Below are 144,179 nucleotides of genomic sequence, written 5' to 3' on the forward strand. Positions count from 1 at the left end.
GAGAGAAGGGACTAAAAGATTGCTGACACTGATGTTCCAACTATTACCACAGAGTAGTTTATAAACATTCATACTAACAATGATACCTTCATATATGTCAATATTTTTCAAGTTTGGTACAGTAAGGTTTCCTCTATCAATGATTATTATATTTCTCTATATAATATACCAGTAAAATAGGCTGAATCAACTCATAACTCAAAAGGCTTTATTCCAATTAAATATGTAACACACACAACTTCACAGTACTACACAGGACATGACCAACAGACTACAATACAATTACAAATATTAGCTATATAACAAACATGAGTAACACAGAAGTTCAGTTCATAATTACTCCAACCAGTAGGCCTATTTGTAATAAATCCGTTTTACAGTAAATCTTCATTTATTTGCTATATACTGACTTTTGTAAATCATTATATTCATATTTGTTTTTAAGATGTTTTTTTTTTCTTCGTTATCTAAGACTTTTTCAACTTATTATTAACTGTTTGTATTCTCAGATTATAGACAAAGATATTAATCCTAAAGTTGATGAGTGGGAGGCCCAGAGAAAGTTTCCAGCCCATAAAGTATTTAAACTCCTTGGCAACAATGGTTTTCTGGGTGTCTCGAGGCCTAAAGGTGAGAATTTTAGAATACTTATATGATGAAATAGTGAAATGATACTTTTGACTTTGTATCAGTATATAATGTAGGGAGTCAAGGGCCACCTAAGACTAACCTACAGAGATGTCTGTAAGCAAGACATGATAACCATGGGCATCGACCAAATTATGTGGGAGGTGATAGCTCAAGACCTGACAGCATGGAGACAGATCGACGTGCTGGTACGAACTTTGCTGAGTGCAAAAGAAACAAAGCTGCATCAGTCAAGAAAGCTGCCTTGCCAGCTAGCTCTATGACAGATGCATATACATACATGAACTGTGGCTAACTTTGCCGCTCCAGAATTGGCTTGATCAGTCACACCAGCCAGTGATTCACCTGGGCGCATCCATTGTCTTCAGAGACAGAAGGAGCCATATTATGGAAAATTAATATGTAATGTTTTGTAAATGTAATGTTTACAAGACATGTTGCAGTAGAATTCAGTCATTAAGACAGTGCTTATTGCCACCAAAATCCCTCACAATCAGATTATCAAGTTAATGAAAATAAAATATCATGTTTATATCAGGTTTTTTTTACCCTTCTGTTAAAATCATATGTTGTTTGTTTGTGGCAATTAAATTTTTATTAATTGATATGATCATTTTTTTTTAAACCTTTTTCTTCTTTCTCATTTTTCATGTTGTATGGTTCATTTCAGTACTCCTATTGAAATGAACCATGCAGTGGTTTCCAGATCAGGCAGTTATATAGTTTTTCTTCTAAAGGAAGTAGTTTCTTTTAACCAATGTTGAGGCATCTTATCCAATACACTATATTGGATACTCAATCTAGGCCTAACAAACTGGACAGTATTAACTTTCTCCCCCACAAAGAACAATCTACAATTTTCCAACTAAGAACAGGACACACACCATCTGAACAAAATTAATTCCAATCAACTCCCCCTTTGAAGACACTGCGCCCACACTTATGAAACCGTAAACCATATCCTCTTTGAATGCCCCTTCCTAATCCACCTTAGGCAGACCCTACTTCCACTACAGCCCAACATAACCAACACCCTGTATGACAGTACTGAACAACTAAAGCTGCCATGGCTGCAGGAGATTTATTTCATCATAAGTTACAGGTTTATCAAGATGGGGTTCCTATAGGTACATTATGGAACCTAAACCATGCTGCTCCATATTATCACAGCCTTAACTCACTTACCAAAGAAAACACTCTCAATTCAGATCAATCTCTTCCTTTGGCAGCACCACTTAAATAGAGAACAAACTGTAATAATTAATGGCTCTAAATCAACACCGATAACAGTAAACTCAAGTGTACCTCAAGGAACAGTCTTGGGTCCACTACTATTTTTAATTTACATAAATGATTCACCAAATTGCATTACTTCAGGAACAAAAGTCAGATTATTTGCAGACGATTGCATAATATATAGAACAATAAAAACAACACAAGACACAGATATTTTACAAAGAGAATTAGATGAATTACAGAAATGGGAATCAAATTGGAGCATGTCTTTCCACCCAGAAAAATGTCAGTTGTTAAGAGTAACAAAAAAACTAAAATTAATTCCACTAATCTTATTCATGTCAAACCAGTAACACAGACTAAAAACGCAAAATACCTAGGTGTTATAATAAATGAAAAACTATCATGGAATCCACATATTGATGAAACTACAAAAAAATCAAACAAAGCATTAGGATTTATTAAAAGAAATTTCTATAAATCAAATAAGAACATAAAACTAAAATGTTATTTAACCTTGGTTAGGCCAATAATAGAATATGCATCCTCCGTTTGGGACCCCTCAACTCAAGAAAACATTAAGAAACTGGAACAGACACAAAATAGAGCAGTGAGATTCATAACAAACCAATATTCACATTTGACTAGAGTAACACCTTTAGTAAAATCACTAAATTTAGAAAGCCTTCAGGACAGAAGGCTCAAAAGTAAAGTAGCAATCATACATAAAACACTGAACCATAATCTTCAAATACAAAAACAAAATTTAATAAAATACTCTGAAAGACACAAAGATAAAGGCACATTCCTTGTCACATAGGCTAGGACAAATTTGTACAAATACTCCTTCTTCCCTAGTGCTATTAGAGCATGGAATGGGTTGCCTGAGCTAGCCAGGAAAACCAGTGACTTGGCAGAATTTAAGTCATTGGTTAATATGCATGACGCGTAGGACGTAATCATCTTCTTTTTTGAAGTAACATCTGTATTATATAAGATTATATAAGAAGATTAAGATTTTAGAGGAAATGGAAAGAAAAGGAGAAAAAGGTTTACAAATTAAAAAAAAACAACGAATGCTGTTTCTTAAGATATAAACAATGATCCAGATGTACACGACAAAGCTTTTAAAACATATGCTAAAAGCCCTTCGGAAGTTCATAAAAAGCTGTTGAAAAATGCAATACTAACAACCTGCAAATTGACAGAAAAGCTTCTGAGAAATATAGCATAAACAAACTATAAGAAAAAAAGCTGTTAAAACATAAAAACCACAGTTTGGAAAATCACCTTAGGAAACCCAGTGTGGGAAGCGTGGTCGAGAGGCCAAGTGCGCTTGAACTTGGCTTGGCTTGGCTACCTAGAAGAGGGCTCGAGGTTCGACACCCGACTCGGGCAGAGTTGTGTTTACTGAGCGCCTAAAGGCAGCACGGAAAACCAATTCCTAGATACCCCCTCCCCCCCACCGGTCCACAAATGAGATTGGACCGAAAGCGCTCTGAGCATGCTATAAGCATGAAAGTAGCGCTATATAAAAGCTATAATAATAATAATTAGGCAGCTACAGCTTAATATAATCAAAAGAGATTACAAAACGTATTTTCTTGGACTTGAACCCTTACCCTAAAATAGCCTCCTTTCCCATCTGTTGGCAGAGCATTCCCGGTTTATTGTCCAAAAATATAAAGGATGCTTTCAGTGGCGTTGTTGGAGCTAGAGTGGAGAAGACTTGTTACCAACCTTCAAGGTTCATTGGAAGCTCATGCCAAAATCTCAATAGTAGCCTTTATTTCTCCAGAATTATTTTACTCCTCATGAAGATTCAACAAAAAGGAAACTTCCCTGATATTGAACCTGATCTGGTAAGCCAACTCCAAAAAATATTGGAAAAAATTGGAGTATCACCAGAGAATGCCGACCATGTCCTCCAAAACTGCTCTCTTTACCAAGAGGCCCGTATAAGACATTGGCCCCAAATCACCCCAATAGAAAGAAAACTATATGGAGAGCTCCCTGATTTGGAAACCACTGCGCAGTTCATCTCATGTATTGGTCTAGTCATATGAACACTTCAACATATCAATGAGAATGATGAAGAAGAAGAAGAATTGGAAAATCACCTTAGGAAAGCACAGGTACACAGCTAGTGTACTAGTATGGTACAGCTGTTAGTTAATTCAAATAACATTTCTATTTCCTTTATGTTTTTATAATATTTTTTTTGGTCATAGAGTATGGTGGGCTGGAGCTTGACTACTCTTACAGTACAGCGTTGGCTGAAGAACTAGGCAATATCAACTGTGGAGGCATCCCCATGGCTATAGGAGTTCAAACAGACATGTCAACACCAGCACTGGCCAGGTGAGATTTTCAGATTTCAATTTATTACATTTTATCTTCTTCTTAGAATTAGAGATAGATGTAAATATCAATTCATTCCATTCATGATAATCTAATGATTATTTTATTTATTTGCTGATTGTAACAATTTTGACGTATATATTTTATTTTCCATATTACTAACTCAAACAGATTTGGAAGTGAGTTTTTAAAAAAGGAATTTTTAGCCCCTACAATTGCTGGTGATTTGGTAGCCTGTTTGGGAGTTAGTGAAGTCAGTTCTGGATCAGATGTTGCAAGTGAGTGACTTTTTGCAATCTAGATAGTACAACTATCTGCATTTATCTTAAAGTCATGCCAATGAGATGCATTAAATGTGAGATTTTCCCTCTAGAAATAGATTTTGCTGTCCATATCACCTGCAGGGTGGCACCTCAATGCTAGACAAATATTTTGACAATATGCGATGGAGTGCAATGGCTAAGTGGTCAAGTGCTTGGCTTCCGAACCTGGTGTCCTTGGTTCAAATTTTGATTAAGACTGGGATTTTGAATTTCAGGATTTTTAGTGCGCTCCGCCCAACTGTAATGGGTACCTCACTTAAGTTGGGAAAAGTAAAGATGGTTGGTCTTTGTGCTAGTCACATGACACCCTTCTCTTTGACCAAAGAAACAGATGACCTTAACATCATCTGCCCTATAGATCACAAGGCATAAGATGCAGAAAAATATGCTGGTTGCAACTGGGTTTGCTTAGTCATTTGAAACACTGCACTCATCCTTAACCTTTGGCATTGAATACATTATTGTTCTATTTATGCAGTTATATGTAAATGTAAAAAAAATATCACAAAATGTATGTAAAAGTTATCAATGATATCTATATTTTTAGGCATACAAACTAGGGCATCAAGAAAAGGAGATGACCTCATTATCAATGGGGGTAAAATGTGGACAACCAATGGTACGCAGGCAGATTGGATGTGTTGTCTAGCCAACACAAGTGAAGGGAAAGTTCATGCCAACAAGTCATTGATTGTTATTCCAATGAAAACACCAGGTCTGTTGTTTTATGATTCTGTTTTCACTTTAAGACATAAATTATCATTGAGCAATTGTAGAATAACCTTTTCTTTAATACTTTTTGTTCACATGGATATTCAATGTCAAAGTTAATTAATGATCCACTACATTACCATCAATTCATAACTTTATTCTGGTTTAACAAAAATTCAAATCAACCTGAATTCAAAATACTACTTACAGTTAACAGTCTACTGAAAAGCCAATACATCTAGCTTTATAAAAAAAAAAAATCAATAATTCTGATCTGATGTTAAAACTAGACAATAGTTTTCAAAACTTCACTTTTTTTTTTTTATTTACATTTTAAGACTCTATTCAGCATATAAATTGATGATGATATAAAAAGTATTTAATAAAAAAAATATTTGTCTAGAAAATGAAGCAAAAGTCTACTCATTACAATGAAAATCATCCTATGAAATTTCTTAGCCATTGATGTGTTGGATATTTTAGATGAATTAGTATTTACTTCCCTTTCTTTCTTAACCCTTAAAACGTGTGTGGTAGTTTATCCTCTTAACACCAGAATTGTAATTCAATTTTGTATGCACTCATACTAAAACAGCTCAGCACTTTAAAGGTTAAAAACATCTGTGATGTAGAAAAATTAAAGCTCTGTTTGTAACTTTGAACTCTTCTGCTATGCTGTTAGTATCCTGTGCTTGTAGCTCTATGTTTTGATAATGTTCCTTGTTGTCACCTGTGTCCCATGTGACCATGTCCTACTATGTTAAAACCTTTTTAAAATCAACTTAAAAATTTGATGTTTTTTTTTTGTATTAATTCTTGTGTGCTATCATATAATTTGTTTGCTACCCTATAATGTTTCATGTGTGCTGTACAACTGTAAAGACATTACCTCATTGATAATAAAGATTATCATTGTTATTATAAGATGTAAGATTTACTCATTCAGTTCCATTCCATGCGTATAACTTCTTTTACACTTGTACTGTTTACAAAGGTGTCACAGTTGCCAAAGAGATACAGAAGCTAGGCATGTGGTCCTCTGACACGGCTCAGATATTTTTTGAAGATGTCAGAGTGCCCAGGTCACACATCATTGGAGAGGAAGGTCAAGGTTTCATGTACCAGATGCTACAGTTTCAGGAAGAGAGATTGTTTGCTACAGCCTGTGGTATGGGCTTTTCATTTTTTAACTTCTGTTTAAATATTTGATTTCATGTGACTAAGATTTGTTTAAGACTTAATCACATTTCTATATTACTATACTTTAGCCTGTTGGTTGTAGGTTATCTTGAGTGTGTAATCTTGTGTGGCTTCTCTTCTTGTACTAGTTTGCTACTGCTGTCACGAATGACTTGGATAACTTACTTAGCAACACTGTTCTTTAAATACAATGAATAAGGCAGATATCAGCAAATGACAAATTTATTGATAAAATATATCCTGGCTAATCTAGCCACATAGACGCACATATTAATATTATCCAATACAAGTACATCTCCATGTTCAGAATGAAATGAACTTTACAAAATACATATTACAGTAGAAATATTACAAGCACCTCCTTCACCTACTAAAGCTCCAGGTTAACTGAGGTTTTCACCCCGTGGTCAGTTACAGACCAATAGTTTCCTTGTGAAAAAGGCACGAGATAGTCAAATGACTACTAAATCACTTCTTGTCACAGTGAGTCTCGAACGAGTATGTAACATATACCCTAACCCTTGCCTAGTGATTTTGAAAAACTTAGTGTTCGATACATTTCTGCATTTAAACTACAAATTGTTTTTTAGCGAAATGCTTGATTCATTTTAAGTAGGTCCAAAAACTGTACATTCTATATTATTTTTGTTCTAATTAAAAAATCTTCGCATTTATATCGTTCCGACCATGGCTAGTACCCTGTTATTCATCTCATTTTCATAAGATGATAAATAGTAGTTTTGCAACTGAAGAAAGCTATACTATACTACATTTTTATAATAAAATGCATTTCAAATTTAACTGAATAAGAGATCTAATTTTTCTTATTTAATAAAAACACATTTTTAGAAAAAAAATGTGCAAGAATAGTTGTTGTTTTTTTTTAAAGTTAAGAATTAATACAAAATTGACTTGGTTATTGTCAAAATTATTGAAAAAAAACTTTGAGCTTAAACTGCCACACAAATTTTAAGGGAAAAAAAAGTTTATTTACACATTGACCATACATCCAGCAATGTGCTTCAGCGAAATTGTTTTCTTAACTTGTTTTCTTTTAGTTAGAGATGTTTTGTGAGATCTAGGGCTTAATTTACTTTTTTTTTAAGAGTTCAAATAGTTGTTTGGCTTTTGGCACTTTTAGGAGCTAAATTCATTTCTCATTTCCTCCAATGATCAAAGCTGTTTCTGCCCCAACAAAAAGTCTTAAGATGATATCATCACAGTTATCCTAATTGGAAGCCACACCCCTTTTTTTTATGACATTTTATTTTTTAAAACTCATTTCTAATCTCAGAAATTTTAACTCTTCTGATCATTCTAAACCTGAACTATCTTCACATCTTCCTTCAGCCACTCATACTTTGCCCTCGAGTTACAATACCAATTGTCCACATAATCATAGCTTCCTTCTAATCGTCTTAAGCTTATAACGTAACCTATTCACACCACTTATTAATTGCTATTGCCTTTTGATGTAATAAAAGAAGTAATTAAATTCATTGTTACAACTTGTCTTATCTTATATAATACAGACGTTACTTCAAAAAAGAAGATGATTACGTCCTACGCGTCACACATTTAGTCATGCATATTAACCAATGAGTTGAATTCTGCCACTTAGTCCTAGTGTTCACTTTATCTGCAGCTCTTGTTCCTCTTCCTCTTGTTACTTCAAAAAAGAAGATGATTACGTCCTACGCGTCACGCATTTAGTCATGCATATTAACCAATGACTTGAATTCTGCCACTTAGTCCTAGTGTTCGCTTTATCTGCAGCTCTTGTTCCTCTGGAGAAAATGATTGCGGAGACCATCAAGTACACCACGGAGAGGAAGATATTTGGTCGGTCAGTATTGAATTACCAGGTTGTCCACTTCACATTGGCCGAACTGTCCACTGAGGTAGAAATGCTGCGCTCTGCTCTGTACAGAGCTGTGGGTAGGTTGGAGGAGTTAATAGCTAAACTTGCTTTACTTCATAACACATTTCTCTCATGATATATTCATATACCCTATTATTTAGACTCCATGATATATTTTAATATTTCATTTGTATTTTTAATTCTGATTGGATCAAAAATAAAAATAGCTTTATGATATACCCACTATCTATTATTATCTTAGAATTTTAATGCTTTGCTATTTGAATAAATACTAATGTGGCATTTCACGTCTAAAGAGATCCTATTTCCCTTTGCAACTCCTCATTCGACTAAAGAGACTAATCCTTGAAATACAATTGCAGTCATAGGTTGGGCATCTGTAATCACCTGATGATGCAGCATTTTACCTTTCTTTCTACTTCTGGTGTGTGCCTTCCACTATTCAGGACCCTTCCTCTATGCTTCCTCTTTTATCTTTCTCCCAACTGTTGGTGTTTATTCTGAAGAGCTTTATTACATCAATGTACTTTAAATTTTTTAGCTATCGACCAGTTATAAGTACAGAGAAAAACTATTAATATTGGACACAAATTTAATTCTTCTGTTTGACTTATTTCAAATGGATGAAAGTTAATTCCCCCCCCCCCCTCCCCCCATAAGTTTTAGACAAATTTGCCAAAAATGATCAGTTCTAAGCATGATTAAATTTATTCTAGTTATGTGTGTGTCACTTATTTAATTAAAAATTATGTATTATAACATGTGCTTATAAGGGAAAAGTTGTGATTAATCAGTCAACATCATATTAATAAAAACAACAGTTCTTTTAGTAAACATATTAGGTCTTTGTTCAAGGTATTAATAATAAAGGCTCAGACCTGCCTACCAAAAAAAGTCCAAATGCGTAACGCTGATGGTCAAAATGCATATTTTGGCACCAGAATGCGTAACACTTACGCAATCCACTATTTTGTCATATATATATATATTAGATCTAGATGTCATGATTAGATCTATAATCTAAATCTAGATCAATACGACAATAGAGATGATATCTAGACTAGATCTGGATCTATGTCTATATAATGAATATAATGTACTCTAGATCTGGGCTCCAGAGTGTTACAGATGCCGTGGATCCGCTACAAACGTAGGTCTACTCCAAACTTTCGTAGGCCTACCTTCATTCTTGATCTATCCTATACTAAGACTAAGAATCTAGTCTAGATCTAGACTAGATGGTAGTATAGTTATCGATCTAGATCTAGTAAATCTAAATCATACAACTAAATACTAAATTGGATCTAGATTGTAGAGTAATGTAGAGAATCATGACATGACGGTGTAAGCACATGACTAGCTAGACTCTAGCTAGATCTATTCCTGTATAACATGTTAATAATGTTATCTAGATTCTAGATCTAGACTAGATATCTACAATGTCACTCAATGTGTTTTGAATCGATAGCACTTCGATATTTTTTTTTCTATAGAAATGAATACGGGAATCAGGGATTAAACATAATTAATTTCTACTAATGAACTTACAAAAAAAAAAGTCACGTTGGTGTATCAGCTAACTGACGGTATCAACCCGCCACTCCCTCACTCTCGCGTTCTTCATTTCTAGACTAAACCTAATTGCTTTTAAGAACCAATCAACGTATAGATCTGGACACAATGTGTTCCCCCACCTTTTTCTGTTCCCATCCCCCAACAGGACGGCTTAGCGTGACCTCCGTGACCGCTCGTAAGCTAGTCAAGAGAGGAAAAAAAAGGATACGAAATGCGTAACGTGACGGGTTCAATGCGTATTTGCGTACTGACGGTCATTTTTGGGAGATTTTGCGTAACGAATACGCATTTTGCGTAACGGTAGGCAGGTCTGAAGGCTCAAAAAGTAGTGGTAATCAGCTTTTTTTGTCAGTCTGGTTTTAAGGCTCTGCCTGGTCATGTGGTATGAGCTCTGGACTGACATTTGGTGGTCATAAAAGTCCCGGTTTGGACACTAGCTGCTGTCCATTCCCCATTGTCCTGCTGGAGGTTTGAGCTAGGATGTAGATTATCTTCAGAATATGAAGGAACATATGAAACATGTAAAACGTACACACAACTCTGGAGGTTTCAAACTCTAGACCCCTTTGTAGATAGCGAACCATTTGATGCCTCTCAGTTACACACACTACTAATATCTTAATTCTGTTTTATTTTATTATATTTGAAATTAAATCAATACTTTCATGTCTCTCTCTCTTAGCACTATACATCAAAGGGCAGGATGTCACCAAGCTGGCCTCCATGTGTAAACTTAAGGCTGGGCGCCTTCTTCGTGAAGCTTCAGACAAGTGCTTGCAGTACTGGGGAGGGATGGGCTTTACAGAAGAAGTGCTCATCAGTCGAATGTATAGGTGGGTGCATTTTTTTTTATTCATGTCATTGTACAATAATCTTGGATTAGGACATAGATCTGTGTATATATACATATATAAATATAGAGAGAAAGAGACTGGACTAGGAGTTTTGTGCTGTCAATCTTCTTTTTTGTTGTTGTTTTTTGTTTTGGCAATTTTGAAGAAGTTTAAAATATTTTGTTAGACATAGCCTATATAGGAAAATAAAAAGTCTCTTCTATATCTAGATCTTGACAGTCATGTGGTATGCATGTATGACTGTTTTTGGGTGGTAATGATGTTATTTAGTTGTAATCCTGACCACTGCCATCACCTACTGTCCTTCTGGATGTTTGGGATACAATGTAATTATCTTTGTCACAATCATCAATAGTGCTAATGTCACAATCTAAGATTGTGCTAGGATAGATGTCACGTTGAAGATTATCTTGATCTATATCGCACTATCAACGACTGTGGTTGCCGAGGATTTAGAAATCGTCAGTTGATAAGATGATCGTTTAGAAGTCGCTAGTTGATAAGAGGATCATCTAGAAGTTGCCAGTTGATAAGAGGATCATCTAGAAGTTGCCAGTTGATAAGAGGATCATCTAGAAGTTACTAGTTGACAAGACGATCTAAGTATACTATTATATATTCAATGAAGAAACTTCTTTTTGTCTAAAACAAATACTTTAATTCAAAACTTGGAAAAGCTATTCACAAATAATTACAATGGTTAAATGTACTTGAATAGAATAAATGATCTACACAATAATATAATTATGTCTTCTTTCTTGAGTTCTAACATTAGACTCTAGCACAAGTTCTCTCTAACATGTTCTGCACGATACTGGCGGTAATATCTCTCAGCTTACAAAGCTTTGGGCGTTTTGTCATGTGACTAAATATCTCATTGCCACCTGGTCAAAATCTGACCAATAAATGCAGCTCAATGTACAATAATTAATATTTCAAACCAATCACATTTATTTCAAAACATAATTTAGTTGCGTGATAGAAAATCCCGAGGTTGCTGAAGTTCTGGCTGGTAACCTTGAGCTAAATATAGACACAGTGTACGTGACAATCTTTAAAAAAGTGATTTTCTAAAGGAAATAATAATCTAATTCATTTTTCTAATCCATAGACATTCCTCATTTAATTTGTAGACTTCACATTCTTTAAAAACTTTTGATCAAATCATTTTTTTGTTAATACAACATTGGGCTATGCACATAACTTTTTGATAAAGAACAATTCCTGGAATGAGCCCAAATTTGAATAATTATTGACCCAAAATTTTGGAATAGGAAGCTTATTTCCCTTACATATATAAATATCTCTAGGTCTTTTCTTTGTTTAAAGTTTTAGATTTTCTCTGCAGAATAGAGTATTTTGTTTTGTTGGGGTTTTGTTTTTGATGATATTACAAATGTCTGGTTTTAAACTGATCAGAATAAAGTACCACTTAAAAACAATGACTTTTTGTCAAGTGCAGTTGAGTATATTTTATGATGCTTAATTCCTTTTACTTTCAGAGACATGCGTTTGATTTCCATTGGCGCTGGGGCTGACGAGGTCATGCTGGCCATTATTTGTAAACTCATGAACACCCTGCCTAAGAAATAAAATGTTGGACCTGTCATTTATTCTCGTTGAGAAACCTTGTTGATTGGGTGTTATGTGTTAAACCAGTTTTTCACTGCTCCTGTGACTTAAATGTAAAATTTATTTTTGGTTCAAAATTGTTATTGTTTAAATTTGTTTATATTAATGCACGTCATAGTACACATTGAAATATGAAATATTTAGTTTTTGTGGAATTTAATTTCTTTTTTTGACTACTTTTAATAACTTGGACTTAAACACTCAAAAACTATTTGTAAATCTAGTCCTTTCCGTTAAATTTTTGTATGCTGTCCTCCAGTGGCGAAGCTAGGAATTTGCCATCAATTTGTTTGGGGCCCCCTGCATTTTTTGTGTAATATTTAATGTCAAAAACACTCATTTGAAGGTCCGCCGTAATTGGGGCTCAGGGGTATTTTCAAATTCTCCCCTCCCTTCCCCCAACCTAGCTACACCTCTGCTGTCCTCTTGTGTTGTTATATCAACTTTGTTTCATTGATGTCATCAAATTTATAAATAATATAGTTTACTGTTTTTGTTTGTTATTCAATGAATCTATGAGGAAATTGATATGCTTAATTCTAAAGGCAAGCCTCGCCTCAAGCTATTTATGGTCTACATTTATTGGCTTCCTTCAGTCAGAAAAAAATTCAATGGTAAAACTCCTTGATCTTTGGTGTGAGATGAAAGCTTGGGCATTAGTGAAAAGAATCTAAATTGACCACCGGTCGGAAAATGGTTAAGTCTGCACTGGATGTGGCAAAATATTTAGGTCGCAGCTGGCACTGCGTAGCCATGTGAAATACTGCACTCTTTATTAATATATATAATAAATGTATGGTCTGAATGTTGTTACCCACACCATATTCCCCTCTCTCTATGCAGATGTCGAATCCAAAGGAGCTATAAATAATTTATACAGGTTAGCAGTGCTGCAGGTTTTGCCTGAAATAGTTCTTCTGGAAGCTGCCAATGGTTCATAGGCTCCTGCTCAAATTTGCTCCAGGAGCATTTCCCATATACATACATAACTAAGATTGTTACACATCAGGACATGGTGTAGTAGAGTGAAAGTTAACTATTCTCAGAACGCAGATTTAGTGCTGTTGCTTTTTTAATTTGAAACAGATCATTGATAGAGACTTTAAATAAGTGACAGACAATCTGTTCTGCAATTATTTGTTAACTGTATTTAAAAAAGAATTATCAATACTAATAGATTTTAAGTTTGTATCACTAAATATGAACCAAAAAATGAGTCTATGATTTGTTGGTAATGCATTGTTCAGGATGTGAAAGTATTGCTTGTTACATGTTGATTGATTTAATGACATAATAATTGACAAAGTGCCATAATGATGTCATTTTTTTATATTTATTTATTTATATATGTCTAAATCCAAATGCAAAATAAAAAATCTTTCTAATATAAATGAAGTATACAAGTCTTGGTGTTACTTGTTTTGTAGATGGCTTAGAAATATGTCGGCTATACTATTAAATCTTGAAAAAAGTTTAGTAAAAGGTTAAGTTTTGTTATACAGTGATTCAGTGAGTTACCTGATAAAAATATAAAAAACAAAAGTAAAACTCGCCAAAGAATTCTTCTTTTTATTGTTAGTTTGTCTGCAGGCTACATTCATTTGTAATAAACTGTTTTTTTACTTATCTTGGATAACTGCTCAAGAAAGTGATTTGGAGTTATGTCCATTTTTTATGACTGTTACACTTAGACAAAGTCCCTACTAGTCTAGTTTACCTTTATTTCACAAGCACCTGCACAATCTATAAATTATTTTGTTTCACCTCTGGACTCGAGAATTCTAGGAAATTGTGACACTTCTTGGCTACCTTCAATTTGTACAAACTGGGAATTTGTAACAGGCTGATGTCTTGTATTTGTGGATTGAAACAATGTGGACCCACCAAATGGATAACAGATGCTGATGTCTTGTATTTGTGGATTGAAACAATGTGGTCCCACCAAATGGATAACAGATGCTGATGTCTTGTATTTGTGGATTGAAACAATGTGGTCCCACCAAATGGATAACAGATGCTGATGTCTTCTATTTGTGGATTGAAACAATGTGGTCCCACCAAATGGGTAACAGATGCTGATGTCTTGTATTTGTGGATTGAAACAATGTGGACCCACCTAATGGGTAACAGATGCTGATGTCTTCTATTTGTGGATTGAAACAATGTGGACCCACCTAATGGGTAACAGATGCTGATGTCTTGTATTTGTGGATTGAAACAATGTGGACCCACCAAATGGATAACAGATGCTAATGTCTTGTATTTGTGGATTGAAACAATGTGGTCCCACCAAATGGGTAACAGATGCTGATGTCTTGTATTTGTGGATTGAAACAATGTGGACCCACCAAATGTCTAACAGATGCTGATGTCTTGTATTTGTGGATTGAAACAATGTGGACCCACCAAATGGGTAACAGATGCTGATGTCTTGTATTTGTGGATTGAAACAATCTGGACCCACCTAATGGGTAACAGATGCTGATGTCTTCTATTTGTGGATTGAAACAATGTGGACCCACCTAATGGGTAACAGATGCTGATGTCTTGTATTTGTGGATTGAAACAATGTGGACCCACCAAATGGATAACAGATGCTAATGTCTTGTATTTGTGGATTGAAACAATGTGGTCCCACCAAATGGGTAACAGATGCTGATGTCTTGTATTTGTGGATTGAAACAATGTGGACCCACCAAATGTCTAACAGATGCTGATGTCTTGTATTTGTGGATTGAAACAATGTGGTCCCACCAAATGGATAACAGATGATGATGTCTTGTATTTGTGGATTGAAACAATCTGGACCCACCAAATGGATAACAGATGATGATGTCTTGTATTTGTGGATTGAAACAATGTGGACCCACCAAATGGGTAACAGATGCTGATGTCTTGTATTTGTGGATTGAAACAATGTGGTCCCACCAAATGGATAACAGATGATGATGTCTTGTATTTGTGGATTGAAACAATCTGGACCCACCAAATGGATAACAGATGATGATGTCTTGTATTTGTGGATTGAAACCATGTGGACCCACCAAATGGGTAACAGATGCTGATGTCTTGTATTTGTGGATTGAAACAATGTAAACCCACCAAATGGATAACAGATGCTAATGTCTTGTATTTGTGGATTGAAACCATGTGGACCCACCAAATGTCTAAATGATGCTGATGTATTTGTGGATTGAAACCATATGGACCCACCAAATGGGTAACAGATGCTGATGTCTAGTATTTGTGGATTGAAACAATATGGACCTACCAAATGTCTAAATGATGCTGATGTATTTGTGGATTGAAACCATATGGACCCACCAAATGGGTAACAGATGCTGATGTCTTGTATTTGTGGATTGAAACCATGTGGACCCACCAAATGGGTAACAGATGCTAATGTCTTGTATTTGTGGATTGAAACAATGTGGACCCACCAAATGGGTAACAGATGCTATAGTCTTGTATTTGTGGATTGAAACAATGTGGACCCACCAAATGGGTAACAGATGCTAATGTCTTGTATTTGTGGATTGAAACAATGTGGACCCACCAAATGGGTAACAGATGCTAATGTCTTGTATTTGTGGATTGAAACAATGTGGACCCACCAAATGTCTAACAGATGCTGATGTCTTGTATTTGTGGATTGAAACAATGTGGTCCCACCAAATGGGTAACAGATGCTGATGTCTTCTATTTGTGGATTGAAACAATGTGGTCCCACCAAATGGGTAACAGATGCTGATGTCTTCTATTTGTGGATTGAAACAATGTGGTCCCACCAAATGGGTAACAGATGCTGATGTCTTCTATTTGTGGATTGAAACAATGTGGTCCCACCAAATGGGTAACAGATGCTGATGTCTGGTATTTGTGGATTGAAACAATGTGGTCCCACCAAATGGGTAACAGATGCTGATGTCTGGTATTTGTGGATTGAAACAATGTGGTCCCACCAAATGGGTAACAGATGCTGATGTCTTGTATTTGTGGATTGAAACAATGTGGACCCACCAAATGGGTAACAGATGCTAATGTCTTGTATTTGTGGATTGAAACAATGTGGTCCCACCAAATGGATAACAGATGCTGATGTCTTGTATTTGTGGATTGAAACAATGTGGACCCACCAAATGGATAACAGATGCTAATGTCTTGTATTTGTGAATTGAAACAATGTGGACCCACCAAATGGATAACAGATGCTAATGTCTTGTATTTGTGAATTGAAACAATGTGGACCCACCAAATGGGTAACAGATGCTAATGTCTTGTATTTGTGAATTGAAACAATGTGGACCCACCAAATGGGTAACAGATGCTAATGTCTTGTATTTGTGGATTGAAACAATGTGGACCCACCAAATGGGTAACAGATTCTAATGTCTTGTATTTGTGAATTGAAACAATGTGGACCCACCAAATGGGTAACAGATGCTGATGTCTTGTATTTGTGGATTGAAACAATGTGGACCCACCAAATGGGTAACAGATGCTAATGTGTCTCGTATTTGTGGATTGAAACCATATGGACCCACCAAATGGGTAACAGATGCTAATGTCTTGTATTTGTGGATTGAAACAATGTGGTCCCACCAAATGGGTAACAGATGCTAATGTCTTGTATTTGTGGATTGAAACAATGTGGACCCACCAAATGAGTAACAGATGCTGATGTCTTGTATTTGTGGATTGAAACAATGTGGACCCACCAAATGGATAAATGGTATGGGGAAATAAAGACACAGGATGTGCTTAGAAATTGAGAAGATCAACAATATTTCCCTTTTATCTAAGTCTTAATTATATTTGTACTCTAGAAGATTGTTTTAAGGTTCATTGGATGGCGCTGGGCTGTTGTTTGGTTGTCTCAATGGCCCCGAATTCAAACACTGCCAGCTGCCATCCCCTGTTGTCCATCGGGAGATTTGGACTAAGAAGTAGATTATCTTCAACTCTGAAGGAACATACGAAACATGTAAGCAAAAAAAAAAAAGCTTCATGTTGAGCATGAATTCAAAACACTTTTAAGGATGACAGTGTAAGACTCTCACTATGTCCAATCACATTCCATTTAATAGTAAAGGTGTCCACTGACGGTTTTTTACGGATATAAAGTTTTAAAGTATGTTCTAAAAACTAACTTGAATCTTACCTTTGGTTTCTAAATGCAGTATTTGAGGCATATTATTCTCTTGTAGTTGTAGGAAGAATTGTTTGACACTATTCCATTGTCCCTGATCTTTGTATGCCTTTGTATAATTCCTTTGAAAAATTGTTGTATTTATTTAAATTTTGTTTTTAAACATTCTTCTTTGGCCGATTTTAGAAATATATATATATTGTGCATTTACTTCATTTTTTTAGCATCTTAAATAATATAGATAAGATAAGAATTTTTATTGATCCAATCAAATGGAAATTCAGTTGGACTACAATTGACCACCTCAGCGTAACTACTGTACAGTAACAATATAGATGCAAATACGAACAATATTCACACACGAAACACATACACACTCATAACCAGGGCTTTATGAATTAGACTTCTATGAACTGCTCGATGACGACAGCTGATCTTGTAACACTCTGACCGAAATGGAAAGGAGACGACCACAAGGTGCAGGTTGCCCTTAAGAATCATGTTTTGGAAAGGCATCTTTCATGTAAAAGCTCTTCAAGAGATGGTAGTTCTGTTTGAGTGATAAACGATGCTTTTTTAATTAGTCTATTTAGCCTAAGTCTTTGTGCCAGTATTACCATACCAGCAGGTGATGGCAAAGTTACTTAGACTGCTGATGGTTGCTGTATAAGTATATAGAAGTATTTTAACTGTTAGTCTGGAAATAATAATAAGGCTTGTCTTAAAGACCAAAAGATTATTGCAGAAAGAGGTTCCCCTTTCAAACCTTTTGATCTATAGGTCAGACGATGTAATGGTCAACTGTTTCTGCGGCCCACGGTTAACGAAGGTGTCATGTGACCAGCACAACGACCAACTAACTTTACTTTTCCCCAACTGGTGTTAGGTAACAATACATGAATCAATAAAAACGAATGTACCAATTAGTCATTTAATTACTGGTTATTAGTTGTTGTTTTTTTTATACCAAGAAGGGAAATAAATCATTCAGTAAACACATATATGGTTTAATATGTCGGGTTTTGTACCCTTAAATAATTACTCATTGGCGTGAAAATATATGTCAGTAAAAAGTAAAGTTTCCATTTCAGACTTTGTGGTCTCTGGGCAGATGATGCCTACATAAAGTACTATCAGCGGTACTATTAGTTTTCTTTGGGGCTTAGAAGCAGACGTTGATAAAGCTTCCCAATGTACATCTCACAAAAACACAGCTAGCTCCAGGAGGTATAAAGACCCACCGGTATGTCCTGAGTTTCCATTGTGTTTTGTTTCTGAGTAAACAAAAAATGTGTAAACCCCGCACCTTATATATTCCGCACAGCTGTTATTCGTCTGTAAAAACGTGTATAATCCGCGGGTTATATGGAGGACCATAGGGTACATTTTGATGATATATTTAGACACTTTCTTTCTATTATAGACTTATTGACTTACGTCACATTAAAGACAAAATAAAATTATATTTAAAAAAATACATTTGTTTATTGCCTTGTCATAAAAAAAACACACCCGCACAACGCCCGCACTGCATTCACACACCACACACAAAGTAACAAACTAAACACAACGTTCATACAGTAGATATCATAATGTTTCAGGATGTTAAGAAACATACAATGTGTATCTGAAACTAATAAACACAGTGGGACGAATCGGCGTCACGTCTAAACTAAAATAGCTTTCACACCATTCAATTCTAGCATAGTCAACATGGAATGTAACATGTAATACAAATCTATTTGAGCCTTCTGTCGCGATGAACCAGGGGCGTAGCTAGGAATTTTCCATCGTTTGGGGGCCCGGGGGGTTTGACCTCTTTGGGGCCCCTGCATTTTGCGATATATTTAATTTTTAATGTAAAAAACACTCATTTGGGTCCCCTCTCAAGTAGGGGCCCGGGGGGGGGGATTTTCAAATTCTCCCCCCTCCTCCCCCCACCCTAGCTACGCCACTGCGATGAGCTCAATCCAATACTTTATGGTGGCAATGAATTATGGGAACGTGTTTTAAAACGTCCTGATAAACATGACACTTAGTCTTTTAGATCATTGGGGGCTGCTATGGGGCACCACACATGATCTGTTTACAAGCTGCCTTCTTTCCATTCAGCTTTTTGCAAGAATTAGAATAGCTTTCAATGACATATTGATCTACTCTGGTACCAACTAAATTTTTAAAAAAATTAAGCCATAATTTTAACACTATCCCAATGCGTGGCAGTTAATCTTAGCATCAAATCTAGCTTATTAACACATTTTTTAATGGGATACACCAAATACTTTTACTGCCATGTATGAAAATCTTCGAAACGTTAATTAGTGTGCATTAAAAAAAAACAACTAATTTAGCACTATAGAACTATCTTCTAAGAGTTTCTGTGTATAGATACAAGATCTTCTGGGCTCGCTGAGACCTTCCTTCAGGGAACAGTACCAGGAAAAAAGAAGAAGAGGCAGACAGAGAAAGCGATGGGAGGACAGTGTACAAGAATAGACAGACCTGCCATGAAAAGAGGCTCTAAACAAGGCAAAAGACAGGGAGGAATGGAGAAAGTCGGTCGACAAGTCTTGCTTGGTGCCCCAACGGTCCAACAGACTAAGGGATAGGTAAAGGTAAAGGTAAAAAGATAACCTTGAAATTCAGTTTGGTGACCTTGACATTGTCTAGTTTACCTTGATTGCCCCGATGATTGGCCTTTACTATACCTACTTCTTTCAATTGTGTTAACTGAAAAGCCATCAACTAGTTTCATTGTTTATATGACAGTTCTATCCGTCCAACAATATAAAATATATGTCCAACAACATTGCAACATTAAACAAAATTTACAGTGCACTTTGATTCGAAGATGTCTCTTGTATGAGATATTTACACCGCCGACCGACATGATGACGAAAATTCAAGTGCCTCATGGCGATGCCAAGTTGTTGAAACATTTACAACATCCGGGTAACTTGATGGCTACCATGGTGTACGAGTCATCGCTGTCGTGCGGGTACTGAGGATTGACCACAATGGCTGAGAAAAGACTTGTTTCTTGAGCACAGCCGCAACCTTTGCAGTCTTTGGCATGTCTGAAATTTAGTAGTCACACAGAGAAAAAGGTTAAAATGGTTGTTAGATGAAGAGTTTTCATATTCCAGATACTTAACTCTTTCTCTCCGTAATTATTTACCACATTCTGGTGGAATCAACGTTGGTATCGTCAGTTAGGAGAGAAAGAGTTAAGTTTTAGAATTATTCATTAGCTAAATAATTTTATATGAGTCGCAATGCAATAATAATAACATTTGTGTCCCTATGACGATTAAGGAATATTCCTTGTTCTGTATTCTAGGACAAATTTGTACAAATGCTCCTTCTTCCATATTAGAGCATGGAATGGGTTGCCTGAGTCAGCCAGGAAAACCAATAACTTTGCAGAGTTTAAGTCATTGATTAAGATGCATGACTAGATTGACACAGGGGCACGTGTAGGACGTAATCATCATTTTTTTATGAAGTAACGTCTGTATTTTATAAGATAAAACGATAAGATATGACAGCCTATATATATTGCTGGATGGCTGCTTGGTCATATGATATGCGCTACACTAGGGTCGTCTCAATGGTCGCGGTTTCGAAACCTGCCAGCTACAATCTCCAGCCGTTTTTGGCTAGGATGTAATCATCTTCATTTCTGAAGGAACATTCGAAATGTAAAACACAAGATTGAAAGTTGGAAAAAGAGGTCAAAAAGAGGCCAAAAAGAGGTCAAAATGAGGTCAATATGGAAGAGTTATAGCTTCAAATGTGCGAAACTTATTTGTTTATTCATGAGCCCTGCAATACTCAGTCTTGTAAATATCTTCGTTCAGGTTAAAGAATGTTCTTTATTTTGATTACTTGCTGAAATTGAGCATATTTTAGTGCCCTGGTCACATTTTATTACCTCGCGGTTTATTCTTATGTTAAAGAAGTATCTAGGAATGTAAATTTTAAAAACCAATTTTGAGCATATTGAAACACCCATAACAAAAATTGTTTTAAGTGGTTTATTTGGTCAGAGCACTGTCGTTGTGAGTCTCTTTAGGTCTTCCTAATTTGAAGATCATTAAATAATAAATCAAAAAGTATTTGTAATCAAATCAAATGAACAATCTCACAACAATGATTAGTGTTTTAGTAAATTGAAATAAAAAATGATAAATTTTAAAAACTTTTTTATTTTTTACAAAGCTATATTAATTCAATCTGTCTCTCTGTCTGTCTGGGTGGAATCTATTTCACATTATTTTTCCCACTTCCCATTTTCTCACCAAATTGAAACTTCGCACAATTATTCATTCTCGATGACAACTCATGAATCAATTTAAAAAATTACCCAAGTAGTTCAATTTATCGTAATTAATTAATTAATTAATTTTTTTTTAATTTACTGAGCTAAGAGGAAATCAGCCTCGTGTAGAGAATTAGGTAGTTTGCTGACAATAATTAATGAATAATATTTTCATAAGTACTTGAGTAGTTCAGTGTTTAGCACTTGGGCCTTCCATTGTGGAGGCTCGAGACCTCAAGAAACTTTTTAAATTTTAAAATTGCTTTTGAAAAAGCAGCACGAAAACCCTCTCCCAGTTACAGGGCCGGTCTTAGGCCACTGTAACCTATGCGACCGCAGTGGGCCCCGCACTTTCATAGGCCCAGCGCGAAATCTAGGTGTAAATTATTAAATTAAACCATTGTAACGTATTATTAAAGGGTTCCTAGAATTCTCCTGAAATTATTAAAATTGTCTGAAAACATTTGTCATTTCGGGGTTACCGGGATGTCTTTCAATATGGAAAACGGCAATCTACTCGCGATTAAAAGAAAAAAAAGCGATCTTTCGCTAGTCTATAGTAAGCAGATCTGAATGTTTATCGGCTTTTTGTTGGAAAACTATCTACTGTAGACGGCTGGTAAAGTTAATTTGACAGTGAATAAAATGCAAAGACACATTTATTTTCTTATACAAAATCTTAATTTTCACTTATTATCCTTATCGCATAGGGCTCCGCAATCTGTAGGACCGGCCCTGCCGAGATATTACCCCCCCCCCCCAACTGGCCCAGATTGCACTGCGCATGCTGTAATGACATAATAGCAGGAATTGTAGAAGTTAGTGCTTAACTCTTTCTCTCCTAATTGATGATACCAACGTTGATTCCACCAGAACGTGGTAAATAATTACGGAGAGAAAGAGTTAATCTGGTATTTCCTGAGTGACACGACAGTACGATGAATAGATTAGAGACGATGAACACAGCGTTAGACAATGGAGACCGGTTTGAAGTATAGCAGGGGTTCTCAACCTGTGGGTCGCGACCCCCTTGGGGGTCGAATGACGATTTCTCAGGGGTCGCCTAAGACCATCGAAAATGAGGATTGTTTTGGTCTATTCTTCTATTGCTGTGTGTTGAGGGGGTCGCGGCAGAGTGGGGGATTGTAAAAAGGGGTCGCCGGGCTTAAAAGGTTGAGAATCGCTGTAGCATAGAGACGACGTGGACTGTGCCCTTATTTCGTAATAAACTGGCGTTCAAGTTCATAGCTGGACTTCTTCAGTATATACTGTTTTTTTTTTGTTGTTGTTGTTTTGGAGGTTGTCATTATTGAGCTCGCTTATAACATCTACATCTACACTCAACTAACACCCATCTCAACAACATCAACCATCATGATGAAAGTAACGATAAACAAAAACAATCAATAAAAATAGTTCCAATAGCACAAATGTATTAGTTTTGCATGGTTAGTCTAGAAACTCTATTCTATAGAAAATTAATAGCTTGATGGATTCGAAAATATTACTCTATACTCTATATTCTATATAAGCTTTTTTTTTTTTTAAAAAGTATGTTGTTGTTGTTTTTTTAATTTTACTTGTTTGTTTGTTGTTGTTTTTTTTTGTAATAATCTATCTGTATATATAGCTATAGAATCACTTTTTTATGGGTTTAACCAACAAGCTATCTATAGACTCACTTGTTTATGGGTTTAACCAACAAACTATAGACTCACTTGTTTATGGGTTTAACCAACAAGCATTAGGCTCACTTGTTTATGGGTTTAACCAACAAGCTATAGGCTCACTTGTTTAGGGGTTTAACCAACAAGCTATAGAATCACTTGTTTATGGGTTTAACCAACAAGCTATAGGCTCACTTGTTTATGGGTTTAACCAACAAGCTATAGAATCACTTGTTTATGGGTTTAACCAACAAGCTATAGACTCACTTGTTTATGGGTTTAACCAACAAGCTATAGACTCACTTGTTTATGGGTTTAATCAACAAGCTATAGACTCACTTGTTTATGGGTTTAACCAACTTACTCGTCTATGGGTTTAAAGGACGCACTATAAACGGCTTAGCTAACACTCAAAAGACTTACTTGCAAACTTGTGAAGGGAAATATTGCCTGCGATCGTCGTATTGAACCAATGTATAGTTGCTGCCAGCTACAGTGAGTCCAAAGTCAGGACTTATAAAATAATGGCGCCTAAACACACACAAAAAAAAAACAAGTAAAAAAAATGGTCAAGTTATTTCATGGGTACCTGTTGTCTATGTACATAAATCACATCCATGTATCCCTTCAAATGATTTGTTTTGAAGTGAAACAAATTAAATTGTAGCCTATAGTTTTTGGAGAGGATTAGTGGTGTATAGGTCAGTGATTTGGTGTAAAGAAGGAGAAGCCTCAAAATAGATAATTGAAGTTGTCGATGACATGAAAAAGAGAAACACTTTGATTGTGTGTTGTAATGTTTTAAACACAATGTTTTGTTTTCATAATATACATTTGTCTCCAATAACCCCAAACTACGTATAGATCCTACATAATCTGATCCTTGAAATCATTTGTTATAAAGAGTAGTCGTTCTTTTCTCTGCTACCAGAGTGTAGGAGATAACACATGAATCATGATCAGTAATATTATGAATAGGGAGAAACGTGGTCGAGAGGCTAATAAGCCTAAACAAGGCTTGGCTTGGCTACCTATGAAAGGGGCTCGAGCAAAGTTGTGTTTACACAGAGCGCCAAAGGCAGCACAGAAAACCTTCTCCCAGATCCCCCTCTACCCCCGCCCCCCACCGGTCCACAAATGAGATTGGACCATATCGTTCTGAGCATGCCATAAGCATTAAAGTAGCGCTATATAAAAGCTAATTTTTTAACCAATAGCTTCCCTTGAATATGTAGGACAGAGTTCAGTTCCCTTGTTTTCTCAACAAAAGATAACGATGGCGATATGTGGATAGTACAAAGATCCATAGTGACTGACTGTGATTCATTCCATGTAGGATAAAGACTCGTGGTAAGCTGAGCCTAGTGACACATTGCAATGTGGAGCTATAGACTCGTGATAAGCATAGTGTCTCATAGCAGGCTGTGATACTACTGACTCATTGCCAGCTGAGTCGATTGACTCACGTCGAGCTGTGATGCCAATGAGTCCAGTTTCTTATGGCAAGGTGTGATGCCAGTGACTCATTGCAAGCTGTGATGCCAGTGACTCATTGCAAGCTTTGATGCCAGTGACTCATTGCCAGGTGTGATGCCAGTGACTCATTGCAAGGTGTGATGCCAGTGACTTATTGGAAGCTGTGATGCCAGTGACTCATTGCTAGCTGTGATGCCTGTTGCAAGGTGTGATGCCAGTAACTCATTGCAAGCTGTGATGCCAGTGACACATTGCTAGCTGTGATGCCTGTTGCAAGGTGTGATTCCAGTGACTCATTGCAAGCTGTGATGCCAGTGACTCATTGCAAGCTGTGATGCCAGTTGCCAGGTGTGATGCCAGTAACTCATTGCAAGGTGTGATGCCAGTGACTCATTGCAAGCTGTGATGCCAGTTGCCAGGTGTGATGCCAGTAACTCATTGCAAGGTGTGATGCCAGTGACTTATTGCAAGCTGTGATGCCAGTTGCCAGGTGTGATGCCAGTGACTCATTGCAAGGTGTGATGCCAGTGACTTATTGGAAGCTGTGATGCCAGTGACTCATTGCTAGCTGTGATGCCTGTTGCAAGGTGTGATGCCAGTAACGCATTGCAAGCTGTGATGCCAGTGACACATTGCTAGCTGTGATGCCTGTTGCAAGGTGTGATTCCAGTGACTCATTGCAAGCTTTGATGCCAGTGACTCATTGCAAGCTGTGATGCCAGTTGCCAGGTGTGATGCCAGTAACTCATTGCAAGGTGTGATGCCAGTGACTTATTGGAAGCTGTGATGCCAGTGACACATTGCTAGCTGTGATGCCTGTTGCAAGGTGTGATTCCAGTGACTCATTGCAAGCTGTGATGCCAGTGACTCATTGCAAGGTGTGATGCCAGTGACACATTGCTAGCTGTGATGCCTGTTGCAAGGTGTGATTCCAGTGACACATTGCAAGCTGTGATGTCAGTGACTCATTGCAATCTGTGATGCCTGTTGCAAGGTGTGATGCCAGTGACTCATTGCAAGCTAAGATGCCAGTGACTCATTGCAAGGTGTGATGCCTGTGACTCTTGCAAACTGAAGCTGTGGCCATGGAATTATTACACGCTGGTTAACACAAAGACTTAGGGCCTTTCCTACAATACAGATGCCTCTATCAGGACTTCATCCCATGAAATCTTTATTTTTCTAAATTATAGTAGGCCTAATAATAAAATAATTAAGAATAATAATTTTATTTATAGAGCGCTGTCAACAAACAAAATGTAGGCTCAAGGCGCAGTGATAACATTACAAACATAAATACGAGAGCTAAAATGACAAAAAATAATCTAAAAAAGGTTTTAAACAGATAGGTCTTAATGTTCTTCTTGAATGTAGTGTGTAGCATCTTGTCGGTCTGAGATTATAATGGGGAGTGTGTTCCAGACCTTTGGTCGAGTAGGGTCTGGGTTTGATTTTTTAAACTTTTTATTTGTGGCCAATAGTTGCATGCTAGTCATTAGCTTAAAACTGAACGCTTTAAAGGTTTAACGACATTAATTAGTAGTGAAAGGGTGAACTGGTTTTCGCAAGCCACTCAATCATCGGTATAAAACACTCAGAATGATAGAAAGAGCATTAACTCACGAAATGCAGCATCCATGGTAAATGTTAGGCCCCAGGGGTGTGGTTACGTCCCTTTTCGTCATTGCATGAATAGACTTGTACAAAGTGATCCATTCCATCAATGGAAGGTGCGCACCTATAGATCTCTTGCGATTTGGGACATTCTGTCTATAACTCGAGCAACTAAGAACAGACAAAACAATGTATACAACAATAGATGACATACCAATAAATGAATTAATACATACACAAATAGATGATATATAGGCCTATATATATGATTAATTAGATAAGAAATGCATACAACAATAAATGTATATAGTTGTCCTTTTTCTATGAGGGATACTATCCTGGTAAATTTTTCATCTCGTTTTCTTATTGTATTTTTATGTCGTTTATATGGTTTTTGTTGTTTTGAATATGTTATTTACCTGAAGGAACAAAACTGCGTGTTTGGATCCGTCAAATTTTCTACCATTTTAAGATTTTCGAATGAATTTCCTTCAAAGAACTAAAAAAAAAAAAAAACATGTAAATTTCGTTAGTAGTCAATGAAAACATAGAAATAAACATCGGAAATAATTTCATTTTTTATTACGTTAATATTCAAACGGATTTACACCTAAAATGTAAATAAAATAGATATTTTTAGTGCATGGTGAACATGTAACCATATGTAGTGCATGATAGAGAACTACGTATCGAGAATGTGTTAAAATTAGGTGGCCTTTGTTGTTATCTAAACGTCATTGTCGTTCTTAATTGGCTCTAGTACAACAAAACAAACCATTGAGTTTTTTTCTGACTGGTTTTTTTATTTTTCTTGTAGTTCTTATTAAGGAATGGGAGGGCCTGACAAGGGAATAGACTCTAACCCTGGCAAAAGAGAAATGTCAGATCATTTGTGGTGTCCCAACGGTTCAAACTAAAGAAAAAGTGAATGCGCATCAAAAAGAATGTAAAAGTGGTGGTTATAGATGTCAAAGGCTATGGAGACATTGCTCTAGACTGCACTATGCTGAGAGAACTGGTAGCCAGTGTATTTTGCTGAAATGGTAGCCAGTGGACTGTGTTGAGAGAAGAGGTAGCCAGTGCACTGTGTTGAGAGAAGTGGTAGCCAGTGCACTGTGTTGAGAGAAGTGGTAGCCAGTGCACTGTATTGAGAGAAGTGGTAGCCAGTGCACTGTGTTGAGAGAAGTGGTAGCCAGTACACTATGTTGAGAGAAGTGGTAGCCAGTGCACTGTATTGAGAGAAGTGGTAGTCAGTGCACTATGTTGAGAGAAGTGGTAGCCAGTGGACTGTGTTGAGAGAAGTGGTAGTCAGTGCACTGTTTTGAGAGAAGTGGTAGTCAGTGCACTGTGTTGAGAGAAGTGGTAGCCAGTGCACTGTGTTGAGAGAAGTGGTAGCCAGTGCACTGTGTTGAGAGAAGTGGTAGCCAGTGCACTGTGTTGAGAGAAGTGGTAGCCAGTGGACTGTGTTGAGAGAAGTGGTAGCCAGTGCACTGTGTTGAGAGAAGTGGTAGCCAGTGCACTGTGTTGAGAGAAGTTGTAGCCAGTGCACTGTGTTGAGAGAAGTGGTGGCCAGTGGACTGTGTTGAGAGAAGTGGTAGCCAGTGCACTGTGTTGAGAGAAGTGGTAGCCAGTGTACTGTGTTGAGAGAAGTGGTAGCCAGTGCACTGTGTTGAGAGAAGTGGTAGTCAGTGCACTGTGTTGATAGAAGTGGTAGCCAGTGCACTGTGTTGAGAGAAGTGGTAGCCAGTGGACTGTGTTGAGAGAAGTGGTAGTCAGTGCACTGTGTTTAGAGAAGTGGTAGCCAGTGCACTGTGTTGAGAGAAGTGGTAGCCAGTGTACTGTGTTTAGAGAAGTGGTAGTCAGTGGACTGTGTTGAGAGAAGTGGTAGCCAATATTTAGTAGCCAGACAAGAAACTGGCATGGACGTAGCAATGATCTAATGTCTACAAAAAAAAACAACAGCCCAACAGACGATGTTGATTCCTTGTTGTTACACAAGTGTCCTTGGTTAGTAGCTCTAGTCAGCAAGTCCTCTGGGTTCTCAAAATTTTTTTTTGACCTGGGTACACCTTTAGGTATTCAAAAACTGAAAAAAGGGTAGATAAAACCATAGTACATAAAACTAGTACGTAATAGACATATATAACAGCGGTGAGGAGCGAGTTGATTCTTATTAAAATTGTCCGATCGGATAAACTGGCGACATGACAGCGAGCTATTGGTCTAAACTGCCCACAGTTCTTGACGTTGCAGTTCAGTGGTCAGGCCTTCTGTAACGATTGGCCTCGCTGAAAGTGGCCAACTACACACACACACACACACAGACAGATGGGTAGAGAGGAAGTACAGAGCAAAGGGAAAGCGGAGGAGTGTCGGTGCGTAGGTTATGGCATTCTAGCACCAAGGCTTATTAAGTGCACACTTTTTGAACGCACTTTCTTTGTTGCCTTGCTTGTAAGCTTATGGAGTGGTTTTGTTATTATGCTGGTGTAACGTCGTGTGTTTGAGATTCCTCTGTGTTCCCCTGTTTAGGGTGAGTATTTAAGGCATTACTGCATTTCGACTAGAACTTTCAATTTATATTTTCTTATGTCTCTACAGGGAGTAAGTTATGGGATTATCAAGATTACATTGGAGTTTGTTATCAGCAGTGGGCCAGTGTTGAACGTACTATTGTGTTGCGTTGTGTGGTAGCAAGGTGCAGAATTATTTTTTAATTACTATAACCACAATATTCAAATATTTTAGACTCAATGTCATTTCTCCATCAGTTGTCATTATTCCTTATATTCATGTCATTAAACAATTATATTGTTAACAGCGAGTCAATTATTTTATTGTAAGCACGAAGGTGCCTGTTGAATGTCAGGGGCCCGGGCAAACGAGCTAAAGCTTTAACACAACCCTGACAAGGAGTAAGATCAAGTTCTTAAATTTATCATAATTTTTTTTCCCTTCAGCAGAAAATGAGCAGTTTCTTTTATTGTTTCATTATTAGCAGAAGTATTAGGATCATATACGTGCATTGTGGATGAGCCAATGACAGTTACGTATATAAGGCTTTCAAACAAATAGACAGCTTGGGGAATGTTGTTTTAAAAATATTCTTTATAGAAAGAGCTTCTTAAAATAAAACGATATGAAAAACAACTAATAATAATAATAATAATTATAGTAATAAACCTTGTCTTCCAGTCTAAAGATTAGAAAACAAAAGAGCAGTATTTCACGTGGCTACGCAGTCCTAGCTGTGACCTACATAATTTGCCACATCCAGCGCAGACATACCCACTGTCTCGGTGCTCGGTTTAGAAAAACTGAACTAGCAACGCAATAAAAGGATCGACTAAAGGGAGATAATTTATTTTCGTTTACATGAACAAAAATGCAGGTAGCTTGTGTTTGATGCCGGAAAATATTTCCTGTACCCAACTAAGCCAGACTTAATTCTTTCTCTCCTAATTAACGACACCATCGTTGATTTGACCTCATTAAATTCAATTAATTTTTGGTTTTAGAAAGTATAACTTGTGTTATATAAAAAGAGCATGCATTCTCCTATAATTCTATACCAAAAGTAACGTTTTCAGATTACAAACAAAAAAAGTTATTGAAGATTGAATCATAACAGGGTAGAATATGCAAATGTGAAAAATGTACAATTCTGTCAGAACGTGGAACATAATTACGGAAATTAAGAGTTAAATGTTATAAGCTCTTCATTTCTAATTCTAGATCTCGGTACAGACTGTACACAAGAAAGTCTTACGTTTTTCTCAAATATTTCCTGCTCCCCGGGTGTTCGAAACATCAGCGGGTATCTTCGAATCATTTCTGTTTCCGTCATAGGTCTTGGAGTTGGTTTTTCACTGCATGAATAGAGATGTAGAATGTAGATAAATAATGTATATATTGGGAGATATTCAGATAATATATTTTAAATAAAAAATATATTGACTGATAGGCTAGATCTGAATAGTATATTGGAGAAATATTCAACAAATCTGAACTCTGAAAATAGAATGGCACAATCTTTTAGATAAGAAATGAACAAACTTTTCGTTTTTTTCCCTGCATGAGATACATAGAGATGTAGAATGTAGATAGATAATGTATATCTTGGGAGATATTCAGATAATATATTTTAAATAAAATATATATTGATTGGTAGGCTAGATCTGGATAGCATATTGGAGAAATATTCAATAAATCTTAACTCTGAAAATAGAAGGGCACAATCTTTTAGATAAGAAATGAACAAACTTTAGTTTTAGAAGTGCACACAATATCAGATAAGTGCAAAACTTTTGATGTAGATTTAATCAAACTTTGGGATTAGATGCACACAAACTTGGACATTAGTTTTGCTATACTTCAACATTAGATTTGCACAAACGTTGGAATAGGATGTGCACTAATTTTGAGATTTGATTCTCGTGGTTCAGGTATTACATGTGCACTTAATTTGACATTATCTGCGCACAAATTTGGAATGAAAAATGCTCAAACTATGTGTCGTACTTTAGCATAACAAAAATCTATGTTACATCCAAAGCTTTATTACAGTGAATGACAAACAACTACACACAAAGTACAGATCACGACACGAAATATGGTCAGTACACAGTCTAACAAATGTAAACAAATACTAGGGGGGACAATCAAATAAACAAATTCACGACACTGTGAGTGCTTACATTTCAGAACGAGAAGTGAGAACAATCTAAAATTAGATAACAATTATGGTTCAAACTCTGAACAGTCCAAAGTGCATTGTAATAGATATTGAGACATAGGCTCTAAGGTGAGAGATTGTATTTTTTTAAGAATTGCTGAATCTTTCGACTCAGGACCTGACACAACAGAATGCGACAACACATGTACCGGAAGCTCAAAATTGGAACCAGTGAAATCTGCCCATGTTGAGTATCACCATAGAATGCCGACCACGTCCTCCAAAACTGCTCTTTACCTAGAGGCTCGTATAAGACACTGGCCCCAAAACATCCCAATAGAAAGAAAACTATATGGAGAGCTCCCTGATTTGGAAACCACTGCGCAGTTCATCTCATGTATTGGTCTAGTCATCTGAACACTCCAACATAACAAATGAGAACGAAGAAGAAGAAGAAGAAAGAATTGCTGGAAATTGAGATTGACAGACAGACGGACACACACACAAAAAAGAAAACTTACACAACTTTAACATAGATAATATATCCAGCTAACGCTATAGACGCTGCGATGAAGAGAATTGCAACAACGATCTGTAAAATAGAAAAGAAAGTTTGTTAACAATAGCGACTTTCATGTAGACACGTTTCTGACTAAAATCATTTAGCCGATATAACTAATGTTATTCCAATTATTATCTCATACCCAAACCCTGCTTGTCCTAGAGTTAGCGCCCATCTTTCCAGAACTTCTGGAGCTCTCCTTAGGTGCGCCGTCAATTAATCCAACTAGTTTGTCTCCCTTATCTGTCATGGCTTTCTTAGTTCTAGAACAAGACAAGAAGTACAATATCAAAAAAGTAAAATAGTTTAAAAAAAAAACAAAAAAAAAAAACTTATACGAAGTGTAATTGTATCAATTAGCTTGGATCAGTCATGTAATTAACTTTGAAGTAGATCTACTTAAGACCAACAACAATAAATCTGTGCGGTTAGAAATATTTTTACCAATTGTTTTTGTTTGGCGCTATTTCATACTTTTAGCATTTTCTTCTTCTGGTACTGCATTTGTGGGTGAATGGCATTTTTCTTGGTTGATATTAGCCGCGAAGAAACTGGCTCCCAAACTAGCAAAACTTTTGAACCCTTTTTATGACAATGTGATCGTGGTCTACATCTTCGTGTCTACAGTACAGCATGGTCTAAGGTAGCGGTTCTCAACCTTTTTAGTTCCCTAATATAGTTTCCCACCAGGGCGATTAGGCGGCGACCCACAACCATAATTATTTTTCGTTTACAGATAAATAAATTCAATTTCCCACCAGGGCGATTAGGCGGCGACCCACAACCATAATTATTTTTCGTTTACAGATAAATAAATTCGTGCTTATAATTAAATAATTTTTTTTTAAAGTTATTATTCAGACTTGCATTTATTTACTTTTCTATTGCATCCTCCGTTTGGGACCCCTCAACTCAAGAAAACATTAAGAAACTGGAACAGGCCCAAAATAGAGCAGTGAGATTCATAACAAACGAATAATCACATTTGACTAGAGTAACACCTTTAGTAAAAATCACTAAATTTAGAAAGCCTTCAGGACACAAGACTCAAAAGTAAAGTAGCAATTATACATAAAAATAGAACCATAATCTTCAAATACAAAAACAAAATTTAATCAAATACTCTGAAAGACACAAAGATAAAGGCACATTCCTCGTCCCAAATGCTAGGACAAATGTGTACAAATACTCCTAAGCTGGCCAGGAAAACCAGTGACTTGGCAGAATTGAAGTCATTTGTTAATATGCATGACTAAATGCATGACGCGTAGGACGTAATCATCTTCTTTTTTTTTTTTCAAGTAACGTCTGTATTATATAAGATAAGATAAGTAACGTCTGTATTATATAAGATAAGACAAGTAACGTCTGTATCATATAGGGATAAAGCTATTCACACTTTACACGTTGCATACTTGATTTGACAAATATGACAAATATGGCAAAGTATGGAGAACAGTCTTTGAAATAGTAAACTACAATGTTACAGAAATAGTGTTTCGACATTATTTACAAATACGCCAATGATAGTACAAAGGTTGAGCTTGGTTCTGTTCCACCAGACCAGGAATTCTGTAGCACAACGAATGTCATCGTCTGCATCAAGTCTGCTTCTGAATTTGGACTTAATAACTAACAGCCGGGAAAATCTTGGTTCGGAAAGATTTGTTCTTAGAAATGGAAGAAGAACAAAATATCAAACAGAATGGGATAGGAAATAGTTTGTATATCAAGTTCGGTTCATATATGATTGTTAAGCATAGAATGGAAAAAAAAACTTGATGAATGATGAATAGACGAAAAATCCGAAGGGGGTCGCTATCTACAGGTTGAGAACCCCTGGTCTAAGATCTCAGATGTGAGTTTGCTTAGACCACTTTCATCCCATCGAGGCATGACAATGACATCGTTGTACTAACAGTCTGATGAAATGTAACACGTGAAACTGGGCATATGTGTGTATATATACATATTAGATTTAGAGCTAGATCTAGATCTCGACTACCTAGATCTACAATTATTTACACTTATATAATCTGGGTAATTCAATTATTTCAACACAGAACATTCCCTGGGAAAATACCTAGACTTGACTGTGTTGACAAAGGTCTTGTAAGTTGAAAGTTATAAAAGCGCTGAAGCGAATCTTTTAACACTCTTTCACTGACCTAAATAATAAATAGCCAACTTTGTACTAAGAACTTTTTGTTTTCTAAAGACAAGTAGGCTTAATATTGCACTAAAACAGGATCTGACAACAACCTAGCAAAAGAACTATTTAGGTCCTACCAATGTGATGAATTGGATGTAGATATCGTACTGACGTAGTTTCAATCTTTTAATTAAAAGAAAATGAAGTTTCGCTGTTGTTGACTTTTTTACAGTGACGTTACAAAGGTCAACGGTCTCTCTTTCTGCCTGTTTGTGCTTCTCTTTACCTCTCTCTGTCTCTGTCTGTCTGTCTCTCTGTTTCTCTGTTATCTAGCACTCTATAGCCGGTATTTTCCGTTCTGTTATAAAGCTTATATTTACAGCTGTATATAATAGGATTACTCAATAATCGCTAAGACTAAGTAGTCTTATGGCTTCGGGGACATATATATATATATATATATATATATATATATATATATATATATATATATATATATATATATATATATATATATATATATATATATATATATATATATATATATATATAAGGAAATTTGTCTTACAATTTGTGTATTACACCAAGCAAAAGATTATAACTATAGAAAACCAAAATATACATTCACACCAGACTCACTCATAATTTACATGCGAAAAGTTTATATCAGATTGTTCCTATTTAATGATTTCATTGCCAGGGGAACAAAAGAGAAAGAGAGAGAGAGAGATGTTAGTATATCTCCATACTTACACAAAGTTGTTAGTCCATAGACTTATATCTTTATTCATCTCTGTTTACTAGAAGGTAGGATGTTCAGTATAACTAACACAATAGCTCTATTAAACTCTATGCTTAATCAAAGTTAGGATAGTAAGTATTGTCATGTTGTTTTTTTTTTATATTTATAGAACATCAGTCAGTTAGCAAACAGTTGAAGCTTTGAATAGAAAACGGATTTAAAAGCTTTGTTCTTGGAAGACGAAAGTCCCATAATTGAGATGCAATATATTTAAATGTTTCCCTTCTTTGCCACCAAAGCGTTATCACGACCTCCCCCCCCCCCCCTTATTTACTTAAAATGCATTCTCTGGTCAAGAAGAGTTCTAGTCTTGTTACCAGAAGGCTTTTGTCACCATATATCTGACCTATCCAAGTTTTTACGAGTAAAAATTAGGAAAAGAATTTTCTAAAACTCGTTGTTATTGACAAATGCCGATAGTGTGAAAATGAGGGGTGACTCAATTATCTTATCTTATATAATACAGACGTTACTTCAAAAAAGAAGATGATTACGTCCTACGCGTCATGCATTTAGTCATGCATATTAACCAATGACTTAAATTCTGCCAAGTCACTGGTTTTCCTGGCTAGCTCAGGCAACCCATTCCATGCTCTAATAGCACTAGGGAAGAAGGAGTATTTGTACAAATTTGTCCTAGCATATGGGACGAGGACTGTGCCTTTTAATGTGCCAATTAACTCTTTCTCTCCATAATTATTTACCACATTCTGGACGAATCAACGCTGGTATCGTCAGTTAGGAGAGAAAGAGTTAAAAACATAAAGGCTCAACTTTATCAGAATCTGTTTATCTAGATCACTATAAAACGTCAAAAAACTAATATATATATATGCCCGGCTTTGACGCATTATCTGATTAAGAATGGTACGCCTTCTTATTAAAAAATACTCGCCACAGGAGGTCCTAGAGTCAACCGATTACAATTATAATGGGATAGATCTATTTTGACTGACAAGACGTTGGATTTTAATCGCCCAAATATACTGCTCACGACATAGAAAGAAAAAAAACCAACCATCATTGATATGGCAGTACCACTTTCTCATAAGAATAAATGAAAGAGTAAAACAAATGAAAACTGGGTTCGAATCTCGGTAAAGACTGGGATTTCGAATTTCGGGATTTTTAGGGCTCCCCTGAGTCCACCCGGCGCCTTCGACATTGGGGTCACGGAGGTCATGGTCCACCCAACTCTAATAGGTATCTGAATCTGACTTTAGTTGGGGAAAGTAAAGGTGATTGTTCGTTATGCTGGCCAAGTGACAACCTGATCGATAACCGTTGGACAAAGAAACAAATGAACGTAACATCATTTGCCCTATAGATCGCAAGATCTGAAAGGGAGACTTTACTATGAAATCCTTAGCTTGGAGATTCAGCGGCTTTGGAAGCTAACTAAAATAACAATATACTCTGTTGTTATATCATTCGAGGGGGATAATGACAAATGACCTCACAGACACACTTGTGTCCTTAAGTATCATTAGGAAGATTCTCTCTCGTTACTTGTTAGAGGGGGAGCACTGTTGTAAAGCAGCCCCCATTTCTCAGTGGGCATTGTTAAAGGGACTACCATGAATTTTGTTTCTTTTTAACGAAGCTTGGCCCTGGCAGCGCCAGAGAATGAATATTTGTTCATTTCCATAATAATAATAACAATATACCCCATTGTTATATCAACCGAGGGATATTAACAACTGACCTCACAGACACCTTCAAGGCCCTTAACATTCCTAGGAACATCCTCGTTGCCTGTCAGAGGGCGGTACTGCTTTAAACCTGCCGGTTCACCAGAAAATTCCTCAGTGGAAACTGTTAAAGGGACTACGATGAATTTTGTTTCTCTTTAACGAAACTCGACCCTGGCAGTGCCAGAGAATGACTACTCGTTCGTTTCCAACGTAATAATAATAAAAGCTTTCAAAGGGCAGTAACGTTGCAGACATGCCACATCACCAGTAAACTTCTCAGTGGACATTGTTAAATGGACTACCATGAATTTTGCTTCTCTCTAACAAAGCTTGACCTTGACAGTACCAAAGACTCTCTATATATACTTCTCTTCGTCGCCCTACCATGCGGGACACGCACGCAAGCCGACTCTCTAGCACTCGATGAAAAAAGTCATGGAAAGATAACTCTTTTGTTCGTGCAAGTCGGACTAGCGTAACTTTTGCGAGAGCGCGGCTCAGAAAAAAAAAGGGGGGGGGGTGAAAACAAGCAATCTTCTCTGTATTCATATAATCAGGGCCGGCCCTAACAATTGCGGGGCCCTATGCGAAACGGATTGCACTGGGCCCAGTCTCGGTAGGAATAAGCATAATGTCAAAATTAAGATTTTGTATTAGAAAATACATTCATTTTTGTAATATTTTTATTACATTATTTTATTTTATGGAAAGGTGATAGTGACTTTTTTTTTAATCACTCGTACGATTGGCACTCCATACTGACAATTGTGTCTATTTTCAGATTTTAATAATTTCAGGAGATTTACACAACTCTTTCGCATTTCCAGGAGACCCTGGAAAATCAGGAGGCCGGGGAAAACCCTGTCATTATATATAAGTTATAATGTTTTAATTTCATATTTTACACCTAGAGTTACCCCACGTAACTTTCACGAGAGCGCGGCTCAAAAAAAAAAAAGGGGGAGGGGGGGGAAGAACAAGTAATCTTCTCTTCATTCACCCATCACTAAATAGCAGCGTATGCTACGCCGTGGGTCGACTAGTGTCTCTATCACAATAATAACACTATAAGCAAACTTTGTCCTACATACCTGATAACAGAATCCAAAAAAAAAAAAAATTTGATAAAACTTGTTGAGTTGTTTCTACTATAAAAGGCAACAAGTTTTTACAAAAGAAACAGATTGACACTAAGAGTTACAATGTAAATGTAACAGTCCATGAATGATTGATGTAGTTGTATCGTATAAAACACACAATATTGAATCTTACTAGAAAGACAATACGAATATTCCTTTTGTCTATAAATTACAAGATGTCAACAAAACGGTGGCAATGTCAAGGCAACAAGAATGAGAGACAAAGGGAAAAATGACAGGAGAAACTTGAGGATAAGAAGAAAGAGAGAGAGAGAGAGAGAGAGAGAAAGAGTTTATGTCTCTGAAGACGCAGCCTATCCTTACGTTTACGGTATTCTAGCCAATGGTTGGAATGTATAAGGTTATATCGCCTTGAGCACAGAAGCCAGTAAGAAACGGGGAGGTGTAGACGATCCAGGACACGTTCGCTACGGGGGGGGGGGGGAGGACCTGGTTCATTATTTGTTTGAATTTTAAAGGGAAGGGACCTGCGTTAACTATTTGTACGAGGTCACGGGGGATCAAGGCTCTAGTTGACAACTGGCATGCCGTATCCTTAAAGTTCTTGTGTAGTTGGACAGATTAGAATTGTTTTTTTTTTTATTATGATAATCTTGAAAACTAAAGTTATATCATATTATCATTGTAATGCATTTGATTTGCTTACGTATTTCAAACGCCTTGTCAATAAACCCATTGCAATTAGGGCGATAATATCTTACCTATGGAATTTACTAGTCAGGTCAGTTAGGACCAGGGACCTAGACCTATATTTTGCCTCAAACCAAATGTAAAATTAAAACAGACGGGCATAAAACATTGGAAGTTTGTAGATATCTAGAATTTTCGTGACTTAGATATGATTAAGATTAAATTCTAAATTTTGTAAGAAAATGTTGTTAAGAATCTGTTTTAAATGATAGATAATGTGTCCAGCCTCCAGCACATATCCACAGCAAATCTACTTGTACATGTTTAGCAAAGACACAACGAAAAATGACAAGCCTCTTCATCTCGACTGCTCGTCAAACAGCGTATTTGCTTCAGAAGGGGCAAAATATCTAGGTCACATCTGGGTCTGCAGATTTACGATAAATTAAAATGCACTCTTAATTTATAATCAAACTCGATTATAGTTCGTGTAATTAAGAGTCCTTGTGATCACATTAAATTTCCACAATGATCAATATAGCAGTTTTAGTCTTAGCCTTACTATGTTTATCAATGAATTCATTACTTTTCTTGACAACTAAAGCTTGACTGATACTTAGAACGTATTATTACAGAACTTTGTCCCACGCAAAGGAACAAGAAATGTTTTTTTTTTCACCATAGTGTCTTGACAATATTTATATATTTGTTGGTTTTCATCATGCTCTGGCTGTAACGCAAGGGACAGAGATGGAAAAGTGGTTTGAGTGCTGGGACAAGTCCCAAAAAGCCCGTGGAGTCTGGGACAGCATGAGGCGGTGGAGGCTGTCCAGGCTTGAGCAAGCTATTATAGCACAGTGCAGAACAGGCCACTGTCCTGTTGGCTCATATTTCTCACTGCTATGGCCAAATTTTGATTCACAGTGCGCCAGCTGCGGGGAAGAAGAGGAAGCCGTGCCTCATATTCTGTTTGACTGCCCCAGACTTGCTGATCTCCGTCTCAACAGGTCTGGGAAACCAAAAATTCTCGACCTGTATGGTGACATGTATGCACTACGCAAGACAGCAGGGTTTCTGTCCAGGGCTTTTGCAAGAGAGGATTTGAGCCTCTCAAGCCCTCACTCAAATGGAGTTTGATGATGTTGATGATGATTTAATTTTGTGAGACAAAAATTTAAAAAAAAACAACAGAACTTTGATAAAAAGAAAATCATGAGACAACAGAAAAACAAAGTTATCTGAGTTTTGTGACCTGAGTTCAATGCTCCCGTTTTATTCATTAATAATAGTATCTAGCCTAGAAAACATTTTCTTTGATTAGAAAACGATTGAACATTATATTGGCAAAATAATAAAGTATCTATCATGTTCAGTTATAAATAAATATATATATATATTATGTGTATTTTTCTGTTGTGTTGTCTTTATATGAGAAAAGAGTCCTTGTAATCACAACAAATTTCCGTAAGGATCAATAAAGCAGTCTTAGTCTTAGTCTTAGACACACCCTGCGAAAACCAGCTACCAATGTTGCAAGGCAGGCACTTGACTGGAACTCACAAGGAAAGAGGAAAGTGGGCAGACCCAAGCAAACCTGGAAGAGGTCAGTCATCAGTGAAGCTGGGAGTACTGGAATAACATGGGAGCAGATGAAGAAAGCTGCTCAGAGCCGAGTTCGGTGGAGAGGTGTGGTTGTGGCCCTATGCTCCCCTGGGAGTGCACAGGATTAAGTAAGTAAGTAAATATACATATAAATATGTTTGTAAATATGTTTGTTTGTAAAATGTTTTACATGTTTTGGATGTTTCTTCAGAGTTGAAGATAATTACTTCCTAGTCCAAACCTCCCGCAGGACGACGGGGGATGGAAGCGGGCAGGGTTTAAACCCGGGAACATCGATAAATCTGAACGAAAGTCCAGTGCGCAAACCGCACGACCAGGCTTCCATCCTATTTATATATATAATGCTAAAACAAGAAAGAGATATTCTGTTTTCCTTACAACTTCGATATCTTATTACCCAGACATCCATACATTTTTGTTCTAGACATAAGATACTCTAGGATTGTGGGTAAAGTGATAAGGTCAAGGTAACCTAATTGTGCGCGTTGTGAAACGAGGTCACGTGTGTACACACTTAAGAGAAAGACAATAGCCCTATGCAAGCCATTGTCGTCTGCTAAGGATTGGCCCGAGGGAACAAGAAAAGAACTTCTTATGGATGTAGGGAAATAATCACGCAGCTCCAGATGCGACCTACATATTTTGCGACATTCGACGCTGACATAACCATTGTCCGCAGGTGGTCGAGTTAGATTCTCTTTTCGTCTTCTACGTCTATCCTCTGCAGAGGATTTTCTTTTGGTCTTGGTAAATGACACTAGTAGTTTCTGGAGCCGCCTGCAGCCAGGTACTGGACTAATACAGAACGGAATTCAGCCCGAGCATGGTAGCAGAGATGGTAAAGTAAGAAACAATTCTGTGTGTCTAAGGCAAACTATTTTGTGTGTTTTGGTGTTCATCATTCTGTTTTCATTTTTCATCGGGTCATTACATATCCTTATATTCCATATCATCTATATTATTAATCTATAACATCTTTTCATTGAGTTATTACAATATTTATCGGCTGGTGTAGTTTGAAATAAGACATTAACTAAAATTCAGTCTTATGTTTTGTTTTACATGTTTTTGGATGTTCCTTCAGAGCTGAAGATAGTTTAGTTCCTAGTCCAAACCTCCCGCAGGACGACGGGGGATGGGAGCGGGCAAGGTTTGAACCCTGGACCATCGATAAATCCATACGACAGCCCATCGCGCAAACCGCACGACCAGGCAGCCATCCAGTACACCGTAAACCTACTGTTTTGGGTTAGGGTTAGGCAACCATCCAGTACACCGTAAACCTACTGTTTTGTAAGCCTCCCTATTGAAATCACCTCGTTTGTAATCCTCTCTTTTGTAAGCCCACAATTTTAAATACTTTTTTTTTAATTCCTCATTTGGTTCCATAGTTTGATTTGTTAAAACAAGGATTTCTAAATATTTCTGTATAATTTTATCTTCGTACTTAGGATTATGCCAGCGCTACATGTAGCAAAATATGTAGGTGGCAGCTCGGACTGCGTAGCCACGGGAAATACTGCATTCCTCATTAATCTTGGACACGAAGACAAGTGTGATGAACTGGCCGAAGGATTGTATTAATAATTTGATGAATTCATATGAAATGACCATCACACTTGCCGGGGATTATATGATTAAACTTGACAATTCAATGAAATGAAGAAAGAAACATCTCTCTGTATTTTCTTCAAACTTCTTTAATAACTTCTTCAACTTTCACATCAAATTAACTTCTTAATTCAATAACAACTTGACACTTCATAAATAAAACTTAAAGATACATAAAACTTCACTTAGTATAACTTCAACTTCAACTACTAAAACTTTACTTAATGGACCCGCTAATATCACAAAACTTATTACTAATCAAGAACTGAGCGAGGACCCCGACTAACTGACTTTCCCCTTATTTATACTTTCTTTGATCGTACATTCCAGAATCATGGAACCTTCTCAGATAATTATTTTAGTAACTTTGACCTTCTAGAAGCTGACGTGTGCTATTTTTTCCCTTAACCTCTTTCTTTGATTGGATACCTAAAATTAACTTGTTTACGCTGGACACTTGCACTGGTTTGAACTCGAGCTTCTAGAAACTGGTCGAAATAGGTCACAGACTTGACTCGTGACAACAAGCCTTATGATTATTATTATGATGATATAATATTACAGAAACGACTTTTTAAATTTACGATTCTTGAGAAACAGTTTCTGTAACAGTAACACACATCCTGCTATTTGAGATGGTTCGTTTTTGTGTTTTTTTTAAAGCGGCAAATGTTTATTCGGTAAATAATAAAAAAAGAAAATAGGCCAGCTTACATGTCACCTGGTAGGTGGCAAGAAGACAGTTCTGCGCTAGTTTTTGTTTCCGGTTTCACCCCCCCCCCCCCACTTTCCATTTTACTGTTTCTTCTCCTCCCATCCAGAGCTGTTTTAAATAGACTCGAAAGAAAAAATGGTAACCTCCTCACCTTTATCTTATATAATACAGACGTTACTTCAAAAAAGAAGATGATTACGTCCTACGCGTCATGCATTTAGTCATGCATATTAACCAATGACTTAAATTCTGCCAAGTCACTAGTTTTCCTGGCTGGCTCAGGCAACCCATTCCATGCTCTAATAGCACTAGAGAAGAAGGAGCACTTGTACAAATATTGAACGAGGAATATGTTTTTATATTTGTGTCTTTCTGAGTATTTTATTCAATTTTGTTTTTGTATTTGAAGATTATGGTTCAGTGTTTTATATATGATTGCTACTTTACTTTTAAGTCTTCTCCCCTGAAGGCTTTCTAAATTTAATGATTCCACTAACGGTGTTACTCTAGTCAAATATTTGTTTGTTATGAATCTCACTGCTCTATTTTGTGTCTGTTCCAGTTTCTTAATGTTTTCTTGAGTTGAGGGGTCCCAAACAGAGGATGCATATTCTATTATTGGCCTAACCAAGGTTAAATACCATTTTAGTTGTATATTCTTTTTTGTTGTTGTTGTATAGAAATTTCTTTTAAGAATATATTAAGGAAATATATCAATATAGATTCATTTACAAGACACTAACCAAAAGCACCAATAATATCAGAATTTGATGCCCACTAAAAGCAGTGGAGATCAACCGGTATAAAAAAAGTGCCCTATAAATCATAAATAGCTTTAAAAAAAATATATTAAAATAGCCACAATTTCTTTTAGTTGAGTTGGTAAGAATAATTTTACATATTTAAATTCAGCTAACAAATACCATTTTGATCTCATCAAACAAGTGATCTTATTTTCAGTTTTATTTTCTAACAATAGTTTTCCAACTTTTTCTTAGAAATTGTCTAATTATGTTTAAAAAAAAAACTAACTATTTTTTCAAAAGTCCCAGGCTTAAAGAGCACTGTCTTAATTAGTTTACGTATTGTGAATAACGCCAGATACACACCCGACACCTAAAGAAAAGCTACTCACGAAATCAAGAGACAGTACATAAAAAAAAAGTTAAAATCGACCACTTAAGACAATTGTTTTGACTGCATTGCCAACGGCAACATAAGTAGGTCATAGATGAGTCAGCCAGTTGAAATAATGCACAATTATTTCATCTTTGGGCTAGAAAACAAAACATGATTATTTTCTTTAGTTGTATAATCTTCTGCCCTGTAATCCACAATTAAATTGGTCGTCACATTGGAAATGAGTTCTTATCTTATCTTATATAATACAGACGTTACTTCAAAAAAGAAGATGATTACATCCTACGCGTCATGCATTGAGACATGCATATTAACCAATGACATAAATTCTGCCAAGTCACTGGTTTTCCTGGCTAGCTCAGGCAACCCATTCCATGCTCTAATCGCACAAGGGAAGAAGGAGTATTTGTACAAATTAGTTCTAGCATCTTGTCAGACTCTGGGGCCTGAGTTTTGAGACTAAATAACAGAAGTCCTGGTAGGCAGTTTTATAGCTTGTGAAATATTTAATAGTCTAGTATTTGATGGCGTTATTTACAGTGACAGCTTATTCTGGCTGCTTTTATTAAATATATATTCTCTTTTCTTAATTAATCCCTGGTGTTGTTGTTGTTGTTTTTTTATTGTTGAAAGGCCTACTTTTATGTGTCCATATCCAATTCATGTCAGGAGTTCACAACAAAAAATGCCCTAAGTAGTTTTTAATATTTTTTTTACAAAGCTTATATCAGCTCACGCTGTCTGTCTGTCTGTCTGTCTGTCTGTTAAAAAATTGTGTACACGTTATTTCTCCGACACCCAATATCGGATAAGGCTGAAAGTTTGAACAATTATTTCTTTTACCTGACAAAACAAGGATCAATTTTTTAAAAATCGCCAGTTAGTTAATTAATTTTGGTAATTAGTTATTTTATTTGGTATCTGGAACAAGGGAAAGAAATAGTGGTGGTGTTATAAGCTGAATTGGTCCCCTTTATTTGTCGCCGTTTTAAAGTAAGTTTGAAATAAACAACAGATAACTATACAATCTTCTATTTTATAGATAACTATACAATCTTCTATTTTCATACGCACCTCACTAACAGAGTGGTTAGAGTATTGGCTTGAGGAGGCTTGAATAATGAGTTCAAATTCAGGTCGTTCCCCCCCCCCCCTTTTTTTTTAATGCTTTTATTAAATATTGTTGCACGTGCTAAAGAGTAAACTCACTAACATCAAGCGCCACCTCGCGAGAGGGAGAAGAAGCCCAGAGCACTCTCTGTTTAAACATCGGCCATTGACATTACAAGAATGATCGGCCTCTTTAGGGAATTCTTTGCATTCGTTTTATTTGAATTAGTTAGTGATTAGAAGGCCACTAAATAAATATTAGAAAACTGGGGACGAAATCTTATATAACAATAACAATACAGTAGGCAATGTAGTCGAACGGCCAATAGTACAGTACCTACGTAAGGAACACTTTGCACATTCTGAGTATTGAGCGGAACACTTTGCACATTCTGAGTATTGAGCGGAACACTTTGCACATTCTGAGTATTGAGCGGAACACTTTGCACATTCTGAGTATTGAGCGGAACACTTTGCACATTCTGAGTATTGAGCGGAACACTTTGCACATTCTGGGTATTGAGCGGAACACTTCGCACATTCTGGGTATTGAGCGGAACACTTTGCACATTCTGAGTATTGAGCGGAACACTTTGCACATTCTGAGTATTGAGCGGAACACTTTGCACATTCTGAGTATTGAGCGGAACACTTTGCACATTCTGAGTATTGAGCGGAACACTTTGCACATTCTGAGTATTGAGCGGAACACTTTGCACATTTTGAGTATTGAGCGGAACACTTTGCACATTCTGAGTATTGAGCGGAACACTTTGCACATTCTGAGTATTGAGCGGAACACTTTGCACATTCTGAGTATTGAGCGGAACAATTTGCTTATTTTTTTAAGAGAGATTAATTCTCGTGGTAGTTTCTATTTAATTATTCCAGCAGTTCGTGGAACACCAATACAGTCCTGGCGGAACACCTATGCAGTCCTGGCGGAACACCTATACAGTCCTGGCGGAACACCTTTGCAGTCCTGGCGGAACACCTATGCAGTCCTCCCGCAACACCTATGCAGTCCTGGCGGAACACCTATGCAGTCCTCCCGCAACACCAATACAGTCCTGGCGGAACACCTATGCAGTCCTCCCGCAACACCAATACAGTCCTGGCGGAACACCTATGCAGTCCTCCCGCAACACCAATACAGTCCTGGCGGAACACCTATGCAGTCCTCCCGCAACACCAATACAGTCCTGGCGGAACACCTATGCAGTCCTTCCGCAACACCAATACAGTCCTGGCGGAACACTAGGGTTCCGCGGAATACAGTTTGGGAAACATTGGGCTAAGAAGCAATAATCTTGATGTCTGACGGAACTATAAGTAAGTAAAACAATACACTGCGAAGGACCAGGGAAGATTAGGGGAAGACAAACAGAAGAAAAATGTATTTCCTGCTTGGAAAATCCTTTTCTATGTCATGGTTCAACGGTTTTGACCTTATTATTAACATGCGAGCGTGTAAAGGGGACATGCGCAGTAGACCGAAATGACGTAGGGCCCAATTTTGTTGTTGCTGTTATTGTTGCTGTTGCATCCTATTAGCTGATATGCGTGGCAATGCGTGGTGTAGTAGCGTTTTGGTCACTGACATGAAGGTCGACTCGCCCTCCTAAATTCAGTGCTTCCGTTGTTTTTTTTTTATGTTTTTTTAAATAGCCTAAATAATCTGGATATTTAAAAAACAATCCCTTATAAATTACAACTCATAATGTTTTTATAAAGTCAAGGAAATGCATGTTTTATTTCAAAGCTTATATCAGCTCTCTATGTCTGTCTGTCAGTCTGTCTGTCTGTCCGCTTATACACGTTATTTCTCCCACACCCAACATTAAAACTTTGCACAGTTATTCATTGGCACAGACAAGACACGAATCAATAAAAAGGTAACCAATTAGTAATTAATTATTTTGTTTGAAACCTACAAGGGAGACTAATTAGTTGTCCTCCTTCAGTCGTAGAACGCCTATGGCTCATCTCAAACACTTTTTCATGTGGCTGTGGAGCCCCTATTTTGGAGACTCTCCCTTCAACAAGGGAAACTAATCCTTCAGTATTCACATATATGGCTAAATACGTTGGGTTCAGTCCACTTCAATAATTGTTAACCCTATTTCACCCTCACCCATTCTCCGATCAAGTTGATACTTTTAAAAATTATTTATTAATTAATACAATTATTTATTGTACCTAACAAAACACGAATAATTTTTAAAAATAGCCGATTTGTCAATTAATTATTGATAATTAATTATTTTGTTTTCTACCAATATAAGGGAATTAACTTTTATATAGTTGATATAGTTTTAAGGGCGAAGTTCTTCCCCTTTAGTTAAGCTTTGTTTTTTTAAGGATTATTATATTTTGTATGTTAACAGTAAATATTTAGATATTAGTTAGCGGATAAAGAAGTAAATAGTTTACTCATCAAGTCTGTGCCAGTAAAACCCAGATCTTGGAAAATATAGTTAGGAGCATTGCTTTCTTTATCTTATCTTATAGATTACAGACGTTACTTCAAAAGAGAAGATAATTACGTCCTAAGCATTTCATATGTCAATCCAGGCATGCTTGTTAATCAATGACTTAAACTCTGTTAGGTCATTGGCTTTCCTGGCTCATTGGTGGTTAAGGTCGGTTTAGTTAATTAATTCTAGACTTTTTATTTTTCGGTTGACCATGGTTAACGAATAGGCCTATGTCATGTCGCCAGCACAACGAGCAACAGCCTTTACTAATGTTAGGTCGGGTGGACTCAAAAATCACTCAATTAAAATCCCAGTCTTCCCAACGACTCGAACCCGGGATCCCAATTCGGAAGCCAAGCGCATTACCACTCAGCCACCGCGCTTTCGCCAGAATGTAATAATGAGAATGTAATAATGAGAATGTAATAATCAGAATGTAATAATCATAATGTAATATTCAGAATGTAATAATCAGAATGTAATAATCAGAATGTATAAATGTGAATGTAATAATCAGAATGTAATAATCAGAATGTAATAATCAGAATGTATAAATGAAAATGTAATAATAAGAATGTAGTAATGATAATGTAATAATCAGAATGTAATAATCAGAATGTAATAATCAGAATGTAATAATCAGAATGTAATAATCAGAATGTATAAATGAGAATGTAATAATCAGAATGTAATAATAAAAATGTAGTAATCAGAATGTAATAATCAGAATGTAATAATCAGAATGTAATAATCAGAATGTATAAATGAGAATGTAATAATCAGAATGTAATAATCAGAATGTAATAATCAGAATGTATAAATGAGAATGTAATAATCAGAATGTAATAATCAGAATGTAATATTCAGAATGTAATAATCAGAATGTAAAAATCAGAATGTAATAATCAGAATGTAATAAAAAGAATGTAATAAACAGAATGTAATAATAAAAATGTAATAATGAGAATGTAATAATCTTCAATTCTAATGGAACGTCCAAAAGACGTCAACAAACAAATGTGATTTCAGGAAATTTATTGTGTATTAAAATGTGTAATGGATGTGAGCTGCTTTCTTTTGGAGAGAAGGGGAGAGGGAACGGGGAAAATTTTTTCCCTTGTTCTTTTAATCTAACATTCAAAAAATTTTTAAGAACAAAAAATATTGCTCTATAAGCTGTATAAATGAGGTCTTGTCTTTTTTTAATTTAAAAAAAAAAAGTCTTTTTAACATTTTTCTTGTTCGCCATTCTTTTTAACTCTTTCTTTCCTAACTAACGATACCAACGTTGATTCCATCAGAATGTGGTAAATAATTAAGGAGAGAAAGAGTTAAATAATACAGAGGCCGCGCCGTAATTGGCATATCAAAAAATAAAGTTCATTATTTTAAGAGTTTGTTTTATTTTTTAAAGATAAATTTAAAGAAACAAAGATTGAATAAATCAGTACTTACTTATTTTAAACATGTATTCTCTAGGTGTCTCTAACATCAAATACTCTCATAAAAACTGTCTTTTTATATTTAGTACAGAACAAGCGCATGACTCAGTATGAAATTGAAATAAAACATAGCAGTGAAACTGACCGGTACTTTCGTGATCTCCCATTATGATTGGTATTGATCATGGCCCTGTTTCTACTAATAGATTATTTTCTGGTTAAAGTGTTTTGTTTTTTGTTTCCTAGCCCCCTGGACACGTGATAGCTAGATCGAGGATATCCTGGATAGTGAATGAGAGTGAGAGAGATAAACAGACGGGGGATATTAATAACGTTGTTTTTTTATTTATTTGCATCACTCCGCCTATCAGAGTTGGCGGAAGTAGTTGAGAAATGTTTCCGATGTAAAAGGTAGTCCCATCCATTCGGAGTACAATGACAACAATGTCACAAGATCAGACATTTTTACTTTTGAGACAAATCAATGAGTTTGTTCCTATGACCTATGACTTTTGTTGTTTGTTTGTTTTTTTTGGTGACCAGGAAAAGGTGTGACTGTGACAATGACACTAAAAAAAAAGTTTATGGTCCATGTGATAGAAAGGATATCCTGAAGGACAGCAAGGGAGATAATTAGTTTCCTTGCAGCAAAAAAAAATTAAAAATCTAATTTATAAGAAAATACTTTAAAAACAAATGCAAAGCTTATTTAAGAGGGAAAAAATCACTACAATATCTTTCAATACGACAATGTTTAACTCCCTTTTCTATATAAACCAAAATTAATTAATTACCACTTTTTTATTAAATTTATTTTATTGATTCATGTGTTGTCATAGACTATGAAGAAAAGTGAAAACTTTCGACTTTCTACTTCTTAGTGAATCTTGATATGAACGTAGCTTTTTATGTCCATTTATAGCGTCGTGTGTTATGTAAGTGTTCGTCTATATTTCATTACATTCATTTGTTAATGTATATTTGTAGAAAAGAAAATCAGTTGTTAGAATGGTGATTAAGAAGACGTTAATTAACAAATCCTAACAAAAAAATATATTTTTTGCCAGGTCTGTTCTACTGTCTCCTCTTCTAGAAGCTCTTCTAGGAGCTGGAACTTGTTTGATAAGGTGACTTTGAACTCTTCCTGTTTTGTGCAGTCTTTCAGCGCAAATGGTATTGTAAATACCAGAAAGTAACCAAAAAAAATATAAAAAAATATTTTTAAAAAAAAACTAAAGTAAAGTCATATGGACCAGTCTGGAAAAGTCATGTAGCTGAATCAAATTTGTAATAGATCTAGATTCCAGACTAATAATAATAAATCTGTGCGGTTAGAAATATTTGTGCCTATTGTTTTTGTCTAGCGCTATTTCTCAATACGCTATGACCCTATCCCTTGCCTGGACAAGTTATATATTGTTAGCTACAAAATTTAAAGCCGCGACCACATCAGTCAAATTCATTTTTTTTTTCCCTTTGTTCGATATGCCAAACAAAATAATTAATTACCAATAGTCAATTAATTATTTTTTTAAAGTGATTCTTGTGTTGGCATGTAAAAGAAATAATTGTGGACAATTTAAGCTTGATCCGAGATCGGGTGTCGGAGAAAAAAACGTGTACAAACATTGAGCAGACAGACAGACAGACAAACGGACAGACAGAGTGAGTTGATAAAAGGATTGTAAAAAGAGAGAGAAAATAAGCTTATAATAAGGCATTGTCTTCAACTCCGGAGGTCCTTACTTCACGTGACCTCGCAAGTCAGTTACGACCTGCCTAGTCTGCCATGTAAACAATGATGTCCGTTGAAGGAGGAAAGGTCTACACACGTTTTCTTTTTAAACATCAATCTATTCAACAGGGTGAAGAGACATCTATAAAAAAAAAAAATAAAGTTCCCCTTTCAGACCTTGTGGTCTATAGGGCAGATGATATAAAGGTCATCTGATTCTTTGGCCTACGGTTAACGAGGGTGTCATGTGTCCAGCACAACGACCAACCGCCTTTACTTTTCCCCAACTAATGTCAGGTACCCATTAGAGCTGGGTGGACTCAGAGGCGCCTAGGGATTCCGAAATAAAATCCCAGTCTTCACCAGGATTCAAACCCGGGACCCCGGGTTCAGAAGCCAAGCGCTTTACCGCTCAGCCAGCACGCCTCCAAGAGACTTCTATGTTTAGCATGAAAAGAGAAAAGATATCTATGGGTTTTGTGTGAGTGTTCTGATCCAGCCGAGTTTTAATTAATCCTAATCATCTTTTAAAAGGTATAGATATGTTTGTTGTTAATGTGTGTCTAATTAAACACAGATACTTTTTAGCAAACCAGTAATATTAAAAAGAAAAAAGTTAAAATACTACATAATCTTGCTATAATCATGGTTTTAAGGTTTTATTAGGTACTGTCACACCCCCATCACATACACTTACACATAACATGCACGTGAGAAGCAGGATATTCAGTCTCGATATCGGATCGGCAATGTACTCCCTGACCCATATATACAGCACAGATGATCAAAACAGAAACTAAACAGTTTTTAATTTCGTTTAATAAACAAGTTTCAATCCACAGACCCGTACTTCTGTATTTGTATATCTCTGTTTGAAGCATTTGAAGCCTGTTTCTATCTTTAAGAAGCAATTTCACATTCGATCTTCTACTTTTGTTTTTAGTAACAATATTTAAAAAAAAAACAATTAAAAGGATCTAAAAATAGAAAATGTTTGTGTGAAACGATAGAATGAAAAAATGTAAACCAGCTTTCAACAAAACAAAACAATAAGTTTGAAACCTCAACAAAACGAAATAGTTTTTAAAGTCATGCGCTGAGTTGAATCGATTTTGTATAGGTTTATTTAGGATAATAAAGAAGCTAAACTGCATAAAGATAGAAAAGGTAAAAAATTAACATGAGAGATAAATAGTTTGTTGACTTCATTCAGTCGTAATTACTATGGCTCATCCATAGACATAAATAAATATAGACTGGCCGATAAAAGAGTTTTATGAAACGAAAATTTGTGGTACTTTATTATACAGCATTTATGAGCAGTGTAGTTTTGTTTAATCTCTAAGAATGAAGATCATGCAACTTTTCAGAATTCGGAAATCCGACAACAATAGATATACATGTTTTCAAGTTACATAAAGTTTTTTCCTTTTTCCAGTCTATATCTATGTATGTCCATGGGCTCATCTCGTCTCTCTTTTTCATGTGCCTGTGAAGCTTTATTTTTAGCAGGTTAATGTGGCTTTCGCCAGCCATTTTTCGTTTGACACGCTTTTCTTCCAGAGCTGAGGCCCATGTTTTTTTTCTCTGTCAATAACTATTTCTTGGTCACTGTCTCGCTCCACAGAGTGCGGTCTAAGACCAGTAGTCATTATCAATATTCACTTCTTTGAGGTCCCATGTGATTACATCCACATAACAGTTTAATATTACAATAAATTATCTTAATCATTGACGGCAATCGTTTTAAAACAGTGAATTTGAAACAATTAGAAACCTATTCGACACTTACATTGCATTTTTACAGAATTCCATTTTCCAGGTCTTTCAAAAAATTACTTTTGTCCGACAAATCCAGATGAGAAAAGAATAAATGTATCGTTCTTGCTAGAAATAATTATAAATTTATGAAAAGAAGTTCTCCAAAAGAAAACAAAAAAAAAAAGTAAATGAGCGAAATTAAACTTTTAAAACGAATGTTTACACTGTCCTTAGAGATATCATTCACAGTGTAATGAACTTTGAACCCCCTGGCGACGTAAAACACACCAAGCCCGCTAAGTGCTTTACATCCGCAGGAAATAACGATGCATAGTGTTGCATAGGGTGTAGGTTTAGATCCACATCGTCAGAGGGCGGCACTTGGCGGTGCTCGAGGATTCGCCGTACATCACGGAGATACAAGATCACATTGAACAAAAGTAAACAAAAAAAAAAAGTAAAGTAGTAAAGGTCATCTGTTTCTGTGGCCCACGGTTAACGGTGTTATGTGGCCAGCACAATGACCAACCGCCTAACTTTTTCCCCAACTGTTATCAGGTACCCATAAGAGCTGGGTCATCTGTTTCTGTGGCCCACGGCTAACGAGGTTGTTATGTGGCCAGCACAACGACCAACCGCCAAACTTTTTCCCCAACTGTTATCAGGTACCCATAAGAGCTGGGTCATCTGTTTCTGTGGCCCACGGCTAACGAGGTTGTTATGTGGCCAGCACAACGACCAGCCGCCTTTACTTTTTCCCCAACTGTTATCAGGTACCCATAAGAGCTGGGTCATCTGTTTCTGTGGCCCACGGCTAACGAGGGTGTTAAGGGGCCAGCACAACGACCAGCCGCCTTTACATTTTCCTCAACCGTTATCAGGTACCCATTAGAGCTGGGTGGGCTCAGAGGCGCCCAAAGATCCCGAAATTTAAAATTCTAGTCTTCCCTAGGATTCGAACCCCGGAGCCCTGGTTTAAAAGCCAAGCGCTTTACCGCTCAGCCATCACACCTCCTTTTGGTGCATATTTATTCAGGGATTTTTGGAAGATCTTTGACTTTGATATGTGTATGCTTTTTAATAATGTGATGGAGTGTGTGTGTGTGTTTCTGATGTAGCCATGAGTAAAACTGTGGGGGATTATTGGTTTGATGGGTGTTATGAAGTGTGTGTGTGTGTGTTTGTTTCTATGGTGACGGTGGGCTAGCGATTGGTTGCGAATGATGTGTCACTGTCATTAGGTAGGGGAGACGATTCCAGATTGCCAGAATGAAATGACGCGTTTTTCTAGTGAGTTAGATTTTGTTTAGAATACCCTCATATATTAATTGTCTACGACATTTATTTAATTTTATATCAAGTTGATTTTTTTTCTATATAGTAATAAAAGTTATATATAATATTGTTCACAAATGAAGTTATTCAAGTTGTTTCAAGCTTTATTAGTTAAGATAAAATACGTCTACAGCGGTTTAGTTGTCTACCATCGACTTTGTGCTGGAAGTCCAAGGCCGTCAACATCAACGGGTTGAATAGATTGAGATCTAACCACGAGTAAAACTATGGTGGATTATTTGTTTGTTTAGCTTGAATAGATTGTGTTGTAACCACAAGAAAAAAGATAAAAGTCATTTGAAACTGGAGTTTATAGGTGTAAAATAAAGTCAAGATGATTTTGTTTAAAATAAAATAAAAATAACAAGAGAAGTTTTGCTGAGCTTTATTCCATTTTTATGTAACAAATGTATCAACTTTAATTGGACTAGATGTCTGGAGTTGAAACCGAACACAGATCTCTATCAACGGCACCCAATTTAGAATCTCAAGGTCATTAAAAGTGTACAGTATACATACGTAGTTTGGAATGTAGGTCTAGGCTAATTAGGACCAAGCGCTGACACTTGGCCAGCTTATATTCAAGATATTAAAACAATGACTTCGAATGGGAAGATCAGGAATGGGTGCAGGAGGTCACGTGACAACGCTGACTCAGTTGTGACCTGAATATTTTGCTACACCCGGGGGGGGGGGGTCTATTTAAATTCTGTTTTCGCCGTCTTTGCCTTTCCTCGTCAAGAGACTTTTTTTATATTGGGGATTTGGGGAGGGGGGGGATCTCAAATTTATTACAATTAGTCAAGCTAAGGGGAATATATACACATAAAACAAAGATTATTTAATAAAAGTGTAATTCTTATAAATCAGTTCAATGTATTGCAATGACACGAGGAGTTAATATATTCAATATTAGACTATTTCAATGTCCTACGTGACTTGAAGAAACTCGCAAACTCAATCTATTTAATGTAAATAGCACCTTGGAATTCTACTGGCAATATTAACGAAATAAAAATATAAAATTAGGCATTAGATGTCAAATAATATAACAGATTCATTCATTAAAAGACAAATATATATATATATATATATATATATATATATATATATATATATATATATATAATTATATATATATAATAGACCTATAAAATTAATTAAAAATTATGAGACAGACAAATTATTGTCAAAACATCTTGTCATTCTCAGCAGTTTGTGTAAAATGTACAAAAGACATTGAACTATTTATTAAATATGAAAACAAATAATGCTTTTGATAAAAGTCTAGCCCTAGCACCCAGTTCATGTCAGAGATGTCAACTTGGATGTCAACTTGGATGTCAACTTGGATGTCAAATTGGATGTCAACTTGGATGTCAACTTGGATGTCAACTTGGATGTCAACTTGGATGTTAAATTGGATGTTAAATTGGATGTCAACTTGGATGTTAAATTGGATGTCAACTTGGATGTTAAATTGGATGTCAACTTGGATGTTAAATTGGATGTCAATTTGGATGTTAAATTGGATGTCAACTTGGATGTCAACTTGGATGTTAAATTGGATGTCAACTTGGATGTTAAATTGGATGTCAACTTAGATGTTAAATTGGATGTCAACTTGGATGTTAAATTGGATGTCAACTTGGATGTCAACTTGGATGTCAACTTGGATGTCAACTTGGATGTCAACTTGGATGTTAAATTGGATGTTAAATTGTATGTTAAATTGGATGTTAAATTGGATGTTAAATGGGATGTCAACTTGGATGTTAAATTGGATGTTAAATTGGATGTTAAATTGGATGTTAAATTGGATGTTAAATTGGATGTTAAATTGGATGTCAACTTGGATGTCAACATAGATGTCAACTTGGATGTCAACTTGGATGTTAAATTGGATGTTAAATTGGATGTTAAATTGGATGTCAACTTGGATGTCAACTTGGATGTCAACTTGGATGTTAAATTGGATGTTAAATTGGATTTTTAATTGGATGTCAACTTGGATGTCAACTTGGATGTTAAATTGGATGTTAAATTGGATGTCAACTTGGATGTCAACTTGGATGTCAACTTGGATGTCAACTCGGATGTCAACTTGGATGTAAAATTGGATGTTAAATTGGATGTCAACTTGGATGTTAAATTGGATGTCAACTTGGATGTTAAATTGGATGTCAACTTGGATGTTAAATTGGATGTCAACTTGGATGTCAACTTGGATGTTAAATTGGATGTCAACTTGGATGTCAACTTGAATGTTAAATTGGATGTTAAATTGGATGTTAAATTGGATGTCAACTTGGATGTCAACTTGGATGTTAAATTGGATGTTAAATTGGATTTTTAATTGGATGTCAACTTGGATGTCACATTGGATGTTAAATTGGATGTTAAATTGGATGTCAACTTGGATGTCAACTTGGATGTCAACTTGGATGTCAACTTGGATGTCAACTTGGATGTCAACTTGGATGTTAAATTGGATGTTAAATTGGATGTCAACTTGGATGTTAACTTGGATGTCAACTTGGATGTTAAATTGGATGTTAAATTGGATGTCAACTTGGATGAATTATTTACATGAAGTTATCAACGAAATGGACCAAGGTCATTCGGATGAAATATTCACATGATGGATGATGTACAAAGTCCAGTGCTTCAAGGGGCTGGTAAGTTGTTGAAACATTTACAACATCCGGGTAACTTGATGGCCACCATGGTGTACGGGTCATAGCTGTCGTTAGGGTAATTGGGGTTGACCACAATGGCCGTGAAGAAATTTATCTCCTGTGCGCACCCACATCCTCGACAGTTCTCGGCATGTCTGAAATGAGGTCACAGTGACATGTGTTAGACAAGATAAACAAGTTTTTAAAAAATGTTGGGTTTTTTTTTTTGTAAAATGTTTGACATGTTTCGGATGTTCCTTTAGAGTTGAAGATAATTTACTTCCTAGTCCATACCTCCATATACCTCCATATACCTCCATACCTCCATATACCTCCATATACCTCCATACCTCCATATACCTCCATACCTCCATATACCTCCATATACCTCCATATGTTGCAACTTGATCCAAGAATGGGAAGTTCGAGAAATAAGAGTACAAAAAAACTGAACCAGACGGACAAACAAACAGACAGAAAGCGTGAGTTGGTGACTGGTTTGCAATAAATTCGATGAAACGCGACTCATTTTCTTGTTTGTTAAATTTGAGCACAAATAAATCTTTCCAGAAAGAAACGTTTCAATTCATCAATGCAGAAAACATTTGGCTTTCCCGGAGCATTCAAATCCATTCGTCGGGGACCAATGCTTATATGTCACGGTTTATAATACCAAGAGAAACTTGAGATTTGTGTAACTATTTCCATCAAGGTTATGCGTCAATGTGAAAAATAGTTTAAATGTTTCACCTCCATTATAAAGTTTGAATGTTCTACTGCTTTTAATTTGTCAGAATGATTCACATTTTTAAATCTAAATGTTTTGCTGTTATTAATTGGTCAGAATGTTTCACTCCTAGAAAAAGTTTGAATTTTTCAACGCCATTATAAAGTTTGAATGTTTTACTGCTATTAATTAGTTTGAATGTCTCAATAGAATTACAAAGTTTACATGCTTCATTGCTATTGCAAAGTTGGAATGTTTCACCGCTATAACAAAGTTTAAATGTTTCACCGCTATAACAAAGTTTGAATGTTTCACCGCTATAACAAATTTTAAATGTTTCACCGCTATAACAAAGTTTGAATGTTTCACCGCTATAACAAAGTTTGAATGTTTCACCGCTATAACAAAGTTTGAATGTTTCACCGCTATAACAAAGTTTGAATGTTTCACCGCTATAACGAAGTTTGAATATTTTACCGCTATTACAAAGTCTGAATGTTTCACCGCTATTACAAAGTCTGTAAAATGTTTTGTTTTACATTGTTTCGGATGTTCCTTCAGAGTTGAAGATAGTTTACTTCCTAGTCCAAACCTCCCGCAGGACGACGGGGGATGGGAGCGGGCAGGGTTTGAACCCTCGACCGTCGATAAATCCGAACGACAGTCCAGCGCGCAAACCGCACGACCAGGCAGCCAGTCTGAATGGTTCACCGCTATTACAAAGTGACAACGGATGCCAAGCTTAAACAAGATCACTTGTATCAATCCTCTATCTCTTATGTTTCCCCTAGATAATTCAACTAGTCAACTTCTTCTAATGTTTGGCCAATCAACTGATTGCAACATCTCTACCACAAACTAGTATTTTTGCTACTTTCTGCACTGATTTCCATGCCAACTGCTCTAGTTACAGCTTCCAGTTTTGAAGTAAGATCTTGTACCTGGTCTGCGTTTTCTCCAATGAGTTCTATAGTACCTTTAAACATGAGTTTGAAAAGTGGCCGACTGTTTATGAGCAAGCCTAATACACAGATGGCACCAGGGGCGGACTGGCTATATGGGCATTTGGGCAAATGCCCGGTGGGCCATGCTCAAATGGCCCTAAAGGTGTCATGAATGCCACTAAGGCACGCATAAAATTGTTAAAGGTTTTATAATATTCTCTTAAATAAGGGGCTATATGAGCGTCAAGTTAAATAATCTTTTTACAGACAACAGTGTAATACTAATTTAATATCTTACATTTTCAAAAAGAATGTAATAGCCTACATCCGTAGACAGTGCTATTAGTAGGCTTCATCCTTTAGGGCCTACAAACATAGCGATTCAAAAGCAACATAAGTCTTATATTTTCTTTTATAGAAAGCATGCATACAGTTATCGATACGTCATAAAAAAAAACGTAATTGGAGACCCATCATATGATAGACAATTTACGAAATGTACTGTTTAGAAATGCCTGGGCCGATTTTGACATCCAGTCCGCCCCTGGATGGCACTGGTAGGTTGGGTCTAACATAAGGATGTCCACTTTTCATTTAAGTTTAGTGTTTCGACTAGTTTTCGCTGGTGTAAACTTGAACACAAACGACTCCGCGCCATAAGGAACGGTCATGGGTTAATTATTTTAGTCATGGGTTAATTTTTTTAGTTAGGTGTTAATTATTTAAGTAATTTGTGTCAATTTCAGCTCTCGAGGATATTCTTATCTCTCGGGAGTTGAACCCCAATTCTTTCAGAATCCTTTCCATTGTACAGTTCTTCATAGGATAGAAATAGGCTTTGGATATTTATGAAAACAAATCAATCGAAAAAAAACAAGATTACAAAGAGAGTTTGTGTTACACAAACTCAGAGGCGGCCCCCGTCGAAGTCGGATCCCTGTCGGATCTGCATATTCGCAAATAATATTCAAGAGGTGATTTAATTTTGATGTAAAATGTTTTACACGTTTCGGATGTTCCTTCAGAGTTGAAGATAATGGGAGCGGGCAGGGTTTGAACCCTGGGCCATCCATAAATCTGAACGACAGTCCAGCGCGCAAACCGCACGACCAGGCAGCCATCCGATGGTCAAAAGTAATAATGTTTCAAAGATTCATTTGCCGTAAATTTAAATTTAAATTTAATAAAAAAATAGTAGATTAGTTTTAGTATATTAAAACATTACAATATTGATCAAAACGTTTGGAAATGAAAATCTACACTTTTTTTTTACACTTTAAGTTTAGAAATTGAAATTCTACATCTTAATCTAGTCTATTTTAGTCTAAACTAGATCTAGAAATTCTAGATCTAGACTCTAAAATAATTTTAATTAGAATATAAATCCAGATCTAGATATACTGTAATAAAAATCTAGATCTAGTTTAAAAAATCTAGATTAGATCTAAATCAAGATATCATTCCTTTTTTAAACGCGAGTCACATAACGAGGCTTAATAAACATTACTATACCGAGTTCTTTTTTCATTTCATTTGAAGAATTAATTCCATATAACGTCAGAGGGAAAAAAAACACTACGTCACACGGCCTAGCTAGAATAAAAATCGCCTTCATCATTACGAGCCTTTTATCGAGTGTTCATAGACATTGGTGCACCGAGTGCGTTCTTTAAGCATTTCATTTAAAGAATTCATTCCATATGACGTCAAAGGAAAAAAAAAACACTACGTCACACGGCCTAGCTAGACTAAAAATCGCCTTCATCATTGCGAGCCTTTTATCGAGTGTTCATAGACATTGGTGCACCGAGTGCGTTCTTTTAGCATTTCATTTAAAGAATTCATTCCATATGACGTCAAAGGAAAAAAAAAACACTACGTCACAAGGCCTAGCTAGACTAAAATATGTTTTCATTAATACAAGCAATTTTTTCGAGGGTTAATAGACATTGGTGCACCGAGTGCGTTCTTTTAACATTATATTTAAAGAGTCCATTCATATGACGTCAAAGAAAAAAAATTCCATTACCTCACAATAGGCTAGTACCGGTACCATAAAAAAAAAATGTCTTTATTTACACGAGATATTTAACGAGGGTTCATAGACATTGGTGCACTGAGTTCTAATAGATATTATTTAAAAAGGATCAAAGCCACATTGTTTTTGCGTTTTGTCTGTCAGTCGGTCTGTCCTTTATCTTGATATAAAAAAAAACAACTAAAAGTTATTAAAAATTGATTAACCTTTATTTTACGTTTCAAAACATCGCAATAATTTTTAGGTATGAACACAATTGAAAAGTTTATATAATAGATTGTTCCGGATGTTTGTATAAATAGTAAAAGAAAAAGAGAATTTCAGATAAATGTAATACCGTTAATTAAATTTTTTGGATGGTCTCGTATAAAAATTAGATGTTCTACAGCCACGTGGAGAGATTTTCATACCTTACTTTGGTGTTTGGATTCTGTTTTCCTTAAAAATCGGAACATAATATTAACGATAATTAGATTTTTTAATGTTTTAGGTAGAAAGTTAAATGTACTGTAAGAGAGTAGTGAGTTAAAATATTTTTCATAAAAATCCGTAAAAACATTATTTCGTAAATGAGAAGATTATTTGTTTATTAATTAGAAGAGGGAGTTCAAACAATTATTTGGCGTTAGTAGATTTTTAAATAAATTCGGAAATTTCTGGCGACGATTTGTAAGAAACAAAATCCGGAACTTTCTTTATCGATTACAAAACTTCTATGTTATGTTTTACAAGAAAATTAAATGTCTAAAAAGTAATTTTCAGTAATCAATTCTAGTAAATTACTTTTTTTAAAAGCCTTATGCGATTTCAAACAATCATTACGCATAATTCATGTTTTATAAAACAATATCCGGAACATTTTTACAATTAATGAAATATAAGTCAGTATAGAGATTATGATTTAGCATTAATATGCTATTTACATAAAAAACGGAACAACATATTATTGATAATGTGTTTTTGCAACGTTTAAGCATGGAAATTGAATGTAATATAAGTTAGAAGAGCAAACAAACATTTGTTGGCGTTGATTAGTTTTGCACAAAAAAATCCGGAACAATCAATTTTAGATACTTAAAACTATTGAGATGTTATGGGAGGAACATTAAAGGGTAAATTAGATTTTCAATAGCTTTTAGAGTTCTAGTTTTTTAAATCTAATCGTGACGGACAGACCGACCAACAGACAAAACGCACAAAAATAAGCTTCTTTTATTCGGATGGGGGCACTAAACAAAAAATAAATAAAATCTGATTTTTAAAAAAAGTTTAAGAAATTGGTTTAGCACCTGATCATGTTGCGACGTTACGCTACTGCACGAAAATCGCTGCATAAAAAGTCCATTTAAAAAAATGTGCGTGATATTTACATACAAAGTGCATTATTAGCCTTTATAAACAAACAGAAATGTTTTCTTTTAATTTTAGCAGCTAGTTGACCAGAAAAAACGTCTTTAACTATTATTTGTATTTGTTGTAAACATTTCCTGTACATTTTAAAAATATATTTGACTTAGTGATACTGAAAATACACAAAAATTGTCTATCTTTGTTAGCATATTGTAACATTGCCTCCCTTACATTTACGTAATTGTTTTAGAATTGGTGTATTTTTATGAAAAAATCGCTTGCATAATTAATTTTATAAATTAAACGGTTTGCTTTTAGAAAACCAAAAGTAGCCGTTGCACCTAAACTTTTCAAGCCGGATTTAATGATGAAATAATATTTTTCATATCTCTTCTAGTTTTCGAGATCTGAGTGTGACAGACGGACAGACGGACAGACGGACAGACGGACAGACGGACAGACGGACAGACGGACATTTTGCACAAACCTAATAGCGGCTTTTTCCCCTTACGGGGGCCGCTAAAAACGTGACGAAAAGATCAATAATTTTAAAAGGCGCTTTGGTAATTGTTGAAAACAGTACATTTTAGGATGGGTGGAGGGGGGAAGGGGGGGGGGTATCTGGGAGAAGGTTTTCAGTGCTGCCTTTAGGCGCTCAGTAAACATAACTCTGCTCGAGTCGGGTGGCCTCTCGACCACTACTTAAAATCTCCCCTTTCTTCACGCCTTCTCTCTACGATTAGCGCCAAATTAGTCAGTTCATTGGACCGTAACTTACTTGCAAATCTGAGATGGGAAGTATTGTCGCCGACTATCAAACTGGACGAGCGAGTAGTTGGTGCCACTAATGGTACTACCAAAGTCTGGACTTACAAAATAGTGGCGCCTGCCGAGAGAGAGAAAACAAGAAATGGTCATCATTAAATTCACTTATAAATTTCTGTTCTAAAAAAAATAATATATATTTAATCTATCGGCTTGAGCTATGAATAATTCAAAAAGATGCATACTTGTTACAAAATTAGATCAATATTACAACGGTTAAGTGGTGAATACGTCATTATCCATAGTATGCCGGGGATTTTAGTATTGATGAAAAATGGATCAGACTTCTCTTTTCTAAAAGTAAGAGTTTAATTTTCAAAGTGGAAATAATAAAAGTAGATAACAGACTCTGTACTTCATGTTATAAAACACAATAAATGTATATACAAGAGAGAGAAAGAAAGAGAGAGATGACATGCCAAACAATGTATGTAGATTCAATTAGATTTATCAGAACAAGAGCGAAGAGAGGTAACTCACGAAATGCAACATCCATGATAAATGTTAGGTCCCGGCTGTGTGGTTACGTCCCTTTTCTTCATTTCGTGGAGACCTTTGTAATGATTGATCCACTCCACCAGAGGATGATATGTAGCTAGCGACCTCCTACGTCTGGAGGGACAACTGAAAACAGAGCAATAACGAGATGGTGCTGTATCAAACAACATACCTTCTTTAACTGGTTACGGACTTTGATGATCAGCAGTTAAATACGCCTTAAGTTAGTGATAGTTATTTCTATAAAGATTCCTCTTTTCAGCTTGCTAATGCAAATTTTACATAGGAAGAAACAGAAAACAACAAAAACTTGCCTGGACACGGTAATCGGAATGCTAGAAATTGGACAGTTTATATATATATATGGTAAAAATATTACTAGCTAATTGGCCACACAGACGAAAATAAAATCTGGTTTAACCGTTATAATTTTATCGAAATATTATCTTCTAACATTAAATTTGGTCTGGAGGTCTAGACAATCTATAGCAGCGGATGTCAACCTTTTAAGCTCGGCGACCCCTTTTTAGAATCCCTCTCGTGGCCGCGACCCCCCCCCCCCCTCTCCACACACACACAGCAAAAGAAGAATAGACAAAAACAATCCATTTTTCGATGGTCTTAGGCGACCACTGGCAAATCGTCAATCGACCCCCAAAGGGGTCACGATCCACAGGTTGAGAACCCCTGATCTATAGCTTGAGCACGCATACGTCAGCGGGTATTTCCGCATGTAGGCTAAATAGATAAAATAGACGTTTAGAAAACATTTCGCGCACCGTATATACTCTGTAGATTTATACATTCGCTTTACAAGAATTAATTTTTTGGAGGGACGGGAGGAGGTAAAGATAAGGAAATGAATAAAATGTTCCTTTTTTCTTTAAATGTATCATTTATTAACTATGTGGTGTACATTAATCGCTCTTACAGGGGGTAGTGAGCATCATAAACAAGAAGTTGTCGTTTTAAAAATGGTGTCAATGTTCTATGTTACTTATGTAAAACTAAAACTGACCTGAAAGAACAATTTTGTAATTGGGTGTCTGTCGCAATCTCTGCTGTCTCTAAATTAAACGCTGAGTTCTCAGCATAAAACTGTTGGACAAAAATATTAATTATGAGCCCACTAGAAGAGAAGAGAAATGAACACAAACTAGCCAACTAGAAGAGAAGAGAAATGAACACAAACTAGCCAACTAGAAGAGAAGAGAAATGAACATAACTAGAAAACTAGAAGAGAAGAGAAATGAACACAGCAAGAAAACTAGAAGAGAAGAGAAATGAACATAACTAGAAAACTAGAAGAGAAGAGAAATGAACACAGCAAGAAAACTAGAAGAGAAGAGAAATGAACCTAACTAGAAAACTAGAAGAGAAGAGAAATGAACACAACTAGAAAACTAGAAGAGAAGAGAAATGAACACAACAAGAAAACTAGAAGAGAAGAGAAATGAACACAACAAGAAAACTAGAAGAGAATAGAAATGAACACAACTAGCCAACTAGAAGAGAAGAGAAATGAACACAACTAGCCAACTAGAAGAGAAGAGAAATGAACACAACAAGAAAACTAGAAGAGAAGAGAAATGAACACAACTAGCCAACTAGAAGAGAAGAGAAATGAACACAACTAGCCAACTAGAAGAGAAGAGAAATGAACACAACAAGAAAACTAGAAGAGAAGAGAAATTAACACAACTAGCCAACTAGAAGAGAAGAGAAATGAACACAACAAGAAAACTAGAAGAGAAGAGAAATGAACACAACAAGAAAACTAGAAGAGAAGAGAAATGAACACAACAAGAAAACTAGAAGAGAAGAGAATTGAACATAACTAGAAAACAAGAAGAGAAGAGAAATGAACATAACAAGAAAACTAGAAGAGAAGAGAAATGAACACAACAAGAAAACTAGAAGAGAAGAGAAATGAACACAACTAGCCAACTAGAAGAGAAGAGAAATGAACACAACTAGCCAACTAGAAAAGAAGAGAAATGAACACAACTAGCCAACTAGAAGAGAAGAGAAATGAACACAACTAGCCAACTAGAAGAGAAGAGAAATGAACACAACTAGGCAACTAGAAGAGAAGAGAAATGAACACAACTAGCCAACTAGAAGAGAAGAGAAATGAACACAACTAGCCAACTAGAAGAGAAGAGAAGAGAAATGTACACACACAACTAGCCAACTAGAAGAGAAGAGAAGAGAAATGTACTCACACAACTAGCCAACTAGAAGACAAGAGAAATGAACACAACTAGCCAACTAGAAGAGAAGAGAAATGTACACACACAACTAGCCAACTAGAAGAGAAGAGAAATGTACACACACAACTATCCAACTAGAAGAGAAGAGAAACTGGATGACAATAAAGTAAAAGTTTCTGCTTTCAGAGATTGGTTTTAAAGTGTGTGACGGCTAAATGATAATCAAACAAATTATGTCACTAATTTGATAAACTATCAAAATGGTTTTGTAAATAATTTGATCGGCTAGGAAAAATGTTGTCTACGTGATCTAACCACAAGAAGATTAACTCTTTCTCTCCGTAATTATTTACCACATTCTGGAGGAATCAACAATGGTATCGTCAGTTAGGAGAGAAAGAGTTAAAATATTTCAACAAATTAGATTAGAACTCTAAGAAACTCACAGAAAACATGCAAAGAAAAGCCTGTTAATCTAAAAGAACAGAAATGGTCTGACCTGTTTTTCAAAGATCGCCTGCTCCTCTGGTGTGCGGAACATCAGCGGGTACCGGTTGAGTACTTCCGCTTCTCTAATACTTCTGCTGATTGGCTTCTCACTGTTACAAGAAGTGAACAGATAATTTTTGACCCAATAAATTCATTCGTTGACTAAACACATCTTTTCCGTCCTATTATACTCCAGTATCAATAGAAATACAGCTAGTGTACACTATGCTACCACTTCATGAGATTCTTAACAAACCAATATTCACATTTGACTAGAGTAACACCCTTAGTAAAATCACTATATTTAGAAAGCCTTCAGGACAGAAGACTTCAAAGTAAAGTAGCAATTTGTACATAAAACACTGAACCATAATCTTCAAATACAAAACAAAATTTAATAAAATACTCAGAAAGACACAAAGATAAAGGCACATTCCTCATCCCATACGCTAGGACAAATTTGTACAAATGCTTCTTCTTCTCTAGTGCTATTAGAGCATGGAATGGGTTGCCTGAGCTAGCCAGGAAAACCAGTGACTTGGCAGAATTTAAGTAATTGATTAACATGCATGACTGAATGCATGACGTAATCATCTTCTTCTTCTTTTTGAAGTAACGTCTGTATTATATAAGATAAGATAAGCTGAAGTAATTATGTCAATTTGATAATAAAAACGCGAAACTTCAGTAAGACTGGGGATTGACCTTATATTTAAAAAGATGCCACAACCTCCGTGACGCATAGGTTATCAATCGGGACATTAAAACTGTGGACATCAATGTAGACTACTTTGGAAAGCAAAACCCTAGGCTTCACTATGTGGAGAGAGATGTTGACTACCTGAGGATTTCCAGCTACCCCTCGCATCAGCGTGGAGCCTCCGGTGGAAACGTCTAGTAGTGGAACTAGATAGGCTAAGTACGAGTAGCGAACCAGACCTTCTAGCAGGTCTCCCTGTGTGAGCTTTTGTTCTTTTTTTTTGTAAATCTCACTCGGGGTGGGGATGGAACAAGTAACCTGCAACCCAGTCCAAAAAGTCCGCCACGCCGTTCCACAAAGGGGGTCGTCATCAGTTCCGGATTGCTGGATTGGCGACCCTTGCACGGAACAGTGGCGGTTACATTATAGGAATATGAGACAAGCTCCCCGCAGTTAGCACTGTCCCTGACACTTATAGCGGGTGAGGAAGCTCGGGGACGGTGCGCTGTGTACGCGGCACGGCCCGGTCTGGCCCAGTCAATCGATATGGCCGTCTACCGCTGGGTGCCCTCAGACAGGACATGGGATGAAGAATCCCAATGTTCAGGCCTGTTTGTTGGATAAAAGCCTTTCTAACAACCAACGGGATTTCATTGAAGGTTGACAACTGGTAAGACAAAGTCCTAGGTTGCACTATGTGGAGAGAGAGAGATAGAGAGTGTGACAAAAATATGGAACGCTGGAAAAGTTGACCTTTGGCCTAATGTCTGGAAGAAAAGTGAGCCGAAAGAAAACAAAATGTTTAGTTTCTCAACCACCAAACCCAATGACATCTTCCCTTGTGTTGTACGTGGACGGGAATGTCTCTCCAGACTAGGGCTCTACGGGCACATGAAAAAGTGCTCCAGGAGAGGAACCATAGTCGCTTCACGACTTAAGGAGGCCAATGATGATCACTTTAAGAGAATTATTAGAAGTCATTCTAGACTAAACTTGATTTTTGGAGTGTCAGCGCGTCTCAAGTTTAAAACATAGAGAAATTTGAGTAGATCTAGTCGAACTGCTTTTTAGCAGATGCATTCACGTCAATTGCAGATTACAATATCAGTTTGTCACAGTTGAACAGAAATGGCAGCAAATCGTTACTGCGGGACTATACACGCGAGAGAGCCAAAGAAAAGCCATTGTTGATGACAAGCTCAGACGGCGTACAGTTCAGACACCCGGTGAATGAAGCTTTGTCTGCTTATGATGTGACAAAAAAGGAGGTCGAAAATGGGCCTGTGTTGTCACATAAAATCTACCTTAATCTTCGGACCCGGAGACATTAACATAATTAATTAATATTAATGAACAAATTTACTACTATTTTTGATGTCTTATTTTAAACCACAAAGCTAGAGAGAGAGAGAGAGGTTATTTGCTATTAAATAATGAAAGCAGATTTAAAGAAAAATAACTTACAAAACTTTAACATAGATGATGAATCCAACTAATGCTAATGACGCAGAAATAAAGAAAAATGCAACAACCATCTGAAAAACAAAACAAAAAAAAGACTAAATAAGTCTTCAGTTTTAAAAAAATAAAGAGCAATATCTTACAAGCAGTAAGTCATTTTTAATAAGATGGTAGTGACCGACTATACATCCCGGAGTGCTAGACCTATAAGCTATTTCTTAGAATTTTTTTTTTTTTTTTTTTGTGATTTTTATCTCGCTCATAGCTAAAATGTTTTAATCTCAGTTTTGAAATGTGTACTTTTCAGATTTTAATTCATGAAGCCACAAATATCGTGAGATATTATATCAATACGTCATAAATTTGAAAATTGAATACAATCTAAGTTAGACAATTCACTTACCCAGAATCTGCTTGGGCTAGAGTTATCTCCCATTTCTTCAATACACTTTTGTGTCTAAACAATACTGTTCTGAACTGTTAATAACACGACACAGGTCTGCGTGACGTGGCAACGAGCTATTGGTGTCCACTGCCCACAGGTTGAAGCTATAGTTTTACTATCATCAGATGCACTTACTTTTGGTTTTCGGGCTATATTACCTGTGGGAGTAAAATATTTTTTTTTTAAGTTTGCAAGAACGTTTAAAAAAAAGTATTAAATATCAAGAATTGTCTGTTTTTTCTATACCTAATTACATCAGCATGAAGTATGTATATTTCCGGTGACAATCTATAGTCAATATAGATAATGGCCAGGATACACTTGATGGAATTGCATTTGTATGAAACATCATTCAACTCAAATCTCAAGGAACAAATTAGAATATAATCCAGCTTTGTACATTACAGACACACCCCAATACAAGGGGCTGAAACTCTTATTTCTCAATGTTTGTAATTGGGTTTCTGATGGAGACCTAGCCACACCCATTTCGAAAAAAAAATTTGGGGGGGGGGGGGTAAACTTAATCCCTTACTTCCTTACTGCCAAATTAAACAACTAAGTCGAACGCTTCGATAGGATTAGCTTTTGGGATTTCCCTTTGTATTTGTGTGAGATCCGGTTTCATCGATATACATCTTTGATGCGAGATCAAATAGGGTCACACTAAGCAAGCGCCATAAATAGAGACTTCAGTCTTCGGATGAACAAGACTTTGGTAGTTGTGAAATCACTCATGCGTAACCAAACAAACATGCGTGGTTGCTAGTTGGAGCAGTGAATCTCAAACGTCTGAGACCCAGAGCTGTTAGATAAACCTAATTACTCCAGTGGATCTCAAAAAAGACACAAGCTTATGGAACACAGCCATATTGACTCAACGTCTTTTTAATAGCAGATAAATACTGGGTTCTACGAGTCCTACGTAAGCCTTAAGTTGAGTGTTGGAAGCTTTTAGAAAGAATAATTACAAGTTATCTGAAATAAAAATTGTCTCTTTATTTATTCATTGTTCTGTGTATTATTTTGTTCTAGATTCCAATTGAATTAATCAGAACTACACATTGTCAAAGTTAAATTTTAGATGAATAGATTAATTTAATCTTGAAACACACATTCTTCTTCTTCTAGCCTGCTTTTTTTGCTGCTGAGCTGTAAGCTCTTTTGCAGACTGTGCCAAATTGTCTTTAGTTGTTCAGCATTGCCGTACAGAGTGTTGGTCATGTTGGGCTGTAGTTGAAGTGGGTAGGGCCGGATTTGAGGGAGGGCAGGCGAGGCTCTCCACAAAAAGTATCAAATATATCCGAAGGTCAACGGACCAGAAAACTTTGAATTAACATGCAACAATGTTTTCACTTTTTTACAACTAACACTTTAAATCTTACGTCGGCTGGCATCAATGTCGTGCTTAAGTAGTGTCCCTTTGTAGCATGAAAGAAATATATAAAGACAGCTCATGATTTACGTCAGTGCGCCTACCAAGGGTCTTACCCTTCGCAAACTCTAAAAAAAACAACTAAAATATACATATTGAATATTTTTTAACGGAAAATGAGATTAAATTTACAAGCAGTCTAGTTCTTTGTATTAGAATTGGTATGGTTTTAGATATTAGTATTATTATTTATTAGTGGATCCTAATTAAAGCTTTCAAAAAAAGTGTAGGGGCGTCCACATACTTAAATCCGGCCCTGGTAACAGGGTTTGACTTAGGTGGGTTCAGATGGGGCATTTTAAGAGAATATGGTTTAAGGGTGGGCGCAGTATCTAAAGACCCTGGCCATTTACAGAAATCATTTTGTAATGGTGATAATTTAAAGGTGTTGAAACACATTATGTTTTGAGTAAACGAGTGTTTGCATATAAAGCTATACAAGTAATCGGATGTAATTCGTCTATGATTGACAGTCAACTAGAGCGTTGTTGTCTAAGATGGTATGTAGGTTCTCTGGTTTCATGATTCAAACCACATCTGCCATCTCAAAGTCTGTATCGAGAACACCAAAGAACCAAGCCAAGATCAATAGAAAAAGAAATCAAAAGACGCAAATAGGGCTGGATCGGGCACACGATGCGAAATTAACAAAGACGTTTTAAATCAAGAATCAAGATGAACTCTTTATGTTTGTGGCTGTTCAATTAATGTGAATGTTTTGTGTTTTTTTTTTGTTGTTATTTTTATTTAATAAAAGTGTCCTTGTAAACACTACAAATTTCTAATAATGATTAATAAAGCAGCTAGTCTTAGTTTTACTCGAAGGCCAAATAATTTCTGCTCGCCCTCTTTCCGAAATAATTATTTCGCTTTTTTTATCTGACGTTAGTAGTTTAGAAAAACCAAGTTTTACTTTAGTTACTTTTGAATGTAAGTAAGTGTGAAACGTCACGTATTTATCTAAAGACTTAACATTAAAAAAGTCAAGTAAATTAAAATACCCCTGTTTCTGTGGACGTCTTTTAACAAGTGTGTCATGTGACCTTCTAGCAAAAAAAAACACCAACGGCCCGGAAGCGCTATAAAAATAAACTCAGTCTGATTTCCCTTGCAGTAAAGCGAGACCATTCAATGTAGAAGGCCTCGACACTGACCTGCGACGTCACAACCTGTGGGCAGCGGACACCAATAGCTCGTTGCCACGTCGTGGCCACGAGGTATTGGTCTTCACTGCCCACACGTTACGACGTTACAGGTCAGTGTTAAGGCTTTCCATGACGATTGGTCTCGACTGAAGACAGCGCGAGTACTCTTGCAAAGCTCGCGAAACACACACTTGAGACCCCAAAAAAAAATCTCTTGCAGAAAACAGACGGAGACAGCGATAAGAGAACTTGAAAAGTCCTTGCAAACAACGGCTTTGTCTAAATTAGTTGTGACAAAATATGCAGGTCGCAATTGAGTCTGCTTGACACATGAAAAACTACTCATCCTTCAATCTTCGTTATCCGAGATATATGAGCATAACAAAAAATAGAATCCTTGCCAAGATTAACGCATGTATAATATTAAAAACGAATGTAGGCCTTATTTTAAACTATTGTAGGCCCTATGATATTTAAAACCATTGTAGGCCCTATAATGATTAAAACGATTGTAGCCCCTATAATATATTTTTTAATGACCTTACCTTAGTAAATAAAATAATTTACTTTAAATAGTCTTTTAAGAACACTGAAGTAATCGAGCACTTTGTGGTATACAATAGAATCCTTGCTAAGATTAACGCATGTATAATATTAAAAACGAATGTAGGCCTTATTTTAAACTATTGTAGGCCCTATGATATTTAAATCTATTGTAGGCCCTATAATGATTAAAACGATTGTAGACCCTATAATTTATTTTGTAATTCCCTTACCTTAGTAAATAAAATAATTCTTTTAAGAACACTGAAGTGGCCGAGCACTTTGTGGTATACAATAGTTGTTCAAATAGGTAGAGTTAACTCACAATAACACATCAAGTAGCTTGGTATCACTATAGAAATCTAACGTACGTCGCAGTCAAGTGTCAACTGTATCAAAAGATCGTGCAGGCAAGATGAAGCAGATGACTGAATGAATATTTGGAAGACTTGACTTACAAAACGGTGTTCCCCACAGCGTGGCTGTCGCTTAATTTAGAAAGTGATGTCAAAAGTAGAACACAGAGGTCATAGTTCAACGTGGTGTATTTACGGTTCAGTGGAGATAATTGTTCCACAACATTGACAGCACGATCGGGAATGGTCTCAAGCGCAAACCTGCAGACATGAAAATAGTCTTGGAGCCCTGGAGCGACTAATGGAAGGATAAGGACAATATATAGGAAGTACACTCCCATAATGAGAGATATTCTCTCACAAAACACAGCATACTCGTGGGAACATATGCTGTAATCAAACACAGCATAATGTGTGGGCCACATAGACTGTAATACATTATAGCATACTCGTGGGACACATATACTGTAGACAAAAAAAACATAATGCGGGTCACATATTATACTGTAATACTACACAGCATACTGGTGGGGCACATAGATTGTAATACATTACAGCATACTCGTGGGGCACATAGGCCTATATATTAAACTGCTCTCAGCACTCTTTGTCACAGTCCAGTTTTAGAACCCCTGTGACATGAAGTGACACTCAGTCACCTATTTTAATATTCCGTGCTGGTAAGCACGAGCATAAGTTAAGGGACTCTAAAATAAGGGTCAATGTTAATGAGTTAGTGAAGAACTCCAGCAGAGAGTGGCTGTAATATAATTTTCTCTGTCTGTAATATGTACCATAATGAATTTGATCTAATGTTTACTTAAGAGATTTCTTAGGACTTATATTTTCATTGATGTGATTACTTTGTCTACATGGCATGAGCAACCAGTATTTATTGGTTTATATTTTGTGATGGCTGAAGTCGCCAATATCTTTTGTGATCTATATTTATATGTAATAAAATTCTTGTCTGCTACAAGAGCGTTTATTAATAATTCAGAACGTTTGTGCTTGGAGAGTTCAGTACGTTAGTGTTCTCACGCACCTGCAAATCTAGTGCGTATGAGAAAGTATTTAATTAAAGAACATTACAGCAATACCAAAAGAAGCATTCGCGTCATCACGCATACAACTAGAAATAGGCAGTGACACTCTTAAGCACGCTTCCATTACGCAAACACTCAGACTACTTGTCGCTCTGGTGGATCATTACTTTATACATACACTAGCCTGATATGACCCGCAGCCTGAGGTACTTAGTTAGGATATAGCTGATCTACTGGATTGAATTTAGATCTATGTTAAATATTAAAAAAGGCTCCTTCCCATTTTTTTTTTAATTTGGCCACGAAAAAAAAATTAGAGTGTTAAAATGGGTCTGGGTTTCGTTCTTTAATTAATGTACAAATAGGTACTTTATTGTCTATTTGTAGGGCCCTGTGGTTGTGGGATGGACATTGAACATAAACTACGGTGTCCGCCATGATCTAAGGAACATTTTTGCCAAGTTTTATCAAGATTGGTCAAACGGTTTTGATTTTTATTCGGGACACACATACATTCATACATACATACACACACATACATACACATACATACATACATACATACATACATACATACATACATACATACCATACACACCATACACATACATACATACATACATACATACATACATACATACATACATACATACATACATACATACATACATACATACCATACACACCATACACATACATACATACATACATACATACATACATATACACACACACACACACACATATACATACACATATACATACATACATACATACATACATACATACATACATACATACATACATACATACATACATACATACATATAGGAAGTACACTCTGCATTATATATATAACTCAATATATATATATATATATATATATATGTAGAAATTTATCAGAAATTCATATGGATCGTATGAAGCGGATATTCTGACACTATTCAGAGAAGCCCTGTGCTTACGAAATTAATTGGCAACTGTGAAAACCAAAAGCATGTTTTAAAGTGATTAATCGCCTGTAGATATATAATACAAGATGTGCTTCTTCAAGTCCGAAGATTAATTTTACATATTAAGCTGGTGAGTGATACTGGTCTGTAGTTTCGGAATTATCTCTTATTTACATGGGGGAGTGACGTTAGCTTCTTTCCAGCCCCTTGGCACCCTAACCCTGATTAAGTAATGCCTGACAAAGCATTTTAACTCTTTCTCTCCTTACTGATGATACCAGCATTGATTCCACCAGAATGTGGTAAATAATTACGGAGAGAAAGAGTTAAACACTGATGTTAGCTCGTTTGCTTGGTTATTAGAGTGTTAAAATGGATCTGGGTTTCGTTCTTTAATTGATGTACAAATATGTACTTTATTGTCTATTAGCTGGAATAACATCAGGTCCAGATGTTTTATTTAATTTTTGTTAGCTATTATTTGAAGACTGTTGATTTTTTTTTTTAAATCGACGATTCCATATTCTGTTTAAAATGTATATCTAACAAATAAACAGACAGATCTTATCTTTGTTTTATTTCTTTGTTAATTTTTTTTTTTTAATTGAACAATTTGATCAAAAACTCGAAATAAAATTAACCCAATTGTCAATGTAAACATCCGGTGCTATGCAGACGTCAAAATGTTTAAAAGATACAAGCATATCAAACCGGTGTGTGATTTATGTTAGTCTTCCGGTATTTATTTTCCGATCTGCACTAAGAAATGCGAAAGAAACTGATAGCATTATAGACAGTTTACTTTTGATTCCATTTTTATTTCTGGTCAAGGAGTAGCATTTAGATCTAGGTCTAACAATATAGCTTGTCTTCGAGTCCGAAGATTAAGGAGCAGTGTAGTATTTCATGTGGATACGCAGTCCCGGCTGCGACCTACATAATTTGCCGCAACAAGTGCAGATATGTCAAATAACCGTTCTCCACCGGTGGTCGATTTAGATTCTCTTGTCACCGTCAACGTCTGTCCTCGGTAGTGGATTGTCTTTTAGTGAATCCCGCGGCTTTTGTAAGAAATTTCATCTGTCTCGTTCGGAAGCCGCCTGCTGCCAGGTGTTCTCTTCTATGTTAGTTAAAGCGAGCTGGCGACTAAGACAGTTTTTAAAGCCCTTCTGTTACGCCGACCTCTTTTCAGCTAACAAAAGAGTGCCTTTGGCATACGCTCGTCCCCCATACGGAATACCTGCCCTGCTGAGCTTAACTGTCTGACTATAAGCAGTCTCTCTATGCTGTCCGAACCGGCCTCCGAAAGAATATCAGTATTTACAGTGCGTTCTTGTCATCGTATATCTATGATGGAGGGCAGACATCAATGGGGAAAAGGTTCTATAAGTTATACTGTTGCTAGTACCCATGTGTCAGATCTATATAGAAAGGTTGAGAGAATCACTGCTTAATAGAACGCTCGTGTTTGAGCAAGGTATTAACACTTCTTGCATTAGCATTTAATTAGACCATTTTTTTAAATATTTTAAATGCTGTATTCTATTATGCAGGATACTAGAAAGAAGACATGTAATCCAACTGCCAGCACCAAATTGGCAAAGAAGGTCTGTACAAGCCAATCAACACACAAACTCATGTTAGTATACATTAGGTTTATAGTAGACATAGTCATGCAGACTGTATATTAGGATTTATGAGTACCATTCTTATCACACATAATAATAATTTCATTTAGAACGGTTAAGCAATGCAATGTAGGCTCTCAGTCTATACGCTTCCAGAACACCAGACATAACAAATAACAAGAAAACATTACTTTAAAAAAAAAAGCTTATATTAAGTGAAGGGAACGCACCGATCACTGCCATATCTCTAAATATTGCAAAATGTATCTTTCCTTTTTGCTATACGAAACAAAATTAAATAATTAGCATTAATTGATTAACTAATTGTTACTTTTTTTTTAAGGATTCACGTGTTGTCATTGAATAATATTTCAAAATGCTGTCTTTTTTTTTTCTCTGAATATTTTAATCAAACATAAAAGTTTTTAAAAAATTATTTAAGGGGAAAAAAACTTAAAATCGCTGCCATATCTCTCAATACTCCAAGGTTTAACTCCCTTTTTCTATATAATAATAAATATAATCCCATGTCATTAATGGATGATCTAATCGGTTAATTTTAATTTAATTGATTCGTGTAGGCCTACTGTCATCGACTAGAAACAAAAACACAAAGTTTCAACTTGATCCGAGAATGGGAAGTGGGAGAAAAAAAATGTGCCTAAGTTTTGTACTAGACAGACACCTATTTAAAAACAAAAACAAACTCTCTAGGTCAGGAGTTTAACATTTTACCATCATAGGGGAGATATATACACCGATCACACAAACTAAAAGACGTCAGAACGCTTTTGTTCTCTTAACAAAAAAAAAATTCTTAAATGAAGGTTAACTTTCTGATGCATACTGTTGAAGTATATCTGTACTTTGAGGCGCGGTGGCTGAGCGGATAGCGCTTGGATTCTGAACCGGGGGGGTCCCGGATTCGAATCCTGGTGAAGACTGGGATTTTTAATTCGGGATCCTTGGGCGCCTCTGAGTCTGCCCAGCTCTAATGGGTACCTAACATTAGTTGGGGAAAAGTAAAGGCGGTTGGTGCTGGCCACATGACACCCTCGTTAAGCGTAGGCCACAGAATCAGATGACCTTTACATCATCTGCCCTATAGACCACAAGGTCTGAAAGGGGAACTTTACTTTACTAAATCTTTACTTATCATTTATTTGTTTCATTTATATCGTATAATTCGTTTGACCTTATCAGGGCCGGGCTTAAGTAAGTTGAGGACCCAGATCAGGAGTTTTGTGGAGGGCCATACAATTTTTCGAAAGTTTTAATAAAAATCTTCTTATGGATAAAAATACTTATATCGAAAAGCTTGCTATATTTTAGACCAGCGGTTCTCAACCTTTTAAGCTCGGCGACCCCTCTTTACTACCCCCCACTCTGCCGCGACCCCCCGCCATAACATACACAGCTATAGAAGAACACACTAAATATAATCCATATTTTCGATGGTCTTAGGCGACCCCTGACAAATCGTCAATCGACCCCTCAAGGGATCGCGACCCACAGGTTGGGACCCCCTGTTTTAGACGAAAGAAATAGAGTTCTAGTTAATTTAATCTCACTTTCCTTTTAAAAACTATTTAATATGCATATTTTAGTTTAAAAAGTATATATTTTTAGGTTAAGCCTTTGGTAGGCACGCGGTGGCCGAGCGGTAAAGCGCTTGGCTTCTGAACCGGGTGTCCCTGGCTCGAATCCTAATGAAGACTGGAATTTTTTATTTCAGGATCTTTGGGCGCCTCTGAGTCCACCCAGTTCAAATGGGTACCTGACATTGGTTGGGGAAATGTACAGGCGGTTGGCCGTTGTGCTGGCCATATGACACCCTCGTAAGCCGTAGCCCACAGAATCAGATGACCTTTACATCATCTGCCCTATAGACCACAAGGTCTGAAAGAGGGAACTAGACACACTGTCGTAATTGGGAGCTGTATTTAATTATTCAGAGCATGCTATAGTCATAAACTTCTAAATCGAGACATTTTTTGCCTGCCGTAAAATGCGAAAAAAAAATGTTTGAAATTCGGTTATATTTTTCTTCTCTTTTATGGAGGCCCCTTTCTTGTGGATGTACCAGGGCTGTTACCACGCCTGCCCTCCCTTAAATCCGCCCCTGGATCTTATAATGTATTATTATGTGTAAAGCACAATTAGAGGGACAGTAGATGCCCCCCCCCCCCACACCGGATAATTCCTGTACTTTTCACTACTTCAGATTTTTAAAAAAAAGTTCTGTTGCGCATGCGTCATGGTTGCTCTATTAACTTAGGCGGTCTAATCAAAAGGAAGGCTACTATCAATACCTACTCAGCGACTAAATTTAGAAATGTGCTCTAAAAATAGAACATGGTCTTTTCCCAATCGATTATCGATGTCTTTATAAGAATACATTTTCGATATGTCGTTGGACTGAGCCGTGGCAGTGTGGATATCTTCAGAGCCCAAAGCTGATGAGCTAATAGTCGCAATGGAATTTGTGACGGTCTGCATTGCTAACTCGATACTCAGTCTTTTTACCTTTTTTTTATTTTACTTTCTGTAAGTGAAACAAATTAGTACATTCAATGTACTTTTACTGCAAAATACTAATTTAAAGAAAAATATTTTTTTTAAGACAAAGCTTAGCTAAGGAGAAGAACTCATCAATTACACCTATATCTCTCAATAATATAGAATTTATTTCCCTTTATCAATATCAAACGAAGGAATTAATTAATAGTAATTATAACTAATTTGTTAATTTGTTTTTATTGATTCATATATTGTCTACGCCAGTGAATAATTGTGTAAAGTTTCAACTTGGTCCAAGAATGGGTGTGGGAGAAATAACGTGTGCACAACTATTTTATCAGACAGAAAGACAAGATGAGTTGATAAAAGTATTGTACAATTGTACCTAGACCTACATGTTTGTAATCTTCATAACAAAGAATTTTCACCAATTATTCCAATTTTATAGTTAGAGGCAAAGTATGTTTTTAATTTACATGCTCTCTCTCTCTCTCTCTCTCTCTCTCTCTCTCTCTCTCTCTCTCTCTCTCTCTCTTTCTTTGTCTCATTATCTTTCTATTTTTTCCCAGCGGTGGCTGAGTTTTAAAGCGCTTGGATTCCAAACTGGGGGTCCTGGGTGCGAATCCTGGGGAAATTTCGGGACCTGTCGGGCTCCTCAAGGCCACCTAACTCGAATGGGTACATGACATTAGTTGAGGAAAAGTAAAATTGGTTGGTCGTTGTGCTGGCTACATGACACCCTTGTAAAACAGATGACCTTTACATCATGTGCCCTATAGACCGCATGTTCCGAAATGGGAACTTTCTCTCTCTCCCCACTCTCCTCTATCTCTTTCTCTCTCTTTCTCTCTCTCTCTCTCTCTGCCTGTCTCTCTTAATAACTCGCTCTGTTTCACTTTATTCTTAGCATAAAACTTGCTAGCAAATAATTTATACATCTCTTTAAAAAACGGAATCGCTATCTTATTGTTAAAAAAATTGTTTTTTTTTTTTAATCAATAATCTCGACTGGAATCTCGTTCTTTGTTAAACTATGTATAGATAAAGGGCAAATACTTTTTTTTCGTTTTGTAGTTCTGTAATATGAAGTGTCTGTGTGATAGTTCCCCCTCTTCTAGCACACCACGTAGTGATAATGCAGAAATATATACCTCTGACACACACGTAGGCCTATGACGATATGTTTTAATAAACATTTTTCTGTAGAAGAAACTGTTGGTACTTACTTAGAAGACATTTAAATCACAAATTGAACAGGTTCCATACACGATATGTTACGTAAGTAATTATTGGTTATATTACACATTTTCATATTCCACGATTGTCTATCACACTGTCTTTATAAACATGTAAGTACAGCTGACTTTAAAAAGAAATAATAATATTTTTTAATGTAAACAAAAAAGTAAAAAATATGTATTGAAAAAATTATTTTTTTTTAAAGTACACCTGATTTAACAATTAGAATATTTGTTTCTTGAACATTGTTGGACAATAATAATATTGTAATTATACATAAACCACAGTCAGCAGACTCGGTGGCTGAGTGGCTAAGTGCTTGGCTTCTGAACCAAGGTGGATCGAATTCTGGTGAAGACTGGGATTTTTAATTTCGGAATCTTTAGGGCGCCTCTGAGTCCACCCAGCTCTAATGGGTATCTGACACTAGTTGGGGAAAAGTAAATGCGGTTTTTCGTTGTGCTGGCAGCATGACACCCGCAGATGACCTTTACATCATCTGCCCTATAGATCGCAAGGTATGAAAGGAAATAGGAATGTACAGAATTCGAGCTCGGACCAAGCAGTCCAAAGCGTAGGCCGTTTACTATAACCATCTGTAAATTTGCGTTGTGGACATTATTTTAAAAAATGTCAATATTTGAATATTGTTAAGATACTTCCCTCTTTTCTGTTTGTTTCAGTGTGAATCAAAAATTGTCTTACGATATTTTTCATTGTCACAAAATTGTGCTGAATTCTCTTCAGAACCCTTAACAGTTCATTTGTCAAAATGACACAAATATAGTAAAAATATAAGTATCATCGCAAGTTGGTAAAGTTAAATATTTTACATACATTTTACACCTCAAGGGAGCAGGAGCAGATGGAAAGCTAGAGACAGTTGCAGCCGACACTAAGAAACTGCCCACTAAGGTAAGCAGTTTAGTTTGCACATTTATTTCAGTATAAAACTATGAATGCTGATATATTTCTCTTTAGAAGTATTATAAGTCCATTTGCCAAAATTACACAAATATGAAAAAAAAATATAATTATCGCAAGTTGGTAAATCCAAACATTTTACACTCTAAGGGAGCAGGCTTAGAAGAAAAAACAGTTACATTTGCAGCAGACGTCGCGGAACTGCCAACCAAGGTGAGAAGTGTAACTGATTATTTTAATGCATTTTGGTTAAACTTGATTGTAAAAATCTAAATCTAATCTAAATCTTCTATGTGTCGGGATGTTCCTTCAGAGTTGAACGATAATTAACTTCCTAGTCCAAACCTCCCGCAGGACGACGGGAGCGGACAGGGTTTGAACCCGGGACCCAGAGACCTCTTGTAAGACAATATTTAATCCTACTAAAGGAAAGAACAAAGTTTATCGGTGGGTGTGCAATTTATTTAGCATGGTACAATGAATATATTACATAAATAGGCCCATTTTATATACTTTCACATTATATTATCCTACAGTAGCGCAAGTGTCAAACAAAGATGTAGTGTCAAACTCAACAAGAAGTCCGTCTTTCAAAACTTTACTTGTGTTAGGATTTCATATTATGAGAAGACGAATTCTAAGCGAGCTCTATCTCGCAATGTTAATGTTAGAAAAGAGAATGGATACAAAATAAAATCGGGATCGTTAAACTGTTGCTCCAGACAGCTAGTCCAACTAAGCAATTGTCAAACTGTTGCTCCAGACAGCTAGTCCAACTAAGCCATTGTCAAACTGTTGCTCCAGACAGCTAGTCCAACTAAGCCATTGTCAAACTGTTGCTCCAGACAGCTAGTCAAACTAAGCCATTGCCAAACTGTTGCTCCAGACAGCCAGTCAAACTAAACCATTGTCAAACTGTAGTTCCAGACAGCTAGTCCAACTAAGCCATTGTCAAACTGTTGCTCCAGAAAGCTAGTCCAACTAACCAAATGTCAAACTGTAGTTCCAAACAGCTAGTCTAACTAAACCAACGTCAAACTGTAGCTTCAGACATCCAGACAGCTAGTCCAACTAAACCATTGTCAAACTGTAGCTCTAGACAGCTAGTCCAACTAAATCACTGCAGACGTATTAATTTCTTACTGCATAACTTGATTGACAACTGAACCAACATCTGTTTCAATAAAATTATAGATATACGCAGAAATACAAGTGTAGCCTAATTCTAAGATGTCCACCATACTAGACAACGTACAACTCATAACAAAACAAAAATAAGCACACATCCTTTTCTCCAACTTTAACCCTAACCCTTTCATTAACCCTTTCTCCCCTTTTTATAAATTCGTCTCTTGTAACATGACTGTTTCATCAAAAATCCTCAACTAATACAAACGCACACACAAGCACACTCACACACACTCATTACAATACTAAATCTAAGTGGTAACTTGCACGTTTACAGGCCTTGTTTAATTTCTCTCTATAAAAAAATGAAGAAAAGAATAGAAAGTAGAATCAATAAAAATTGGACCAGCTCACATCCCAATTACAAGATAAAGGACGCCTATCATAAGCTATTGCGACATGACCAACGCACAATTTTTCGACTCAAAACTGGACATAACAGAACGAGACAGCGTATGCTCCGGAAACTAAAATTTAAATTTTTCATTGTGGCGCATCTCAAGAGAATGGTGACCATATCCTTCTTAGCCGCATACTTTATAAAGAGGCCCGAGCAAGACTGTAGCCCGAAACCCTCCTATAGAAGAAAAACTATACGGACAACTGCCTGATCTGGAAACTACTGCGTGGTTCATCTCAGATATAGGATTACTGATCTAAACTGCCTGATCTGGAAACCACTGCGCGGTTCATCTCAGATATAGGATTACTGATCTAAACTGCCTGATCTGGAAACCACTGCGCTGTTCATCTCAGATATAGGATTACTGATTTAAACTGCCTGATCAGGAAACCACAGCGCGGTTTATCTCAGATATAGGATTACTGATTTAAACTGCCTGATCAGGAAACCACTGCGCGGTTCATCTCAGATACAGGATTACTGATCTAAACTGCCTGATCAGGAAACCACTGCGCGGTTCATCTCAGATACAGGATTACTGATCTAAACTGCCTGATCAGGAAACCACTGCGCGATTCATCTCAGATATAGGATTACTGATCTAAACACTCCCAACATGAAAAAGGAAAACGAAGAAGTTTAATATAGATTCAACATACCCTTTACTTAAATACAAAACAAGACTGCTTCTGCTAAGAGATAAAGGCCATTAGAAAGCCCCATTGTTTCACAAATCTTTTAATTCCGTTTCTGTCCCATGTTAGCCATCTGGGAACTAATACATAAATAATGTCATACATTCTCTGTTAACAGGACTTGGACATACAGCCAAAAGTACTTAGCGCTGGGAAGAAAAAAGCTCATAAGGTCAGTATAAAAAAGTGAAATGCACATGTGTTTGTCGATGCTAATTTTTAACACACGGTCAAATAAGAAAGCAAAAGAAATATAGTTGGTGAATGTGGCAAGGTGTGAGATTATTTCTTATACAGATATAATTACCACTCTTTGATCATATTGTATGTTTTTGTAGCAGGTGAAAAAGGAGAAATCAAATAGTGCAAGTGTTGAAACAAAATCTAAACATAAGGTTAGTTTCAGAATAATTCAACAACATATTATTACTATTTTGCTAGAAACGAACAAGCAGTCATTCTCCGGCACTGCCAGGGTCGAGTTTCGTTAAAAAAAGAAACAAAAAAGAGTCCCTTTTAGCGGTGTCCACTGAGGAAATTTTGTGGTGATGTGGCAGGTCTGCAGCAGTACAGCGCCCTGACAGGCAACGAGAATCTTCTTAGAAAGGTTAAGGGTCTTGAAGGTGCCTGTGAGGTCAGTTGTCATTATCCCTTCATTTGGGCATATTGTTTGTTTTTTTTAGACAATTTCCATAACCGTTTAATCTTCATGCTCATTATTATTATTATTATTATCAGAGAAAGAGCCATATAAAGGCCTATATATGTTATTAGAAATGTTCATACATTAATACATATCTAGGGGGCGCGTTGCCTGCTTGTTAAAGCGCTTGGCTTCCGAACTGAGTGTTCCGGGGTTTGAATCCTGGTGAAGTCTGGGATTTCTAATTTTTCATGAGCTCGCCCAGCTCTAATGGGTACCTGGCATTAGATGGGGAAAAGTAAAGGCGGTTGGTCTTTGTGCTGACCAAATAACACCCTCGTTAACCGTTGACCACAGAAACAGATGACCTTTACATCATCTGCCCTATAGATCGCAAGGTCTGAAAGAGCGACTTTATAGCGACATATCTAAAACTAGAAGGTTTTTTTTTTATTTCGTATACAGAATACTGAAGTATTAATAAGCGAAGTAAAAAGTGAAGTATTGTAACAATTAAATCATATAACCCAAAATTTCTGTTCACTTTTTAGCCCAGGAATTTCAAATTTATAATCTCTCTAATCGAGACGACAGTTCAAAGTGCAAACCACACTACCACGCAGACATCCAGGCAGATCTTACATTGGCTACACATTTTTATTGTTGTTTCTTTAAAATATTTCATTTTGACATACTAATACCATGAATACACCCTGGTTCATGTTTCAGAAGAAACATAAAATCTCGAAACTTGAAAAAAGAACGCTCTTTTCATTAATTTTAGCAGGTAATCCACTTTTTTTGTTAGCTTGCTACCAATTACATATGTTTCTTTTTTTTTTAAGACAAAAGGCTGTTTCGTTCTTGTGTGTTTATGTAGATTAATCCGTAAGCTGTAAACAGCAATTGTAAAGCGCATACAGGCTTAATATCAGTTTAGCGTCATTCAAATTATAATCAAGATAAGCTCAGAGAGGATGATATTAGCCATGTAAACGAGATACTATAGAAGATAATATATATATATATATACATACATACATATATATATATATATATATATATATATATATATATATATATATATATATATATATATATATATATATATACATATATATATGTGTGTGTGTGTGTGTGTGTGTAACGAATGTCTTTGAGTCCGAAGATTAATGAGGAATGTAGTATTTCCCGTGGATACGCAGCCCCAGCTGCGACCTACATATTTTGCCCCAACTCACTCAGGCATAACCATTGTCCACCGGTGGTCAATTTAGATTTTCATTTCGCCGTCTACGTCTGAACTCGGCAGCTGATTTTCTATTGGTCTGAATATATATATATATATATGACTAATCATCATAGAAGGCCTGAACACTGACCTGCAACGTCGCAAACTGTGGGCAGTGGCGACCAAAATCTCGCTGCCCTGCCTCATATCTGAACGACGTTGCTACGAGCTTAAGGTTCTCCACTGCCCACATGCTGTGACGTCAGTTTTGAGGTCTACTGTAACGATTAGTCTCTGTTCACCCAACCCTAATACGTACTTCACATTTTTTAAAAATTGAGTCACATTATCTGGGGAAACAAATTGTTGGTCGTTGTGCTGGTCACATAACACCCACGTAGACAATATGCTGTAGAAACAATCATTCGCCTCAATGACCATTTATTACTTTTTAGTGACTAAAAAAATATGACATTTCTGATTCTAACCAGAATATTATGTTTTTATTTTTTAAATCTAATGCTTTTAAATCAAAAGTTTGTAAATCTAATAATTGTAAATCTAATGCTTTTAAATCTGATGTATTCGCAACGGTGTCAAAAAAAAATCTTTTAAACTATAAGGTGATACATCTAAACCTATATGCCTTGATTAAATGTAACAGCCATCTTCCTGTTTCTAGGAAATGCTTTCAGATTTAAGCAAATGAGGAGCCTATAAGACAGCCTAGTTGTATTAGAAATATGCCGAAAGCCATCGACTACAAAATCAATTAAAAATGCATCTGATATCACTTGAACACAAAAATGACCTAACGAGGGGGTGTTATATAAAAAAATGTCTTTCCCAAACATAAAATCTTACAAACAATTTACCCTTTAAATTACTATTACTTCACATCTGGAAGAAGTTGTTGACTCTCTATTCAATCTAGATCTAGAATAGAAAGATGGTAAAACTCCTTTATTCCACTTTCCGTTGGGTTGTTATAAAGTAATTTGTCGTCACCGACTAGTAGCCTACACAGAGGCCCAAGTTATAAAGCTCTGGCCTATACATGTTTTCATTTGTGAATGATGTTCCTATTTGCATCTATATTAATGCTGAGGTGCGCAATTGTAGTCAAACTCAATTTCCATGCACTGGAATAGCTGTTTATGACTGTGCGTGTATATTTGAAAAGTAGTATTAATATTAAAATAGATTTAAACTTAAATAGCTTTAAACTGCTTTGCATATTCTCAATTTAGATGTGAACTGGAGTTCTATACAGAAACAGATGAGAGAACAAGATTTCCCAGAAAGAGAAACGACTGAATATGAACATAAGCTAAAAAAATATTTACATATAAAATAAAATGAAAACACACAATACCAACTTCGTTTGTATTTGATAATTAATTTTGTTATTTTTTTTGATCCTCCATATATTTATAGTGTCGCTTGTAAGAATGGTAGATCTTTTGACTGAAGTTAAGACTTATAACAGTTAATATTTAATCAAACTTCCATGCTATTTTTTTTTTTTATTTAAGACACTGGCCTCCCCAAACAGCAGTCCCAATGAGGTCAACATAAGAGTTATGAAGATATTCTCAGTAGCCTCTTTAAGGAATCTATAGGCATAGTAGGAAAATACGAGCTGTAGACTGCTTTCATTGGCTTACAGCAGGGACGGCATTAGATAATTGGAGGCCCTAGTCAAGTGGATAGTGTGGCCGCAAATGAAATCTGTTGGACCGTTGAGGCACCACACAAGATCTGTTGACCGTTTCTCTCTGCTTATTTTTTTTTTATTTTTTTTTGCCTTGAAAAGAATTTTTTTTAATGGCAGGTACGTCAATTCTTTTATGTTGTCTTCCCATCGACTTTTCTGGCTGCCTCTTTTTCTTTTTCCTGGTACTGTTCCCTGAATGAAGTTTTTTGTGAGCCCAGTGGACCTGGCAAATGAAATAGAAAAAAAAATTAAGACTGAAAAATAATTAAAATAATAATTTAAAAAAAAACAACATTCTGTATCTATATCTAAATAAACAATAAGTGAAATTCATCTTTGAGTTCATGGGAAATGAGATTTTGATCATCTTTGAGTTTATGAACAAAAATGAGATTGTGTTTATCTCGAATTCATTGATTAATAAGAGTATGTTCATCTTCGATTACGAAAGAGGACCTAACGATTTAATCCAAATGTTGAAGTCCAAAATTCTCATGTACTCAGCGTGACGTTATAAATGAGCACAGAGTCGTGGTTGTATTTTTGGCTCGTCTACCCGGGCAAACCTGACAGTCTATCAACGTAGTATATTCATTAAGTGAAACAAGTGGTGCCAATGAGTTAACGTATAATGTATAGTATTTAGCAACAAGCGGTAAGCCTATGATATGAATGATATAGCTCCTTCGTGATTGAAGATAAACATATTTCTCTTATCTTACTTATACTTAAGTGGCGTGTAGAGTTTTTTTTTAATGGGATATAACTCAAACTTTATTTGAATGAGGACTTGATTTTGCAGTTGAGCATATGACCTTGCTACAGGGAACAGTACCAGGATAAAGATGATATGAAAAAGCCGAGAAAGCGATGGGAAGAAGGGATGGGCATGCCACTGAAAGAGGTTCTATCCAAGACAAGAGAGAGAGAGAAAAATGAAGAAATACTGTCAGTAGATCTTGTGTTGTGCCCCAACGGTCCAACAGACTAAAAGATAGGTGTAAAGGTGACGGTGCAGTTGAACATAATGTGTAAATGTTTCTATACAGATCAGGAGCAAGTGGATTCCGTGACCTGAATTCGACAAGTCAGAGACGGGCCTATAGAACATGAGACAGTTTACTTTTCCTCCTTGGAATGTCAAAAACTTGTAAATAATCCGTTAAAATTAAGATTTCTTTACAACGCAGTTCTGTTATCATGGTTTTACAGAAGCTTTATGAAACAAATTTTGCATTATAATTCAGCAAAGTTTTTACTTTATTATTAGTGATAGGTCAAAGTTCCCCTCTCAGACCTTGCAATCTGTAGTGGCAGAGGATTTGTTTCTATGCCATTTTAACAAGGGTGATATGTGGCTAGCACCACAACCAACCTCCTATACTTACCAAAGTTATGTCAGGTTCCCATTAGAGATAAGTGGACTTGAAGGATGTCTTAAAAATCTCAACACAAAATGCCAGTCTTCACCGGGATCCAAAACTTGAGACCGCTTATTATAGTATTCGTTTACAAAAAAAAAAAAAAAACACGATAGTACACCATTTGGCTCAAGTAAAAATATTTGTCCTGCACTTACTTACTTACTTTATCCTGTGCACTCCCAGGGGAGCATAGGGCCGCAACCACACCTCTCCACCGAACTCGGTTCTGAGCAGCTTTCTTCATCTGCTCCCAGGTCATTCCAGTACCCTCAGCTTCACTGATGACTGACCTCTTCCAGGTTTGCTTGGGTCTGCCCACTTTCCTCTTTCCTTGTGGGTTCCAGTCAAGTGCCTGCCTGGCAAGATTGGTAGCTGATTTTCGCAGGGTGTGTCCTATCCAGCTCCATTTTCGTTTTGTGATGTCTTGGGCTATGGGCTTTTGTCTAGTTCTCTCCCACAAATCGATAGTAGTTATCTTTTCTGGCCACCTAATTATAATATCCGGCGTAGGCATCTGTTAACAAAGGTCTGGAGCTTTTCCATATTTGTTTTAGTGACTCTACAAGTTTCTGAACCGTATAGAAGGACAGACTTAACGTTTGTATTATAGATTCGTATCTTGTTGTGTAGAGAGCGCCAGATAGTTTGAAGAGTTGAAAAGGCAAACCTAGCTTTATTGATCCGAATTAGTATATCATCATCAGCTCCGCCGTCTTTACCAACTCTACTTCCCAGATATGTGAAGCGGTCCGTATCAAGAATATTCTCTCCCTGTAGCATGATTGGGTTCTCTTGTCTTTTGTTGATCCTCATAACTTCTGTTTTCTTTTTGTTGATTAGAAGTCCAGTCTTTTTCGCTTCTTCTGAGAGTCTGGTCAGTTTGACCTGAGCATTTTGTTGTGTATGGGAGAGGAGGCAGGTGTCATCGGCGAAATCCAGGTCCTCTAAATGTTGTGTTAGCGTCCATTGTATGGCCGCTTTTATTATCTAAGACTGTCTCTGTCCTGCACTAAGCCAACCTTTTGAGATTTCATTGTTTTGTTTTTTAATTTACTGATATTTTTAAATGTTATGTAGTTTATTACATATATTGTTATTATACTATGACCAGGCCGAGAACGTAACATTATGTCTTGGTCGGTGCTCAGGTGAAACTTTTATATTTATACAATAAAAGTAATTTTGTTTGCATTTATTCGTCAATTTTATTGATGAACATTTATACATCCAAGCTTTTTGTTTGTAAGGTTTATTTAATTGTATCTAACGTGCTAAGATCTTTCAATATTGTAACTCCACTGGCACAAAGACTTAGGACTTAGACTAAATAGACTAATTTAAAAAAGCATCGTATATCACTGAAAAACAGCTACCATCTCTTGAAAAACGTTTTCATGAAAGATGCTTTTCCAAAACACACGCGATTCTTAAAGATAACCTGCACCCATTAAACCACTGTTACATAAGACGAAAGCTTAAAACCTTTGGCCACATTACAAGATCTACGGGGCTCGCAAAGACCTTCCTTCAGGGAACAGTGCCAGGGAAAGAAGAAGAGGCAGACAGAAAAAGCGATGGGAGGACAACATTAAAGAATGGACGGGCCTACCAATGAGAGAGGTTCTAAACAAGGCAAAAAAAAGGGAGGAATGGAGAAAGACAGTCGACAAATCTTGCCTGGCGCCCCAACGGTCCAACAGACTAAGGGATAGGTAAAGGTACATAAGATCTGAACGAAGTGGTCGTCTCCTTTCCATTGGAGCATGTCTTTCCACCCAGAAAAATGTCAGTTGTTAAGAGTAACAAAAAAACTAAAACAAATTAATTCCACTTATCTTATTCATGGCAAACCAGTATCACAGACTAAAAACGCAAAATACCTAGGTGTTATAATAAATGAAAAACTATCATGGAATCCACATATTGATGAAACTACAAAAAAATCAAACAAAGCATTAGGATTTATTAAAAGAAATTTCTATAAATCAAATAAGAACATAAAACTAAAATGTTACTTAACCTTGGTTAGGCCAATAATAGAATATGCATCCTCCGTTTGGGACCCCTCAACTCAAGAAAACATTAAGAAACTGGAACAGACACAAAATAGAGCAGTGAGATTCATAACAAACGAATATTCACATTTGACTAGAGTAACACCTTTAGTAAAATCACTAAATTTAGAAAGCCTTCAGGACAGAAGGCTCAAAAGTAAAGTAGCAATCATACATAAAACACTGAACCATAATCTTCAAATACAAAAACAAAATTTAATAAAATACTCTGAAAGACACAAAGATAAAGGCACATTCCTCGTCCCATATGCTAGGACAAATTTGTACAAATACTCCTTCTTCCCTAGTGCTATTAGAGCATGGAATGGGTTGCCTGAGCTAGCCAGGAAAACCAGTGACTTGGCAGAATTTAAGTCATTGGTTAATATGCATGACTAAATGCATGACGCGTAGGACGTAATCATCTTCTTTTTTGAAGTAACGTCTGTATTGTATAAGATAAGAAGATAAGGACTAAAACAGAAAGATTTAAAAACTCCTTTATCACACTTTCTGTCAGAGTGTCGTCATAGAGAAGTACATATAAGTCAAATTCATAAAGCGCTGGTTGTGAATGTGTTTGAATGTTCGAATTTTTCATCTATACTGTTATTGTACAGTAGTTACGCTGAGGTTATTAATTATAGTCAAACTGAATTTCCATTTGATTGGATTAATAAAAAGTATCTTATTTTATCTTATCTTATTTTGTTTTCATATGCCAGTGTTTGAGTCAGTTGATCAATGAGAAAGCTGAGTACAAAATTTTAAAATGTTTTTTTTTTCTTATTGTGATATTTTTTTCTAACAAGAAAAATGTTGATTTATTTATTGATTAGCTTAGGATAAATTATTATTGAAAAACTGTTAGGTTGTAACAGGTTTCTTTTTTAATTTGTTAGTATTTAATTATTTATCAATATATAGAGTCAGATTTGTTATTTATATCTGAGAAAGAAGAGCAACCTATTTGGTATGAATAAATAATTTTCATTTAGCTTCTAAATATTTTCTTTATGGTTGATGATTGTGTTATGTCTTAGAGAACATGGTTACAAGTTAAAAGTAATGCTTGGTCTGTGCTGTCATATGAAAGACTTCATGCAGTTTCTCTATTTTTCAATTTGAAGACAATGTCTAACATTTATTGTTAGATGTTTTGAGTATTTTTTAAAGTTACCAAATGCATCAAGACCTTGGAATTAGTTTTAATGTAATTTTATGATACTTGTCCACTTTGCAGGTGTACATTTTTGTATACATAGAATTTTATTAATTTACATCATAAATGTTACAAAAGAGCTTTGCAATAAAGTTTTAAATTTCTCCTTGTTTTGTGGTACTTTGCAGAAGATAGTGATTGCAAGTTACTTCTGTTACTACTAAATATTACTACTAAATATTGAAAAAGTTTAATTGGTTGCAGAGCACTAGTATTCACTGACCAATATCAAACACAGGTACTTGTTAGTTGAACTTCAGCATTGCTTCATCATTTCTATTATATTCACTAGATCAGTTCTTGGATGGAGCTCATCTTTCTAATCGACAGTTAAATGATTTAATTGCATGTAAATTTTGAGTACATTTGTATTTGGTAGTGACACTTATTAAAAAATGATGGATGGAAATAGCTGATCGAAGAGATAGGTCTATTACATCTTATCTTATCTTATATAATACAGATGTTACTTCAAAAAAGAAGATGATTACGCCCTACACGACATGCATTTAGTCATGCATATTAACCAATGACTTAAATTCTGCCAAGTCACTGGTTTTCCTGGCTAGCTCAGGCAACCCATTCCATGCTCTAATAGCACTAGGGAAGAAGGAGTATTTGTACAAATTTGTCCTAGCATATGGGCAAGGCATCATCATGGCCTTGGTGTTTGATTCATAGTACATCAACATCAATATACAGATTTCTTTGTTCTTAAATGGATTAAATGTTGAATGGCAAAACACTAATTGTTAACTCATTTGTGCTCATGATTGGGTTTTTTGATTTAGTTTCAATTTCGTATATAATATTCATCTCATCAGCCTTTACACCATCAAGATATGTTACACTGAACACCACATTAGATAGCAATAAGTATCTTGATCAATAAACTCTGTTAATCTGGGGTGGAATTCTGCATGCCTTTTTAAGCTGCCTTCAAAAACACAGTACCGATACATAGATTGAATGAAATGGCCAATTTCAAATTGCTGTTTTGTTTGGACTTTGTGTTGTTGTTTTTTAAGCTTCTATTTTTCAGAGTTAATTTTAAGGCTTTACTGTTTAAAAAGGTAGTCATATTTTTGTTGATAGGAGTTGTGATGGGTAACTTGGGTTGTAGCTACAGACAGCTAGTCCAACTCAGACTTTTTCTATGACTAACTTTCAAACATCTTGACCAAAGCTTAAAAACTTCTTTTACAAACAAACAAAAAAGATTAAAGATTTTTATTAATAAATATTTACAGCTTTCAATCTCAGAATAGAAATATATAAAACAAAAAATACATTGCACTTTATCAAATAATTTAAATAAATAAATATCAACAGCCAATACACACATACTCCATGACAATATTAAGTGGAATTTTCAGCTTTGAGATCAGATGAACCATGGGTAGCTTATAATAATAAGTTTACCTTTACAAAGGTTTGTGCCCATAAAGTAAATCTTCTGGGGAGATTCATTATAAATCTCTGAGACAAAAAGACCCATGAAGTTTTCATCTTTGGACAAGACACTTTAAAACAGAAAATTACACTAGTACAGCAAAAGTTTCATATTGAAGCAAGCTTAGTAGGCTCTGGTCCAGTGTCTTTGTGGACCATTGAGGGGAAGTAGGCTCTGGTCCAGTCTCTTTGTGGACCATTGAGGGGAAGTAGGCTCTGGTCCAGTCTCTTTGTGGACCATTGAGGGGAAGTAGGCTCTGGTCCAGTCTCTTTGTGGACCATTGAGGGGAAGTAGGCTCTAGTCCAGTCTCTTTGTGGACCATTGAGGGGAAGTAGGCTCTGGTCCAGTCTCTTTGTGGACCATTGAGGGGAAGTAGGCTCTGGTCCAGTCTCTTTGTGGACCAACAAAGGAAAGTGATAACTGGAAGAAGGTTCCCCTGATGCATTCAGAGGCTAAGCAAACAAAACTACACTTGAGTCAGGATTTGAACTCCAGCCCCCTTGATAGACAGCCAAGAGGTGAATGCCACTCAGCTACACATCCCACATTTTGGTGAACAAAGTCATTAGTACATTATTTAACTAGCAACTCATAATGTCTCCTCTCATACACAGTCATTTGACCGCTAGTACTGCATTTGTTCTTAAATATTGTACATTTCCTTAATCTAGCTCCCCCTCTCCTTAATACTATCTAATCACAATACATATTTGATTTGAATGTCATTTAAGAGTGTTATCATATTAAACAAAATAATAAAGTAAACTTTTAGTTTCCATAAAATAAAATAAAAATTAAGTACTTAGGAATATTGATACAATATTTTAATAGAACTTGAAAGTAACAAGGTCAACTAAAAAACAAACTAATACACTTGGTTCTTGATAGTCCCCAAGGTTATGGTATCAGGGGGAGAGTGGGATTACCAAAACATGTCGGATCACCAAATATTACCTGTATTTCAAAGTATTAGACAGTGTATGTCAAGAATTTTCTAGATTTATTTCTGGTGTAAAAGAATAGTCTTTTTAAGTATTAAATTAACAATATATGAAAAAGAAAAATGTTTAGATCTAAAAAAATGCAAAACATGATTTCAGCTTTCACATCCTGTACTAATCTACTGAACAATGTACATTCTGAAACTTAACTTATATTATACAGAAGTTATTTCAAAAATAATGCATAATGCATTTGGTCATGCATGTTAACCAATGACTTAAATTCTGCCAAGTCACTGGTTTTCCTAAATATTACAGTATGCATTAATTGCATGAATTTACCCATGGGCATAAAAAAAAATCTGTACTAGTTTTTAGTTTCTATGCAAACAATCTGTCAATACAACATTAAAACATGTGCAATGGTAGCTGATGTGTACATCATCACAGCATCTTATTATTGAGTGTGCCTGGCTTCAGAGGTCCCAGGTTTGAATCATGGTGAGGACTTGGATTTTGCATTTGGGGATTTTAAACATTAGTTTAATGGTTGTTAATAGTCGGCCATAGAAACATATGACCTTTACATCATCTGCCTTATAGATATCAAGGACTGAAAGGGAACTTTACTATTCTATTCTTAGATTAAAAAATGTTGGATTATCAACTGTATTTGAGATTCCCGTTCTTAATTTTGGTTGGTTTTTGTCTTCACACATATTTTGTAAAATGTTTTATATGTTTTGTATGTTCCTTTAGAATTGAAGATAATTTACTTCCTTGTCCAACCCTCGCTCAGGATGACGGAGGATGGGAGCAGCAGGGTTTGAGTTCGGGACCATCGAATAGTCCAAACGACTGTCCAGCGTGCAAACTGTACTGCCAATCAGCCATCCAAGTACTCTATGGTGGAATGTTTGATTCAAGCATTCTTAGGTCGGTAGTGTGGGCCAGAAATGATTGACTGCATTCTTGACAAGCTATTCTAGCTGGAGCTTATGTGAGTAGCCTTGATTATCTTCTTTGGCATTTTTCTTTAGCCATGCTATCTTTTTTTTGTCCTCAGCAATTTTATCATCTTTTTCTGTTGCCCAGGTGGCAGGGTATGTTGAAGGTTCTCATGGTAGCTTTGAAGGTGTCCCTAAATTATTTTCTTTGACCACCTTGGGATTGTTCTTCATCTGTTAGCTGACTGTAAAGGAACCTTTTAAAGATGCAGAAGTTGTCTTTCTTCAGATGTGGCCTGCTCATTGCAATTGTGACTGCATTGGGGCTGTGTGGATACTATGCTTGGTTTTCTAGACACATGAATTTTTGTAAGCAGCTGTCTTTTCAATGTTTGTGGCCAAGAAAACTGCTTCTTACAGATTTCACAATGGACTTGTTTGACACCACCATGAGCCAATTGATGTCTATTCAAAACTGCGAAGCGAGAAAATTCTTTATGGCATTCATTACATTTGAATGGAGTTTCTCCTGTGTGAACCACTTGGTGGGTTTTCAAATGTGCCGACTGAGAAAACACTTTTTTACATACTTCACATTTGTACGTTTTTATACCAGTATGAACCAACTGATGAGTTTTCAAATTTGAGGACGAAGTTAAGAATTTCAGGCATATTTGACATTGGTATGTTTTTCTTTCAACCATCATTTTTGGGGGACGGGTATGAATCAATTTGTGGGCATTCAAATTGGAAGATGTAGAAAACAATTTTTGGCATATTTCACATTGGTGTTTTTTTTTACTTAAGTAAACAGGCTGAGACGTTTCCAAATGATCTGGGTTTTCTTTAATAGCTGGAAAACATTGCACTGAGTTTTCAAAGAGAGTGTATTTTTGTTTTTCATCTTTGATTCCTATTGTTGAAGAATTCTTATCTGAATGCACTTCATCTTTGATAGTTCTTACTGGCACATCGCCATCTGAATGCACTTCATCTTTGATAGTTCTTACTGGCACATTGCCATCTGAATGCACTTCATCTTTGATAGTTCTTACTGGCACATCGCCATCTGAATGCACTTCATCTTTGATAGTTCTTACTGGCACATCGCCATCTGAATGCACTTCATCTTTGATATTTCTTAGAGGCTTAACATCATCAAAATAAACTTTTTCTTCGACAGAATGTTGATGAGGATCATTCCTTAACTGACGTTCTGTCTTTTGTTTCAAAACAGTTATCTGGACAAAAAAACAACATCAAAACATTTATGATACTATGAAAAAAATATTTTACAAAATATTTATCTATAGAAATAACCTTAAAATATATAAATTTTTGTCATATTACAGTATTAGGGTTTAGGAAGTAAATGTAAAAAAAAATCTGTTTCAAAATGCATATATTTGCACAACATTAGAATTCTCAAGCTTTTTTATCTTCAGTTCTAATACTTAAAGTTCCTTATAGGAATGTACACATTTCTAAGGCTAAATTATAAGCCTATTAATTAGAAAGCAAAATAATATTCAGTTAGTACGCTTGTAAAAATATGTTAGAAAGCCAATAAAGCATGGGTTATTCTGAAGTCTTCATTCTTTTCCAATCCATAAGCCATCTCAACTTTAGATATATGGTACTATGTGAACCTGGCTGGCTAAGTGTGTTGCATGCACTCTCTACTGTCATTATTATGGTCCTGGGTTCGAGCCTTGCCTGCTGCTATTCCCATACTTCTAGCTTGAGGTTTGGGCTATGACGTAATAATCTTTTGTTTGGTAGGTTTTTCTTTTGACAAAAAAAAAATTATGTATAAAACCTACCTGAGTCTCATTTTCTATTGTAGCTATTGACATTCGACCATTGTGATTGTTTTACAAAAGCTGTGTAGTAGAAATAGTTTCATTTGTTTCTTGTAGCACTTCCAACTTAATTGCATTTCTAAGGTCAAGAGTAAAGTCTTGCACTACATCAGCCATTTGTTAAGATTTTCACTACCAAAAGTACAAAATCTGTCCTGCAACAAAGAAAATATATACAGTAGCATATATATATCCCAGCATCCTATCCTAGCATGATGAATAAGTACAAATATATTATAAATGCAAAGAAAGCTTGAAAGCTATAGCACGTAATCATCTTCTTTTTTGAAGTAACGTCTGTATTATATAAGATAAGAAACACAATTTTAATGTCATAAATATAGTTTGTGAGCTGTTTATTATTATTATTAGCACAAGATAAGAACCAGAAAAGAAAATTTAGAGTGCATTTACACTCAAATCAGGTTAAAAACACAGAATCCTAAAGTAGCTAAAGTAATCCTATTATAGACCTGAATTGAATCAGGTTAATATAATTCAATAGTATCTAGGTGTCACTTATAAAGACAGCTTCACAAATGAAAAGATTAGAAACAGGATTAATACAGCAATCAGACCCCATGATGACCTGCTAAACACTGTCAAAAAACGTCAAACTCTATGGCCACATCACAAGGTCCTCAGGGCTCGAAAAGACCTTCTTTCAGAGAACAGTACCAGGAAAAAGATGAAGTGGAATACAGAGGAAACAACAGGAAGATAATATCTAAGAACAGACAGGCCTGTCATTGAATAAAATTCAATCCAATGCAAAGGACAGCGAAGAATGGAGAAAGATAGTTGACAGATCTTGTGTGGTGCCACAACAATTTAACAAACTAAGGGCTAGACGAAGGTGAAGTTATAGATGTTATAAAAATGTAAATCTAAATATTTAACTAGACAGATGTTTTGTTTCATAAAAGATACAACTTAAGGTATATTCATTTCTTGCTAAATTATAATATAGTTGCATAAGACAGATCTTTAATACATTAATTACAAATACAAGGATATTATTAATAGCACATTTTTTTTTAATTCTTAGGACATCTTTCAATTTAATGTTATGTTTTGTTATTTAAGATAAATATATTACAAGCTGCTGTTGAAATTTCTGTTAATCTTAACACCTTGTACCTACATCTTTTGGACTATGATGAAAGAAACATGGCTGCAAACAGTTTTTATTTCTTTTAACTTGGATGTCTTTTGTTTAAAAAGCTTATATCAACTCCCTCTGTCTGGTAAAAGGTTTGAATAAGTTATTTTTCCCATGCCCATTCTGATATCAACTGCTAATCTATTTAGTACTACTACATTAACTAGTGGAAGCACTACTTGTTCAGTTGCTACTTAGATCTAGAAGTTTTATAAAATTTATTTGAAGGTGCGAAAAAAATGACTAGAATTTAAATTGGCTACTCAGAATCCTGAGGGGGGGGGTGTGCAAGTGCATCCTCTTGCACCCCTCTGCCGGCGCCCATGGCTACAATATCACAATCAAACTAACTTTAAGAGCCTTGCATTTAGCGAAAGCATACAGTAGGCCTAGATTCTATATCATCGAAATTCTGTTTCCTCAATGTCCATAGATCAAGCTCAATTATAATAGCAATACTGACCAATAGCAAATCCAATATTTTCAGGATATTTTTATAATTCCAGATTTCCATGAGCCCGTGGAATATGAGAATGCCGCAGAAAACACTGTAAATATGGTTTAATTTAATAAAATATCTAGAATGAGCGCGGCTGCATATTTTGCAGTGGCATAAGACCAGCCCTGATCGAGCGAGAGTCGGTCACCTATGCCTATAGACATGTGAGACATCTATAGATCTATAAATAGCACATCTATAAATAGATCTATATAGACTCTATAATAAAAATAAAATATATATAGTCTATATTCTATATAGGTCTGTGACTGTGTTCCCACCATTTGTAATTTTTTTACATTGTGATTGAGTGTTAGATTTAGATTATCATTGATTATCATTATGTTATGTAGATCTAGATCTATCTTATAATTAATTTTAGATCTAGATTCTAGATCTAGTCTAGTAGAATCTAGTTCTAGAAGTAGAAATAGTAGTTCAACTAGTAGAACTGTTGAACTACTACTAGATCTAGAACTAGATCTAATTACTATGACAGACTACACTATGAGTGACTATGAGTGACTAACTTGAGTCTTGACTGTCTTGACTTAAAAACCAAGCCAAGCAAGGAGTGAAAGTCTGAAAGTGAAGGACTCAAGGAGGTGACGGTCTGATCAGACAATTCAGTAATTCAATAATTGTCACTAATCCTAAGCTAGATCTAGATTTAGTTACTTACTGTAGATGATAGTAGATCTAGCTAGTAGTGCTAGATTCTAAATCTAGATTAAGACTAAGATTTACAGTGAATTTACAATTATTACAGTGTACACTATAATATAGAAATTATAAAGACAATCTATATTTTATCGTAGACTAGATCTAGACTACAGTAACAGTACTTGATCTAGATCTAGAATAATCTAGATTATAATTATAATACTTGTAATCAGGGCTTTTTTTTGTATTTTAATGTATATAATATATATTATTAATTTTTAGTATTTAAAAGTTAGGCAATCAACTACTGAGTACCGGCACCTAATCACTGAGTACTGGCACCTATTTTTTTTTTTTACAAAAAAAGCATTGCTAATGTCTAGATATCTAGAGATATAGACGTCTAGAAACTAGACTAGACTACTCATCTAGATCTAGAACTAGTAGAGTTACTACTCTACTGACTTATAACTGACTCTAGTGGTCTAGAAGTGTAGAAGAGTCTACATCTAGTCTAGATTCTAATTTCTAATCTTTTTCTAGATCTAGAATCTAGAAGTCCTAAGAAGTAGAGTATAGAATAATATTTAATCTAGTAGATCTTCTGTAGATGTCTAGAATGATTAGAAGTTAATAGAACTAGATCTAGTCATAGTTAACTTTTATATGACTTACATATATATATAATATAGAAATATAGAATATATATATACCAGTATATAAAATGTTTATAACTTCTTATGCTACTGGTCTAAAAAATTATTTTCATATAATATACATAACATGTATTTTTTTTATTTTTTTTTAGTTTTATAGAGATGACAAAGATACACAAATCTGTATTTAAAGATGTCAGACACAACACAAACTTATTACTTGGGACACCTGAAGGCATACCACTGGACTTGGTACTAGCAATGCAGAACTAGAAGTAAATCCTATTTGTATCAGTTTTATAAACATTAATATAGACTCAGTGAGTAATTGCTGAACTAACAATTGTTGAAGGAAATCATAAATAATCATTTTCAAGTTCAAGCCTACAAATAGATTGCAATGGCAGCCAATAACTTTACTCACGAACTTGGAAATGTAAAAATAGAAGATAGTGAAACAGAAGAAATAAGTTTGGCTCTGCAGCCATTAAACACTGAAGATAGTGAAGAACAAATCACTTTGTATATGCTGCCTTCCAACACTGAAGATGGGGAAGAAATCATTTTCTCGACTCACCCTTTCAACAATGAAGTTAGTGAAGAAGAGATTCAAGAAATCAAGTCAATGCAGCTTTCAAGCAATGAAGTTAGTGATGAGATAACTTTGTCTACACAGCCTTTACAAAATGAAGGTATCGATACATCTAATCTCATTAGTGGAAACCAACACCAGGTATGCCTGAAATGTGTATTTAAAAAATCTAGTGTCTGAATAAATTAACTAAAAGATAGATACAAATATAACTCTTAATAACCACACATAATAAACCATTTTTAAAAAATTAAAAGTCAATTCAACCTTTAACTTTTTGGGATCTTAATTAGCTGCAACCCCAACAAGAAAGATAAAATAAATATCCTCAAGGAAATGCAGAGATGTGTTATGAATGTAAATGTTCTGGTACATGGTCATGATACCAAGTGTTATGAATGTAGATGTTCTAGTACATGGTCATGATACCAAGTGTTATGAATGTAGATGTTCTAGTACATGGTCATGATACCAAGTGTTATGAATGTAGATGTTCTGGTACATGGTCATGATACCAAGTGTTATGAATGTAGATATTCTAGTACATGGTCATGATTCCAAGTGTTATGAATGTAGATATTCTAGTACATGGTCATGATACCAAGTGTTATGAATGTAGATGTTCTAGTACATGGTCATGATACCAAGTGTTATGAATGTAGATGTTCTAGTACATGGTCATGATACCAAGTGTTATGAATGTAGATGTTCTGGTACATGGTCATGATACCAAGTGTTATGAATGTAGATATTCTGGTACATGGTCATGATACCAAGTGTTATGAATGTAGATATTCTAGTACATGGTCATGATACCAAGTGTTATGAATGTAGATATTCTAGTACATGGTCATGATACCAAGTGTTATGAATGTAGATGTTCTGGTACATGGTCATGATACCAAGTGTTATGAATGTAGATATTCTAGTACATGGTCATGATACCAAGTGTTATGAATGTAGATGTTCTAGTACATGGTCATGATACCAAGTGTTATGAATGTAGATGTTCTAGTACATGGTCATAATACCAAGTGTTATGAATGTAGATGTTCTGGTACATGGTCATGATACCAAGTGTTATGAATGTAGATGTTCTGGTACATGGTCATGATACCAAGTGTTATGAATGTAGATATTCTAGTACATGGTCATGATACCAAGTGTTATGAATGTAGATATTCTAGTACATGGTCATGATACCAAGTGTTATGAATGTAGATGTTCTAGTACATGGTCATGATACCAAGTGTTATGAATGTAGATGTTCTAGTACATGGTCATGATACCAAGTGTTATGAATGTAGATGTTCTGGTACATGGTCATGATACCAAGTGTTATGAATGTAGATGTTCTGGTACATGGTCATGATACCAAGTGTTATGAATGTAGATGTTCTAGTACATGGTCATGATACCAAGTGTTATGAATGTAGATGTTCTAGTACATGGTCATGATACCAAGTGTTATGAATGTAGATGTTCTAGTACATGGTCATGATACCAAGTGTTATGAATGTAGATGTTCTAGTACATGGTCATGATACCAAGTGTTATGAATGTAGATGTTCTAGTACATGGTCATGATACCAAGTGTTATGAATGTAGATGTTCTAGTACATGGTCATGATACCAAGTGTTATGAATGTAGATGTTCTAGTACATGGTCATGATACCAAGTGTTATGAATGTAGATGTTCTAGTACATGGTCATGATACCAAGTGTTATGAATGTAGATGTTCTAGTACATGGTCATGATACCAAGTGTTATGAATGTAGATGTTCTAGTACATGGTCATGATACCAATTGACATATCTAGCATGGATGGTTACATTCAATTCTTTTTTAACCAAAGCAATCTGTCATTAGCCCATAAGGCTGAAATTTCAGTACTATCCAGTTTATTGGGAATGTTTGTTTCTCTACTTAGTAGGGTCTGTATTTCCTATGGTTAGTGTCTTGTTAATGCTTTACTTTAGGCTTCTTGGTTTGAACAGTGGTTCTCTAAAGGTTAAATGTTTCTCCATTATTTTGTCAAAATGTAAGACTAAAAGGTCACTGATCAGTCTTTCTATGGTAATGCGTTTTTGGAGAGCTCGCTAAAAAGTATTTTGCAAAAAGCTATTTTTGAGTAACTATTTTAAAGAGTAATAGTTTAAATTGTATGCTGATATATATTGAGATTATAATTAATTCCTAAACAAATATCCTTCTTTGCTTTGCTTTCATCTATCTTCCTTGAGTCTCTCTTTAGTGACTTGTCATGATAAGTTTACCACTAGGCTTACGATTCCACACAAAAACATTATGTTATTGTGTCTTGTCTTAACTTAGACATGACATTTTTACATTGCACTAATGACCAGATTTAAGACAGTAAGGATGTAAGATTAAAGTTTCTCATTGTGTTTCATGCAGGTTGCAAATAACATTTATAATGGTCAAACCTATGTCTCAAACATTCAAAATCAGCCTCAGGTAACATTCTGTACCGCAATTGTTTATAAAATATATTGCATTCTTCTTTCAAAGTTATTTTTGTATAAACTTGTGAAAATTAGCAAAATAAAAAGTACCCCATCTAACAATAACAAAAACTTATTTTTTTAGGATTTTACTATTTCCTCATACATATTAAATAATATTTTTTTTAAATTTTTATCTTGAAATAGCAACAACTTGATGCTCAATACATTTCTATTCCTAAACGAATGTCTTAATTTGTTTTGCTTCCAATTTGTTCCCCCACCTGATGAATTCACTACTTTCCTTATTTAAATGATTTTGCTCAAATGTATTCATATTGTGTTTTGTTCTAAAAATATTTTCACATTACACTCAACCAGTTTTGAATCACTATGAATGTACAATAAAACTTTATCATTTTTACTGCACAGATCACAAACAATACTAATGGACAAAGCTATCTTTTAAATTTAGAGAATCAGGTAAGATAAAATTAACAGGTTTTTTTTTTTTGTTTGTTTTTTTTTTAAAGAGATAATTTAATAAAATCTTTCAAAAATTTGAAAAACAAAATTACCCTCTCAACAATTTAACTCTTTGACTCCGGAATTATTTTCCACACTTGGAGGGAATTAATGTTTTTGCTCCTTTCAAAGTGAAAAATAATGCTTCGATTAAACTTCTGTAACTTTTTTTTTTTTTATTATAAAATGATACACCGGGTATTTAGTATAGAATTAAAAAGGAATATCATGCCATTTTTTATATAGCACAAAGCAATTTTTATAAAACAAAAAAAAAATTTAATATTAATGTTTGAAATTTAAAAATAATATCTTACTGACTACGAAAAAGCCTGCAGAATCTAGACCTGATCTTAGAAAAATTGTATGATCCATATGGAAAATATTTTTTTCTGTCATATACATTCATATTGTCACAAAACTTTATGAGCAAAACATCTTAAAAACAGAAAATGGAATCTTTATCCATGTCACTACTATTGGAAAAATGAAAAATGACCAAGTCTACAGCTCTGGGTCTGTATTAGATCTAGGAAATATTATTATGATCCAAAGTAGAAACAAAAGTTTTTTTTTCACATTTCCATATAACTTTTTATGAAAACCATTTAAAAACACATAAAATGAATACTCTGAGCTCATTAGCCCCTATCACCATCATCCTGAACATAAATTTAAAGAAAATAGAACCTTTTAAAGAATCCACTCTTTCAAAGAGTAAATCAGTACCCAAAAAATCTTTCACTGTAAAAACACATTGAAAGAAATTCCGGATGTTTAGCAAAGGGAAACTATTCAAGATAATGTTTTAGCAATTAAAAGCATATACTGGAGGAAATAAACAACAAAAAAGATAAATTTTAAAACACAGGCGTTGCCAGCGTTGATCAGAGCTTTATAGCTGCGTAGAATCAACTATGGGAGCGACAGTACAGGGTCAAAGAGTTAACAGAGACAATTACTATTTTATGCTGTTACCGCTTTTGATTAATATTCAGCCTTATTTCACAGCCATTCCTAGTGATGACAACACCGTCTTCAGGGATCAATAGCATTCATCAAAATTGTAATCAAGCCCTTGTAAGTCAGTACCAGGTAAGATATAATTAGTCTGCAATCATTACCCAAATTTGAAAACAAATTTAAGAAACCATATACAGTGGTCCCCTGATTTTCTGACTGTTGAAGGGCTATCACCTTCACCTGTCCCGTAGTCTGTTGGATCGTATGGGCACCACACAAGATTTATCAACTGTCTTTTTACATTCCCATCTGTCTTTTGCCTTGAATAGAACCTATTGTGCAGACTTGCAAGAATCTGTCCTTTGCCTTGAATAGAACCTATTGTGCAGACTTGCAAGAATCTGTCCTTTGCCTTGAATAGAACCTATTGTGTAGACTTGCAAGAATCTGTCCTTTGCCTTGAATAGAACCTATTGTGCAGACTTGCATGAATCTGTCCTTTGCCTTGAATAGAACCTATTGTGCAGACTAGCAATTTAGCCTAGTATGTGCAGACTTTCTATCTCACTTTGTGCACACTTTCTGTCTATCTCACTATGTGCACACTTTCTGTCTATCTCACTTTGTGCACACTTTCTGTCTATCTCACTTTGTGCACACTTTCTGTCTATCTCACTTTGTGCACACTTTCTGTCTATCTCACTTTGTGCACACTTTCTGTCTATCTCACTTTGTGCACACTTTCTGTCTATCTCACTTTGTGCAGACTTTCTGTCTATCTCACTTTGTGCACACTTTCTGTCTATCTCACTTTGTGCACACTTTCTGTCTATCTCACTTTGTGCACACTTTCTGTCTATCTCACTTTGTGCACACTTTCTGTCTATCTCACTATGTGCACACTTTCTGTCTATCTCACTATGTGCACACTTTCTGTCTATCTCACTTTGTGCACACTTTCTGTCTATCTCACTCTGTGCACACTTTCTGTCTATCTCACTCTGTGCACACTTTCTGTCTATCTCACTATGTGCACACTTTCTGTCTATCTCACTCTGTGCACACTTTCTGTCTATCTCACTATGTGCACACTTTCTGTCTATCTCACTCTGTGCACACTTTCTGTCTATCTCACTATGTGCACACTTTCTGTCTATCTCACTCTGTGCACACTTTCTGTCTATCTCACTATGTGCACACTTTCTGTCTATCTCACTATGTGCACACTTTCTGTCTATCTCACTATGTGCACACTTTCTGTCTATCTCACTCTGTGCACACTTTCTGTCTATCTCACTTTGTGCACACTTTCTGTCTATCTCACTATGTGCACACTTTCTGTCTATCTCACTTTGTGCACACTTTCTGTCTATCTCACTTTGTGCACACTTTCTGTCTATCTCACTCTGTGCACACTTTCTGTCTATCTCACTATGTGCACACTTTCTGTCTATCTCACTTTGTGCACACTTTCTGTCTATCTCACTTTGTGCACACTTTCTGTCTATCTCACTTTGTGCACACTTTCTGTCTATCTCACTATGTGCACACTTTCTGTCTATCTCACTCTGTGCACACTTTCTGTCTATCTCACTTTGTGCACACTTTCTGTCTATCTCACTTTGTGCACACTTTCTGTCTATCTCACTTTGTGCACACTTTCTGTCTATCTCACTTTGTGCACACTTTCTGTCTATCTCACTTTGTGCACACTTTCTGTCTATCTCACTTTGTGCACACTTTCTGTCTATCTCACTTTGTGCACACTTTCTGTCTATCTCACTTTGTGCACACTTTCTGTCTATCTCACTATGTGCACACTTTCTGTCTATCTCACTATGTGCACACTTTCTGTCTATCTCACTCTGTGCACACTTTCTGTCTATCTCACTCTGCACACTTTCTGTCTATCTCACTATGTGCACACTTTCTGTCTATCTCACTCTGTGCACACTTTCTGTCTATCTCACTCTGTGCACACTTTCTGTCTATCTCACTATGTGCACACTTTCTGTCTATCTCACTCTGTGCACACTTTCTGTCTATCTCACTCTGTGCACACTTTCTGTCTATCTCACTCTGTGCACACTTTCTGTCTATCTCACTATGTGCACACTTTCTGTCTATCTCACTCTGTGCACACTTTCTGTCTATCTCACTATGTGCACACTTTCTGTCTATCTCACTCTGTGCACACTTTCTGTCTATCTCACTCTGTGCACACTTTCTGTCTATCTCACTTTGTGCACACTTTCTGTCTATCTCACTCTGTGCACACTTTCTATCTCACTCTGTGCACACTTTCTGTCTATCTGACTATGTGCACACTTTCTGTCTATCTCACTATGTGCACACTTTCTGTCTATCTCACTATGTGCACACTTTCTGTCTATCTCACTATGTGCACACTTTCTGTCTATCTCACTTTGTGCACACTTTCTGTCTATCTCACTTTGTGCACACTTTCTGTCTATCTCACTCTGTGCACACTTTCTGTCTATCTGACTATGTGCACACTTTCTATCTACCCCATGGTTTCTATCAATGTATTAGATGGAGAATGTAACATGAAATTTTGTTTAGTCGCCAAATTAACTGGAGTTTTTAGATATCACTTAGTCATTTTTCTTATATCACTTGGTCATTTTTCTTATATCACTTGGTCATTTTTCTTATATCACTTGGTCATTTTTCTTATATTACTTAGTCATTTTTCTTATATCACTTGGTCATTTTTCTTATATTACTTAGTCATATATCACTTAGCCATTTTTCTTATATCACCACTAGAAAGAAGAAACTGAGAAAGATGGAAATACTGAACCAGCTTTGGATTACCTCTTTCTCTCCTAATTGATGATACCATAGTTGATTTGACCTCATTAAATTTAATTAATGTTTCATTTTATAAACTTTACGTTGTTTTATATAAAGAAGAGCATGCATTTCCCTTGAATTTAATGCCAAATAAAACATTGTCTGATGACAGACGAAAATGTTAAAGCTGAACCATAACAGGGGAGTGAAATGCAAATGAGTAAAATGAATAATTCTTTCGAAACATGGACGATAACAGAGAAAAGAGTTAAGTAACTGCTATATTTTATTTTTATTCTTTTTTCACTCTGTCACTATAAAATGATTTTATCCGTTCTATCTATCTACTTAGCCTTCTGGAAACATTTACAATAATTCTACCTATTATCTTTTGGCTGGGAATCAGACTCAGGTAAGAAATGATTAGTCAGTACCGGTATTTTAAATTACCTTGTAAGTTGATTAATAGCATATAAGAATTACTTACTTTTTTTCAGTATAAACTTATACCAAACAGTTAATTCCTAATTTAATTGATTTTTTTTCTTTGAATGTCTTCTGATTATTTATCTTGAGCTTTCAATTCATAGTCTTACATAATGTGCACGAGGCCCATCTTTATGGACCTTCACTGCACTTCGAGACACACGACAATAACACAAAATGTCTAATCTTTCTTTGTTTCTATTTACACAGCTTTTAGGCAATAATAACATAAGCTCCTATCAAGATAATAATAAACTTCAGGTAAGCAATTACCGTTGAATGGTGGCCCAAAGAATGATGTTTAGGTAATAAGATGTGGGATTTTTCTTGCATAACATTTAAAAATTAGAAATGCAAATCAGGTGATCTCATACAGTCATATCCAGATAATTCAAATCCACATAAATTGAATTTTTTTTTTCCTTCTATATACTGAAACAAAAATTGGTGTTTGAAGTTGGTCTTACTTGGTTTCTGATAATTGCAATAAAACTGAAACTTTTCTAGTGCTTTATAGATCTAAATCCTTTTTTACCTACACTGAACTTAAAATGTCAATCACCTGTGGTATCATTCACCAATCCTTCAACAAAATGCTATGGATAGGTTTCTACTTGCATTGTGTGTCTGCGTAGTGTATGGTATGTTATATTGGCTTCCTGGGATTCATCTTGGCAGATGTACTGAGTTAGGGGTCAAAGACTGGATCCCTTTACCCTTTCCTTCTCCCATTCATGCACACACCAGAAATACCGTACACTCCAACCGATGGATTTATACATTTTTCTTTGTATTAATTGTATGCAGACTAGTGATTCAACAGAGCGGACTAAAACTGAACACTCATCTTTGTTCAATTCCAAGGGTTTTGGTCCCTGTTGATTGCTATGTTGCTATTTTCTTGGGTCAAAACAAAAGGGCATTGTCACAATCTTCAAGCTCAAATTCTTTAAATAGAAAATCTTGTTTGTTGAAAATTCTGGTTATATTCTGACACTTTCCTGTGCTAGACAAGTGCTAAAGAATAGGTTTAGTGGTCTAACAGATTAAAAGTAAATTAGAAATGAAATATTACATCACTGTAATTAACATTTGTTCAGACAAATGTCATGTGTCCAGAGCCCTCCCATTCTCACCTCCACAATGTTGTGTGCTCAGAACCATCCCAACCACACCTTTACAATATCATGTTTTCCAGTGCCTCCAAAAATGTCATGATTTCAGAGCCCTTCCTTATTTAAATGTCAGCGGGCAGGGTATGAACCCGAGACCATCAAGAAGACCCATCGACAGTCTAGTTTGCATACCCCATCCCCATCCTCTAGCAGCCATTCGTCTTTCTAATCAAATTGCAGTCTTGAATTGTTGTTTTTTTAATAACTTAACTGTATTTGTTCACTTACTGGTACTAAAATAAACCATTGCAGTTTTTATTGAAACACTTTTCCTGTATGCCTAATATGAATAAAGATGAATGGCTGCTAGAGGATGGGGTATTCAAACTAGACTGTCGATGGGTCTTCTTGATGGTCTCGGGTTCATACCCTGCCCGCTGACATTTAGCGAAGGTTTGGGTCAGGATGTAGATTATCTTCAACTTGAAGGAGCATCCAAAAACATTCTACACATATAAAAACGGCCCAAAGCAACTGAAATAATTATACAACAAAGTGAAATGGATACATATCTTGACAGTATACCAAACTGCATGGTTGTGTGATAGGAGCTTCAGACTCACCACACTGGTCTAGAATTAGAGCCCTGCACACTGTCACCCCCTGCTGTCTTGCAAGGGCTTAGGTTAGCACATAATAGTCTTATAATCCTCTGAAGTAACATCTTGAATTTATAAACCAAAATTGCTGGATGATTGTTTTGCTCCTTTAGTGTTTAGCTTTTATAGACTTTTAGGAAGATTTCTTTCTTTCTTTTCAGAAAATACTCCCCAAGCCTGAGTTAAAATTAATGCCCCATAGAATGATCAAGTCAATCCAAGACCAACAAGAAGAAAACCATGCGCAGCAGGAAAAAATAATCAACCATCTCGGACTCAGTAAATCATCTAAAATGCCAATATGCTCAACTAACCTGAAAAATTTCTCCTCCGTCTCAAATTTGAAAACCCGCAGCTTATCACATACTGGCTTAAGGCAATTCAAATGTCCATTGTGTCAAGAACATTTTACCACTTTATCACAATTAAACAAACACAAGCTACTTCATTCTGAAGAAAAAGTAACTAGAAAACAAACAGGTCAAAAGAAACGTAGGAAGTTAGTGATTCTCAAAAAATCCCAATGGAAACATAAAAAAACATACAAGTGCGACCTGTGCCAGAAACATTTCGTTACCTTATCCCGTTTAAAAAGGCACATGCTTATTCACTCTGGTGAAAGACCATACAAGTGTAAAGTCTGCTCAAAAAGTTTTAATCAGTCTTCAACGTTAAAAAGTCATCAGTTGATTCATGGTATTTATCAAAAAACTTATAAATCTAAAACTCGACGAATTTCTTCTTCTACCTCTTCAAAGTTAATCCAAGACCAACTAGTAGAAAACCCTACACAGCAGGAAAAAATATTCAGACATCTCGGACTCGGTAAATCATCTAAAAAGCCAATACGTTCAACTAGCCAGAAAAAATTCTCTTCTGTCTCAAATTTGAAAACCCTCAGCTTATTGCATACTGGCTTAAGGCAATTCAAATGTCCATTGTGTCAAGAACATTTTACCACTTTATCACAATTAAACAAACACAAGCTAGTTCATTCTGAAGAAAAAGTAACTAGAAAACAAACAGGTCGAAAGAAATGTAGGAAGTTAGCCATTCTCGAAAAATCTCAATGGAAACATGAAATAACACTCAAGTGTGCCTTGTGCCAGAAACATTTCATTTCCTTATCCCGTTTAAAAAGGCACTTGCTTATTCACTCTGGTGAAAGACCATACAAGTGTAAAGTCTGCTCAAAAAGTTTTAATCAGTCTTCAACATTAAAACGTCATCATTTGATTCATGGTATTCATCAAAAAACGTATAAATCTAAAACTTGCAGAATTTCTTTTTCAACCTCTTCAAAGTTAAAATCTCACAAGTTGGTAGGCAATACTCAAAAAACATCCAAAAGTCAAGAATGTCAGACTGGAAGAAATAAGTCTTTAGTTTCTAAAACTCTGATGTTGGCTCCTGCTGGTACTGGTAACAAAAAATGTAAATGTCCCATTTGTACAAAACATTTTAGAAGTATATCACATCTCTACACCCATCTGCTGAATATTCATGATGTTGCAAAACATGACAAATGTCAGATACCGGTAAACCAAGTTTTGGATGCCTCTCCAAATGTTAATAAACCCAAGATGATTTATACAGGTACAAAAAGATTCAGTTGTGAAATATGCCAAAAGAGTTTTACTCGTCGTTTTGATGTAACAAGACACCAGTCAGTTCATTTTGGTGAAAAAAGTCTTAAGAATTTCTATAAACCCAAGATGATTCATACGGGTACAAAAAGATTCAGTTGTGAAATATGCCAGAAGAGTTTTACTCGTCGTAGTGATGTAACAAGACACCAGTCAGTTCATTTTGGTGAAAAAAGTCTTAAGAATTTCTATAAACCCAAGATGATTCATACTGGTACAAAAAGATTCAGTTGTGAAATATGCCAGAAGAGTTTTACTCGTCGTAGTGATGTAACAAGACACCAGTCAGTTCATTTTGGTGAAAAAAGTCTTAAGAATTTCTATAAACCCAAGATGATTCATACGGGTACAAAAAGATTCAGTTGTGAAATATGCCAGAAGAATTTTACTCGTCGTAGTGATGTAATAAGACACCATTCAGTTCATTTTAGTGAAAAAAATCTTAAGAATTTCTCTAAACCCAAGATGATTCATACTAGTACAAAACCAGCCAAATGTAAAATTTGCCAGAAAAGTTTTAGTAGTTCTTATGATGAAAAAATACACAGATTGACTGAATGTAGAGGGAAAAGGTCAAAGTATCCACCAGGCCAAAAAGATTTTACTACATCCACTGATCTTTTTACTGATGCAAGTGAGAAACCATTTAAATGCGAGGTGTGCCAGAGAAGATTTAGTCGGAGTAAAACTTTGACAAACCATCAACTGCTTCATACTGGTGTGAAACCTTTCAAATGCAAGCTGTGCCAGAAAAGATTTCGTCAGACTGGATCTCTGAAAACCCATCTACTGCTTCATACAGGTGAGAAACCTTTCACTTGTCAAATATGCCAGAAAGGATTCACTAATTCCAGCAACTTAACCCGTCACCAGTCCGTTCACACTGGCTACCAACCATATCAATGTCCCTTGTGTCCATCAAGATTTACTCAGTCCTCTAGCTTGAAACATCACTTGGGAGGCCATACTGGTACAACTTTCCAGTGTCCAATTTGCCTGAAAGCTTACACCACCAAGCATAACATGCAAGCCCATTGCCAGCTTCATAAGGGTGGGAAGGATCTCCGTTGTCAAATAAAGCAAGAAGTGCTTACTAATGAGTCAAGCTTCTACAGAGACCTGTCAGTTCATTCAGGGGACAAACCATATCACTGTCATGTGTGTAGCTCAAGATTTGCTCAGTCTTCAAGTCTGAAAAAACACTTATTAGCTCATACTGGTAAAAAATCTTACAAATGTCAAACTTGTCAGAAAGCTTTTACTTACTATGGTAGGTGGAAACACCATCAGTTGAGGCTGTGTCATAATAAAACAAATACAAATCAAAGAGTACAGAAATTATTACCTCCGGTCTTGTTTTCGGAAAGTCAATTCCCGACTTATCACCCAGAAAACAAATGTCAAATTTGTGATGAAGTGTTTCCGAGTAGAAAGTCTCTCAAGAACCACCAAGCCCTTCATTTAAGCGACTATAAATTTCAATGCATTCTGTGCAATTTAAAGTGTTCTAATCTAAAAGAAATTAAAAAGCACTTAATAAAACACCTCAAGGCTTAGCTGTCGAAATATTTTCTGAGCAGTGAGATTTTTTTTTTATATTCGTGGATGAAATTAAAATGTAATGACGTTTTTAAAAAAAAAATTGAACTGTGATAAAAAATTGATGAGCCTAAATCTCAGAAAATGCTAAAAGTAAAGTTTGTCCTAAATGCAAATTCTACTTTGCAGATCAAACATTTGTGCCTAATTTTTTTTTCATTAAAAGAAGAAGAAAAAAAACTTTAAAAAAAAAGTAATGTTACATTTAAAAAAAAACAAACTCTTTTTATCCTGCTCCATTCCCCCTCTCTCCACCCGAAAATAAAATATCCTAGTTTACTGGATGGTTATGTATGTATGTGGATGTATAAATCTACTACACTTTATAATTAACTCGGCATTTATATTTTTCTCGTTTTCTAGCCAAATTTAAATATATTTTTCTTATTTTACTTTGAAAAATTGTAATGGTCAAACTGATGTTTCCCAGTGTGGCCAATAAACTAGTAATTCTTTTCTCAGTAATATACACCGACTGTAAAATTTCTAGGAAAATCATTAAAGCCTTTTTCAAGATATTTGGCCAGGTTCCATCCACATTATATTGTAAAAAAGTACCGTTACTTGGAAAGATTAATTTCTTCAATTAGCATTCGAAAATAAAATGTCATTTTGTTACAAAAATGTTATCGAAGCTTGAAATAAGATTTTTTCCTAAGGCACAGCATTATTACAAAATGAACTAAAATCTGATTTAATTGTGCAGGTACCTAGTAAATGTTTTTTTAAATATCAATATTTTTATATTTCATTTATAAACTATAACATGGTTCTATGTATAAACTATAACATGGTTCTATGTTTAGGATTATCTCAGTACTTTAACATGTTTCTATCATTAGATGTGTGTTTTGTGTGTTGATTTTTTACTAGCAGACACATTTATAACTTTTATTAGGTCATTGTATTTTTTAGACTCAAATAGTGCATATGTATTTTTTATTTATTTATATATTGTACATATTTTCATTATTATGATTGTCAAAATGATTACTACAGTTTTTCATTATCTTTGTATTGTATATTTTACTTTTGTAAAAACTAAAAATTTAAAAAAATCAACACTTGACTAGCATTAGTTTTAAATGGAGATTCTTGGGTTTGAAAAACCCAGTAAAAGATTGTTTCAGAAATTTTAAGGCATCCCTAAGCTGTCCTACTAATTGGTACCAGTACCAAAGTTGTTGGGGTTTTTTTTGAAAAAAAAATAAATCTTTTTTAGTGCATTAATTGCATGATGTAATCATCTTCTTTTTTTAATTAGCGTCTGTATTTTTTAATATAAGAAGGTATGCACGCTGGACTGTCAGTTGGTCATCTCAATGGTCCCGGGTTCATACCCTGCACACTGCATACCCTGTCATCCTGCAGGATATTTGGGCTAGGAAGAAAATTATCTTCAACTCTGAAGAAACACCCGAAACATAAAATATTTTACAATCCTTGTTAACCCATTGACACATAAACAGATGACCTTTACATCATCAGTGCCATAGCCTTCTTGATCTTAACATTTATTCTCTATTTTTTTAGGCTTTAATTGGCTTTGTTTTCTGGCAAGCTCTATCTTTTGTTTCTATATGTTTATATCATTGTGTGTTGTTTGTAACGAATTTGGCCATTGTGCATTTAGAAAAAGGTTCTACTCCTATGTTAGTAGAGCAATTTTTTTCTTCACCGGAAACCATATTTTCCACAATTGACTTGGTTTGCTAAGTACTTGCTGGTAGGCACCATACCTACAGTCCCTACTCCACTAGCATTCCTTAATGCAATGAAACTTTCTGTTGAGTTACCTGAGCTAATAATTACTATCTGATTATCAATTTCAAGATGAATGTATTAACAGAAATGTGGTTTCAAAACTACATGTTTGTATTAAGTATTATTGTAATATTGAATTACTTTATGTAGTTAACTATTATACTGTATTATTTACTATTATTGTTAACCACAATTCACTTCATGACATTATTGTGGAAACCTATGGCATATTATAACTGTTTTAAACACAAGTCCAATATGTTATTAGGTGTGTAACTTTATTTGTTTAGTCACTGTTTGGAGGTGGGTGCAACCAGTTTTTCTTGTGCTAGTCGCAAGTTGCCTGTACAATGACTTTAGGAAATTCTTTGGTCGCTTTGAGGTTTGTGAATATACTTTTGGGGGGGGGGGGGGGGGGGGGGGGGAGACCAGAGTGAGCAAGTTTCTCAGTTTTGATTGTTCCATCTTGCCAGTGGACATCCTACTGTCTATTGGGAAAAGACTATTTGGAGAGACATGATGACAAAGAAAGCTAAAGCTATGAACAGCTTAAAAAAAAAAATAAAAAGCAATGACATTAGCTTTGGAAGAAAAACAAGTCAAATGAAAAATTACTGGCTCCTACACCACCAAAGCCACCTTTACCTGTGTTTGATGTGGCTGGGAAAGTCTCTCTCCAGTCACATGAAAAAGACCAGAGTGGTGTCATAACTGAAGGCGGCCAATGATTATATGATTTGTATCAACTTGGCTGTCCAAAGAGATTATAATTAACAAATGGTGTTACTTGGGCTTAATGTTTACATATTATCCTTTTTTATGAGACAAATCAATACGCAACTATAAATAATATATATATATATATATATACCGGTTTATAATATAATATTATAAATAAATGTACTGATGTTTCCAGTTGAAACCTTGACCAATTTTTTTTATTAGGTTTATCTGCTGTGAACTATGGTTTCTGAATTTGTCTTACTAAAATAATAAAGAATAAGTTGTATATTAAATTTTTCATTCAGTCAGATGACGTAAAGCATCCTCCGGTTAATAGTGCTAGTAGTCATGCAATAGTCACATATTGTAGATATATATCACTGTCATTTCAAATTCTTTTCTTGTTCAGATTCATATTTTCTTTTTCTATGGACGGAGTTTGAAAGAGATAAAACTTGAATAAAACTTTTCACTTCAATGTAAGATATCTCAGATTTATATGTGAGCTTGTTTTAGTGAGAGATAATAATTAATATAAATAAAGCGACTTGAGGCACAATACCACAATAACATGAGCTTGATTTTTTTTGTTTGTTACAAAGCTTCTATGAACTCACTCTGTTTGTCTGGTAGAAAGTGTGTTTACATTATTTTTCCCACTCCCATTCTTGGACTAAGTTGAAACTTCACACAATTGGTCATTGACATAGGCAAGACATGAATCAATATTTAAAAAAGTAACCAATAAGACAGTTATGCCCAACCTAATTCAATCTGCGGGCCATTTTAATTTCCAACACTAGTGGAAAAGATACAATAACTTAATGAAATTGACCTGAAACTATTTTATTTCAAACCCGAGGATCTAGTACTTACCACATTGAATTATTGGGAAATTTGAATTTTCTCTAAACACATCAAAAAATGGTGCAATTTCTTTTTAGGGCCTATTTTTTATTTTTCTTGTCTTTTTTTTAAAAAAAAAAAACTGCCACACATTCTTTATAACAACAAACATGTTGGCTAGCAATGGTTTCATGCTCTTCAAGATCCATTCACTTTTCCTTGTAGATTACATAGTCCTATTTCATGAACGCACAAATGCTTTGGTAGTAATCCATTAGAAAAAAACTGTGGGCCCTGACATAGGTAAAGATACATTTTTGGGGGGCGGGGGAATTTTTCTATATTTTTGTGCCGGCGTATCGGCGGGCTGGATGGAAGCACAAAACGGCACGGATTTTGTGTGGTATATATTTGTATAGATATATTGTGTGGGTAGGGCCATATCCTAAGATTCTCAAGGCTCAAAAAGACCTTCCTCCAGGGAAAAGAAGTACAGACAGATACAGAGATGGGAAGATAACATCAAGGAATTTCAATGATACTGGCTCTATATCAAAAGACATGGATGGAGAGAGATTGTTGACAGATCTCATGTGGTGCCCTAATGATCTGACAGACTATGGGATAGGTATTTTTACTTGAGACAATAATATACTGGTACCGGTATTTGATTTTTTTTTTTCAACTATAGAAGTAATTTTTTAAAAATGAAATCTCAATCTCACTAAACTGCTTTAACTGAATGGCTGGATTGTCTTGTGACTTGTTTTAATGATCCTAAGTTATCCTACCCATAGCCACCTCCCGCTGTCCTGCAGGAGATTCAGAATAGGACACAATGAAGTTCATTTAATTTCTTAAAATTTATGTCTGACAATTTGTTTCCGAAAACTGTTGAAAAAAATTCAAGCAAAATGACCACACAAGAAAATGTTTACCAAATGACTGTTTAAAAAAAAAAAAAAAAAAAAAAAAAAAAAAGAAACTAGAAAAAATTCTAGCAAAAGGACCACAAAAAAATGTCAAATTAAAACTTCAGCCAGTGAATAGAAATGACTAAGTATGCTGTATATATGTGTATACAGCTTAACACTGTCAGAGGAAAGCAGCTGGCAGTGGTTAAAAGAGACAGCTGGAGAGCTCTCATGATCTCTCAGTTTGCTGAGAGCCTAAAGTCAGCATAGAAACCTTTCTCTAGATACTTTTCCCATTGAGTGTGTTAAAACAGCATTGTGAACTGTACACAAGTAACTGTTATAATGCTATTGAAAACATATGTAAAAGTTGAATTTAAAAGGGTTAAAAGTTCCAAGAATGAATGGTATAAAGTGCTCAAGATAGTTAACTACAGATTATGTCTGGAATACCATATGTCATAGAATGTTTGTGAAAGTTTGAATACCATATCTCATGGAATGTGCAAAATGTTAGTAAAATGTTTTACATATTTTGGATGTTCCTTCAAAGATAGTATACTTGCTAGTCCAAATCTCCTGCAGGTTTGAACCCAGGTCCATCGATAAATTCAAATGACAGTCCAGCGTGCAAACCGCACAACCAGGGGGCCAGCATGAAAATGAAAGTTTTAATACCATTATTGTCATGAAATGTGAAAGTTTTAATACCATTTCATGGAATATGCATTAAAATTTTAATACCATATCTCATGGAATGTGTGTGAAGTTGTTTTTTTTATGTAACCATGAGAAAAGGTGGGTGGCGATAGTTTGCTTGAGTAGACTGAATGATTTCTGACAAAATCCTGTGTTGGTCTGTTGTAGTTCAAGTAAATCCTGGGGTGAAAGTTGAAGAGAGGAAAGGACAATTGCGAGACCTTTGACATATTTTTTTTTAGTGAGTCAGTTCTTGTTTAAATCACCATTTCACTAGTGTTTCTACAGACATCTACTTTCAAGTTGACTCTGTATATAGTTATAAATTAAAGTTCTATTCAGTTTTAGTTTAAATAAGTTTGTTCAAGTTTATTTGAAGTTCTACATTCAGAATTTAATACGCCTACACCAGCATTTAGTTGCGCTACAAAAAAAAACACAAAAAAACAACAACACCAACACCAGAATTTAAAAATGATACAGCTTGTATTGCTCTTTACTTTCCAGATGACAATCATATATTCAATGTTGAAATTTTGATTGTATTACTTTCTCTGCATTGTTTATAATATATGATGTCATTTAGAAGTTAAGTTAGAAAGCAAAATTAAAATTTTTAATTGCTTGTGAACTAATTTTACAAAAACAAAAAAAATCAATGAAAAGAAAAAAACACAGATCAATCATTTATTTTCCAAGAAAATGAGATTTATGTCAGTCATTTCCTAAAAGTTCTCCACAAAAAAACACACACACACACACAAAACAACATTAAATTAATTTAATTATAAGTTAAATTTTTTTTAACTCAAATTTTTTAAGATCACTTTTAAACTTAAAATTAAATATTATTACCGTATTTAATTGTATGTTAACACTGGGGTTAATTATATTTGTAATATTGTTTGAATGAAGCAGAACATTTCCTGCATGGCTTATCATGATTAGATTAATTTGGTCATTTATAATTATTTTGTTGGTTTGCCATGTGAGAGACTTAACCAAAAATGAAGCGAGATAACTCGAAATCTATAATTGAGAAAAATATTTACTTGCAAAAACTGAATTTGTTACATCTCCCATTCCAATAAGTAAAATAGTTTGTCCATCGTGGTTCGATGACGACCACTTTTGTCATCAAGGGGGCTGAGGATTCTGATAAAGAACAAGTTGATACAATAACAACTTTCCTTTTAAATCTCTTACTATTATAGGCAGATTTCTTTTTTTTTTTTTTAAAGAAACTGACGATAATAGATTCAGATTGTTCAAATATTTAGTCATTCAGATCAAATATAATTAGAGAACTAAGCCAGCTTTCCACAAGAGAATCACATACAATGAAAAAAACTTATCTAAGTAGAAAAAGAACGAAAACATGAATTCTCATTTACTTGTACCTTAACAAAAAGACATGAAACAATTTTCCCATATTGGAAAACAAGGTGAAATAGTTTAATACTGTATTCCTAACTTGGTATTTATCTTGACCATTAATAATGCCCAGCTGGAAATTTGCTTATATAGTGGCAGTATCTTAGTATTCATTCCTGAACTTAAACAATTCAGTGTCTGACTAAAATCTTTTGAATACAAAGTATCTCTGATCCTCAAAAGATTTTTGGAACTCTCAACAACCAGATGCAAGCCAGCCAACACTGGTTGAGTGTATGCACTGATATCAAGTCACCAGTTTGATTCTGCCTGCTGTAGTGCATTGCTTTGTATATCAATATTAATATTTACTCATGGGTCAAAAGAAAGTCATTGGTGAACAGAAGGAGAAAAAGGCATTGAGAATGACTGTTGAACTGGATAAGAAATTAAGAATACATGTAAACTTAACTGGTCTAAAAGTGTAAGAATACATGTACCTGGTCTAAAAGTGTAAGAATACATGTAAAGATGTCTGGTCTTTAAGTGTAAGAATACATGTAAAGATGTCTGGTCTTTAAGTGTAAGAATACATGTAAAGATGTCTGGTCTGTAAGATAAGGAATACATGTAAAGATGTCTGGTCTATAAGTATAAGAATACCGGTACATGTAGGATGTCTGGTCTATAAGTGTAAGAATACATGTAAAGATGTCTGGTCAATAAGGACCAGTAAAATCATAAAACATAAGTTAGAATAAATTCTGGTCAAGAACTGAGGTGCCCCCATATCATATGCTGTTACCCAATCAACTAGGCAATATTGTATATTCTCTAAAATAGAACTTGATTTGGCATCATTTGCAGTGAGTATGAATTATCATTTTAAGACAATCTTTTTCTTTCTTGTTTAGATACACATAGTAATATTCCTTTCACTTTTTAAAAAAGAAATTCTACACATTATTGAAAAAAAAAAAAAAAGAATAGTAATTGTTACAATAATACATTCTTTATACCTAAAACAAATCTTCAGTAAAGTGTCAGAAAATGGTTATATAATAAATACAACAAAACAGGCCCTACAATTGTGAGTTTTACATACCAGCTCAACAATTTTCAATGAGTGACACTTAAAGTACTGGTTTTCAAGGACATGAGATACAAAGTAGGTTCGCATATACTCAAATAGTTCACAGTGAAATATTCAGAAATTCTAATTTCCCAGTGCCTAAATACCATTGTTTCTATTAGAGCCAGACACTGATTTAATGATGATAAAATGAAATGCAACTGAAGTTAAGAAAATACTTTTTAGAGTTAAATCTTTGAAGCTTTCTTTATAATGCTTTCTACTGCAGTTGTGTTGTTTTTAACATTAAAAAAAACATAGTGGCATGTTCTACATTATAAGGTTGAAGCCATTTTGATCAGCTGTTATTGCTATTAGGAAACATTAAGTTTGAACCAAGTCACTAAGTTTGATTGTAAGATTGATACTAATGTAAATAATTCTCATTCTTCTAGAACACCATGCTGTAACTGGAGTTAAATAAATGGTTTCTAGAACATTCAGTTTCTATGAATGTATATGATCCTAACAAAATGTATCTAATTATTTTTTGAACACATTTAAACCAGAGTTCTCTAGCCAGCTGCCTGATTACATTATATCTAACAAAAATAAAGTAGAAATTTCATTATTTGTATTACAACATACCATGTATACTGTGGTATAGGGCAAAGGGATGTATACTACGGTATAGTAAAGTGAAAAAAAAAATGTTTTCTTTCCTGAAAGTTTTGTATTTTATAAATTATGGCCACCAGCTATTGCAGCAAATCAGCTCTCGCCAAAAATTCAAATATCCTACTGCATCTACAATTGTCTCCATTTTAGTCAATTGTTCATCAAGCTTCTTTTTTTTACCATCCCATATCTGGCTACACTTACGTTTCATGAAAATATTTATAATTGCTACTTTTGTTCCTTATGCAGCTCTCTTAAATGTGAATATTTTTTTTCAGTTTCTTCATTTGATAAAAGCTTTTTATTTTGTTTTACATTCTTCCAATGTCTCAGAAAGAAAAAAAAAAAATCATGTTGATTGTTGATAAGATCTAAAATATAACTGACAAGAAAAAAAAACAACTTGATGGTTTTCAACAGCCTGAGAACAAAACTTTAATGGACACAGTCAGCACTATGGAAAAAAAAAAAAGAAACAACCCACAGTCAAATTTACAACACATGCCAAGAGATTTAGGAAAAAAATGAATGTTTCAACATTCAAAAAAAAAAAAAAAAAAAAAAACATTTTAACTATCTAGATTATTCTAGATACAAATTAGGATTTTCAAGCAAATGAAGCAAATTTTGTTTTCAAGTATTTTTAAGATTTATAATTACTGAAAATGTGTGATTTGTAACTGATGGACTAGATGACACCTTCACACCTACCTGAGGACTATTACATTGTAGGTATTGTTGCACAAAATTTGCATAAAACCACATTTAATTTTTTTTTTAAAGAACAAGAACATGAATACATGAATGTTTAAAAATTAATGAATGATTTATGTATCATGTACATTATGCTGATGTGTTATTGTAATATCAAAATTAGCACTGTCGTAATAAATTAATGGTCTGCATTCAGATCAAGTTGCAATAGAAAATAAAAAATGCTGCCAGTGAAAATAACGTTTAAATAAAAAAGCTAACAATTTACATTTCACATAAGTTAAAAAATTAAATTAAATTATAGCTTTTATATAGCGCTACTTTCATTCTTATAGCATGATCAGAGCGCTATGGCCCAATCTCATTTGTGGACCAGTGGGAAGAGAGAGAATCTGAGAGAAATTTTTCTGTGCTGCCTTTAGGCGCTCAGTATACACAACTCAACCTCGAGCCCCCTACATAGGTAGCCTAGCCAAGTTCAAGTGTACTTAGCCTTAGCCCACAGTTGGCAATCAAAGTAAATTTTAATAGTTGTTGGCTTTAAAGAAGTACTCTGTTTTTTTACTTTCCATTTTTGTTTCTTTTGTTTCATGCTTATATCATGAAGCTCAGTATGCTCGGGTCCAAGCTCTTTTGTGGACTTGGGGGGGTGTGTGTATGTTACTGGAGAAGGTTTAAGCCTCCTTGATAGGTAGCCAAGTGTTATTAGCCACACACATCCCACTTTCAATGAGTTTTAACACCTCCACGTTCAAAGATGAGATAATGTGTGAAAATTGTTGCGTTCACTTATTATTTTGTTACATTTCAAAAGTGGAAAGATTACATTGCAACTAATCTGCATTCCATAAGTGTTATACAACTTAAAGATGTATAGGTGTTTCAGCAACTATTCACAACGACTAGATTATTTCAATTTCACATTCGATCATCACATCACTGTCTTCTGTTAACAAGTTTTAGGTACAATGTCATCTTTCACATCAAAATCTGGAATCAAAACAAAGGTTCCAGCACTACCTTGATATGTGGGTGTGTCATAGTTAATGCCCTTGCTAGGTTTAACTTCAAATCCGTAGCTTTTCTTCCCAAGGGAAACATGTTTTTTGCCCCCATAAGGATGTGAAACAATGACAACTAGCCTTTCACTGTCCCACTGCACAGTATGAACATACTTGTCGAAAGCATTTTCCCAGCATGCTTCAAACCTGTCCAACATTCCTTCAAGTTTACGAATTAAATCCAAATCACACGTTGAGCACATAAACATTAACAGGTCTCTCTCCACATTTCGAACAGCAACCCTGTGACCTCTGATGTACCTGACATCTATCTGCTGATCATCATCGTAGAACAGCGTGCAGCTAAAATGTTTTGCATCCTCCTCATCATAAAGCAACTGAGCAGAGGTGAGTATTCTGATTTCGCCCCATTCTTTCTTGGGACATATTAGGCACTCATCACATGGGCACTGCCCGTCTTTTTCTGTACGGAAGAATACATCGTCCACTTTACCACTGCCAAACATGACCTCTCCTTCACCAAGGTCCTTTACGACACAAGTCCTTTGAGCAGCTGACCAGTAGTGTTTTCTTCGTTTGCCCACACCTTTGACCTCTATCTTAACCGTTAGGTCAGCAAGAGATCTGATTAAGTCAAACATTTCTGCGTGTTGATAACAGACAGGTAGATCTTCCAAAGAGAAGTCATTAACTGGTACATGTTTCTGATGACCATAAGTAGCACTGTAGTCTATGTTGGGAATAATTTTAGTGTGTTCATCTGTGATGTAAACATCAGACATATCTGAAGAAAGAAATTTTCTTTTATTACCAGGTATTAAAGAAATGAGCATGTTATTTCAAACATTTTTAGGCTAGTTCTAAGTAACAGTACTCAGGACATTGTGGGAGTTGGAGTCTGGGTTCAAACCTAGGCAAGACCAGATTTTCAGTCAATATCACAAACACTCTATTGCCAACCTAGTGGTTGATTGTTGCACCTGTAACAAAATGGCAAAGCCACAATGGATAAAGAAACAGTTTATGAATTTAAGGCATTCATCTTTCAACAATCTGTACATGGCTGAGCCACAAGTACTTGTGTAGCTGTAGTGTTTTATCAGCGTGTGTTCAGTGTGTGAGACGGCCATGTCCATTGTTTGTCCACAGTACTTGATGTATCTTGTTGTATAAAGCCAAGAAGCTGCTAATTCTAGTAATGTTATTTTATTCAAGTATCTTGCCAAAACTTGTATTCTCTCTACATGTGAAGGGAGGATATTCTCTACCTCTGTCACGAGACACAATAGTAAATACAATGAGCATCCACTATAGCATGATGATTATAATTGAAAATTTCAATGTAAATTACTATTAATAAAAAATATCACCCTTCAGTGACTTTCTTACTTCTCATTAGATTTATTCAAGTGTCATAGGTCAGTAAATCAGCGCTGGTTGTCCTTGAGATGAGGTTCTTTTTTTTTTTCGTTATTGTTTCTACCATACAGAGGACGAAGAAAGTGATGAGAAGACAACATACAAAAAAATGGACGGGTCTGCCATTGAAAAAGGTTCTATCTTAGGCAAAAAAAAAGAGAGGAATGGAGAAAGGCAGTTAACAGATCTTGTGTGGTGCCCCAACAGGTAAACCAACTATGGGATAAGTGAACCATTCACAGAATTTTCCAAAAGGTAGATAAATCCTAATAAGTGGTCTGTGCATTGGGCAAACTGAATGTAAATTAACATTTTCTGGACAAAAATACGCCTTTTTAACACAATCGTCATCCCTACAGCAACATGGAAGTTATCAGCCAAAATTGAGAAAAGACTAAATGTGGCTCAACAAAAATGGCTGAGACAGATTTTAGAAGTCAGTTACACAGATCAGGTCTCAAACAAGGAAATCAATTGCCGAACTGGGAGTCGAACACTAAGTGAGGTTATGACAGAGCATCGCATGAGGTTTGCTGGACATGTTCTCCAACAAAATGAACTATGCATACCAAGAAATGCAACACGAGAAAAGCGCAAACAGGGACATCCTCCTATAACTGGGTGCCACACTTTCATGGAGGATAGTGGACACCAGGTGGGAGGAGGCTTCAGACATTGCCAGTGACAGATCTTTTTGGAGACAGCTTACTGCCCAATCCGCTGAACAGGGGGAGGAGGACCTAAGTCCTAAGTGTCCTTTTCAGATAGGTTGGGTGAGAAAGGGAGTGTAGATTAGGCTTAGTTAATTCAGAGACCATAATAAGTAAACAGGTGCGTTTCTATTTCTAATACAAAGAGTATTGTTGTAAACTTGTTCCCCCCACGACTGACTATTTTTCGCACAATTTTGTTTATGTTTGGAGGCGAAACTGACCTGAGCGAGTGTGTTGATGTGAAAAGTAACTGGAGTTATGATCGCAGATTTTTCAACGGAGGATTGTTTTTCTTGCATCGGTTTTTGTGAATAGTTGTATGTACATTTGATTAGGAGAACTGTGAAATTATTTCGATTACTTGGATTATTGACTGTTCGTAGTGGATTGTGCTTCTGCAACCAGAAGGATATTGGCGACCAGACAATCGGTGAGTTAACTTTCTTTAGTCTACTCCAAAGTCGTAACAGTATAAAGAATCAATAATAGAGATTGATTTGACATTTTGGAAAAGTGAGTAATTTCTAAAAGCATAATTTTACCTCAAAAAAAAAAAAATCTGTCTATTTTATATTAAATATCAACTTTAATTGAATATAATGTTTCATTACAGTTACCAGGAATTTGTTAAATTTTGATGTTTGTGAAGAAGAATTGATAGTGGATTTTTTTTTCTTACAAACCTTTTAATCAGACAAGCTTGTTATGTTCATCTGTAAAACAGAAATTACACTAAATGTACATTTAGTAACCTAGAGACTATTCAAGGCTGAGTATTAAGTTTATGACAGTGAAAAATTAGGATCTTTTAAATTTTCTTTTTAACAACAGTGTCTTTTTTGTGTTTGTTTAAATAGTCCGATCAATAGCATGAATTTAAACTTTTTTTTTTTAGTAGACTTAAAGATTAAACCAATAGTTTTACTCAATATATAACAAAAATCTAATAGGTAAAATACTATTTTAAGTAATAAATGTTAATTAAATTAAAACAAAGCTCATTGACTGCAGTGATTTATTTTTTAAATGCTCCATTTTTAGACTTATTTTTTTCTGAACATGACTATAACAAAAAATGTGTTCCACAAGTACCAATGAAGCGATAGTAACATATTTGGTATCAGGTTAAAGGTAAAGGGAATATGAAAATGTAAACATCTTTCCATTTAAATATAAGATACAAATTATAATCTAAATGGATGCTAGCTCTAGTATTTCTGAAACCTAAATCTAGATTTTCATCTCTGTATTACAGCTGAAACAGTCTATTAGAATATCTACAGCTTTATCAAAAGAAATGGTTTAAATAGTTAAGAACTGCGATTATTCAACCCTAACCCTAAGTAATGGATTTAGAATAATTTCATATTTCACTTTTATTTTGCAGTAAATCTTTATATACAAATATTTTTAGAGGTTGTCAGACTGTCTAGTCTATGGGAGAGATGTGCCGCAAGCAAAGTTTGACATGTTTCAAATAATATTTGATATTTTATATACGTTTGTTTGGTCAACAAGATATGATTTATAAATACATTTTATATAAGATTATAGCTCATTGACCTGTCATCCTTGACTCACTCATTTTTGTATCCACCGTAATGACTTAAAAACTTTTCACATATATTTGGTCTATTAGATATGGATTTATTTTTGTCTGTTCTAAACATGTAAAATTTGTTATATACTAGATCTTTAGAAGTTCTTTCCATTGGAATTTACTAAATATGGCGGAAAACAGATTGAGCTCTCAACATTCTACTTTAAGGCCCATTTTTTTGACCAATTTCAAAATTACTTTTATTGACATATTATATATCAGATTTATTGCCCAAGAATAGAGGAATTCAAAAAAAATAAAATCAGAAGCAACAGACAATTATTTAACTTGAAAAAATGAGGTCAAACACACTTACCCCTAATAATGAAAAATTCATCACTCACAGAAGATATGTCCCATAATCCATGAATTTTACAAATTCACAATATTATTTATAGAAAAATATATCCCAAAGTAAAGTATATTTATAGAACATTTGAAAAAAATATAAAAACAAGTTTTTTAAGTCATTTATGCAAATTAATTGAGCCACCCCAGACCCCACCCCCTCCGTAAAAAAAATTAGGTTGCAAATTATACTTTATCATTATCCTAAATAACAAAAACATAATCAGTTTAGACATATTATGTATCAATTTTAATGCCCAAGAAGAGAGGAATCCAAAAAAAGTAAATTCATTATCATCAGACAAGTATTTAACATAAAAAAATGAGGTCAAACACACTTACCCCTAATAATGAAAAATCCATAATTCACAGAAGATATGTCCAATAATCCATGAATTTCACAAATTCACAATATTATTTGCTTAAAACTATGTCACAAAGTAAAGTATATTTATATAACATTTGAAAAAAAAAACAACAACCTTAAAAAGTATTTATAATTAATAAATAAGCCCCCTCTTCGGCCCACGCTACCAATAAAAAGTCTTTTTTTTTTCTCTTATCTTCATGTTTTAACATGATACTATTTATATCAATTTTAGATAAAGGTTATAGATATGTATAATTTTAGACTAGAAAAGATCTAATATTAAATGAAATATTATCAAGATTTAGATCTATTCTAGTTCTTGATCACTTTTTAGATCTAGGTCTAGAGTACTCTACTTAGACTAGAGTTAGACCTAATAAAGCTTAACTTGCATGGTGCATGATCTATATCTATTGACTATTCTGTTTACTATCTCAAATAATCTCAATCTTTGTATCTGTAGTAACTGTTGCTGAGAAAAGAAATAAAAACAACTTTTATAATTTGGTTAATATGTGTTTGTTGTTATTTTTAACTATGTCACTATGTCACTATGTCTATTGAATCTCTTCTACTCTTGTTTATAATTGACTAAATCTAGATTTTTTCCACTTTAACTTTAAGTAATTTAAGATGTAGATCTAGAGATCAGATCTAATTTAACCCTACTGAGTTTATAAGATCCTATGAATTAGATTTAGATATATAAAATCTTAGATCTAATCTACATTTAGATTCCTAGATCCACACGTGTACATCGCTAATTGACTATCTACTAGATCTAGTAGTACTAGTTACTAGATCTAGAAATGACTAGATCTATAGTAGATTTAGATCTCAGATTTTTTTCCATGTTAAAATCTAGTCCTAAGTCTTACTATGAATTATATTTAGACGTAGATATAAGGCTATATAAATTATATAGATCTAAGACATAGAGTCTACATTTAGACTTAGACTAGATCACTACGGTCTTGATTCTTGATCCACGTGTGTACATCGCTACTTTACTATCTACTAGAAATGACTATATATAAATATAGATCTAAATCATCTAGTTCTAGTCTATCCTGATAAGAGAATTTAGATCTAGATCAGTAAATATTTAAATAATTTCACGCTTATTAACTCTAATGACTAGATCTAGACTCTAGACTAATCTAATCTCAGAGTCTAAGTCCAGTGACCTAGATCTAGTCCTAGACCTAGAGATCGATCTATGTCTAACTAATCTAAAAGCATTTCGCTAGATTGATTTTAAAATATGGTTAAGATCTAGTCTTTATAGATCTAGATCTGTAGAAACTATTATAGATCTAGAGATAGATTAATTTAGATCTAAAATCTAAGTTCAAAATGTGCCCCCCCCCCCCTCGCGCTGAAACATCGCATTGCCGGGCCGATTTTATGACGCATGCAATGTACCAATATTAAAGTAAAATAATTGCCGTAGTAGTCGATATTAATTTAAAAATTATAGGTTTTTAGCTTTTACAGACTAAGATCTCAATTCAGAGGTGCGCCTTCAGGTTGACTAAGTCAAAACGTGTGTTCGTTTGTTTTTATCGCGCGCGCCTGGCTAAAGATAGATACCCGTGTTCCCGTCCTTGAAGTTAATTATTGAAGAAAACGACATCCTATTATTAAAGCAGAATAATTAACTAAGCAGTTGATATTATGAACTGAATTATCTGTAATAGATTCTGTCTATAATTACCTTTGCTAGAATTATCGCTTCGAATATTTCTGAGCGAATGACAAAAAAAAAAAGCACTTTGAACGGGAGGTCATGAAGTCAATTCCGGCGACCTCCATTCTGATTGGTGTTAAAAAAAACGAGATTTTATAAATATTTTTTTATTTTAAATAACCAAAAAATAACAAAAATAATTAATTATGATGATAGAAATACAAAAATAAGTGTTTTGAAACGAAAATCGGCAAAATGTAATTTATATAAAAAAAAAAATGTACACATTGTTTGGCGACATCACAACTTCAAAAATTGCATCGAGGCTATTTTTTTTCAAATTTAAGACAAAAGAAGCATTTTATTTACTTTTTTTTTTCTTTATGGTGTATAACAATCATTTTTAAATACTAAGTATGTATTTTAAACATGAGTTATATTTCTAAAATATGTTTCTTACCTTTTGAAATGGGATCACATAAATCCAGAAGTAAATGTTGTCTGTCTTTTTGGCAATACTTCATGATATTCACAAATGCACAAATTCCATATAAAAACGAATTTCAAAAAAATTTTGCTAATGAAGCTTCCAGAAACATAGATCTATCCATCAGTAAAAGCAAATATACCACAGATGGTCTATATTCAGAGATAATGAATATTGAACTCGAAAAATGCATTTTCAATAGAGAATCTGTTTTCCGCCATATATTGTTATTGGAGGATAAAGATTGCAGACAACTGAATCAGAATAGATTTCAAACATTTTAATTGTCATGTTAACATTAATGCAGATAAATGCATTTATAACGTATCATTACTTCTGAACTATCATCTAGTTGGTCGTGACCCCTTTGGGGGTCGAATGACCATTTACCAGGGTCGCCTTAGACTGTCATAATTTTTTTTTTTTTTTGGCTATTTTTGAACGGAAATGTGTTGTTTTTTTTTTAAACGTGGTTTAACAAGCATATTTAATTAGTTTAATAGCTTAATTAGTTAGTGAATACTTGAATAGTGACAATGAATAAAATCATAAAAATGACTCTGACGATCAGATGAATCATGAGTGACTAGTCAGACTAGTCACTCAAGTTGAAGTAGAAATTACTAGATCTAGATCTAGACTAGAAATTTAAGAATCAATAAATTTAGAATTTCTAGTCTCTTGTCTCTACTCTAGGTCTAAAGTCTAAGTTCTAACTCTGACTCTGTCTAGACTAAACTTACTAAACTAAAGTCAGTCTAAAGTGACAAAAAGTCTAAGGCTAATGCCAATGCTGTAAGGGAAGGAGACTAAGTCTGGCTAAGACTTAACTCTTAAGACTAAGACTAAGACGACTATGACTATGACTAAGTCTCTATGATCTATCATACTCTATGACTATGACTATGCTATGAGTTATGAGTATGATGAGTATGAGTAAGCGTTAATTATAAATTAAAGCGCACAAAATTTGTGACAAATTATTAAATTAACTTTGCGCCTCCTCTTGTCCAGAGGGATATTCTCAATCATTTTTTGTTACATTACTTAACATAAAGTGATTTAGAATTTTAGGGAAAACCATAATTTATATATACATCTATATCTAGACTAGTTCTTACTTTTTTTTTAACCTTACGGTCTTTTATCATTACTGTAATTAGAGCAACGCCATATTGTTTATTTTGCATCTGAAAGGAAGTAAGAAAAAGTATCACTGAACTAGATCTATATAGAGTTCTAGCAATTTAGGAACATTTTTAAAAATAAAACTTATTGTTATATAAATCTAGAGTTAGATTCTAGATCTATATATAATCTAGATCTATATAGTTCTTTCTTTACTTTCTTTCTGTATAAGATAAGATAAGACAATGAGTTAGTTTTTAATTCCTCTCGCTGGCCTATATAGATCTAGATCTAATCATTCTAATGCGTTTGTTTCTTATTTCTCTCACTGGCCTAAGTAATGCGTTTGTTTCTTATTTCTCTCACTGGCCTATATAATGCGTTTGTTTGAGATTTAGAATATGTGAATATTTAAGACGCCTCTTATTCATATGGGAAGCTGACATAGGTTAGGAAGCAAAAATGTTTAGTCGTTGTTTTTATTACAAAGCTTATATCAACTAACTCTGTCTGTCTGCGTGTCTGTCTGTCTTGCCACTTTTGTGCACGTTATTTCTCCGACACCCACTCTCGGATGGTGTAACATTATGCACGAGTGTAAACAATTAAATACTTCACAATAGGTAGCCTACAACTGCACATCTGAAATGTGATGTAAAAAAAAAAGGCAATAACGAAATTCAAACACATATTTGTAAAATTAGTTTCAGAAACTGCTAATTCTTGTAACTCCTCAATCGGGAGTGTAAAAAATGAATTTTAAATGTGTAATACAGTATGCGTGTCAATTTAAAGACATCATATAACGCAGTTAGCAACCGTATTTTTCTAAGTTGTAAGTACATAATATAGGCTATGCCCCCCCCCCCATTCCTAATTTTTTTTTAAAAAAGGTTGCCCATCCCTGATAGGCCTATAGATTGTTAAGTTAACAAGTTAACATTTCTAGAAAAGAAGTGGCCAAATCACTGACACGCATCGCTCAAATGTTAAGAGTCCACTGACTCGAATAAAATAGCCGTTGAGAGAAGTAAATAAAGAATAAGGCCGAAGGGTCTATATCTCCACTACCTACAGACACCCAGGGCATGGAGACCACATTGTAGCCCTGTTGGGCAACCAGCTCCCCGATCTCGCTTAGTGCATCCTCCGTTTGGGACCCCTCCACTCAAGAAAACATTAAGAAACTGGAACAGACACAAAATAGAGTATTGAGATTCATAACAAACGAATATTCACATTTGACTAGAGTAACACCTTTAGTAAAATCACTAAATTTAGAATGCCTTTAGGACAGAAGACTCAAAAGTAAAGTAGCAATTATACATCAAACACTGAACCATAATCTTCAAATACAAAAACAAAATTTAATAAAATACTCTGTGAAAGACACAAAGATAAAGGCACATTCCTCGTCCTATATGCTAGGACAAATTTGTACAAATACTCCTTCTTCCCTAGTGCTATTAGAGCATGGAATGGGTTGCCTGAGCTAGCCAGGAAAACCAGTGACTTGGCTGAATTTAAGTCATTGGTTAATATGCATGACTAAATGCATGACGCGTACGACGTAATCATCTTCTTTTTTGAAGTAACGTCTGTATTATATAAGATAAGATAAGTGCAAGCAAGGTCACGGTGACACTGTCGTCTATCCCCCAGCTTAGAGAAGTTCCAGATGTTGAAAATGTTTAGAGTTACACAAAACAGACCAATAGTCGCAGTAAACATAAAGAAAAAGTCAGTTATGAACGGATCTTTAATTTTATATGAGTTACCTTTCTTTCTGAATTCAAACCGAATAACTTTATATAAAGGTAAGAACTTTTTAGGAAAAAACTCAAAGCTTGGAGGTAGATGTTTCAAATTGAAAACAGTTAGTGAGAACAGACACACTTGTTCGTGCTGTTTATTTTTACACATTTGTGCTGAGACTATCAACATGTGTGCTGACTACAGATAAAAACTTTATTTTACAAAAGTTGGAACAAATTTGGTTTTAACTAAAACCTCCTGGAGATGACTTAGAAGGAGTGCGTCACATACACACACATGCACACACAAACGCATCACAAACAATTGGACCCTATGATGAACAACAGACCATTGTTCTATAAAAACGCCAGGTCAGACTGTATGGCCACATCAGGTTTGCTGAGACCTTTCTGCGGGGAACACTGTCATCAAGCAAGGCAGACAAAATATAAAGGTGATAAGAACAGTCCTGCCTAAACATGAGACTTATCTTGTCAAATGACGGATGAATGCAGACAGTCCAAGGATCGCGTGAGGAGCCCCAAATGTTTAAGGTACTAAATATGAACCATATCAATTCAGTTGTAATGCAAACAAAGTTGTTTTTTTAAGTATACGAATATGTCTACCGGGTAGTTAATGGGAGGTCATGACCCCAGGAAAAATTGAATCAATGAAAGAAATATAAAAGGATTTTTTTTTTTGTCAAATGCGAGTTATAAATTCATTTTAAACATGGAAGTTTGAATGCGAGCAAGATTTCTGAAAAAGACAACAAAGTCATGTATTTATATGTATGACTGACTTAGACATAGCCTACATCTGTGCGATTAGAAATATTTTCTACCAATTGTTTTTGTCTAGCTTTTAGCTTTCACATTGCGCTAAGATCCTATCACTTGTCTAAGATCCAATCACTTGTCTAAGATCCAATCACTTGTCTAAGATCCAATCACTTGTCTAAGATCCAATCACTTGTCTTAGATCCAATCACTTGTCTAAGATCCAATTACTTGTCTAAGATCCAATCACTTGTCTAAGATCCAATCACTTGTCTTAGATCCAATCACTTGTCTAAGATCCAATCACTTGTCTAAGATCCAATCACTTGTCTAAGATCCAATCACTTGTCTTAGATCCAATCACTTGTCTAAGATCCAATCACTTGTCTAAGATCCAATCACTTGTCTTAGATCCAATCACTTGTCTTAGATCCAATCACTTGTCTAAGATCCAATCACTAGTCTGGACCAGTCGGGAAAGGGGAAGGGCAGAGTGAAATCTTGGTGAATGTTTACATTATCGTTTTTTTTAATGCATGATAAAAAAAAGTTCAAGGGGACTAATTCAACTTATACCACCACATCTGTTAAGTACTATTTCTTTCCCTTGTTCAAGACGCCAAATAAAATCATTAATTACCAATTGTTAGTTAACTAATTGGTTAAAAAAATATTGATTCCTGCGTTGTCAGGTGAAATAAATAATTGTGCTAAATTTCTGCTTCATCCTATATTTAATGTGGGAGAAGTAGCGTGCACAAACTTTTTTTTAAACAGAGCTTGAGAGGAGGATCCTAGCAATGGAATTGAGATGCTACTGAAGGATCCTAGGCATCACATTCAAAGACCGGATCACAAACCAAGAAATCAGAGACTTGTAGCGATCGGAGCCCATGATGTCATGCTAACTATTGTAAAAAGACGAAAGCTTAAAACCTTTGGCCACATTACAAGATCTACGGGGCTCGCAAATACCTTCCTTCAGGGAACAGTGCCAGGGAAAGAAGAAGAGGCAGACAGAAAAAGCGATGGCAGGACAACATTAAAGAATGGACAGGCCTGCTATTGAGAGAGGTTCTAAACAAGGCAAAAGAAAGGGAGGAATGGAGAAAGACGGTCGACAAATCCTGCTTAGTGCCCCAACGGTCCAACAGACTAAGGGATAGGTAAACGTAAAAGATCTAAATCTAAGCTTTGTAAAAAAAAAAAAAAAAGTGTTGCGTCTCATCTCTATTATATTTATAAAACTATGTCTTCACTTAATTGAGATGAACATTTTAATGATAAGGATCTTTCTCTGTTCTGCCTATCACACCACCACTGGTAATAAAGATGTCACAATTTACCTCTGCTTTGGTTCCTCCCAGACTGAGCAATAGTTAAGACAGGAAGATGAATGGGGGCTTTCAAGAGTCTTTGACTTGAGCTATTAGGACAACCACAAAGACAACTAGGAAATACACATTTGTCTTTTCACTGTCGATTTAATAGATACCATAGTTGTAGTAAATTTAACCCTCGTGTACAGGGGCGTAGCTAGGAATTTTCCATCATTTGGGGGCCCGGGGGCTTGACCTCTTTGGGGGTCCCCTGCATTTTGCGTAATATCTAATATTTAATATAAAAAAACACTCATTTGGGGGCCCACCTTTAGAGAGGGCCCGGGGGGATTTTCAAATTCTCCCCCCTTCCCCCCCTATCTACGCCACTGCTCGTGTAAGTGATGTAACTTGTGAAAGCTGGAGCTGTTTTAGAATTTCGGTAAGCCAGGATGCGAAAGTTTAAATTACTATATGCAGTCTTTGAGTGTAAGTCTGTATTATATAAGATATAAGTTAAGTTTTATCCCGTTATTGAATGTCACCATACAAATGTAGTTAAGTCCGTATCTTCATACTGTTTGCAAGTCAATTGATTGTGACTGGATAACTTTCGTTGTTAAGATTTGTTAAGAATGACCAGCGTGTACTTTGAATTTAGGGTAAGGAAACCTGGAACTTGTAACTGAAGGCTATGTTGACTGGACTATTGTTTGGTATAGGTTAATTTTTGTTGTTAATATGGTGTTGGTTATGTTGGGCTGTAGTGGTAGTAGGGTCTGCCTACGGTGGATTAGGAAGGGGCATTCAAAGAGGATATGGTTTACGGTTTCATGAGGGTGTGCGCTGTGTCTACAAAGGGGGAGTTGTGTAAAATAAAAGTTTACTAACAAGTTTGTAATAACAATGGCACTCCATTGTGAATACATTTGTTTCATTTCAACATCCCAATATTTGACCCATTCAAATAGTTTCTTTATTTGCTAAGACATGGCTTTGGTCACACTAACAATCTATTTGCAAGTTGTTGTTTTTTTTAAGTATGTCAGATGGCACTCCATTGTAAATAAATTTGTTTCATTTCAACATCCCAATATTTGACCCATTCAAATTGTTTCTTTATTTGCTAAGACATGGCTTTGGTCACACTAACAATCTATTTGCAAGTTGTTGTTTTTTTTAATATGTCAGATGGCACTCCATTGTAAATAAATTTATTTCATTTCAACATCCCAATATTTGACCCATTCAAATTGTTTCTTTATTTGCTAAGACATGGCTTTGGTCATACTAACAATCTATTTGCAAGTTGTTGTTTTTTTTAAGTATGTCATTTTTTGTGTTAACCCTTACAGGGTGTTGGTTATGTTGGGCTGTAGTGGTAGTAGGGTCTGCCTACGGTGGATTTGGAAGGGGCATTCGAAGAGGATATGGTTTACGGTTTCATGAGGGTGTGCGTTGTGTCTACAAAGGGGGAGTTGTGTGGAATTTATTTTGTTAAGAGGGTAATTTAACAGGGATGTGTGTCTTGTTCTTAGTTGAAATATTGTAGATTGCTCTTTGCAGGGGAGGAAGTTAATACTGTCCAGTTTGTAAGGCATACTCATTTCTTTATACATGGCTCTGTCCGTGTTTCCTGATGCCCATTGGTTGAGCCACTCCTCTTTGTGGTTGTTGACTAGCATTGACCTTAGGGTGAGGTCTAATAGTTCGCCTTTCATTTCCCATGATACCAATGTGTCATGGGATCCATTGTATTTAATTTTGACATCATCTGATGGATTATCACAATGAGTGTTGTCAACTCTCTTGGGCTGTTTGAGGTGGTGCTGTTGAGTGCTTGCAGAGTAGATTGGGAGTCTGTAAAGACAACAATATCTGATGGTGGTTGCACTCCTTCATATAATTTGTTTTCGACTGTCTGTAATGCTAAGGTAATTGCCTCAACTACGGCTTGGAAGTTTGAGCAGTAATTGCCACATGGTGCACTTATTTCAAAGTAATTATTTTAGGGTAAGACCAGCATTGATGGTGGCTTTGAAGGCCGATCCGTTGGAATATGTATATATATATATATATATTTATATATGGGAAGCGTGGTCGAGAGGCTAAACAGGGCTTTCAATTGTTTCGAGCGTGCCTAATTTGAGTTCCAATGAAGATTTGAATCTTTTGTCAGGGTATTATTTAATAATGTTTTAATGGTTGGTTGTTAGTAGTTAAGTCCAGCAGTTACGTTTGAGAATCTGTTAATTTTTGTTTCTTTGAAATTTGGTTATATTGAATTGTTACAATATTATTGTTTTATGGCCAGTGTCCGTGTGGCTTGATCCCTGTATGCTTACTGACTGTAGTTAGATCCTTGAGTTTGAATATGTGCTACCTAATCAAGTTTACATTTTTGTGGTTTATTCAATATTGATATTTAGCATAGATTGCCATTACTTTTTCATTTACTTTATTATATTATTTCTTGTGTTCATAGAAACTCTTAGTTTCTATGTTCCTGAAATTTCACTTTACAACCTTTCACACAGAAATCACATTAAATAAAAAAAAAAAGTAGTTAAAATGATATTTTTATTGTAAGAAATTTTACACATAATTTAAAACAAAAATTACATAATTTAGTGGTTTCTAAAACCATTTTAACTGTTTTATCTACACACTGATAAAATGATAATTGTAACCTATTTAACAACTGGTAACAAAAATATATATCTCATAGTACAATAATATCCAGGAGAATAAATATATAAATGCTTTTCATTTCATTATGAATAAAGATTAGTGTATAAATGTAAAATTAACATTTTTGGTTCTCAGAAACTAACAGGCAAAATAAACCTAACACCCACTTTAGCATCATCTCATGCCTAAATCAAATGTAAATGTCAACAATAGATAGGTCAAAAGATAGTGTCCTGTTTAAGAAATGTCTCTTTGGGATTATGAAGGCAACACTTTATAAACACTATCTGGACAAGCCATTTATCTGAACAAAGGATCTTTTGTATCTCTATTATAATGTACTGGATCTAGTTTAGGAAACAGTAATCATACATTAGCAATATAATACAGTATATATCAACACATTTTAAAAAGAAATATTATTTAAAACAAAAAAACAATTTTAAACAATGTATAGCTCTTGTACAGATTTCTAAAATTCTTGTCCAATATACATGAAGTAAAGAGCTTTCCAATCAAGATTCATCATTGCCAATAAACAAAAATCTGAGGGTAAAAAAAATAAATAAATAAAACGAATAAAGAAATGTTTTTTAACTATTTCTAATAGGTTCAAACTGGAATAACTATCTTCTGAGTAGAATACATACTAAATATCTTGAGCAGTGGCGTAGGGAGGTACCCTTGGGCCCGGGTTCAAGAACATCTTGGTGCCCCCCCCCTCCAGCCAATAAGACAAATTAAGTGTGTGACAAAAAATGAGTAATCTAAATGTTAAGACATTCCAATGTAAAGATCGTACCTTTTTTTTAAAAATAAGTAATTATGTCATAACGTTTGATTCAGTTAGGACTGCATATAAGTAATAGTGTCAAGTGTAATGAACTCCATTGGATCATGATTGCTACACCGCAGCTGTTGAGTCCCTATTAGTCATGGGCCCGGGTTCATTGAACCCCTTCTCACCATGGATGCTAAGCCACTGATCTAGAGCACAAATATAGATTACAAGAAATATTTTAATTTATTTAGTGTCATTAAACACAATGGCTCAGTGACAGTTTGCTTGCATCAAAGATTGCATGACCATGCTGTATACAGCTCTCAAGCTTTGCCTATAATACTAACAAGAAAAATACATTTACTCTTTAAAATATTCAAAGTGAAATGCAAGTATGAAAAAAGGTTTTCTTCTTATGAAGGAATGGTGCGCTGCCTGTGATTCTCTTGCTTTTCTTTCCACACATTTTAAGTCCAAGAAAAATTATCAAAATTATCAAAGATGAACCATACAACATTTGTGATGTAAACTTTAAAAAACAATCAAATTTATTACTAGTATTAAAGCAGATAATTTAATGCAGAAACTGAAATAAACTATTTATTAGAATATTTTTATCTACAACTACAAGTGTGAAGTGAACAATTTTAAGTATGATTATGATATATAACTTATGAAATACCTTGTTCATTTCCTGTTTTTATTCATACTAACCATGGTGGACTGCCCTGTAAAATTTATAAAGCTAATAAATTAATCATTCATGTATTTAGCCAGTCAGCCAAGACTGTTGCCCAGGATGTGGCATTCGAGGAGCCATACATGAGCTAGGTAGTTGAGATATTTAGGTGAATGACTATTCTTAAGTAGCAAGAATATGGCTGTCATTCACCTCTCTCACTACCCTACACCCCGGGTTAGTAGTTAGTAAAAAAACAAGGCCGTCCGCGTCGATCTATAGCGACATTTCATTGCGCAACGGATTGCAACGGCAGAAATCACATTCGGCGAGTCACATTTGCTCCCACACAAACCTAACGGCGAGTTACACTTGCTTCTTATTTCACTCAAAGCTCACAACCAAAACTAACGGCGAGTTTCACTTGCTTCTAATTTCACTCAAAGCTCACAACCGAAACTAACATTCAATCCCAGCCTTTGCCTTTCACACAAATCAAACAATGTATTTACTATTGCTCGAGTTCACTGTCATCGGCATTAGTAAGGTTAATAGCATGCACCAAAAAAAACAACAACATGCACAATAATAATTTCTTTCTACAGAAGATTCTGAAACAAAGACCAAAAGTACATTATTTTTTTTATCTGGTATAAGAGAATTCAAAAATATTTTGTCAAATCTAGAAAGCTGAAAAATAGATTAAATATAAAAAGATTAGTCATCATTGTAATCCAGTGAATCTACACTTCATTATATTCAATATGTATTATAATATATACCCACATATACACACATATATTTATATACATGTTATACATTACATTATATATATATTTATTATACCTGCACAAAATAAATAAGAAATAAAAAAAAAATAGAGTGATTGTATATAAAAGATTAAATACACAATTTTATAAACAATTATAAGGAACCACATTGACGTAAGAGTGGGTTATTCATTTGTGGGTGTGTGGAGTGGAGCATGAACTGATTAACTTACATCTATAATGTTATTACAACACAACAACAACAACAAAAAAAAACTCCCAATATAAGCAGACAAATGATTAAATGAGCACAAAGAATAGAATCAATAAAAAATAATATCCAGACATGTGCAGCTGGCCATACAAATAGTTATCACTGAATATACCTATGTATGGACACTACCACATGTCTCAAAATACAATATGTCATATAGCCCTCTCTCTACTAATGTCCAAAAGTAACTGCCAGAATCATTGAGTTAAATAGGGAAAAACTAACATTTAAAAAAAACATCACTTGTTTATGTGCACATTCATACCTGGGGATATAAACAAAGGGATACAACTCTTTCATACCAAGTAAAGAAGTAAAATATTCACTCTGGCCATACCTTCCCCGGACAATAACCCTTTAGGAAGAACATTTGTAAGAAAAAAAAATATGAACACATATATTAATGTATGATTCCTTTCAGTAATTAAATAAACACATAACCAATTGTATCGTAACACTACTATTTAACATTTGTTTAAACATAAAGCTGCATGTTGTTTACCCACAGAGTGAAGAGATCACTATATTAATATATCTCTATTGTATTGAACAATACAGAAGAGCAGACTATTTTCTCACAGGGAAAGTCAAAAGATGGTAAAGATATTACGTAGAATACCCCAACCAGATGCTGTAATTGCATCACTTTGTCACATGTAAATTATGAGTGAGTCTGGTGTGAATGTACACTTTGGTTTCTTATAGTTACAATATGTTTTTTGTTTGGTGTAATGCACAAATTGTAAAACAAATTTCCATACGGATAATAAAGATTATTATTATTATTATTATCAAAAATATGATAAAGTTGATAAAGAGAGAGATTAAGAGGAAAAGAATTGTATAAAACTGTATAACGTTAGTGTATGATCACAAGGACACACTGACCCGATGCTGGATCTTGTTATAAATAATTACTAGCATTGACATACAAGGGAAGGTACAAAAGTTTGAGTCATGTTCATCAAAGTTAATGTGTTTTCTTTTGCGTTAATTGTATGTAATCGTTGTGTTACAACAGTATCTTAATTAAATCTCATTAGGAAGTGATATAAAAAGCTTTCGATTCAACCATGCATTGTGTTTAACACATACCCCCGTTGTCAACAAAGCAAACGATGTACAACGATAAAAAAAAAATGTCAGGTTTAGCATTTCAAAACTCGACAATTCCCAAATCAAATCAAACCCGAAAGGATTGCCAGGTAGCACAAAAAAAAAAGGGGGGGGGGGTAAATAGTCCTACTACGAATAAAGCAATGTGCTAAGGCTGTCCAGTAGTATTAAACCAAGAATCATTCAAGACCATAAATTTTGTTAGCTTGTCTAGCAAGACCAAGAATGCGTACAATGCACCACAAAATAAGTTTATCAATTGCGTCACTGTAAATTACGATGATGCCGACAAGGAAAAAAATCTACACAAAATATGTCCCAAATCGCCTATAAAAGAAAGCTGCGCTTTTTGATTGTCTACATTTGTACACATATATATTCCACAACAAAACTAACTGCGGCATCAATATACATCCAAATTAAAGAAAACAAATTATTACAAGACTCCAATTGTGTAGTAAAGCTATTACAGAATAGAAAACTATACATCAATCAGGTCAATATGGAAAGACTAGGCAGACATCAAAATAATTTTGTATTAGACCGCAGACCAAATGCAGGTCACACCTGGGGTGTATAGCCTACACGTGAAATACTGATTTTTTTTTACTCAAGCTATATATGTATGTGTATGTATGTACAAGTTTTAGTTGATCAAAAGAAGCATACAACAAAATTGACAAACTGAGTTTATTTTATATTTAAAAATGGACGATATAACTGTTTTAAGTAAAAAAGCTTCCACCATTTAATTACAAAGGGTGTAATACAAGAGTTTCATATTTTCACAAGTTCACGCGCAATCAATCGTGTGTCAAGAGAACAAAGAACCCAATCTCACATGACAAGTTTGAACTATATACTATGTTTTAAATCAAATTAAATACTAATTTGTATATTGCTTTATATATATATTGCTTTATATATATATATATATATATATATATATATATATATATATATATATATATATATATATATATATATATATCTTTATATATATATATATATATATATATATATATATATATATTATATATATATAATAGAGAGAGAGAGAGAGATAGATAGATAGATAGATAGATAGATAGATAGATAGATAGATAGATAGATAGATAGATAGATAGATAGATAGATAGATAATGGAAATTATGGTTCTGTAAAGATACAACATGTACTGTAGTTAAAAAGCAAACAAACAAAGGTATTCATTCGAGTCCTAACAAAGTGTTTCAATGATGTACAGTGTAACGCAAAGAAAGGTAGCCTAACTTCTGCACATATTACAATGTAAAGGGAGGTAACAAGAACTACTGCATTTTCAATCCAAGGGAAGGCAACATACGAACTGTGCTTCAGTGCAAAGTGTAGTACTAATAAATACTGTATGTATATAATATAAAGGGAGGTAGAGTGTTCCAATACAAAGTGAGAAAAACTGCACTTTTCAATATCAAACTGTTTTAAAGCAAAGAGTGGTAACAAAATAGATTGTTTCAATGCAAAGGGTAGTAACATACAAACTGTATTTGTTTCAATGCAAAGGGAAGTAACATACAAACTGTATTTGTTTCAATGCAAAGGGTAGTAACATACAAACTGTATTTGTTTCAATGCAAAGGGTAGTAACATACAAACTGTATTTGTTTCAATGCTAAGTGTAGTATAACATACAAACTGTATTTGTTTCAATGCTAAGTGTAGTATAACATACAAACTGAATTTGTTTCAATGCAAAGTGTAGTATAACATACAAACTGTATTTGTTTCAATGCAAAGTGTAGTATAACATACAAACTGTATTTGTTTCAATGCAAAGTGTAGTATAACATACAAACTGTATTTGTGTCATTGCAAAGGGAGGAATTCAGCTTTTTTCATATAAAAGGTTGTCACATAAATTACTGCATGTTTCAATGCAAAGGGAGATAAAAACTTTCAATGCAAGGAGGTTAAAAAATAATACTATATGTTTCATTGTAAAGCGAGGTAACAACGAGTTCAAAACAAAGGGAGGGTAAAAAAAACTGTACATATTTCAAAGCCAAGAGAGATCAAACTTTCGATGCCAAGATAAGTAACAAAGACAACTTTTTAAATGCAAACTGCAGTAACATAAATATTATAGTATTTGTTGTAATGCAAAAGGCCAAAGGAAGTGAAATAAGGGATTCCACTCTCCTATATATATTTGTATACAGTGACAAGCGTAATCATATCAATCAATACTATACAGGTGCACAGCGAAACTAGATACGGACAAGCGTCGGCCGACATGTACTCCCCAGTTGAAATACCAACATAGACAAATTGTGTGTGTGTGTGTCCATGTAGAAGAGTGAAAATGAGACATAGAAAACCTTTAATGTAAGCGGAGGTAACAAAAACCACTGCATGTTTTATTGCAAAGGGAGGTAAAAACTATTTCAATACAAAAGAAAGGTAAACAAAACCTGTATGTTTTTCAAAACAAAGGCACGCTAACAAATACTGTACTTGTTTTTATGCTCAAGTGATTCAATGCAACGAGCCACGAAAAGTGAAATAAGGGATGCCACTTTCCTATATAATTTTGTACATTAGTGACACGCGTAATAATATCGAAGGCAATATAAAAAAAGAAGCATAGTCAAACTAGATTGATACAAGAAGTGGAAGCTATATTTTCCCCTGTTTAAATACTAAAATAGGAAGTAATTTCATGTGTGTGAGAATGAGAGAAACAGAATGGGATAGAGTAAAAGCGATAATCCAGAATATAGATAATATTAAGTCCATGTTTTTGCATTGTGTTTATTAAAAATAATTAAAGTAGATCCGAATTTCAGCTTATTAGACACACATTACAGTCTCAGTTGTACATAAACTAATATGTGTATGATAGTTTAAAAAACAATATGAATTTAATACAATGATATTTTTACTATGATGTGATACATCATACTCATGTGTTACAATGTGTTGATTGATGTGAATGAGAAGTAATCAGAAATATGTATGAACATAATCATTCTAAGTAATTACTTAAAGTAAGCAACGAATGTTGCTTGATTAACATTGACTTCAACGAAATCTCAATTTCATAACTTTAGCCAAAATTCGACTCTGCGACAGGTACTTTATAAACTGTCTACAAAGTCAATCTTGATAATAGCGTACAAGAACTGTCATAAACTCCGACCAACAATAATGACGACACAAATTCAAGGAAATACCAGAACCCACAGTATCAATATGTAAACCCAGCACTGAAACCTTATAAAATTGACAACAGATTCAAAATTCTAATACAAACTGAGATAAAAACTATGTTTCAATACAAAGGAAGGTATCAAACTGTTTGAATGGAAAGAGTAACAAAAATTACTGTATGTTTCAACACAAAGGGTAGTAACATAGAAACTGTATTTGTTTCTATGCAAATGGAGGTACCAAAACTACTGTATGTTTCAATGACAACGGAAGTATTAAAAAAAAACTGCAATGCAAAGGGAGGTAAAAAAAAAAAGACCTCCAGTGCTAAGGGAGGTAACAAAACCTCCTGTGTTTTATCACAAAGGGAGGCAAAAAATTTTAATGCAAAGGAAAGTAACAAAACCTGTAGAGTCAATACAAAGGAAAAGTAACAAACCTACTGTATGTTTTAGTGCAAATGGAAATACCCTTCCATTCCAAGAGAGGTAACAAAAAGTTTTAATGCAAAGGGCAGTAACAAATACAAGTTTGTTTCAATACAAAGGGCCAAGGCAAGTGAAATAAGGGCTGCCACTTTCATGTATAAATGTGTATATTAGTGACATGTAATAAAATAAACGGCAACATAGTACAGAAGCATAGTCAAACTAGATAGAAACACTGGACTAAGCCCAATTTTTTCCTTGTTTAAATAAAATACAAAGTAATTTTGTGTAGGTAGAAGAATGTGAGAAACAGCATGGGATAGAAAACAATGAACAACCCAGATTATAGATAATATTACGTCCTATTATTTTGCTTTGTTAATAGCCCTAGTTGATAGAATTATACATTTTGAAAAATAATGAAGGGATATTGAAAATAAAAATAATAAAAAAAAGAGTCAACATATAAAAGGAATATAGGCACTGTTGCACATCTTTATTAGCTTAGTCAAGTTTAGAAAGCTAGAAGAAAAGTCAGTGATTCTCAAAAACAAGACAGTGAGCCAGACAGTTTACCCATTCAGTATTTATCACAACTTTGTACCAGGTAAAGGCAAATAAAAAAAATTAATGACTGCTGTGCATGTGTGTAAGAACACACGCCATGTCGTGCGGGCTGGACTGTCAGTCAGATATATAGATGGTCCAGGGTTAAAACCCTGCCTGCTCCCATCCCCCGACATCCTGCGGGAGGATTATCTTCAACTCTGAAGGAACATCCGAAACATGTAAAACAAACAAAACAACAAGTCATTTAGAAAGTTCACAAAAATGCATTACTCTGAAACCATTTTAAAACAAGAATTGAAAATCCATCTCAGATAAGTTCCGGTAAGTGATAATTAGACAATTACAAACAGCCTAAAAATATTAAAAGGGCGCACACATGTCCTAGTGGTCAACAATGATTTTAAAAAATATGTCAAGGAAGATTATGGAAACAATGAGATTCCAAAGTGAAGTAAAAGCGGATTTTCATGTTTTTATTAAAGTAATGTCTGTAATATATCAGATAAGAAGTGATGATTATGAATAGTATAAAAGAGGAAATCCATTTTCTTTTGCATACAAAAAAATTAGAAACACAAGTTCACCAATACAAGGTCACAAATTCAGGCATAAGTAAAATCAAAGTTTATACTGTAAAGCCCATATGTGACAAAAACAATTCAGGCAATATTTATAGAAGGGATATGATAAAAAGGCAATAGAGATCCCACAGCAGTAGGGACATTGGTACAATCATAAAAGTATCTTCTTGGTACACATGTGGAACTTTTCACACAGGTAGTTAATATGTTACAAGATACCCCACAAGTTAACCAGATAACACAAGCAGTCTAATAGATTTAAGATATACCTTAAAAATATCCTGCCATATGATTATTTTTTTTTTAGCATCTCAGCTTCTGCCCTTCAGTGATTCTGCAGACAATACAAACAACTTTAAAGCTAAATGGGAAATACACCACAAGCAAAGTAACAAATGTTAAATCATGCTATTTTTAAAGTATCTAATATTAATTTTGATTTGAAAAACTACTTGCCAAAAATATTTCACGTCTTTTCTACCCCTATAGTTTCACTATTTCAAAGTTTAGAGTATACATAGGCTAAGAGGAAAAAAAAGGTCAAGTATGCAAAGTAACAGTTCCAAATATTTTACTAAGCTTTAGAAAATCTTTTTAAAAGGAAATGAGTAAAAATTACTG

General features: G+C 35.1%; 7 protein-coding genes across 16 annotated transcripts in view; 3 read left to right on the top strand and 4 right to left on the bottom strand.

Moving 5' to 3' along the window:
- The window catches only part of LOC106073984 (probable acyl-CoA dehydrogenase 6), a 15,438-nt gene extending 1,620 nt beyond the window's left edge, over positions 1–13,818 (top strand). The window contains exons 2-9 of the mRNA XM_056013613.1: positions 510–630; positions 4,116–4,245; positions 4,417–4,523; positions 5,116–5,283; positions 6,274–6,447; positions 8,256–8,417; positions 10,619–10,769; positions 12,293–13,818. Coding sequence (XP_055869588.1) covers positions 510–630; positions 4,116–4,245; positions 4,417–4,523; positions 5,116–5,283; positions 6,274–6,447; positions 8,256–8,417; positions 10,619–10,769; positions 12,293–12,383 — 1,104 coding nt within the window. The 3' untranslated portion in view covers positions 12,384–13,818. The remainder of the gene's footprint in view (positions 1–509; positions 631–4,115; positions 4,246–4,416; positions 4,524–5,115; positions 5,284–6,273; positions 6,448–8,255; positions 8,418–10,618; positions 10,770–12,292) is intronic.
- Positions 13,819–19,031: 5,213 nt separating this feature from the next.
- LOC106052102 (uncharacterized) lies at positions 19,032–52,117 on the bottom strand. Of its 4 annotated transcripts, none has more exons than XM_056013614.1 (8): positions 51,970–52,117; positions 32,029–32,149; positions 31,846–31,916; positions 30,419–30,518; positions 27,069–27,148; positions 26,659–26,820; positions 23,983–24,090; positions 19,032–20,648 (listed from the first exon to the last, which is right to left on the bottom strand). In XM_056013614.1, exons 1-8 carry the CDS (start codon positions 51,990–51,992, stop codon positions 20,483–20,485), a joined length of 831 nt encoding a protein of 276 aa, XP_055869589.1. In that variant the 5' UTR covers positions 51,993–52,117; the 3' UTR covers positions 19,032–20,482. The 4 variants fall into 4 exon arrangements, with proteins under 4 accessions (XP_055869589.1, XP_055869591.1, XP_055869592.1 ...); XM_056013616.1 differs by lacking the exon at positions 51,970–52,117 and adding an exon at positions 48,456–48,708; XM_056013617.1 differs by lacking the exon at positions 51,970–52,117 and adding an exon at positions 37,807–38,022.
- A 3,592-nt stretch (positions 52,118–55,709) lies between these two features.
- LOC106069377 (uncharacterized) lies at positions 55,710–67,794 on the bottom strand. Its single transcript, XM_056013618.1, has 7 exons — positions 67,600–67,794; positions 67,200–67,270; positions 65,046–65,145; positions 63,352–63,431; positions 62,316–62,459; positions 61,789–61,896; positions 55,710–56,106 (listed from the first exon to the last, which is right to left on the bottom strand). Exons 1-7 carry the CDS (start codon positions 67,630–67,632, stop codon positions 55,941–55,943), a joined length of 702 nt encoding a protein of 233 aa, XP_055869593.1. The 5' UTR covers positions 67,633–67,794; the 3' UTR covers positions 55,710–55,940.
- A 5,977-nt stretch (positions 67,795–73,771) lies between these two features.
- On the top strand, positions 73,772–84,964 carry LOC106063881 (uncharacterized). Of its 6 annotated transcripts, none has more exons than XM_056013619.1 (8): positions 73,772–73,832; positions 74,673–74,726; positions 79,359–79,421; positions 79,581–79,643; positions 81,835–81,888; positions 82,055–82,111; positions 83,089–83,146; positions 84,841–84,964. In XM_056013619.1, the coding sequence occupies exons 1-8, from the start codon at positions 73,803–73,805 to the stop codon at positions 84,945–84,947; spliced, it is 486 nt and encodes a 161-aa protein (XP_055869594.1). In that variant the 5' UTR covers positions 73,772–73,802; the 3' UTR covers positions 84,948–84,964. The 6 variants fall into 6 exon arrangements, with proteins under 6 accessions (XP_055869594.1, XP_055869595.1, XP_055869598.1 ...); XM_056013620.1 differs by having other exon boundaries at positions 82,058–82,111; XM_056013623.1 differs by lacking the exon at positions 83,089–83,146.
- Positions 84,965–93,608: 8,644 nt separating this feature from the next.
- Positions 93,609–96,999, bottom strand: LOC106076001 (zinc finger protein 431-like). The gene is made up of 3 exons (XM_056014281.1): positions 96,836–96,999; positions 95,172–95,365; positions 93,609–94,589 (listed from the first exon to the last, which is right to left on the bottom strand). The coding sequence occupies exons 2-3, from the start codon at positions 95,202–95,204 to the stop codon at positions 93,609–93,611; spliced, it is 1,014 nt and encodes a 337-aa protein (XP_055870256.1). The 5' UTR covers positions 95,205–95,365; positions 96,836–96,999.
- Positions 97,000–97,404: 405 nt separating this feature from the next.
- On the top strand, positions 97,405–113,226 carry LOC106074139 (zinc finger protein 107-like). Its single transcript, XM_056014225.1, has 8 exons — positions 97,405–97,500; positions 98,343–98,923; positions 101,203–101,262; positions 101,682–101,732; positions 102,786–102,869; positions 105,907–105,966; positions 106,251–106,301; positions 107,976–113,226. Exons 2-8 carry the CDS (start codon positions 98,591–98,593, stop codon positions 111,015–111,017), a joined length of 3,681 nt encoding a protein of 1,226 aa, XP_055870200.1. The 5' UTR covers positions 97,405–97,500; positions 98,343–98,590; the 3' UTR covers positions 111,018–113,226.
- Positions 113,227–120,291: 7,065 nt separating this feature from the next.
- On the bottom strand, positions 120,292–128,682 carry LOC106074140 (uncharacterized). 2 transcript variants are annotated; one of them, XM_056014450.1, is made up of 3 exons: positions 128,614–128,680; positions 123,681–123,710; positions 120,292–121,649 (listed from the first exon to the last, which is right to left on the bottom strand). In XM_056014450.1, the coding sequence occupies exon 3, from the start codon at positions 121,645–121,647 to the stop codon at positions 120,793–120,795; it is 855 nt and encodes a 284-aa protein (XP_055870425.1). In that variant the 5' UTR covers positions 121,648–121,649; positions 123,681–123,710; positions 128,614–128,680; the 3' UTR covers positions 120,292–120,792. The 2 variants fall into 2 exon arrangements, with proteins under 2 accessions (XP_055870425.1, XP_055870424.1); XM_056014449.1 differs by lacking the exon at positions 123,681–123,710 and having other exon boundaries at positions 128,614–128,682.
- Positions 128,683–144,179: the final 15,497 nt, after the last annotated feature.

The sequence above is a fragment of the Biomphalaria glabrata genome, chromosome 16 (genome assembly GCF_947242115.1).
Source record: "Biomphalaria glabrata chromosome 16, xgBioGlab47.1, whole genome shotgun sequence".
NCBI lineage: Eukaryota > Metazoa > Mollusca > Gastropoda > Planorbidae > Biomphalaria > Biomphalaria glabrata.

Bases quoted from the DNA above. Each gene is read 5' to 3' on its own strand.
- LOC106069377 (XM_056013618.1), bottom strand. From the start codon at position 67,632: ATGGGAGATAACTCTAGCCCAAGCAGATTCTGG. The intron at 67,271-67,599 runs GTAAGTGAATTG...TTTGTTTTTCAG, and splicing joins CTAGCCCAAGCAGATTCTGG to ATGGTTGTTGCATTTTTCTT. The intron at 63,432-65,045 runs GTCAGACCATTT...TTTGTCCAACAG, and splicing joins AGGCGATCTTTGAAAAACAG to TTTTATGCTGAGAACTCAGC.
- LOC106052102 (XM_056013614.1), bottom strand. From the start codon at position 51,992: ATGGAATTCTGTAAAAATGCAAT. The intron at 31,917-32,028 runs GTATGAGATAAT...TCTATTTTACAG, and splicing joins CTAGGACAAGCAGGGTTTGG to ATCGTTGTTGCAATTCTCTT. The intron at 26,821-27,068 runs GTAAATAACATA...GTCTGTTCTTAG, and splicing joins ACGCAGTTTTGTTCCTTCAG to TTGCTCGAGTTATAGACAGA.
- LOC106074140 (XM_056014449.1), bottom strand. From the start codon at position 121,647: ATGTCTGATGTTTACATCACAGATGAACACACTAAAATTATTCCCAAC.
- LOC106074139 (XM_056014225.1), top strand. From the start codon at position 98,591: ATGGCAGCCAATAACTTTACTCACGAACTTGGAAATGTAAAAATAGAA. The intron at 101,263-101,681 runs GTAACATTCTGT...TTTACTGCACAG, and splicing joins ACATTCAAAATCAGCCTCAG to ATCACAAACAATACTAATGG. The intron at 101,733-102,785 runs GTAAGATAAAAT...CTTATTTCACAG, and splicing joins TTTTAAATTTAGAGAATCAG to CCATTCCTAGTGATGACAAC.
- LOC106063881 (XM_056013619.1), top strand. From the start codon at position 73,803: ATGTTTAAAAGATACAAGCATATCAAACCG. The intron at 79,644-81,834 runs GTGAGAAGTGTA...CTCTGTTAACAG, and splicing joins TCGCGGAACTGCCAACCAAG to GACTTGGACATACAGCCAAA. The intron at 83,147-84,840 runs GTAATCCACTTT...TTCTCAATTTAG, and splicing joins CTTTTCATTAATTTTAGCAG to ATGTGAACTGGAGTTCTATA.
- LOC106076001 (XM_056014281.1), bottom strand. From the start codon at position 95,204: ATGTCAATAGCTACAATAGAAAATGAGACTCAG. The intron at 94,590-95,171 runs GTAGGTTTTATA...TTTTTTGTCCAG, and splicing joins CAATAGAAAATGAGACTCAG to ATAACTGTTTTGAAACAAAA.